General features: G+C 50.6%; 6 protein-coding genes across 31 annotated transcripts; 3 read left to right on the forward strand and 3 right to left on the reverse strand.

Moving 5' to 3' along the window:
• Positions 1–3,253: 3,253 nt before the first annotated feature.
• On the forward strand, positions 3,254–19,590 carry Hrob (homologous recombination factor with OB-fold). Of its 6 annotated transcripts, XM_087572304.1 has the most exons (11): positions 3,254–3,480; positions 5,114–5,164; positions 9,240–9,391; positions 9,497–10,307; positions 12,315–12,398; positions 13,668–13,808; positions 14,296–14,404; positions 14,645–14,730; positions 15,058–15,183; positions 16,581–16,695; positions 18,864–19,590. In XM_087572304.1, exons 1-11 carry the CDS (start codon positions 3,478–3,480, stop codon positions 18,953–18,955), a joined length of 1,770 nt encoding a protein of 589 aa, XP_087428430.1. In that variant the 5' UTR covers positions 3,254–3,477; the 3' UTR covers positions 18,956–19,590.
• A 3,424-nt stretch (positions 19,591–23,014) lies between these two features.
• On the forward strand, positions 23,015–33,436 carry Asb16 (ankyrin repeat and SOCS box-containing 16). 2 transcript variants are annotated; one of them, XR_015630933.1, is made up of 6 exons: positions 23,015–23,387; positions 27,254–27,521; positions 28,463–28,955; positions 29,252–29,365; positions 29,976–30,520; positions 31,842–33,436. XR_015630933.1 is itself a non-coding variant. In NM_001109048.1 (5 exon segments), coding segments are annotated over 5 exon segments (1,362 nt in total). In that variant the 3' UTR covers positions 30,162–30,201.
• Positions 33,437–35,659: 2,223 nt separating this feature from the next.
• Tmub2 (transmembrane and ubiquitin-like domain containing 2) lies at positions 35,660–40,080 on the forward strand. 3 transcript variants are annotated; one of them, XM_087572309.1, is made up of 4 exons: positions 35,660–35,809; positions 36,370–36,424; positions 37,977–38,540; positions 38,776–39,891. In XM_087572309.1, exons 2-4 carry the CDS (start codon positions 36,390–36,392, stop codon positions 39,134–39,136), a joined length of 960 nt encoding a protein of 319 aa, XP_087428435.1. In that variant the 5' UTR covers positions 35,660–35,809; positions 36,370–36,389; the 3' UTR covers positions 39,137–39,891.
• On the reverse strand, positions 39,955–47,656 carry Atxn7l3 (ataxin 7-like 3). 8 transcript variants are annotated; one of them, XM_087570804.1, is made up of 13 exons: positions 47,068–47,656; positions 45,608–45,718; positions 45,176–45,308; positions 44,801–44,972; positions 44,519–44,616; positions 44,322–44,344; positions 43,952–43,997; positions 43,748–43,833; positions 43,370–43,438; positions 43,096–43,139; positions 42,801–42,872; positions 42,566–42,723; positions 39,955–42,480 (listed from the first exon to the last, which is right to left on the reverse strand). In XM_087570804.1, the coding sequence occupies exons 2-13, from the start codon at positions 45,656–45,658 to the stop codon at positions 42,332–42,334; spliced, it is 1,101 nt and encodes a 366-aa protein (XP_087426930.1). In that variant the 5' UTR covers positions 45,659–45,718; positions 47,068–47,656; the 3' UTR covers positions 39,955–42,331. The 8 variants fall into 8 exon arrangements, with proteins under 8 accessions (XP_087426930.1, XP_087426928.1, NP_001417062.1 ...); XM_087570802.1 differs by having other exon boundaries at positions 43,952–44,018; NM_001430133.1 differs by having other exon boundaries at positions 43,748–43,776; positions 47,068–47,454.
• A 7,643-nt stretch (positions 47,657–55,299) lies between these two features.
• Positions 55,300–71,204, reverse strand: Ubtf (upstream binding transcription factor). 8 transcript variants are annotated; one of them, NM_001127690.2, is given in 21 exon segments: positions 55,300–57,623; positions 57,718–57,861; positions 57,952–58,023; positions 58,115–58,162; positions 59,005–59,194; positions 59,286–59,374; positions 59,744–59,854; positions 59,941–60,096; positions 60,447–60,602; positions 60,703–60,816; positions 60,908–60,949; positions 61,241–61,382; positions 61,507–61,640; positions 61,989–62,099; positions 62,442–62,562; positions 62,821–62,885; positions 65,005–65,160; positions 65,255–65,338; positions 65,856–66,031; positions 67,356–67,480; positions 69,821–69,963. In NM_001127690.2, coding segments are annotated over 20 exon segments (2,295 nt in total). In that variant the 5' UTR covers positions 67,414–67,480; positions 69,821–69,963; the 3' UTR covers positions 55,300–57,497.
• Positions 71,205–104,689: 33,485 nt separating this feature from the next.
• On the reverse strand, positions 104,690–120,870 carry Slc4a1 (solute carrier family 4 member 1 (Diego blood group)). Of its 4 annotated transcripts, none has more exons than XM_087569812.1 (20): positions 120,788–120,870; positions 117,020–117,102; positions 116,791–116,911; positions 115,761–115,834; positions 114,835–115,015; positions 114,615–114,750; positions 114,065–114,188; positions 113,877–113,958; positions 113,603–113,784; positions 112,775–112,985; positions 112,444–112,650; positions 112,106–112,254; positions 111,801–111,995; positions 110,337–110,507; positions 109,898–109,987; positions 109,231–109,397; positions 108,459–108,712; positions 107,375–107,544; positions 107,117–107,290; positions 104,690–106,251 (listed from the first exon to the last, which is right to left on the reverse strand). In XM_087569812.1, exons 2-20 carry the CDS (start codon positions 117,032–117,034, stop codon positions 106,171–106,173), a joined length of 2,784 nt encoding a protein of 927 aa, XP_087425938.1. In that variant the 5' UTR covers positions 117,035–117,102; positions 120,788–120,870; the 3' UTR covers positions 104,690–106,170.
• Between the last annotated feature and the right edge of the window lie 13,088 nt (positions 120,871–133,958).

Here is a 133,958-nt window from a genome sequence, read left to right on the forward strand (position 1 = left end):
CAATTTCTTCCCCACATCTGCAGTGCGTGGGGGGCTGAGTGATCCCACCGCAGGGTGGGGGTAGCGCTGCAAAGCTGGCTGACGTTCGCTTCCCGCCTGCTGGGCCGGCTGCGAGCAGTTCCTCAATGACTCACCGCATTGTCAGGCTGATTCACTGCTCCCCTGGGGCCTTGAAGGAGGGGGGGCACAGCCCTCTCTGTACGTCTTACACGCGCGCACTCACACGCGCGCACACACACGCATATGCGCATAAGTGGGGGCTCCAGCAGGGCTTCTTATATGCTAGGGTCAGCATCCCATCAATAATTTCCCGTGGTAATGAGATGATCTTTATCACCTGGCGCATTGGAGAACACTTGGACTTTCTGTCTACTAATATCCCTGTCGCTATTTCCGTGAAAACATCGAAAATTAAACACCATTAAATCTTCAGGTCCTTAGTGAAACTAGCCGCGTTGCACGTGCTTAGTAACCAGGAGGGGCTAGTGGCTACTCCAGTCGACTGTGAGTTTCTACAGAGTACATTTCCATTGAACAGCTGGTTTACATATATGGAGCGCTCACCAACTGAATCGTTTAGCACACAGCCACCCAGACAGAGCAGCCCTTCCCCCGGCTCCCATATGTGGTCCACAACGCACATCGAATTCCACACACACACACTCAACATGCAACACCCACCCACCACACAACACAAAACCCTGTGTGTTTACACACTGTCTCTTTTGTCTGCCACTGTCCATAGCAAGGCATTTAAATACAGGAATCAAACTGGTGGGCACATGACTGTTCCTATGATAAAAACATGAATTAGGGGGAAACACGTTTGCAAACACGCCAAAATAGATACAAACCCAAGCCATGTGGTTCCCATAACAATTCCCCCACACAAGTTTGCAAACTAAAGTGGAGGGGGAGGGAATCCATATTTTCTGAGACCCTGCCAACATTGCCAGACATGGAGTTAGCCATTTCAATGCAACTCATTTCATCTCACAGAAACCCTATGGAGAGGCAAACTTCTGTTTTCATAGGTAGAGCAGTAAAGAAAGGTTCGGAGAGGGAAAGTAACTAACTTGTTCAAGATTACATGCCAGTTAGCGGGAGACTCAAATGTATTTTTTTCTAACTCCACAGCAAATGCAGCAAGCTGTTTCCAAACCCAACCCTCCCCCTCCCCCATATGTGTGCGTTTATGTGTTTCCTTCCTTCAGCCAATGGCAGCTTTGTGTAGAAGTGGGCCTAAAGTTGTCCAGCTCATCCACTCTATTTCTAGCAAAGGCACCAAGTCATTAAACAAATGCTTGCACAATGTCTTCTACGCACTAAGTGCTCAGTCACAAAAGCTGCAAGAGCCAGGCACCGTGCTCACACACAAATCCCAGCACCTGGGGAAGCTGAGGCAGGTGGATTGCTACAAATTCAAGGTCAGGCTGTGACACATTTTGGGCCCCGTTTCAACTCTCCTCTCTTCCAAGTAGAAAGCCAAATGACTTGACCCCGAATAAAAGTAGACAGTTCATCAGGGAGTGCGGAGACCCCGAAGAGAATACAGGACACCCAGGAAGCAGCAGTTATGATGTAGGTAGGTCTTGAGTACAGGGACTAGAGGACAAAAAAAAAAAAAAAAAAAAAAAAAAAATTTTTTTTTTTTGAAAGCTGGCTGTGGTGGAGTATGCCCTTAATCCCAGAACTCTGGAGGCAGAAGCCCTGTCTCAAAAAAAGAAAGAAAGAAAGAAAAAAAAAGAAAAAAGAAAGAAAAGAAAAGAAAAAGAAAAAAGAAAGAAAAGAAAAGAAAAAGAAAAAAGAAAAAGGAAGAAAAGAAAAAGAAAAAAGAAAGAAAAGAAAAGAAAAAAAAGAAAGAAAAGAAAAAAAAAAGAAAAGAAAAGAAAAAGGAGGACTGAGAAATGGCTCAGCAGTTAAAACCACCGACTGCTCTTCCAGAGGCCCTGAGTTCAATTCCCAGCACCTACATGGGATCACAACCATCTGTAATGGGATCTGATGCCCTCTTCTGGCTTGTAGGTGTACATGCAGCAGAGCATTTATACATAAAATAAACAAAAACAATAAAGGGGAAAAAAAACATAAAAGAAAAAGGACACTGCTGAGCATGGAGTTGCACACATGAAAACCCAGCCAAGATCCCTGGAGTACTATGTGTATTCCGGGTACGACCTTGAGCAAGCTCACATAGCAAAGAAAAGATAGAGTTGAGACCCAGCTAGTGAGACTTCAGTGTCTAAGCTTTAACTACCATGCTATTTTGCTTCTTAGAATTCCAGGGAACTGAGTTCTTAACCCGAGGCCTCAGGGAAGACAACCCCCTCATAATTATATGCAAACCATCATGTGTTTGCGCACATGTGCCTTGCTCTGAGGAAGAAATCATCACTTTAGTCATATTTCTATGGCTCAGAAGGCTCTGAGGAACAAACACACCCTATCTCTCCCCTGATCTCTTCCTTCAGTCTTCTCCACATGCCTTATATGTTTGAGCCAGACTTTAGCTTACAGTCCCTGCATGGCCTCCCAAGGTTTTTTTGATTATGTTTTGGTAGAGTCTTGAACGTACTACAACAATGTTCTACCATTGAACGACACTCCCAGCTTTCGGGTCTATTTTTCTAACATGCAAAGGCGGCCCAGATTTTTCTGCTGTAGAAACTCTTTAGGGCTGGGCGAATTATTAGCTTAGTATTGAACATTTGCTTAGCACGTGCGAGGCTCAAAATCATCAAATGCCTCCTCATTCACCACAGGATGATGACACATGAACTTCTCAGGATCTCAGCTCTGGAACTTGGTCTCTAGCTTTTCCTGTCTCTATCAATCAGCGTTGGCCTAGAAAGTGTGAGGCCCTGCATTCTATCCCCAGCACTACGTAAAACCAGTTGCTTATAATTCCAGCGATTGGAAGGTAGAACAACAATCGGGAGTTAAGATTATTTTCGGCTATAAAGTGAGTTTGAGGTCAGCCTGGGCTACCCGATCGGCTGGGTTCTGGTGAGGATGAAGTCACTCTCAAATCACCAGTCACTAGTGTGCTCAACAAAAAAGAAGGGAGAATAAGGTGTCCAAGACTTCCCCAACCTCCTTCTCAACCGGAACATGGCAGCCGGCTGTACTCGAGAGGCCGCTTGGGGGCGACCGAGAGCCCTTTGATTTTTCCCTTTAAGGCTGAGGCGGAAGACCGGCGGGAGAAAAACTTTGTGTCAGCGGGATAAAATTGGGGCCTTCCCTTTAAGAGGGCGGAGCTACTGTTATGGCGGCGGCTTCGAAAGTCGCTTTGGGCGCACATTCTTAGGCGACCCTCTCTCAGCTTCCGCTGCGGTCTTAAAGACGCTTCTCTCTGACGCTGCTCTGGGGATACTGTCTGGCACAGTTCCCCACTTTACATCAGGGTCGAGTTGGAGGTGAACCCCTCGAGTCTGATACGGCCGGGCCAATCCACCGGCCGAGCCACGGACTGTCGTCATGGTAATGCCGCGTCTACGCCACCAGGGGTGGCGGGGGGGGGTGGCGGCGGGGGGGGGGTGGCGGCGGGGGGGGTGGCGGCGGGGGGGGCGGGGGCGGGGGCGGGGCGGGGAGGAGGAAGTTCCAGCTGCGGGGAAGCCGGACTCCGGGTTGGAGTTTGGGATCGCGGGCTCTGTTAGCATGGAATCTGTCTGGTAGGGACTAGGTGTAGTCTGCAGACCTGGGTTCTACTCAGGAAGGGCAGGAGACCTTATGAAAGGACCCTCCCTGGACATACAGACAGACCCTACAGACAGACTACAGACAGAAAAATAGTCATCAATCTCCGTGACTCCAAACATCTCTGTCTTTTGGAATCATCTCCCCTAACCATCGTGACCCTTGAAGTGACTGACATTCCACTCTCCCTCCCTCCTCCTCCTGTTTTTGGGGGAAGGGTGTCCTTGAAACAGCCTTTCTGCTTCTGGTTATCCTGTAACTCACTACATAGAATAGACTGGCCTCGAACGCACAAAGTTCCACCTTAGGTGTTCTGGTATTAAAGGTATGAGCTACCACCATGCCACACCTCCTATCCCCTACCAAAGCCCTGGCTATGGGTTTGACACTCATCTGAGCCTGCTGTCCATAAAGAAGAACCATAGACTGGGGCGGTCCACCTTCTGGGGAACTTAGCCTTCGGGCTTTGGACCTCTGTAGAAAGAAATCACTGGGGCTGGAGAGATGGCTCAGTGGTTAAGAGCACTGTTCTTCCAGAAGTCCTGAGTTCAATTCCCAGCAACTACATGTTGGCTCACAACCATCTGTAATGGGATCTGATGCCCTCTTTTGGTGTGTCTGAAGACAGCTACAGTGCACTTTTATATAAAAAACAAATCTTAAAAAAAAAGAAAAGAAAAGAAACCACTGACTTGATTCTCAGAAACAAGTGCTCCACGTGTTGGACATTTATGTGTTGGACAAACTTTTGAGATGTAATACTCAGGCCTGTTTCCAGAGGTGGTGCAGGCAACTGATCCCATGCCTTGGGAAAGGAAAGGATCAAGAGTTCAAGGTCAGGGGCTGGGCAGGACCCACCTGGTGGAAGAAACCAACTCCCTCAAGTTGTCTTCTGACCTCTACACCCACACAGTGGTGCTCCCCACCCCCACTAAATTATTTTTTTATTTTTATTTTTTTATTTTTTTATTTTTTTTTTTTGGTTCTTTTTTTCGGAGCTGGGGACCGAACCCAGGGCCTTGCGCTTCCTAGGTAAGCGCTCTACCACTGAGCTAAATCCCCAGCCCCAAATTATTTTTTTATATAAGAGTTGAAAACTACCTTTATCAACATAATGGTTTGAGGCCATCTTGGGCTATTTGAGACTCTTGGGCTGACCCTGAAAAACTCTCCCTTAGCAGTCTCCTCTCTTTTCCCATCCCCCCTTTCTAGGAGTAATTCAGATATATATTATATATGTAATTGATTTTCTTCTCCTTTTTTCTCCTTCAGTACCAGCCAAACACAAACCATTAAAACAGTACACTTGAGAGTCTCAGAGCGGTGGGGAGGGAGTTGGGGAAGGAAGGTGTAGTGAAGACAGAACATTGTTGCGGTGGTTTTCCTCCAGTCTCAAGTGCTTTGTTTTCTTTTTCAGACGTGTGGTTTTCAGAAGTTGTTTTCTGTGGAAGAGGACTTTGAAGATGAGGTAGGGAACTGTTGGTGACCCGAGGTAGCAAAAGATGCCCGAAGATGGAGACAGCCAAGTTCAGAACGTTTGGCGCAGTCCCGTCAGGCTGCTTTCGATAGACATGTCTTTCATCCTCTTTTGAATCTATCACAGGCTGACAACGTAAATAAACGTAGGCAGTGACCAACCTGGTCCTATTTAGTTGGTGCAACTTGCTTGTATTGTCGGTCCAGTACTAAGAGGCTGAAGCAGGAAGCTAGGAACCCAAGTCTGGCATGGGCTACATAGCGAGACTTTGTCTAAACAACAGCAGCATATTTAACTGACTTTGTTTTCACCACAGGGTTTCTCTGTGTAGCCCTTGCTGTCCTAGAACTCACCCTGTAGACTTGCCTGGCCTGGAGCTCACAGATGTTTACCTGTCTCTGCCTCCCAGAGTACTGGGATTAAAGGCATGCATTGTCACCGCTGCTGGCTGTATTTAACTGTCTTAAAAATAAAACAAGCCAAGTGTGGTGGTGCACACCTTTAATGTAGGCAGCACTCGGGAGCCAGAGGCAGGCGGATCTCTGTGAGTTCCAGGACAGCCAGGGCTATGTAGAGAGACCCAGTCTCAAAGAAAACAAAACAAAACAAAATGGCTGGGAGTGTAGGTAAGTGGGTACAGGTTCCTGTTATTATCTTTGAGCCCTGACCTCAATCCCCGAGCTCCCAATAAAACCAGGTACGTGAGGTACACCTGTAATTCCAGCATTTGCTAGGTGGAGGCAAACCCGTCATAAGTTCAAGGTCATCCTCAACTGCATAGAGAATTCAAAGCTATTCTGGGCAACATGAGATCCTGGAGGGAGGGAGAGAGGGAGGGAGAGAGACAGAGAGAGAGAGGGAGAAAACAAACAAACAAAAACCAAATTAGCTCCCTAATTGTAACTGTCACGTCTTTAATTATAAAGGCCTTTCTGGGAGCTGTCTGGAGGGTGATTTCATTCACTTTTATAATAGCACGCCTGAGGAGGGGGGAGAGTTTATAGAGAGCCAGAGTCGGAGGAGACCTCACAGCTAGCTGGATGGCATGAGACCGGAGGACAGCAACAGGCCTGTGAACCAGGCAGGTCACTTTGTTCTCTGGCCTCCCACTTTCTCTAGAATGAAGGGCATTGTTGTGTTCTCTCTTGATTCTCAGGAGACAAGAAGTGAAATGAGACACAAAGTCAACATTTTGGAATCACCCTCATGTAAGGCTTTTACCCCGCACCACTTAAGTGAGAATCTCTGTCAGAGGAACTTCCTTACTAAGTCACTTACTGGCATGGGAACCAGGGCAAACCCCTTTGTCCTGTGGCCATCCTAGGCCATCTTCAACCAGAGTCTTTTCTTACTTTGGGGTGCTAGTGATGGAACCATCCAGTCACATCCTGAGCCCTTCCCGAAGAGGTGGTACTGGGTTTGTTGCGTGGCTGTTAGTCTCTAGACAGGTTCTCCCTGTGTGGTAAAGGCTCACCTCTTGAATTTGAAACCATCCTGCCTAACCTCCAGAGTGCTGGGATTACAGGCCTGGCTACAGAGGTATTTTAAAGTACAGTCAGAGACGACCAGACAGGTCTCTGTAGTTGTCTTCATATTCAGACCAATGGATATAGTTTCATCTAGGTCCTGGACATTTTGACCTTGATTTGCCTGCCTCTGCTTCCGGAGTGCATGCTGGGATTAAAAGCTCACACTTAGAGTGCAGCAGAAGCCACTTTTTGCTTCTTAGTTCATCTCTTCTTTTTGTAATTTAATTTATGTGATATTCGTTTTTTTAAAGAATTATTTATTTTATGTATATGAGTACACTGTAGCTGACTTCAGATACACTATTATGGATGGCTGTTAGCCACCATGTGGGTGCTGGGAATTGAACTCAGGACCTCTGGAAGAGCAGTCAGTGCTTTTTTTTTTTTTTCCGGAGCTGGGGACTGAACCCAGGGCCTTGCGCTTGCTAGGCAAGTGCTCTACCGCTTGAGCTAAATCCCCAACCCCGGCAGTCAGTGTTCTTAACTGCTGAGCCATCTCTCCAGCCCCTCAATTCCTCTCTTAAACAAATGATGGAGGGATGGGGCTCAAGTGGGGCCTAGCTCTAGTTTTTCACCATTCCAAATCTCGGTTCTTTCTTTCTTTTTTTTTTTTTTTTCTTTTATATATGTATTATGTATGTATCTGAGCATGCATGTTCATGTGGAAGCCAGACTGGATCCTCTGGAGCTGAAGTAACAGACAGTTGTGGGTCACTGGGCATGAGTACTGGGATCTGAACTCAATCCTTTGGAAGAGTAGTCAGTGCTCTTAACCACTGAGCCATCTCTCCAGCCTCAGCAAGTCTCAGATTCTGTACCTGTGCAGGGCCATTGTAAGAATTCACTGAGGCTTCTAGTAGAATACCTGAGTGCACCTGACAACCAGGGAAGTTATAGATGTCTGTTGTTTTCGTCTTTGTGGTCACAAATTATTCAGTTACCAACTTTTTCTGGTGTCTATGTGTGTGTGTGTATTGGGGGCGTTTGGGTTTTTGTTGTTTTGTTTTTTCTGGTTTTTCAAGACAGGGTTTCTCTGTGTAGCCCTGGCTGCCCTGGGGCTACTTTGTAGACTGGGCTGCACTCAAACTCAACGGAGATTCTGTTTTGTTTTTAATGAGACAGACTCTCTCAGTTAGCTTGGGCTGACCCCATAATCGCTGTGTGGCAGAGGACCCTGAACTGGTCCTCCTGCACCCCAGGCTTTACTGCAGGGATTATGGGCGAACCATCATCACACTGGTCTTCATTGTGGATGTCTGCATTACCAGCTTTGTCAAGACCTGTCCTTACTGTTCAGTTTGGGAGATGTGTCATTAGAAGCTGAGAAGGAACTAGGAAAGTGGCCCTTGTGGGTCCTAGCAGGTGACAGAAGACCCCCCCGGGCAAAAATGGGATCCGACTGCGTGATTCTGACTCTTCACACTTTTGTTCCTTGAAAATGGCAGACGGGTCTCTTTCTTGCTACCCAGGCAAAGGATGTTACAGCTAAGTGTGGGCTCTCTGGAGGGAACAGGGCCATCAAGCTTCAGGGTGATCAGGAACTTGCCCTTCTGATCATTGTTATTGTTGTAGCCCTTGGTGTTGCTGGAGTGTGGGATTCTTTTTTTTTTTTTTTTTCTTTTTTTTTTTTTTTTTTCTTTTTTTCGGAGCTGGGGACTGAACCCAGGGCCTTGCGCTTCCTAGGTAAGCGCTCTACCACTGAGCTAAATCCCCATCGCGGGGTGAGGGTGGGGCTGGGGGTGGGGTGGGGTAGGTAGTACCTTCTTGTCACTTAATCAGCAGTTCTGACTCCAAAACACACGAAGAACAGGTCTGCTGAGCTTGAAGGTGTCAATCTCACCTTGCTTCCCAAATGCAATCCATACTTAATTTAACTTGCTTGAGAAGCTATATTTAACTCGTGTCTGTTTGGCTGGATCCAGGGGCTGTCTGTCTTCCTGAAGACTGTGCGTGTGCATGGCTAGAAGTAGGGAATGTACTAAGCACGGGGTGCGTGGCCAACAGAATAGCTGCCACAGTCTTGACTGAACTCAGCCAGTCTCCTTCAGAGAGGCATGTGGGGTGCCTTTGGCTTCTTGGTGCCCCAGAATGCTTTTCCTGTGACTTTCCCAGTAAGCCTCCTTCTGGAGACTGAAGAACGAGTGACTACCTGAAAATGTAGCTTTGGGATGCTTCTGACAAAAGTCTGGTGGCCCACTGGTTCATAGGAATTGTAAGTGGTGAGAAATGTCATTATTGCCTCTCTTGCCATGGTTTCTTACATGTGTATGTGTACACATACATACTATATGCTTAAACAGTAAAGGCAGAAGCTTTTGTTTTTATTTATTTTTTGGAAGCAGTTTTAAATCCCCAAATGCAAAGACCCAGATAGTACTGGCCTAGTAATCCCAGGACTTAGGAGCCAGATAGGTCAGGAGTTCAAGGTCATCCTCAGCTACATAGCAACTTCAGCAAGGCCAGTCTGAACTGTGTGAGATGCTGTCTTAGGAACAAACAGAGCCCTGACGCAAAGCCCGTTTTCTGTTTCTTTGTAGGATTTCTTATCTGCTTTGGAGAATGCAGAGAACCACATTGTTAGTGCACTGCCCGGGGATGCCGTGTGCCTGAGACCCAACTCTTCCAGACCACAGGAGACTCCGCAGGCACACTCCTCAAAACTGTCGCCATCATACCCTGCCTCCAACCGGTCAGTCCTAGGACTGTGTTTCCCTACTTCCCGCATGCCAGAGACCATCAAGGAGCCACCCTGCAAAGGAGCCATGTTCCTGAGACCTGTGTCAATTTCCAGCAGCAGCTCAGGCAGTCAGCAAAGAATGACAGGAACAAAAGTGTCCCAGGAGTCATCAGGACGTCAGTCCTCGGCCGCACACTCTGGATTTATCTTTGAGAGCTGTCAACATGGCATTGGTGACTTCGAAACACTTGATCAAGATGAGTTTGACAAGGCCCTGGCGAGCATGGAGTTCGAGGGAGCTGGCTTGGAGCCAGAAGTTAACCGTGGAGCCTCCCAGATCCTGCCTGCCAAGCACTGTGAGGATCCCGTATTGGCGAAAAAGGCCCGAGTAGCTGATCTGAGTGGATCTTTCCAGGAGGGGCCCATCGTCCACTGTAGAAAGCCATGGCCTTCCTTAAGACCGACTACAGCCACAGGAGGCCTTCCTGTCCCAGCTACATCAGATATTTCCACTTCCCATCAAAGGGGCTCCCCCGTTCCTGCACCTCAGTATTCACCAGTAGCTGGAAGGACCCTCCAAAACGGCCCACAGAACTATGTGCCTGGTCAGCCACTTCAGTCTCCCAGAGCTTGGTCAAGTGGCAAACCCCGTTTTTCTGGACCTCAATGTCCCCACAGCAGCTCTGCAGCATTTTGTCGGGGGCCCTCGCCATCCCGAGCCCCAGTGTCTTCTGTTGAATCTCCTTTCAGCACCCCCAGAAGTACTTCCACCACAGTTACTCAGCCAGCTCTTCAGACACCAGTAGTCACCAACCACCTGGTACAGCTTGTCACCGCTACCAACCGGACTCCCCAGCAGCCCTCCCGCCCCTCCATTCGAGCTAAAACCCGCCGCTTTCCTGGCCCAGCAGGACTTCTGCCTCATCAAGTGAGTGACTGGTTTTCCTGGGCTCTGGGACCCAGGGAAGGAAGCAGTGCTCTAGTCTTAGAATATCTTCACTGTCAGAAGACAGGCAAGGAGAGTGGGGAGACAGGACTTATGAGGCCTGGAGAGATGGCCAAGGCACATGCTTGTAATCCTAACTGGTAAGGAGATGAAAGATTCCTGGGGTTTGCCGACTGACCAGCCAGCTTCCAGGAATTAGCTCCAAGACAGTGAGACCCTGTCTGAAAAACAAAGCAGAGGCTAGAGAGATGGCTCAGCAGTTAAGAACACTTGTTCCTCTTACGGAGGAACTGGGTTCAATTCCTAGCCTCCACATGATGGTTCACAACCATCTCTTAACTCCATTCCCAGGGAAGCCGACATCCTTTTCTGACCTCTGTGAGCACCAGGCACGTACACACACGCAGGCAAAACAGCTGCACAGTAAAATAATAACGTAATTCCAAAAAGTAAACAATCCAAGGTAGATGGTGGCTCCGGCCTCCATAGGAGTACATCTAAGGTTGTCCTCTGGCCCCCACATGTGTGCATGTGCACATACATGCCCGTGTGTACACACACACATAAGGTTTGTAAAGCTATAAAAGTCAGAAGTGGGAAGGGAGGAAGGAGGTGGCTCAGAGGTAGAGCACTTACCTAGCAGATGCCAAGCTCTGAGACCCAACCCCAGCACTGATGGGGTGGAGAGTGGGGCACCCCCCAGGGATTTCCGATATTAGATTAATGGACGTGGGAAGGCACCTTTCCCTGGGCCAGCTCCTGGACTGAATGAAAAAGGATCAATGAGCTGAGCTGTTAGCTAGCCTTCATTGCCCACGGAGCCTGCCATGTGACTGACTCCCTCACGAGGTTACCACTGCCCCTCCATCAGCAAGCTACCCTGTTAGCCAAAGTAAACCTTTAAAGAAAAATGTAAAAAGTGGGCAGAGAGCGTACTTGACAGTCCACCTGAGAAACAGTGCTTGAGAAACACAATCTCCTACTTTGTGTGTTTGCTGAGTGTCTGTTGTTTGCTAGTCCTAGACAGGCATACTTTCTCACTCCTATTAGCCAAGAGGTAGATACCGGGCAATTTGTTTGGGAAGAGAACAAGCTTGCAGGGCAGTGGAAGAAGCAGGGGAGGAGTGGTTATGCAGAGGGTGCAGTGCGGGAAGGGGTCTTTACCTGGCCCCGGAGACACACGGGCTCTACCTGGCCCTTGCTTGTGGCTTGGGTAGATGAACAGGAGGATCAAAGGGAGGATGGAGACTCTGCTTGGGGGCTGGTCCAGCAATGGGAAGAGCAGGAGATCACAGAACACTTCATTGTGGCTGGTGTTAGGGGCGACATGAGGACGCTGGGGTCGGAAGTGAGACAGCCCTGAGGAGTTTTGGTGTAGACGGTGGTGGAGGGATGATAAGGTCCCTCAACCCAGTTTTGGTCTGATTGCAATAGGGATCTCCCTTCCTGGTGAGGGACTGACAACCCCTGCTGTTGCTTGCTCTTCCCTGACCCTTCAAAGAAAACCCTAAGGGTGGTCTGCTCTCCTGAGAAGGGCCTCTGGGAAGGTGCTCAGTAACTCATCACCGATCCCTTCTATCTGGGTTGCTGCCCCCTTCAGGTGGCGCTGGGTCTTGCTCCTGGGGCAGCTCCAGTTTCCTTACATTCTCAGACTGATCCCCAAAGTGTCTTTTTTTTTTTTTTAAAGATTTATTTATTTATTATATAGAGGGCATCAGATCCCATTACAGATGGTTGTGAGCCACCGTGTGGTTGCTGGGATTTGAACTCAGGACCTTGAGAAGAGCAGTCAGTGCTCTTAACCACTGAGCCATCTCTCCAGCCCCCCAAAGTGTCTTTTTAAAGCTACCAGTGAGGCTCTTGAGACTGCGATAGAGGCAATGTAATATGTGCTAATTGTCCCTGATAGTTTCCTGAACTCATTATGTAACCCAGACAGGGTGTAAATAACAACTGCTGAGCTCGCTCTCGCCTTCTCTCCCCTCTTAGCACAGCGGGGAGAATCTGGAGGAGATCATGGTTTCCACACCCCAGACTCCGACTCACGGTGCTCTGGCTAAATTCCAGACTGAGGTAACTTCTTCTATGTAAATCTTCACTTCTTGGGCAGCATTTGAGAGCGAGGGTCATGCTGCTCCTGGCTTGCCTTAGTTGATGCTGCTAGGTCTATACCAAGGGACAGTTGGGGGAGGCAACCCTTTATAGACAGGAGAATGAGACATGTCCTGACAGCGTACCTCAAGTCTTCTCTTACATCTGAGGACCCAGCTAGCTGCATCTTTCCTTTGGGAGGAACGAGTAATAAGTAAGTCTTATGATTTGGTATCTCAAGAACACTCTCACGTCTCTGGGAGCCCAGCGGGGGAAGGATCCGCCCTCATCTTGTCTCTGGGAGGTTCCCTTTCAGGGGTGGGGCCCAGCTTCCCTCCGTCCTGTGCTCTTATTGGCTTACTCTATCTTCAGAGCCTCCCCTGCTTTTGGTTTTTGCCTTACTTCTTTTTGTTGCAGCGCCCCAGGGCTGTCCATGCACTTTAGGTCCAAACGTGGCAGCAGTCATCTAGATTCAAAGTAGTTGTTGAACTAAGGCAGCTAATGGGGCCTCAAATAAAACATGACTGCCTTCGAAATGCCTAGGCACTCTGCGAGCCTATGAATATAAACATGTACTGGGATTTCCACCCCTAAGACTTCCACACTCGTTGCTTTTGCAGAACTTTGTTGGGCTCCCACACCGCGTGGCTCACATCTGCCTGTCACACCAGCTGCAGGCAACCCATCACCCCCTTCTGGCTTTGAGCACTGGCTTGCACTGGCCCACATCCATACCCGTTAAATAAATAAATACATCTTTAAAATAAGAGGATGGATAGCTTTTTGCTTCATTGTAAGTAAAATCAGGACCTGATTAGAAAAAGAAAGGAGAGACTGGAGAGATGGCTCAGTGGTTAAGAGCACCACCTGCCTTTCCACAGGCCCCGAGTTCAATTCCCAGCAACCACATGGTGGCTCACAACCATCTGTGATGGGATCTGATGCCCTCTTCTGGTGTATCTGAAGATAGCTACAGTGTACTCACGTAAATAAAATAAATAAATAAATCTTTTTTGGAAAAAAAGAAAGGAAACACTTTATTCTGGCTGCTTAGTGAGAGATACAGAATGTAGCTAGGTTTCTAATGCCACTTTCTGTTCATGACTAATTGAAAGGTGTTCATCCCCCACCCCCGTACCCCGCCCCCAGAGAATTCACTGTTTCTCTCCCACCCGTCTACCTTGCCTCAGTTAAGGGTCTTTCCCCAAGGTGATCCACTAATGCAGGCTCCCCTCTGCTCTGTGGTACCAGATTGTTACCAGTTCCCAGGGATCAGTGGAAGAAGACTTTGGGCGAGGGCCCTGGCTCACCATGAAATCTGCTCTGGGCCTGGATGAGGGAGACCCCACCTGCTTTCTCTATACCTACAGTATTGTCATGGTGCTACGCAAGGTAAGGGTCCTGAGAAGGGAGACTGTGCTGCCTGCTCCATTGCTGGGAGAGACTGTCTGCCACCTCTTACCTGTCCAGTCCCTGGAGGGCAGCCTGGAGTCCCTGGGTTGTGTGTTGTCACTGCCTCCATCCCATTGAGCACAGTATCAGGCATGCCTCTGCACTGGCAGGTACAGACCAAGGGGTAGAGGTAAGCACTCTGCCACCTTGAGAGCTCCCTGGTGGTCACACATGTACAGATACATATTGATACTGTTGACACATGTATCAGTAAATCCTTACCTGTGTTCTGCCATGTCAGCCAGAAAAACCAATACCGAAAGAAACCTAACAGAAAAAAGGACCTTTCAGCTTTGGCCTCCACAGGGAGCAGAGTGTGTCCCTCCAGACGCCTTCTTCTGCCAAAAGGAAGACTTACCATCCCCTGGTTGCCTTGGGGAGTGACACTCAGGCATGGCTAGCTCAGTGAGTGCCTCTCCTTGTGCAGGCAGCCCTCAAACAGCTCCCCAGGAACAAGGTCCCCAACATGGCAGTGATGATCAAGTCCCTGACCCGGAGCACAATGGACGCCAGTGTGGTTTTTAAGGACCCCACAGGTAAGGAGCAGGTCCTGGATGTTTCTTATGAGTGACCTCTATTGAGGTCAAGAGATGAGTAGCGGGGTTGGGGATTTAGCTCAGTGGTAGAGCGCTTGCCTAGCAAGCGCAAGGCCCTGGGTTCGGTCCCCAGCTCCGAAAAAAAAAAAAAAGAGATGAGCAGTCCACTTTCCAGCCAAGGGCTTAGAGCCTTTGCAATGCCCTTGATCCTGAGATGGCTTGCCCTCGTGGCTTTTACAGGAGAGATGCTTGGAACAGTGCACAGAGTGCTTTTGGAGACACACCAGAATGAGCTGAAGCCTGGCTCCGTGCTGTTGCTGAAGCAGGTAGGGAAGCTCCCTCAACCCCGCTGTCCTTGCTTGGCTGGCTGCCCTCCCTCCACTGCCAACTGAAAAGAGAAGCTGGGCACTGGATTGCTGGAGCAGAGAGCGGTCCCCTGGCCAGCGAGCTGTTCATTGTACTCTTGCTGGGTGGATGGGGGTGGAGAGCTGTATGTGGGGTCCTAAGTGGTTCTTGTTACAGCAGCAAGGCTAAGGCGGAAGTGACTGGTGAGCTTGGTGCCAAGGACAGGAAATGAAAGGAAAGTTGGTACCTGATAGGTTACCAAAGGTGCCATGATCCCTCCAGTCACTGACTCCCCTTCCTAACTCCAGATTGGAGTGTTTTCTCCTTCCCTCAGAAACCACTACCTGAATGTGACACCCAACAACCTGGTCCACATTTACAGTCTAGATTCTGGGGATGGGGACTTCCTCAAGCCACCTCAGCCTTTGCCCAAGGTAAGTGGGCCAGGAGAGATGATGATGGGCACAGCTGTCCTGCCTGGTTTCCCTCAGTCCTTCCTTTACTTGTACCTGGGGACAAAGGTGTGAAGGGGACAGTTTCCTTGAGGTAAAGAGATGCCTTTGGGAACAGGAGTCTCTCTGCTGCCCCTGCCGCAGCCGCCTGCCAGACGGCTGAGTAACAGGACCTAGAGGAGCAGCTGGTGTCCTGGTGATCCCCGCATGCCTGATGGGAGGCCTGATCATCTGAGAAGTTAGGAGTCATTTGAGAACCAGGCTGAGGGCCCCCTGGGGGTGGTGGCAGAAAATGATAGAGAGTCATGTCTGTGCCAGGTGGCAATGCAGAGTACAAATGGCCTCAGGTGAGCTGGCCCGCCCTTGCTCTGAGACTCCCTCCTGGCCTCTGCCTCTGCCAGGCATGCCCTGGAGCATAACGCTTTAAGAACCGAGGCAAGCTTTAGTGTCTGTCTGAGCAGGGGATGGCTCCTGGCGGTCCACAGGGGCAAGTGCAGAGCCCAGGCCTGATCCTGCTCACTCCGCCCGTAGGAGCCTGGCCTAGAGGAAGACAGGAGACCTGGGTCTTGTCAAAGATCTTAATAATTTTTACTATGACTTTGAGCAAACCCTGTCACTTCCCCTGTTCCGTAGACCCTGTGTAACCTTCACAGTCACCCCACCTCTATAACCTCCATTGATCTTTAAGTTTTTCCTTCCTCTTTTTTTTTTTTTTTCCGGAGCTGGGGACCGAACCCAGGGCTCTACCACTAAGCTAAATCCCCAACCCCTTCCTTCCTCTTTTGAAATGGAGGATTTTGTTGGTTTCTTGGTTTAAAGGTTTATTCATTCTCTTTTATGTGTGAATGTTTCGAGTATTTTGCCTGCATGTATTCACATGCCCCATGTGTGTTCTTGGTACCCATGAAGGCAAGAAGAAGGCATCAGGTCTCCTGGACCTGGGGTTATAGATGGTTCTGTACCACCAGGTGGGTGCTGGGAATCGAACCTGCATCCTCAGAGAACAGCCTGTGCTCTTAAATACTACTGAACCACCTCTCCTGCCATCCTAACAGCTTATTTTAATCCTAGGCTAGCTCCTCAATACACTGGTGAATGGCCTCTTTACACTCTATGGTTATACAGAGTCCCTAAAACATTAGACAGGGATAGAATCTGGAAAGATCAGCCTAGGGGTCTGTCTAGTTTAGTTGTCTGATGTTTTGGGTATTTGACATTTCAGCTCTGTCAGCTTGGGCCTGGGTGACCCTGGCCCCTGACCTATTCCCTTTGTCTTTGTCCTGAGAATCCCTGCTTTTGAGGTCATCTTGGTAGAGGCGCCCCCACCTCAGGGATTTTCAGGGGCGTTAGGCATTGGTAACCAGATCCTCTGTCCTCAGGATCTGGGAAACTCCCATGGCAGCCTCCAGCCTGATGTGGCTGCAGAACCCACACAGGGCCTCAGAACAGCACAGAACCCACCGGCGTCTCCCGAAGAAGAGCTCCCAGAGGCAGGTAAGGCACACAGCCCCTCAGCATCCTCTGGCCTCACACAGCAAGGCTGCTTCCACCCAGCTCCACCTTGTGCCTCCTGCTGCACCTGTATAGACTGGCACAGCATGTTTCCAAAACCAGAGGCTGTCTCCATCAACAAGGCCGCAGACCTAATACATCGATCAGTGTGGTCCGTAGCTCCCCCGTTTGCTGGCAGTAGCTTCAGCTACAGGACGGAACATCACTGACCCCTGGGTGCATGGCACAATCTGTGCCCCATTTCAAGTCCTGGAGGCAGATCCTGGAGACAGACTTCCCACCCTGCCTGTACTCAGAGGCTCTCCAAGGAGCCATCTATCCATGTGGCCGGGGGACTGGGACACAAACCTGCGAGGCCCAAGAGCCACTCTTAGGTGGAGCCATCAGAGACCAGGCACTTCCTTAGCTTTTGACTTCAGAAATTCAATCCTGCTTGGCCTGGAGGCAGGAAGACTATGGCCAGGGACCTCCAGCCGTGCATTCACAGTACACACTGCTGGTTTGTGTAGAGCCTACATCGCACCCCTATGCTGGTGTCTTGTGTTGTCTGGAATCCTGCTCTCTCTTTATAACTAAGCCTGCTGCCGCCGAGCCCGTAGCTGTCGGAAGTTGCTGGCGGTCCCAGAGCGGGTGCCGAGAGTTGGCTGCTCATTCACGCTCTACAGGACCGAAGACAGAAACACAAGTCCTGCTCTTTCCTGAGGGGCTAGCCTTCCCCTGTTCCTCCTCTTCATAAATGGTTTTCTCCAGCTGGCTAGTCAGCCCAGCTCCCACAACGCACTTCTGGGTTTTTGAGATAGAGACTTCTACGTAGTCCTAGCCTGCCTGGTACTCACTGTGCAGCCCAAGCTGGTGTCAGAGTCACAGCAAACCCTTTGCCTTAGTCACCAAGTGCTGGCCTTAAAGGCAGGCACGGCTGTGCCCAACCCATTGGGCAACATTTTCCTTGTTGTGAGCAAATAACAGCCCCACCTGCCCTGAGCACAGCGCTCACTCCTTTCCCTCCCCGCAGTGTTCTTGCCAGACCTGGAGCTGAGCTCTTGGGTGTAGTTTGCAGTCTGCCTTCCAGGGCCCCCCATCCTGTCCCAGAAGTAGCATTTTCTACTTGGCAGCAGGCAGAGCCTGAGTATGCTCGCCTGGGGCAAGTAGCTGCACCTTTTTAAAGTTTGCTCACCCAGTAAAGTGAGTTTGATCACAGCAACCACCTTGAGCTGCCCTGGGAAGGGTTGTCAAGGCAGAATGAGCACAGAGTAAATAATCACTGCTTACAGACAATGCAGCAGTCGGCCTTACCAGGGGCAGCTGCTTTGCCAGCTTTCCATAAGCACGTCTGACAGCTCTGGTCTGGTCAGAAGCCCTTTCTCTCTCTTTCTTCTTCTTCATTTTATCTGTTAAAAGGCAGGCCTGCCACAATGTGTGAAGGTAGAGGACGACTTGTGGGACGCAGTCCTCTACAAGACAGGTCCTAGAGTCACCCACTTGGCTATCGGGCCAGCTTGGAATGGCTTCTTTCAGTTCCCTTTCCTTTTCTGTTTCTGTTTCTTTGCTTTTGTATGGGGGTCAGGGGTGGTGTGTTTGTTTGTTTGATTGTTTGGAGACAGGGTTTCTCTGTGTATCCATGGCTGTCCTGGAACTCCCTCTGTACCCTAAGCTGGCCTTGAACTCAGATCTGAGTGCTGGTATGAGGTGCAACTCTCTGCTTGGTGCCTTTCGTTCTGCATGTCTACTCAGACTCTCCTGGACTAGGGTGCTCTCTCCCACTGTCAGCCCAGGTTGGTGAACTGTCACTCCTAACACCTGTCCCCATTCAGTGGGAAAGTTGCAGTCGGGAGCATCCAGAACCCTTCCAGCTCAACACTGCCTCTGAAGAGAAGGGAGAAACACCACCAAAGCACAGGGAACTCCCCACCCATGCTAGAATGGCCCAGGGGTGTTTCCTGCCTGTGGCTGTACATTGTGTCTGCAGGGCCCAGGGAAAGGCAGGCCAGGTCAGTCTCAGACCCATGGCTTAGGCAGGCTGCCCCAGGGGAGCCACCCTTCTGGCTGTGTGACCAGGTCCAGGCCCTCCTAAAGGGCAGAGGCTCCAGAGCTGAATTCTGTGGGATCCTGCAGTTGTCACTGAATTTACCCTTGTCCACCTCCCTCCACAGATGACCTGGATGGACTCCTGAGTGAGCTCCCCGAGGACTTCTTCTGTGAGCCCAGCGGCTGGAGCTGTCTCAAGACAGGGCACCCACCATGAGCTGGCAGCCTCTGCCCCCACACAAGCTCTTGGTGCATCTGGTCACATCCAAGGGAGAGAGACAGTGTAGCTGGGGACGATTCAAGCCCATGGTCTGACGCCTCCCCATGGCCACCTTGGAATGCTCGGTGACAGCCAGACAGTGCGCTGTGTGTCTTGACTACTTCCTCTGGCATGGGCATCCTGGAAACCTGAGCAAGCCTCGCTCCCCATCATCCTTGTCCCTGTCACATCATCCTCTGGCCAATAAGAAAAGCAGGATCCTCCCACCCCGTCTTAACTTTAGAGAGGTTGGGCCTGATTTCCTTGTCCCATTGTTCCTCAATACCTTGACAGCTGAGGAGCCCAAAGGAGCTACAAGCACATCAGAGGCCTAATGGACCTAACTGGTGCACAAGGGTGACTGTGAGGTGCAGGCTACTGTGCTTGGTTCTGAAATAAAGCATCCCTTCCTCACCTGCCACCCTGCGTCCCACACCTCCTCCTCTTCCGCTGCTACCCTCTCATCCCCTCCTGACCAGGGCAGCCAAGCAGGTGGACCAGGAGGCAGAGCAAGCAGCATTCACGAGAGAAAGAGAGAGACAGAGAGAGAGAGAGCGCACATGTTTATAAACTTTTTCCTCCCTTTCTCCTCCCCTCTGCCTCTGGTTTTTTGTTTGTTTTGAGTCTTTTGCCTGTGTGTATATATCTGTGTACCAGCTCTGGGCTTTAGATCCCTTGGGACTAGAGTTACAAATAGCTGTGAGCCACCATACGGATTTGAACTCAGGACCTCTGGAAGAACAAGTGCTCTTAACAGCTGTGTCATCCATCTCTCCAGCTGCACATTCTCTTATTCATATGATGCAGGGGTGTGTGTGTGTGTGTGTGTGTGTGTGTGTGTGTGTGTGTCAGAGGAATACAAGAAAAGAACCAAAAACAGAAACAAGGCTGGGAAATGACTCTGGTAAAATGAGACCTGGTGACATTGTCCACCCCTAACCCCAGGCAGCAGGTCAGAGACAGCCCTGGGGGCTCCCTGACTAGCTAGCTTGCCTAGGCACAGCAAGTTCAGAAAGAGACCGTTTCTCAGAGTCCTGGAGCATAAATTTCAGGAGATTGAGAACCACCTGGTGCGGGTGCAGGGACTCAGCTAAGCCATCTCTCCATCTTGTAAGATGTCTGTGAAAATCTGTTGGGAAGCTGCCGTTCTCACTCGGTTCTTGTCTGGCAGTGCTGGGAATTGAGCCTTGGGCCTTGTACTTTCAGGCTCCCAACCTCTGCTCCATCCCAAGGAAGCAGGCTGAAGGGGCCCTGTTGGGCTGGCAGCCTCCCTGCCTCAGCGGCTACCAGTGAAAGCCTCCATGCACTGCTCTGAGAGACTGATGGATCTGATGGATCACAAGCAGGCAGCTTGTGAGCTGCTGGGATTGTAGGGACCTCTGGCCAAAAGGCTCTTGTGCTGTAGGCCAGGGCCTTGCATGTTCACAGGTTCCCCTACCCCCTTCTGCTTGCTTGCTAATGCCTAACTCTGCCTCTAGTTTAGACCTGAGCCAGGCCCTTCTAGGTGGTGTCAACCAAACCACCTTGTGTCTGCAATTGGTCACCTGGAGCCCTGGTCCCTCCTGCCCAGTCTCAACTACACCCGAACTGTTTGATATCCTAGTGCCTTGGTGCTTCAGTGCACCCCAGGTTGAGCTAGGAGGCCCACTGAGTATCTGGTCCCCTGGCACTGTTCCCTCCAAGTCAACTTCTGGTCTCCCAAGGACCTTCCTTTTCTGCCTCAGAAGCTAACGTCAAATCCCACGCACTGGTATCTCTGGGCGACAGCTACAGTAAGGACTTTGAGGCTTGTGAGGTAAGAAGGCTATGACTGTTAGATGCCTGGAGGAGTAAAGGGACACCCACCACTTTGGCCCCCTGGGCCCCACCCAGCTTTGCCAGACTCCCAATCCCAACCCTGGGAACTCAGCTGTGGGTGCTCAGCCAGGCCCTCAGCAAGGCCATTAAAACGTGATATGGCTTCCAACGGGGTTAATCACAGCTGCGTCTATAAAGGTGCCTTTCTCTGAAGGCCTTCAAACCCTCACTGGCCATGATCTCACTCTTCATCTGGGATCCCCTCCCTGGATCACAACCAAGAAGCTGGGGCCAAGTACAGAATGACTGAGTAGAGGGTGAGGGCAATGCCGGAAAAAGCCCAGGTCACTGCCACCCACTCGTGTGGGTGGATGGATGAGTGTTTGCTCAGGCAGAGAACAGGGACCTTCATTCAGTGTCAGGAGAGGCCAGCCTGCTGTGAGCCAAGTGCCCTTAAACACTGGGTCAAGAAGGACCATGCCAGGGCCTGTCATAGAGCCCACATCCAGCATGGTAGAATGTCATCTCTGGCACTATGGCATGGGTACTGTGCCAAGCCCATCCGATGTCCTTTAGAAGTTAAGTAGCTGGTACCGCAGGGACACCTCCACACAGCAGGTTGCCCTGGATGGATGAGTTAGGAGATTCCAAGCCACTGGGACCAAGGGGAGGGTAAAGAACCTGGTGAGAATGCTGTGTGTCGTGTGCGGGGCCAGACCAGGGATTTGGGACCTCTGTGGGAGAGCCTGAACTAAAACGCAGACGTTTTTAAGGAAAGTAACCTTAGGTGATTGTGGCAGGGCTGCATGTAGTCAGAGAAAGGAGGAGACACAGGCTAGACTGATCCGAGTTGGGAGACTAAGAACTAAAGCTGAGGACAAAACTGTAGGGAGACAGATTTTGTGTGTGGGCCAGTGGCCAGGGAGAAGTGAAAGATACCGAGGAGGGGAAGGTTGCTGGAGAGTGGGTGGGAGCGAGACACAGGGAGCAGGGAGGGACGCACACATTGCATTGCAGAGACACCACGGAGCCTGCAGCCCTGGAGGCAGAGGCCCACTGTCATCCCTGCACCCTCCCCTGCCAGCCAGTCAGCTGTTTCGGTTTCCCAGCCTCGTTCCTCCCCCTAGAGGCTCCTGGAAGCACAGCTACTTTCTCCTAAAGGAGAATGGGTGTACAGTTTCCAAACGTCTCTTACCTTCAGTCTCCAAGGTCAAGCCCTCGACACACCCACAGTCAGGCACGTGAGTCCCCTTAGAAACCAGGGAGAAAAAAAAAAAACTAGTCACAAGGTAGAGACCATGTCCTGCTTGGGCATAAAGGGACAGAAGAGGCTTCATCAACCATCTTCCCCACTTAGCAGTATCCTGTAGGATCAAAATGCCTTATCTAAATAGTGGCCAACTAGAGTCCCTGGCACATCCCCACAAGCTATATGACCTTGGGTCAGTTTTACCTTTTATGATTTAAGTTCCACCTGGCTGTGGTGGTATACGCCTTTAATTCTAGCATTCCCGAGGCAAGGGGAAGTGGATCTCAGGTTCAAGACCAGCCTGGTCTGCAGAGCTAGTCTCAGGACAGCCAGGGCTACACAGAGAAACCTTGCCTCAAAAGAACAAACACAGCAGCAGCAATAACAACAACAGAACTCCTTATGCTCTGTAAGTCTACACAAAAAGACCATCTCAGATGTTGAACTGAAATACTTAGCGTTGCCTTCTCATTTGCCAACCAAACCTGTCTTCTCTCGCGTCACTGACTGGTCATCTGAGAGGAGATGGGTCTGCGTGATTTAAATTCTAGAAAGCATGGGGTATGGGTGCAGTGGGTGCTGTTCAAGTTCAGGAAGAGTGGTTTGGCTTCTAGGAACGCCCCCAACCCCCAACTGAAGTCTGTGGGCCAACCTGGGCTTCTGCCCACTTCACCAGCCACTGCTTCAGTGGTTGCAGGGCCCTGGTCGGTCCTTCCTCTGCCCTGTCCTGCCCACCCATCTCAGGGTCGACTGCTTCCACTAGAAGACGCCAAAGAAGTGGGATCCAGGAGTGACCTTGGCTGAGGCCCTGCTGACTAATGGAAGGGTACCAGAAGGGTCAGGGGCTGGCCCAATACCATCTGCATTAAGATCATGACTCTAGGGGAAACTGTTTACCAATGCAGTGAGGGGTCTATTTATAGCCTCAGCTGCTTCTCCAGCTTACCAGGAGGGGGGCAGGGTGGCTCCCCAGAGCAAGGTGCTAGCTGGGGCAAGGAAGAATCCTCCGCCTAGGTGGCACCGCCCAGGCCGCTGGACCCCTCATGGCAGGGGAGAGCTTCCCTTTCACATCCTCCACGCGGCGTGCCCTCCGCCTACAGAGAGAGTGGCTGGAGTGGGAGGACCGGAGGAGGGCTGCTGCCCATCAGTGCCGAAGCCACAGGTACCTCCCTAGTCCCCAAGCCCGGCTCATTAGGCCTCGCCGCTCCTGCAGAGACCCAGCTGTCCACAATGCCCTGTTCTCTGGGGACCTACAGCAAGTCCAAATCCTGTTCCAAGACGAAGAAGCTGCCAACATGATTGTGGAGACTGTGAACAACCAGCTGGCCTGGTCAGCGGAACAGGGTAGGGAGCCCCACCTAGGAGGGAAGAGGAGGGACAGGAATGGGGGTTGGGAAGGGAAGAAGAATCCACACCCCCACTTCTCCTTAATGTCCTAGGATGGACTGCCCCTCATAGTCACCCATGCTAGCTCCTTCCTAAATAGTTGAGGCCAACTATGGTTTTCCTCAAACTCAGAGATCCACCTGCCTCTGCCTCCTTAATGTTGGGATTAAGGGTGTGAGCCACCATGCCCAGTCTCCAAAATTTCTTTGCTTTTGGTTTTTTGGGGGGTTTTTTGTTGTTGTTGTTGTTATTTGTTTGTTTGTTTTTCGAGACAAGGTTTCTCTGTGTAGCCCTGGCTGTCTTGGAACTCACGCTGTAGACCAGGCTGGCTTCCAACTCACAGAGATCTGCCTGCCTCTGCCGCCTAAGTGCTACAACCCAAGGTGTGCATTACCACCACCCAGCTAAAGTTATATTCTTATATGACGCATACGCAGATTGGGAACTTTGGTTTTGGTTGAGAGTTGAATGGGCCATATTACTTATGTGAAAACACATATAGATATATCCATGTTTCTCCTATAGTTTTCTGCAATAGGAAAGAATTTTTATTAAATCCATACGCGGGGTTGGGGATTTAGCTCAGTGGTAGAGCACTTGCCTAGCAAGCACAAGGCTCTGGGTTTGGTCCCCAGCTCCGAAAAAAAAGAAAAGAAGAAAAAAAAGAAAGAAAGAAAAGAAGAAATCCATATGCAATTTTTCCTTACCCTTACTGACTTTAGGGGTTAGAAAATGGTGTTGTAGGGGGAAAACACCAAGCCCCTCCCGCTGAGCCACCCCACCAGCCCAATTCTATTTTGGGGCAATAGGATTGAACTCCCCACCCCCACCCCCAAGAGCGGGGGACTGAACCCAGGGCCTTGCGCTTGCTAGGCAAGCGCTCTACCACTGAGCTAAATCCCCAACCCCTAGGATTGAATTCTAATCTGGATGCTAAGGAGCACTGTCCTTGCCACTGTGCTTCAAACCACAGCTGACTTGCTTTTTAAATTTTGAGACAGGGTCTTGCCAAGTTACCCAGGCTAGGATTCAACTCCTACCATAGCTCAGGGAGATTTTGAGCTTGTGATCCTTCTGCCTCATCTTTCCAACTGACTGGGGTCATGGGCTTATCCCATCAGGTCCCGTTCAGTTTGTTATTGTCAGTTTGTGTTTGTTTTTGTTTTTCAAAATGGGACCCGTTTCTCTGTGACCCTGGCTGGCCTGGAACTTGGGATCTTTCTACCTCCTGCTCCTGAGTGACAGGTGGCAGCCAGAAGCCTCCATACCTGGCCACATGCAGCATTAGAAGCTGACATTGTTTCACGGAACATCTTCCTGTTTAGCACCATAGAATACTTGAAAGCAGTGAAGAGAGGCACCTGGACTTAGAGAATTGCTCTCCAAATACAATGGTAGACTTGGGTTTTCTCTCTTAAAAAGAAAGAAAGACTCAGTGGTAGAGCGCTTACCTAGGAAGCGCAAGGCCCTGGGTTCGGTCCCCAACTCCAAAAAAAAAAAGAAAGAAAGAAAAAAAATATATATGTATATATATTTGAGATTCTGGCCTTTCTTTTAAAAGCAAATGATATCTTGCTTGTTATGTTTTCTTTTTTTTTTAAGATTTATTTATTTGGGGGTTGGGGATTTGGCTCAGTGGTAGAGTGCTTGCCTAGCAAGGGCAAGGCCCTGGGTTCGGTCCCCAGCTCCAAAAAAAGGAAAAGAGAAAAAAAAGATTTATTTATTTATTATATATAAATACACTGTAGCTGTCTTCAGACACACCAGAGAGGGCATCAGATCCCATTACAGATGGTTGTGAGCCACCCTGTGGTTGCTGGGAATTGAACTCAGGACCTCTGGAAGTGCAGTCAGTGCAGTCAGTGCCCTTAACCGCTGAGCCATCTCAGTATGTTTCAGCTATAAAGTCTTCAGTGTAGACCTGGGCTAGTGTGTCAAAAACACTCCCCAGAGCAGAGCATACACTATCACCTGGAGTGGGATGTGGGAACATTCTGGTTGTGACCTGTCACCCCACTGATGACCAGGTTGACTTAAGCTCATCAGACTGGTTAGACTGCTGGCCCCTTCCTCCCTCACACTCCAGTGTCCCTCACAAAGCTTCATACTCATTCAAAGAGGACCATCTTCCCCCACAGATACCTAGCCCTCTTTCTTCAATTGATTTTTTTTTTTTTTTGTTTATTTTAGGAGACAGCATCTCATTATGTAGTCCTGGCTGTCCTGGACCTGATAGGTAGAACAGGTTGCCTTTGAACTCAGAGATCTGCTTGTCTTTGCTTCCTTCCTGAGTGGTGGGATTATGGGTGTGTGCCGTCCACCACCCCATCCCATCTCCTTTTTTTTTTTTTTTCTTTTTTTCAGAGCTGGGGACCAAACCCAGGGCCTTGCGCTTGCTAAGCACTGAGCTAAATCCCCAACCCTTTTTTTTTCTTTTATTGGATTTTTTTCATTTATATTTTAAATGCTGTCCCCTTTCTCAGTTTCCCCTCAAGAAACCCAATATCCCATCCTCCAACCCCCAACTAATATAAAGGCACTCCCCACCCAAATCCCCTTTTTTGTTATGTATACGGTGTTCTGTCTGCATTGTGTACATGATACCCATAGAAGCAGGGAGAGACCATTGGATCTCCTGGAACTGGAGTTACAGACTTTTGTGAGCTGCCATGTGGCTGCTGGGAATTGAACTCCAGTCATCTGGAAAAGCAGCCACTGCTCACCCCCCATTTCCACCCCCGTTCCTTTGTTGCTGGTTTTGTTTCGTTGTTGTTGTTTTGCTTTTCATTTTGCTTGCTTGTTTATGGCACTCAGAGATAGAACTCAGAGTCCACACATAGGCAAGACCTATACCATGGAGCCACACACAACCAGACCCCTTTGCTGATTGATTGATTTATTCATTATATATAAGTACACTGTAGCTGTCTTCAGACACACCAGAAGAGGTCACCGGATCCCATTACAGATGGTTGCAAGCCACCATGTGGTTGCTGGGAATTGAACTCAGGACCTCTGGAAGAGCAGTCAGTGCTCTTAACCACTGAGCCATCTCTCCAGCCCCCACCTTTTGCTGTTTTGAGTAACAGGGTGGATAAATTTTCTAGAACATATCCCAACTCAGCACATTTGTCAAAGTTGATTAGATACTTAATTGAAATTGTTTTGAAAAGTTGATATGAGATGGCTTCAACCTCAGCCCTTAGGTCTGTGCCTTCTGAGTCCTATGGAAGAGCTTTAGGACCCGGTACAGCCAGGCACTACAGGCTCCAGGTCCTGCTTACCTGCAGCCATGACATAGTGGCTTTACCCAGGCTGCTCCGGCTTTTTCCTGAAGAATACCATCATCCCCCAAAGTGGAAATTGAACTTAGGTTCTTTTTTTTGTTGTTGTTTTGGTTTTTTTGCTTTTTTGTTTGTTTGTTTGTTTGTTTGTTTGGTGTGTGTGTGTGTGTGTGTGTGTGTGTGTGTGTGTGTGTGTGTGTGTGTGTGTGTGTTTTGGGACAGGGTTTCTCTTTGTAGAGACTGTCCTGGAAGTCACTCTGTAGACCAGGCTGGCCTCGAACTCAAGAGGTCTCTGCCTCCTGAGTGGTAGGATTAAAGGCGTGTACCACCATTGCCTTGCCGACAAAGCGTTTTAAAAGGCTCTTCCAATGCATGCTTCCAATTCAGGATTTGAGTGGACCCCTAACCACAGGGACAGCTTGACTGTGTGTGCTCAGTAAGCTAGACCTAGGGAAGCCCAACACCCACTGTCAGTCACAGACAACTGCTCTACCCCACTCTCCCATGCGAAGTCCCTACGGTGCTGCTTTTTCTCCTCAGGATTCTGGGTATTGACTCCAAAGACCAAACAAACAGCACCTCTCACCATCACTGTGGCCAGAGGCTACACAGACTGCGCCCGACACCTTATCCTGAAGGGAGCTGAGCTTGATGCCCGAATTGGAGGACGTGCTGCCTTGCACGAGGCCTGTGCCCAAGCCCATCCTGACTGTGTGCGGCTGCTGCTCACCTTTGGTGCCAAGGCTAATGTATTGTCTGATGAGGGCATGACCCCCTTGCACCTCTGCACAGCTCCCGAGTCTTTGCAGTAAGTGCCCGTGGCCTGGAAAGGTTTTATGGGGAATGTAATATGTGTGCATCCAGGGGTTGGGGATTTAGCTCAGTGGATTTAGTCCGCTTGTTTTCTCTAAGGAAAAGCAGAGTAGGGAAGTCCCCAAAGGCTTTCCCTGACCAAGTGAACAGGGCCTGCTCAGGAAGGGTAGTCCTCTATTTTTTCTAATACACTTACATTCCATGCGTAATTCCATGAGTACACAGGAGTGAGTTTTCCAAATCTTGCCCTATCAATCTGTTAGGAGGCCAGGAGCTGGAGTTGTAGCTCAGTTGGTAGCATGGTTACTTAACAAACATGCAGGGAGCTTTGGCTTTGAACACTGGCATCACATGGGCGCGGTGGGACACACCTATAATCCTAGCAAGTAGGAAGAAACGGCGGAAAGATCAGGAGTTCAAGGTTGTTTTCTGCTACTTAGTGTCTGAGGCTGGCAGAAGAAGGGTGTAGCTAGGTGATAGCTTGTCTAAGGTTTCACATCTAGCACAAAATAAGTAATCTTAGCACTCTTGGGGCAGGGGGGGATAGGCAGAGGCAGGCAGATCTCTGAGTTCGAAGCTAGCTACAGAGTGGGATCCAGGACAGCCAGAGCTACTCGAAGAAACCCTGTCTATAGGAAAAAAGTAAATCAGTTTAGGTGAGGGTGGACTCCCCGGATTCTGCCATATACACTCATTAATGTGTGCTCTTGGCTGCCGCACTAGACTACTTGAGGCATAACTTTTTATATCTGAAAATCCAAAATACTTCTGACAGTTTCAACTGGCCCCATAACTCTGCTGTTTGTAATGGGGTTTCTGTGATCAGAGGAGAACACCAGGCCAGACCTCCAAGCAGAGGTGTGGGAAGGAAATGGGTAGTGAGAGCAGGTCTTGGGGTCCTCAGGATGTCTCCCAAATCTTGCACTCTGTCCGTAGGTGCGCCAAGTTGCTGCTGGAGGCTGGAGCGTCTGTGAATGTGGCATCGCAAGAGAGTGAAGTCACGCCCCTGCATGTGGCTGCAGCTCGTGGCCTGGAACAACATGTGGCCCTCTACCTGCAGAACGGTGCAGACGTGGCCCTGCGCACCAGCCAGGGAGAGACTGCGCTGAACGCAGCATGCGCTGGAGCAGAGGGGCCAGGCAGCAGCCGGCAGCACGAGGCTGCCGCGCGACAGCTCCTGGAAGCTGGGGCTGATCCCCAGGCTGCGGGTCGCAAGCGCCACACACCACTGCACAACGCCTGTGCTAATGGCTGCGGAGGTCTGGCCGAGCTGCTGCTGCGCCACGGGGCAAGCCCTGGAGTCACCAATGGGGCAGGCCACACGCCAATGGACTGCGCGCTGCAAGCGGTACAGGACGCCCCCAACTGGGAGCCTGAGGTCCTCTTTGCAGCGCTGCTGGACTACGGGGCTGAGCCCGTTCACCCTGAGGTGTGCTGGGAGGGTGGGAGGAAGGAGGTGCCAAGCCGAACGGGGATCCTAGGCTAGAAATGCCCTGACTGGAAGGGTCTAGAAGATCAAAAGCTTCTCTCAGTGACTAGAGGTTCATGCCCATTTTGGCAGAGGGCAAAGATAAGAGTCAAGGGAACTGGGGTCAGGACCTTGGAACGTATGTGGGCCGGGCAGGCTGAGGCACAGAAAGATGAGGTTGTCTGTGGCAGTTTATTTTAGCCAGCCTTGGGCTTGCCTTAGTTAAGGCAACACAGAACTCCTATTTTGTTTTCCAGATGCTGAAATACTGTGCCAACTTTCCACGGGCCATGGAAGTCCTCCTTAACGCCTATCCATGTGTCCCATCCTGTGACACCTGGGTGGAGGCTGTGCTCCCGGAGCTGTGGCAGGTATGTCCGCTCCAAGAGCTAAGTTCTTTACCTGGGGGCTAGAGAGGTCAGAGGCCTTTCCCTTCAAACTTCAGGACCAGGTTCAGAGGAGGAAGATGGACCCAGGCAGAAGAGGGTGAAACCCCTGGGTTCCTGGGATCTGTCTGGAGCAGCGCAGACAGATCTCTCATCTCCCATACTGCCTAGTCCCTTGCTGACAGACATTCATAAATCAGTCAGCTCTGATTTGGTGTCTGGGGTGGGAGTGGTCCATGAACGAAATCAGGTCTATGGCAGGGTGCTATGTGCTGAAATTTCTCAAGCCAGATGTGGTGGCACACACCCAGCACTTGGAAGGCAGAAGCAGGCAGATCTCTGTGAGTTCAAGGCCAGCCTAGTCTACAAAGAGAGTTCCAAGACAGCTAGGGCTGTTACATAGAGAAGTCCTATCCTGAAACACACACACACACACACACACACACACACACACACACACACACACACACACACACAGAGAAAAGAAAAAAGAAAGAAAATTCCCTGAACCTCTACCACTGAATGATCTCCTGTCTTCTGGAAGGGCAAAATCACGGGTACTAGATCACCTGACCCTCCCTTCCTTCTGGCCTAGGAACATGAAGCCTTCTACAGCTCAGCCCTAAGCATGGAAAACCAGCCAAGACGGCTGCAGCACCTAGCCCGCCTGGCTGTTCGTGCTCAGTTGGGCAGCAACTGTCGGCAGGCCGCCACCCAGCTCCCCCTGCCTCCACTGCTCAGAGACTACCTGCTGCTGTGTGTGGAGGGACGAATCCAGTGAGCCCTGAACTTCCACCTACTCCTTCTCCCAGCAGCTGAAAACCAACCACTGCCCTGCCTGCTTTCTCTGCGCTTTGCATGCCCTCCAGGAGTAGCTTGTCCCTCCACTGACAGCTTAAGTCACCCGCTGATCTTCAGGCCTTCTCAGCCTGTTCCCCCAAAGAAGCCTTTCACCCACATTGCCATTAGGTAGATGGCCTCTGTAGCCACCCCAGCTACAAGCCACTGATCCCCTGGGCGGTGTTTTTCTTGCCACCTGTGTGTCTGTTCAGCCTTTTCTATAGGGCAGGCTCTTAGCTGGACTTGATGGCTCGGACCTCTAACCCTAGTACTCAGGAGGCTGAGGCAGTAGAATTGTGAGTTCAAAGCTAGCAAGAGGGCTGGAGAGATGGCTCAGCGGTTAAGAGCACTGACTGCTCTTCCCGAGGTCCTGAGTTCAATTCCCAGCAGCCACACGGTGGCTCACAACCGTCTGTAATGGAATACAATGTCCTCTTCTGGTGTGTCTGAAGACAGCTACAATGTACTCATATATAATAAATAAATACATCTTTAAGACAAAGCTAGCAAGAACTTGGGGCCGGGTGCCGGGGAAGATCCTGCTTCCCAGAATCCCTGTGTGGTCCACACCGTAGATCCCTGTGTATTCCATGCAGACGCTGGGTAGAACGTCAAGAAAAGGCTGTTTTGTTTTCCTCAGCACTAGGCATGGAAGCCGAGGCTTTGGTACGGTGCCGAGCAAGTGTTCTGTTACAGAGCCACACACCTCTAGCTCCCAGTGAAACCCATGTCCTGGATGCTGGAATGACTTTTTTTTTTTCCCACTAATTTATTCATTTTACCTCCCCAGTCTTTGTCCCACTCCCGGTCACGGAGTCCCTCTCTCTCCTCCCCTTCTCCTCTGATAAAGTCACAATTCTGCCAGTTCCTTTTAGTAGCTCTTCCCAACCTTTGGCTAGAGTGAAAACTGAGCAGAGCCTGGGATGGAGCTCAGAGAGGAGCGCCTGCCTGGTGTGGGTGAGGCCCTCGTCTTGATCCCAAACCAGAAAACGACGAACCCAAACCTCCAGAACAGGTGATGTGACATCATTTGAGAGGTAGACCCCGTAGTTCAATAAGAGCCTGGGCTACAAAAGACCCTGTCTCAAAACAAAACAAGAAGAAAAACCTCAACAAGATATAGGCAAGATTCTGTTGTACCCTCTGACCTCCTCCATACAAAGGCCCAACAATGCAGACTCGGTAAACCGGTTACCGCTTCCAGAACTGAACCCTTCTTGGAAACTCTTTTCAGTAGTGGTGAACACTGCTTGGCACAGTCTCCTCCGTTCTCTGGCCTGGATGACACTCTACAGAACTTTAGTCTGTGACCACTCCCATGGTAGCCTGCCTTTACCTCTGTGCTTAGTCAATTACTACCTTGGTGAGCCTGAGATAGGGGTTGTAGTCTTTGAAGAGGCATTTATGATGTGTTCTCCTTCCTGCCCAATGTTGCATGGAATCTTTTTTTTTTTTTTTAAGATTTATTTATTTATTTTGTATATGAGTACACTGTAGCTGTCTCCTGACACACCAGAAGAGGGCATCGGATTCCATTACAGATGGTTGTGAGCCACCATGTGGTTGCTGGGATTTGAACTCAGGACCTCTGGAAGAGCAGTCGGTGCTCTTAACCACTGAGCCATCTCTCCAGCCCGTTGCATGGAATCTTAATTGGCAATCACTCTAGAGTGGCTTCTGGGGCCCAGGAAACTAGAAAGCTGTCCTCTCCTACTTCTGAATGCGGAGACAAAAAGGTGTAACCGCTCACCCTTCGGAGGAAGCTTTTCGAGGCAAGCCAGCTCTCTGATTGCAAATAAATAAGTGTGCACAGAACAAAGGCATGGACATTGTCAGGTTTCAGTGTGACTGGAGAGCCCATTGCTCCACTTTTGTTCTCCCCTGTGTCCTTCTGGGGCTTCCAAGTTTTCTGCCTTCAACAGGTGGTACTGGTGACAGAAAAAAAGTTACAGACCGCCAGCCTTCCTCCCCCACCCCCAGCACCATCTCCAGACCCGAGTCTAAGTAGCTATCCCAGTACAGAGTAGAGGGACTTATTTGACCTTTTGCTGGGGATCTAGGTTCTCAATCACCAGTTGGCATTACCAAGCAGACTGCAGTCACATCAGAAGCCCTGGGCCCGCTGCTCCCTGGGGCCTCTGTCCAGTTCCCTCCTCCAGGGAGTTCTGTCTGAGCAGATTCCCTTTCATTGGCACAGGACAGCCTCTGCCCTGGTTCAGCAGAGCAGGAACCCACCTGTTTCTGGATGGAAGGTTTGCTTTAGTTCCCCAGAGCCTAAAGATCCAAGACAGTGGCTCTCAACCAATGGGTCATGACCCCTTTGGGGACCCAAAGGACCCTTTCACAGGAGTCACTCAAGATATTTGTTACAGTTCCTAACAGTAGCAAAATCACAATTATGAGGTAGCAATGAGAATATTCTTATGGTTGGAGCTCACCACAACATGAGGAACTATGTTAAAGGGTCGCAGTGTTAGGAGGGGTGAGAATCACTGGTCTAAGAAGGAAAAGAAGGCACCCCCAGTCTCTAGTTGGGAGCTTTGCTTTGAAGATGTTGCTATTTTTCTTTTCATTAATTTATTTATTCACTTTACATCCCAATATCAGCCCTCCCATATCCCCCTTCACACAGCTCCTCCCCAAGTCCCCCTCCACTTCTCCTCTGAGAAGTGGGAGGTCTCCCCTGAGTCACTGTAGAACTGACTAGGTGCATCTTTTTCTACTGAGACCAGACAAGGCAACTCCAGTTAGGGGAACAGGATCCACAGCCAGGCAACAGATTCAGGGACAGCCCCTGCTCCACTTGTTGGGGGATCTACATGAAGACCAAGTTACACATCAACTATATATGTGTAGGGGGCCCTAGGTTCAGTCAATGCTTGTTCTTTGGGTCATGTTTCTGTCTCTGGGAGCCTCCAAGGGTTTTATTCTCTTAAAGAAAAGATATACTGGATTATATGTATTGATTTTGTAATTGTCAAAGATTTTCCAGTTGCAAAGAGCATACTAAAAGAAACAGAGAGCTGGAGAGATGGCTCAGCCGTTAAGAGCACTGGCTGCTCTTCCAGAGGTCCTGAGTTCAAGTCATAGCAGCCACATGGTGGCTCACAGCCATCTGTAATGAGATCTGGTGCCCTCTTCTGGCGTGTCTGAAGACAGCTATAGTGTAATTATATATAATAAATAAATTTAAAAAAAAAAAAGGAGCCAGGCACAGCTCTGTGTGTGTGTGTGTGTGTGTGCGCGCGCGCGTGCGCGCACACGCGTGCTAAGAAGTGAAGGCAAAGGGGTCCCTAAGGCTTGCTGGCCAGCTAGTGCAGCCTAATTAATTCCAAGGTCAGCGAGAGACATTGTCTTAGAAAGTATGGTGGAGGGGTTGGGGATTTAGCTCAGTGGTAGAGTGCTTGCCTAGGAAGCGCAAGGCCCTGGGTTCGGTCCCCAGCTCCAAAAAAAAGAACCAAAAAAAAAAAAAAAAAAAAAAAGAAAGTATGGTGGAGAGAGTGATTGAGAAAGACTCCTGAGGCCTGCATATGTATATACCTGCACACATACAATGCGCGTGCATGCACACATGCACAGGCTGCCAGGTACCTTGGCAGAGTCATTCCAGCTACTCCAGAAACTGAGTCAGGCACAGTACAGTTTAAGGTCTTCCTAAGTCTGAGAGAGTTCAAGGCTAACCTGGCCAACTTCATGAGCTCCTGACTCAAAAAACAGAAAGAGAAAAAGCAGAGTACAGTGGTAAATGCCTAGGAGGCAGACAGGAGGGTCAAGAGTTCAAGGTCAGCTTGGGCCACTAGGAGAACTGTTGCAAAACAAACACCTAAGTCTCAAGGTTCAATAGTTTAGGAAAGATAAAGAGAACATCAACAGCGTCATGAAAAAATGACTAGGGAGGGGCCAGTGAGATGGTATGGAGGTTGCCACAAAGGCTGATGACATTGATTCAATCTCTGGGAACCACAGGGTAGTAGAAGGATCAAGTTCCACAAGTTGTCCTCTGACCTCCACATTTGGGCTGTAGTGCACACATCTACATATACGCAATCAATAAATAAAATGACCAAGAAGTTAAGATCTATCAAAACACTGAGTTAATCTCATGGTGGTACCTAGATGGCACTACACCGGTTCTCAACCTGCAACCTCATGTTCCTCATGTTGTGGTGCCCCCCAACCGTAAAGGTTTTTGTTGCTACTTCACAACTGTAATTTTGCTACCTTCATGATTACTAACATAAAAATCTGATATTCAATTTCTTGTTTTTTTAAAGTTTTATTTATCTGAGTACACTGTAGCTGTCTTCAGACACGCCAGAAGAGGGCATCAGGTTGTGAGCCACCATGTGGTTGCTGGGAATTGAACTTAGGAAGGGCAGTCAGTCAGTGCTCTTAACCGCTGAGCCATCTCTCCAGCCCCACTGCTCTTTAGTTTCTAGTATGGTATAGCCTTACTACAGGGGTGATGGCTGAATCTGCTCTGTTTGAGTCTGGCCATCTGATTTGTTGTAAAGCTTGGAAACTTACTCCATCACCGGGGCCATCTCTCCAGCCCCGGTATGCGACTTCTGAAAGAGTCGTTAGACTAAAAGGTTGAGAACGGCTGCTCTACTACATAGGAAATCACAGACAAAAAAATTGGAAAAACTAATCCAGGGTGATAGATGGAAAGATGTTTCAATGGTTAAGAGCACTTGTTGCTCTTTCTAGAAGACTTGAGTTCTCTTCCCAGCACTCAAGACTGGCAATTTACAACCTCTTGTAACCTTAGCTCTTGGAGATCCAATGCCCTCTTCTGGCTTCTGCAAGCTCCCACACACGACATACACATAGAAACAAAAAACAAACAAACAAAAAAAAGAGATCATTTTTTTAAGAGAGCACTGCATTTGTATCTGCCTAAAATGCCTTACGGCTTTATTTATCAAAGCTATATGGGGCAGAAATCTTCCAGTACTTAAGACTTTAAATTGTATTCTTGCCCGTCTCCTCGAGTAACAACTATCTTAGAAGTCAGAAATACAAACCTTACCGCTCCCAACATTGGAGCACGGTGCGTACTGGCGGAGCAGTAATGAATCCCATTAGCTCTGGAGCACGAGATCCAAGCCGGAAGGAAAAACCACGCGGGAAAGAAGGAAACCTAACGACCGGTAGACCAGCAGAGCTTGCCAGGGCAATCTCCTGAGCATGAAACCACGCCCCTTCCACAAGCACCCCCCACCCTCTTCTCTTTTTGCCCCGCCTCTGACCTCCAGGCGGCCCGAGGCCACGCCCACTGGGCGTGGTCTTACGGACGGAGTTCCGAAATCCCGCCAACAGTGACTCCGCCCCTCCTGCCGCGGCGCAACCTGGCCCTTTTATTTAAAGATTACGTTTACGTCAGTCCGCCTTACGTAGCTTTGCGTCATCGGTACAAGGCGGGGGGCGGGACTTCCTGTCCCGGATGTTAACAGCTTCCGAGAAAAGCCGGAAGAGATCGGAGCCTGGACAGAATCCTGAATTGCCAGCCCCTCCCCTGACCCCTACGGAAAGACGAGTACAAAGACTGCCCTGGCGAAGTCAAAACATTTATCCTGGCTTTGTCAGGTGAGGCTCTCCTTCCCCATCGAGGCACAGTAACAATCCAAACCCCCTTTAATTTCCCATGACTCCTCGCGTCCTCAAGCTCCGCCCCTTCTCCTCTGCCCCGCCCCGAAGTTTGAGGGGTGTGGATGGTTTGCGACCCCTATCCCCGGACCCCCGCTTCCTCACCTGACCCTAAACCATCACTGACCGGGAGAGTCGGGCTTGGGCACTGCGTCCGAAACCCGGAAGCCCCTCGGCTCGGGGGACCCATGGACTCCACTGCCAAGGGAATAGAACCTCTCAGACGCCGAGCCTTCACCTCAGATAAAAGCACGGTCGGAGACGACTCCCGACAGTGCGGTCGGGGTCGTCCACTGACTGAGGAGAGAGCTGAAGCCTTGGATCAGACAGATGCAGGGTCCTATCTGGCCCCTGCCCACGGCAGTTCCCTGTGTCCTCCGTTTCCATCTGTCTTTGCCACAGTTTCCTTTTGTGTAAATCACGGTTCCTGACATTAACCTTACCATCAGGGTTTAGTTGTGGGAGTGAGACGTAATTGCTATCATTTGTTTATTGAACAGTGTTAATTATTTTTGCTTCGATGATTTCACGTCATCTTCAAAACAACCTTATGAGGTAGGTAACCATTTTAAACGCCACTTTACTGATGAGAAAGCTGAGGCTTTGAAAACGTTGTTGCAAGTTGCATAGCTAGAAGAGAGGCTAGACAGTGATCTGTAATTGCTTCCCTGACTCCAGGGCCAATCTGTTAAATAAGGCTGTGGAAATTCTTTGAATGTTGGTGTGTTCCACAAATATTCCTTGAGCAGTTACTGTGGCATTGCATTAAGAGCTTCAAAGAGCACTACCTTCAGTTCTTATCTTCCAGGAGTCAATGAAGAGATGGACAGGTTATAAGTATAATGATGCTTTATGGGTGCTGTGAGAATAGTCTGATAATGATAATCACCAGATGGATTAGCCCAGAGACAGCTGTGAAAGTAGATTCTCCAAGGAAAAGAGAAAGTACTCCGAGGAATATGCAGAGAGCCTCCAGCGCTTTCTCAGAAGCCACAGAGAGGGAGAACCTTCATATCACAAGACAGACTGAAATAAGGATTGTGAGAACTGTTGGGAAATTTTTCCAAATAATTTCTACTTGGGCAGTGGTTTTCTTGAAGCTGTCTCATGTAGCTGAGGCTGGCCTTGAACTTGCAATGTAGTGGAGGCTTGTCTTGAACCTCGTATCCTACTGCCTTTATTTCCCAAGTTCTGGGATAACTGGAGTATATGCCAGAACAGTGATTTTGCAGTTGTAAGCCAAGCCCATGGAGACTAAAGAGGATAGTGTTTCTGGTGACTGCCCTAAGTGACTCCCCAGAATTTGCCAGAACAGTTTAATAGATGAACATCTCTGCTGATAGTCCCAACGTATTTGTCTATTTGAAGTGATCTGATTCTGTCCTAGATAGATCAAAGTGTATTTATTTATTTGGCTCTTGACATCTGGGCATGAATGAGTGTATGGCCATGAATGAGATGTAATCAAAAGAGAATCTGGCAAGGATGGCTGCACAAGGCCTATGAAGGAGTCTGTTTATTCTCTGAAGCAGCCATTGAGGCTGCTGGGGGTGGGGGTGTGTGCATATGTGCCTGGTCACGTGTTAGAAATCCTAGAGAAATTCCAGGCTTAAAGAAGCAAAATGGAAGCTGGGCAGTGGTGGCACATGCCTTTGATCCCAGTACTCAGGGGCAAGTGAGTTTGAAGCTAGCCTTGTCTATAGAGCAGGTAGTTCCAGAACAGCTGGGGCTACACAGAGAAACCCTGTCTTGAAGAGAAGCAAATGCTCTTTCTCCATTATTCGCCAAGTACAAAAGAAAAAGAAAAAGCAATCAGCTGGTGACAAGTTTATATGAGGCTTTTCTGGTGACCCATGCTCCTTATGGGCACAGAATCTGAAAGCTAGAGTTTCACAATAGAGGCCAGGGGGCCAAGGGTGAGTCTTTAACTTGAGATTGAGGGTCTGCTACTGTTAGGAGATTGGCTGGCTGTCCTTCCTACATAATACCAAAACCCCATCTTTTTTTCCTTTGCTTTAACCCCAGCCTGCCTCAGAACCAAAATAAACTAGAAACCTGGTTCTAATTCTTGGGGCTCTGCTGATGCTGTCCCCCTTTGTTCCTGCAGCGTGGACCCGGTCAGCAGCCAAGCCATGGAGCTCTCTGATGTCACCCTCATTGAGGGTGTGGGTAACGAGGTGATGGTGGTGGCAGGTGTGGTGGTGCTGACTCTAGCCTTGGTCCTAGCCTGGCTTTCTACCTATGTAGCAGACAGCAGTAACAACCAGCTGCTGGGCACCATCGTGTCAGCAGGTGACACATCGGTTCTCCACCTGGGCCATGTGGACCAGCTGGTAAACCAAGGTACTCCAGAGCCGACTGAACACCCCCATCCATCAGGGGGCAGTGATGATAAAGCTGAAGAGACCAGTGACAGTGGGGGAGACACCACTGGAGAACCTGGAGCTAGGGGAGACATGGAGCCCAGTCTTGAGCATCTCCTTGACATCCAAGGCCTGCCTAAGCGACAAGCAGGCCTGGAGAGCAGTCGCCCGGAAGCTTCACTGGGATTAGATGATAGCACCTGCCTCTCTCCCAGCCCTAGCCTCATCAATGTTCGGCTCAAATTCCTCAATGACACTGAGGAGCTAGCTGTGGCCAGGCCAGAGGACACTGTGGGTACTCTAAAAAGGTGAGTAGGCTGGAAAGAGGGCAGTTGCTAATGACTTGTGCCTCAGGTGTTGGTTTCCCTGAAGAAGTTGGTGCATATATGTGAGCAAATGAAGAACTTTAAGGGCTGGCCTCTGCAAAGAGGAAATGGGAGAATTCCATAGACAGACCACCAGTATCTTCCATGCCCTGCTTGTTGGTCCAGGCCTTTCTTTATAGCCTTGTTCTTTATCCAGTCTTTCTTTTCATCCTTGTAGCAAGTACTTCCCTGGACAAGAGAGCCAGATGAAATTGATCTACCAGGGTCGGCTGCTGCAGGACCCAGCACGCACGCTGAGTTCCCTGAACATTACCAACAACTGCGTGATTCACTGCCACCGCTCACCCCCAGGGGCAGCAGTTTCTGGCCCCTCAGCCTCCTTGACCCCAACCACTGAGCAATCCAGCCTTGGTGTCAACGTGGGCAGCCTCATGGTGCCGGTGTTTGTGGTGCTCTTGGGTGTGGTCTGGTACTTCCGTATCAATTACCGCCAGTTCTTCACAGCACCTGCCACTGTCTCCTTGGTTGGAGTCACAGTCTTCTTCAGCTTCCTAGTATTTGGGATGTATGGAAGATAAGGACATCGGGAGACATAGAAAGGCATGGTCGTCCTCCTTCTTGGCCTCCCCCCTTTCCTGGCCAGAGCTGGGCCCAAGGACCTGGGAGGGATGGGAAAGGTATGGTGGGTACCCTGTCCATAGGACCCAGGAGGTGTATGGCCTCCCTTCATGTCCATAGGGTACAGATATCTCTGCAAGCACAACTCAGGTAGAAACAAGGACATCATCTTCCCTCTTGGAATCCCAATGTTCAAAGGCCAAGCTCAGAAGCCTGGGCACTGGGCCTTCCCTCCTGGCTGTGGCCCTAGCCCAGTGTCTTGCATGTCTGTTCACAAACCCCCAGGGTTGCTGCCAGGGCAGCTCAGCATGGCCGTAGCATACCTCTATAGGGAGTCTGAAGTACCTTCCACTCCTTAGAGTGTGGACCTTTGGAAACTAAAGTCACAGGGATGAAGACTGCAGTCTTACCTATAGCATCCAGCTGCCACCACCTCCTTGTGTGTGTCCCTTGTAGCAGGAATAGGATATTTTGCTTTCTTTTAAAGCACTTTGCTTGCCCTTCTTTTCTAAATAGTCCTGTATAGAGCTCAGTCAGGAAGGGGATTGGGGCAGAAGGCCAAGCCCCAGCTGCTGCTAACCTAGGCCTAGGACTGCCAGAGTGCTGGCCCTAATCCAGTGCCCTGCCCAATTCCGAGGATGAGTTCTAGGTATAGATTGCCCTCCCCTAGGCCCTTAGATGGTCAATATGAATGAATAAAATTCCATTTTGTGGCTATGAGCCTCTTTGTGACTGCTCTGCTCCCACCAACATGGTAATGAGAGTGGGTAGGCCAGGCTACCAACGGGAGATGCAATTTATTTACACCAGCAGCCATGGGGGCAGAGGGGAATACACAGCGTTTACAAAGTTAGCTACCTGTACAGGATGGATTACATATGCAAAAATAAAAATCTCAAGACCACAGGACAGCGTGAGCCCCACCCCCCTCCCCCAATGACCCCAGCATGCGGTAATGCCAGGCGGGTGGCCCCTGGGCATGCGGGGGGGAGTGATGCATGGAAGGAAAAGCCACCGGCCATGGAAATTAGTACAGAACCCCCCACACACAGACACATGATAGGATACAGGGTGGACACCTAGCCAGGGTGGGGAGGATGGGAATTGAAACCCACACAGCCTGCTGTTAGAGGGAGAGAGTGGGGAGTTCCTAGCCCCTGTTCAACTACACAGTAGGGAGGGCATACTCCCCAGAAGGAAGGGGTTTGTTCCCTCTGGGTCCCTGCTGGACCAAGCCCATCTCTCACCCAGCCCGGGCAGGGGATTCTGCCCTAAGGGTGAGCCAAGGAACAATGGGGAAGTTTTTGTGGACAAACCAGTTCCCAAGCTACTCCCTCCAACCAGAGGGGAAAGGGAGAGGTGGGAGAGCAGAGTGAGTTGGCCTGAGCTGCAGCTACTTCTCCAAAGGGATAGGGGCCTGGGCCAGCTTCCCGACCTTCAGCAGGTTCTCACGCTGTGCTTGGTAGTGGGGCCGGCCCGAGAACCTTCTCTTTCCCCCTCTAGTGAGAAGGCTATGGAGGGGACCACGGACAGAGGGGCCCAGGCTCCAGGATTTATTCTAACTTCTGCCAAAATTAGTTTGACTTCTTAAAAAATAATCACAATACTTGGGTTAAAAAATCAACTTGTAACCAGGCATCAGCCACAGTGAGAACCACCCCAGGGGAGACTGGGGTTCCAGACAGGGTACTGTAACCCTAGCACTGTTGTTCCCTTAACCCTCTGGGTCCCTAACCCAAATCAGTCCAACCAGTCCTGGGTACTAGCTACCCAATATGGGAGTGGCTCCCCCTGGGAGGAGAGGGGACATGTATAGCAAGTGCCAGGAAACTTGGCTCAGGATCAACCCCATCCCTGTCAGCCCACAGCCAGATCTTGCAGCTCCGAGGTGTGATGGTACCTTAGAGGTGGGATATGGATCAGGTAGATGGGTGCTCTGGCATGACAGTCCCACAGAGGGGCAAGAATACCCCTCCAAGCTCCGCTGACAACCCAGGGCAGAGACTACCTTCTTATCCCACCCTACTCCTAGCAAAGGGAGAGGCACAAGATTAGGGTTTTTCCTCAGAGCCCCAAACCACAAGTACAGAATAAATAACTTAAAAGCGGCAAGGGAAGGAAAACAGGGCAGGCTTTAGAGGCGAGAGCGCTGAGAGGAACTGAAGCTGGTCAAGGTAAAGGGGGTTGGGGGGCAAGCAGCAGCTGGGAACTCAGGCTGCCCCAGCAGGGCAGGGCAGGGCAGGGTAGGGCAGGACAGGGCAGGGTGCAGGATGGGAGGGAGAATATGGGGCCACCCCAGGAGGGTGAGGCTGGGCCCCTTCCTGGGGCAGGGAATGAGGTAAGAAACATTTCAAATAAAGCAGCACCGTCCCTCTCACCTGGGCCGTTCCTCACAGCCCTGGGGCAGGGAGGGCAGGGGGCCACTCTGATACAGGCTCCCTCTTCCTACCCTCCCCTTCCCATTCCTTGAAGCTGTAGAGGCTGGAGGCCCTTTCCCGGCACCCAACAACAAAAGGACAGCTCCTGCTGCCAAGGAGGCCCATGGGGACTGAGGGGAAAGGGCTGCCCCCTGTGAGGCAGTTCTGGACGCCCACCTTAGCAGACAGCACTGTGCCTGCTGACCCCGGGGAATGGGGACATCTGATAGGACTCTGCACACAAACAGGACATAGCAGCCCTGCCCCTCAGCTCCAAGCACCAGACCCTTTCACATTGCTGAGGGCAGCCAGGGGAGGCCCCCTCTGGGCTCAGCTTCCAACCCAAAGCCGCCTGGGTAGCCACAATGCCCCTCGGCAGGGCTTAGTCCAGTTCCTGGGGTGGGGAGCAGGCAGTGCCCTGGCACAGTGCCCAGGTCAGGCCCCCAGCCTAGCTGGACATCCAGTAACTCACAGAATAAATAGGAAAACCGCCTCCCCACCAAACTTATGTCCAAGGCATAATATGTCCAGGTCTGAGTCCTGCACGCCGAGGGGTCATGCTTCATTGCAGAGGATCCTGACACCCCCCAGGGGCACATATTGGATCCTCTGCCTGCCTGGCCCACCAAGCTTCCCATGCCCAAACCCCCAGCAGCTGTCCATGTGCCAGGCTATGCTGCCTGGGTGGGGGTCGGGAGAGAGGGCTCTCTCAGCCAAAGGCTATTCCTTGCACCCAAGTCAGTTGATGTCCTCATAGATGCTGGGCGCTGGGGGAGCCGGTGGCTTTGGCTTTTTCTTCTTGTTGGAGCCCAGGCCAGAGGCAGTCCCTACCAAGCTCAGATGGGATTTCTTTTTCTTGGTTTTCCGTGATTCAGAGCTGTTGGTACCTACAGAAGAAGAGTCACACGGGATGAAAGTGCAATTGTGGAAGGGTGCCCACTGCCAAAGCCCAAGATCAAGTGCATGGTATACCTAAACCCCATCCCTGATTTTCACTAGTCTTGGAGGAGCCTGAATCAGACGGTGAGAGATCAGAAGAACCGTCCCACTGAAGCCGGCTGAGGAGGGCCTGGCTGTCAGTCATGTCAAAGCCATCATTGTCCAAGGAGCTCTCTACCTCTGGAAGAACGCTAGAAGGAGGAATCAGAGACATGTTAGGGAAAAGAGCAGCAACCTGACCCACCGCCCTCCTGGAAAGGACACTTACGCCGAGGGCCCAAGGAAATAAATCCGCACGGTTCGCCTCTGCTCATCCGTGTGCTGCGGGCAGCGTAGTGACCTGGTGGGGACAGAATGATCAGACCCTGACAAGGCAGGGAAGGACTTCAGGAACTCAGGTGAAGCAGAAGCTGGAGGGACAGGGAAAGAGTCAGTGGTGAATCCCCAGATGGTGGCTAATGAGGCCTACTGGATGAAGGGAGGGTAAGGGTGGGCCCACTGTCAGATCCAGGGGTACGCCCAACCCATGCCCAGTCAGCCCCCTTTTAAGTTTCCAAGCTCACCTTGTGCACATCTTCTTGGTATGTTCAGAAATTACTCCACATTGCTGGAAAAAAGAACACAGCTGAAAGGAGGGGCAGGAGACCTGCTCGAAACACTAGATGCTCCCTCTATACCAGCGCTAGACTGACCAAGTAGAAACCAACCCCAGAGCTAGTGGACTAGGAAGCCCACTTTCACAGAACACTATGGCTCCTGCTGCTGTGCCACCTGTCTCCTTCAGGGTCCTACTCCCTGTCCAGCCCACACCAAAGCCCTCCCTCTCCAGTTACACACTGTGGTGAGCAGGCTCCGCAGCTCTTCTGGCCCCAGGGTCTCATAGCTGATCCCAGTTGAGTTGCTATACTGTGAGAAAACCAGAGGTACAGGTTAGAAGTAAAAAACGGGTCAGAGAAGTAAAGAGTGGGCAGCCAGAAAAGGAGCGGATGGAGAAGCAGTCCCTCTCACCCTTGCCTCCAAGTAATTTTCCAAGTCCTTCCAATCTACCTGCACATAGACACGGAGACGGGACCCACAAAGAACATGAACACCCAAGGCTTAAATAGCGCTACAAGCACTTGTAGTTGTCACAGCATCCTGGCCTCATTTTTCCAAATCCCAACCACCTCACAAGAGTAAGGAGAAGCACACGAAGGGCAGGCAGCATCCACTCACCTTAAAAGGATCGGAGTTGCTAAGTTCCCCTGAAGAAGAAAAAAGAAGGGGAAGGGTGTTTGATGCAGAGGTACAGACAGAGAACCCTGAAAATAACCAGAGAGGAAGTGGGGGTGACAGAAGGATCACAGGCCCTCCCTCATCCCCACTCCAAGCCCTGTAGTAACATAGCTAGCAGCACCCTGTGGGTCTAGCCCCACTTACCATTTTTGTGTTTTAGAGACTTGGATCTTCGAGGGGAATTAGGGTTCTGGAATGGGAGATACCATAGCTTTGGGGAAAGGGCAATGATAAGGGGGAGCCGAGAACCCAGGGAAGGAAAAAAGATTTGACAAAGAAACAACCTCAAACGAATACTATCCCTCCCAGTAAGACTGTCTGTCTAGATTCCCTCCCTCCCTCCCACCAACAAAACCTCTGGAGCTCCCATCCACCAGACACCCTTACTCCCAAACCCAGGGATGCCCCCCAGTGACCTCACACTTGAGTCAAAAGACCTGAGCACTCCCTGCCCAAAGGGTAGAGAGTATCTGTCCTTCACCCAAACTTCCCCCATGCTCGCCCCGGCTCTCACCTTGTCTGATTTTCTCTTCTTGGCTGGGGGACAACAGAACAAAGAACAGTTACTTTCACGGTCTCGTTCTCAGAGCATTCATGTTTTTAAGAACTGCATTCTTCCCCCATCACGACAGCTCAAGGCGAATGTATACTCCACTTCCATCTTCCCTCTTCACCCCAGCTTCTCCCAGGTTTCCCCAGATCCCCAAACACCTTTCTTCTCTGAGCCATAGGACCAGTCATTGTCATTGATGTCATCGTTGTCTTCTTGGTCACTCTCAGACTTGTTCATATTGTTGCTATTGGCAATCCTGCCCAGAGTTGAGAAGAAAAAGGGTCAAGGCTCTCACCCATCTGCACGTGAATTCACAGTGAAGCATGCAAGGACCAAGTGTGGCCCACCCTCTGTACCCTATCGGTGTCCCCATGAGACTACACTGAGGTACAAGTGGCCCGAGATGTGCATCACTGGGGCTGGAAGCGGGAGGTTCTCACCGACGGTTGGCGATCCGGCTGCTGTTGCGGCCCATTCCCAGGCACTTCTCCAGGTGGGGGGCAAAGCGGGAGGCAGCAATACTGCGGCTGCAGTTGGGGCAAACGCACTCCTTGCTCTTCCACTGGTTGAAAACCTGTCCAAAGATGTCCAACCCAGGCTGGTCCACGATCTCTGGGGACAGGAGAGGCGTGGCGATCAGAGCAGGCAGGGTACCCCAACTTCTTGTTCTCGCCTATGGTCCCAGGTTCTCTTTAAACTCATTCTTGCCTAAGCTCACAGGAGCTCCAGGCTCTGCAAATAGGGCAGTTTCCACAGAACCCTCTAAGCCCTTCCTAGGCAGAGCTAGACCACTCCCATTCCACCCTGAAGCTCACCAAAATCCTTCATGCTATCAGGATCTGTATCATCCAGGAAGAAGTAGCCACACTTGACAGCCCGGTGTACTTCAAAGCAGAATCCCAAACAAGAATCCTCGACCAGGTCAGCATATATCTCCTGAGCGATGGCCTGGGCCCCAGGAGAGAACACCAACATTCATGGTCACAAGGGTAGCACCCTGCCTCGAATGAACAACTCTGGCCAACAGAATCTCCTGGCCCTGACCAAACATGCTGCCTTCTTTGCCACTTTCCTGACCTTGATTTTTGAGTTCCTTCTTCCTCCCAGATCCTTGGGCCTTTTCAGCTGTTATTCCCTCTAAGGAACAAGGCTGACTATCCAAATTCCTCCTTTGGCATAGATGCCAGATTTAGCGACGCAGAGACATCAAGAGAAAGAACTGGAGGCACACGTGGGGGAGCCCTCACCTCTAGTTTGCTGTTATCCAGGCCAGACAAAGACATTTCCTCCATTTTCATTTGTAAACTCTTGTGGAGACGGCGCTCTGACTGCTCATAGCACAGCGGGCGGCAACACGGCTGCACACATGGAGGTGGGGGTGTTGGTGTGAGTCCAAGACACCTCCAGAGACTGCCACCTCCCCTCCCCACCTCCAAGCCCAGGGCTTAATCCTGGCATCAGAGTGTCTCCCCCCAACCCCCCAAGGCTCCGGTTCCTTAAGTCTATAGTCCTTCAGGGCCTGAAAAGCAGAGGTGGCCTAGTCCTTCCCAGGCCTTAGCTCAGGCCCTGAACTATACTGCCTTGCCAATCAGACTCTAGGTCTACAGGAGGCAGCAGCTCATCCCAGGTACCCAAAACTCAAACCCCTCTTTGATACCCATGGTGCAATGCAGCAGGGGGAGGAGAAGGAACTCTAAGGCCTCAAAGCAAACCCACAGGGTGTGGCAAAGAACTGCACAGACTCCTCAAGACAACCCCGTTTCCCTAAGGACTGTCAGAGTCACCTCTGCTTTCAGCCAGGATGTCCACTTGGGGGGGTACTGCTACCAGAAGTAGGAATGGCCCTAACACCCTACAACCTTCACCCCACTGTCTTCTCTTAAAATAAGCCTGCCACTCTACGAGAGGAACAGAGCCCACAGAAGCCTACAGGCAAAGGGCATTTCTCGACACCAAGAACATGAGCAGAGGAGAGTCCCGTGGTACGCACGGGAGGAGTGGGCACTCCCCTTACCTGTTCTTTTAGATCGCACCCTCCCTCCCTCAGGACCAGCCCGGAAGTCTCTCCAAGAGCCCCAAAGTCCAGAAAACCCAACCGTAGGATTTAGAAACAGTGCCCACAGTTCCGGGCCCCACTGAACAGTGGGTACGAGTTTAAGGAGCTGCCGGCCTCGAGTGGGGTGGGGACTGACAAATGAGCCAGGGGCACTGGGAAGGGGAGCAGGCCGTGTCGAGGCTCTTCTCCCGTCCTTGCGGCACTGCTGCTGCATCATACCGACTAGGGGGAGGAGAGCCAAGCCGCCCAAGGCCGGCGGCGGGCCGGGACAGACCGACCCCCAGAGAGTAAGCAGAGTGGGACACGTCCCGACCCCTCTAGGTCGCCGCCTGCCCAGATCCCAGACGGGCCGGGGAGAGGATTCCGGGAGGGTGTCTCTATTGTCCCGGGGGCTGGGGCCTGGCTCCCTAACAAAGGCCCCGCGCCCCCTCCCCGGCCGGCCCTGCCCCGCCCAAGGAGGACCCTGCCAGGGGGAGACCGGGGGGCCCCGGCCCGGCCGGGAAGCCGGGGAAAGCCGGGCGTTTCCGCGTCGGCCCTGGGGGAGGGGAAGGGGCGCTGACCCAGACCTGGGGGGGAGGGGGCCCAAGCCCCGCCTCGGGCCCCGCCCCCCGCCCCCCGCAGGCCCCTCCCCCGTCCCTGTTCCGTACTCACCCCGCCCGGGGGGCCGCGCCGGGGCCCGGCGGCCTCTCAGGGCCGCGTCCTCCGGCGGCGGCGGCGACGGCGGCTGCTCCGGAGCCCCATGTCCGTCGGTCCGTCCTCGCCTCTCCCCGGGGCCCGGGGCCCGGGGCCGGGGGGTCGGGCTGCCCCCCCGCCTCGCCGCCTCACCGGGCGGCCATGGCCCCTTCCCCTCCCTTCTCGTCCCGTCGCCGCCTCCTCCTCCTCACCTCACCCCGCCCGCGCGCAGTCCGCGCGCCGTCCGCGCGCCCCTCCCCCCGCCCCCCACTCCAGCCCGCCTCTCCCGGGCGGGGGGTGCGGCGCGAGCCCGGAGCGCGCGCGCGTGCCGCGACCGGAGGATGGATGGATGGAGCGAGCGAGGACGCGAGCGTGCGCGCGCGCGCCCCTCTCCCCCCTCCCTCGGCGCGGGCGCGAGGCCAGGCGCGAGCGCGCTCCAACCTCCTCCTCTTCCTCCTCCCGCCCCTCCTCAACACCCCGCCCTCGCCCTCCCTTCCTCTTCCTCCTTTCGCTTTCGCGCGCCCAGCGACTGCTCGCGCCTGCTAGAAGGGCCCGAGCGCGTGCATCTGCCCTGCGGCCGCAGCTCGGCAGCATTTGCTCCAGGGGGCGGGGACCGGGAGGGGAGGAGGGGCGCCACGCCGCCGTCCAAAGTACCGGCGGACGGGAACTGGGGCGGGGAAATGGGCGGGGCCTCCGTGGACAAGTTCGACCAATCGCAGAGTGTCCTGGGCCCACGAAGCCCAATAGGCTTGAGGTGGGTGGGGCAGCGTTCAAGGTGAGGTGCGCGGTGCGCCAGGGGCGGAGACTTGGTGCGGTCCCGGCCGGCTCAGGGGCGGAGGCAACGGGGTGGCGTCGAAAGAGAGCGCCGGCTCCCAGCCGAGCCTGGGACGCCTTCCGGCCCAGGCATCCCCGCCCTTCCCGCGGGGCTCCCAGCTCTGCTCCCCGGCCGCTCCCCACTTTGACCCCGAGGCATACAGTCAGTTGTGTGAGGAGTCTGGGCTTGAAATGGGGTGCAGTTAGGCGCTCAGGAAGGAACACCCTTAAAAGGTGTTGGTCTGCATTCGTTCTGTGCGTTTCTGAGTGGGTCACTAGCCACCCCAGGCCTCCGAACCGAGAAGAGCTAAAGGGAAAAGATCCACTGCCGAGCGCAAGCTGCGTCCTTCTGAGCGGAGCGCGCTCCCGCCCTTATCCTAATTTAGATCCCACACCTGCTCGCCTTTCCTGCTTCCGGAGCCCACGCTGGACCCTCCACCTCTCAGACAGCCGGCTTGGCACGGGCCAGATTCTGCCTACACTAAATGCTGCTCCGCTGGGAGGGCCCTTATCCGCATACTCTTGCCTCCTTAGTTTCGGGAGGAAAGGTCTTTTTCTCAGCCACCGAAGGTGTTTAGATTTGCGCTCACATCTACGTGGCTGTGTCTGCTGCCTCGACGCTGTTGCGTGACAGCCCTCTAACATCATAAAACTAAACCCTGAAATCACTTACTTTGAGGCCATCCTTGGTACTTCACTCTTCAGCAAGCATTTATGGAGATCGTTGGTAGATAGTTAGAAGCGGTTAAAACCACATTAGTTCTGAATTTAACTTGGTGGACCAGGCAAAAGAGCTTTTTCTAACTCTCTTGTCCACTACCAGAGGGCATAATGAGTATTTAACTCATTGGAAAGACAATTAAGTTTATGCCCAGCCACTCCTTTTACCACAACCCGAAGGAGGTAGAGGCAGGAGGATTTCTGTGAGTTGAGGCCAGCCTGATCTACATAAATGCTTCCAGGGCTACATAGTGAAACTCTGTCTCAGAAACAAAACAAGCTAACATGCAAGTCAGCGTCTGACAGACTCTTAGGTGTCTGGTAATCTTAACTTGTATTGTCTTTTGTTTTTACTCCATTGACACATGGTCTCATTATGTAGCCCATCCTGCCTCGGTCTCCCAAATGGTGAGTGCAGGGATTACAGTATTATGTTGTTATATCAATTGTTACTCTGGTTTTTTTTTTTTTAAACTGGAGAGATGGGTGTGGGTGTTGGGAACCAAACGTTTGTCCTTTTGGCTGTGATCGTAACCTCTGCAGGCTGAGCCGCCTCTCCAGCATTGGTTGTGATTTCAGTTTTCCTTCTATTTTTAAATGATTCTTTATGATGTCTTCATTACAAAGCTAACATTAAAAAAAAAAAATGTTAACAGCACAATCCGGATGCTGAGAGACAAAGATGGAAAGTCACAGTCTCCCCGGGGTAGGAAGACATGGAGGAAAAGAATTGAAAATTCCTGTGATTAAAAAAGGAAAGAGGCTTACAGGGTTCAAACGTGGGTAGAAGACATACATCAAGGGATGAAAGAGAATGATCAGAAAAGGCCACCACGGTGGCACCTACATAATGTGACTCAGATTGAACATCAGCACTGAAACAAAAATAATGTGGCCAGGTGTGGTGGCAGAGGCAGCCTGATCTCTGAGTTGGAGGCCAGCCTGGTCAAAGTCTCTTTCTGTCTCATTACATAGTGGCACCCTGGAGAGAGGGGGCAGGGGGAAAGAGAGAGAATGAATATGGATTAGGCTAAGGGCTGGCTGGAACATGAGATGTGAGGGGCAGTCAACAGCAGCAGGTTATGAGCAGACTAGAAGATCATACAGGTTCGAGCATATGGTGGAGTTTGTGCGGTTGAGCCATACAGATGTTGAGGAGAGCTGTGGGCATCGTCTGCCCAGACTTGTATGTATGCAACATCACTCTATTCTGGAGTCTAGCTGGCTGACCTCCCTGTGTGGAGTGAAGGAAAGGGAGACTCTGAAGGGCTGGAGAGATGGCTCAGCGGTTAGGAGCACTGACTGAGGGGTTGGGGATTTAGCTCAGTGGTAGAGCGCTTGCCTAGCAAGCGCAAGGCCCTGGGTTCGATCCCCAGCTGGGGGGGGGGGCGGGGGGGGAAGCACTGACTGATCTTCCAGAGGTCCTGAGTTCAATTCCCAGCAACCACAGGGTGGCTAACAACCATCTGTAATGGGATCTGATGCCCTCTTCTGGTGTGTCTGAGAACAACTACAGTGTACTCATATAAATAAAATTTTTAAAAAATCTTGAAGACAGAGAACTTACTAGAGGACATGACAAGATGATAGATTTGATTTCAGAGAAACTAGGGCCACTTTGGGACAGAATAGTACAGACTCAAAAGACGGTCGAGCTTAGATCAGGAGCAGCAGGAGCCAGGCTTATGGGAGTGGCCAGAATATGGCCTCAGACCTCACTGGTTCCTCACCTCCATTTCAGGAGTTCTTGCACTAATACTGTTTGTTTTTCTTTATCAAAATGAAGTCCTTCATCTCCTTGCCTTGGGGCATTTGTATATTCAGAAGAACCCTTTTGGCTCCTCCTGTTTCTCTGAATGTATCCCCATAAGGCCACCAGCAGCCATCCTCACACCCAACTTTTTTTTTTTTTTCCGGAGCTGGGGACCGAACCCAGGGCCTTGCACTTGCTAGGCAAGCGCTCTACCACTGAGCTAAATCCCCAACCCCCACACCCAACTTCCAAGTAATGGACCATCCAATTCATTGAGCATTTGGCCATGGCTGCTGTATGGTGATCTCTGGGCGCATGGCCTGGTTCTGTACCAGTTAATAAAGACTTAGTATTTAATCAGCCTTAGCTGATTCTGCTGTGTGTGAGGCCTTGGGGTTACAGTAAGGAGAAAAGGAGACACAGAGGCCTTGTATCTTGTAGCAGTAGAACTTGCAGTCCTACTGACATAGAAGAGACAAGTGTGAGGAAGGAGTCCAATCTGCTGAGGAAACAAAGGGCAGAAGGAAGCACCACCTGCCTGCAGTGTCTGAAAAGCCCACAAGAGGGCACTAGATCCCCTAGACCTGGAGTTACAGACAGTTGTGAGGCCCCATGTGGGTGCTAGAACTTGATCCTGGGTCCTCTGGAAGAGCAGTCAGTGATGTTAACAGTGAGCCTTCTCTCTAGCCCAAGACAGATTTTCTTTTTCCTTTTTTTTTTTTTTAAGATTTATTTATACCAGAAGAAGGCGTCAGATCTCATTACAGATTGTTGTGAGCTACTGTGTGGTTGCTGGAATTTGAACTCAGGACCTTGGGAAGAGCAGTCAGTACCCTTAACCACTGAGCCATCTCTCCAGTGACTTTATTTTCTTAACAATTGTTTTTGTTGTTGTTTGAGGCAAGCTCTCCTTACATAAGCTGGCCTTGAGCTCACAGAGATCTCTATGCCTCTACTCCACTGCTGTAGGATTAAAGCATATTCCACCACTCTCACTCTTAGACTCTTAAAGGATGTCCTGAGCCAGGTGGCTGTGGTGCACGCCTTTAATCCCCACATTGGAAAGGCAGGGGCAGGCAGATTTCTGTGAGTTTGCAGGCCAGCCTGGTCCTCCAGGACAGTCAGGGGTACACTAAGAAACTCTATCTAGAAAAACCAAATAAATAAATCAATAGAAAAGGATAAATAAACTAAAGAAATAAACAGAGTCCTGAATCACTAGGCAGAGAGGCTGGTGAAATGCTTGTCTGGTAAGTATGAGGCCTTCAGTTCAATTTCTAGAACTTTAGTGAAAAAAAGTCAGATGGGGTGCCACATGGAAACCCAGAGCTGGGAAGGTGAGAGCAGACAGGTCAATGGTTCACTGGGTCGCTGGGTCACTGGCCAGCCAGACAAACAGGCAACTTGCACATGAGAGACTCTCAAAAGAAAAGTAGGCAACATCTGAGGAACCACATTTGGTATGAACTCCATGCTCCACATATATACAACATATCCGAGGCAGAATACTAGAGTGTGTGTTTGAGCCATAGAGAACTTGTATGGCTGGAGCTGGGACGGAGCAGCCAGCAGAAGTGTTAGACCTGCCCTTGCCCTCACGGCCTGTGGTCTACAGTTCATCAGTCCCTTACTCGTGGCATTTTTTCTTTTTTTTTTTTTTTTCTTTTTTCTTTTTTTCGGAGCTGGAGACCGAACCCAGGGCCTTGAGCTAAATCCCCAACCCGGCATTTTTTCTTAAATGTCAAATTTATGCAAGAGCAATTTAGATGCCAGGTGACTGTGATGAACACGCAAGTTAAGTGTCTTCAACTTGGGGACAGAGATCACAAACAGGTAAATCCACAAGCGAGGAGATGAAGGCCTCTAGAGACTGTGGTTGTCTGTGAGATGACATTTGAGCTGAGGCCTGGAAAATGAGAAAATCAGCCTTGTGGATTGATAGAACACAATTCCAGGCAGAGAGCAAGAAGTGCAAAGAAGACAGCCATGGTGTCACCCAGCCCTCAGGAGGCAGAGCCAGGCAGATCTCTGAGCTTAAGGCCAACCTGGTCTACAGAGCAAGTTCCAGGACAGCCAGGGCTACACAGAGAAACCCTGTCCCAATAAAAACAAAGGCCAAAGACACTCTGATACCACATACTTGAGTTACAGAAGACAGAACTCTTGGCTGGACCATTGGGAGTGATTAGGGAGAATGTGGTGAAAAGAGAGAGAAAAGTATGTGTGTGTATGTATGTATGTATATATGTATGTATGTAGCCATTTTGAGGCAGAATCTTTTTTTTTTTTTCAGAGCTAGGGACCGAACCCAGGGCCTTGCACTTGCTAGGCAAGCGCTCTACCACTGAGCTAAATCCCCAACCCTTGAGACAGAGTCTTATGTAGTCCAGACTGGCTTCAAACTGACTGTGTAGCCAAGGATGACCTTGAATTCCTCGTCATCATACTGCCACCTCTCAATATTGGGATTACAAGGAGAGGCTACTGGGCCAGTCTTCAAAAACATGGTCTTTATTTTTGCGGTGCCAGGGATGGAACCCGTAGACTTGTGCACATCAGGCGCTTGCACTCTGCCCCTGAACCACATCCCCAATCCCCGCAATAAGGTCTGACTAGAGAAGTAATCACAATTCCTGGTTGGTTGTTTTGGAGACAAGTTCTCTCTGTGTACCCCAGGATGGCCTAGAACATGGAATGCCTCAGTGCCAACCTCCAACCTTCCAGGTTGTCACACGATGGGGGGAAAAAGAAACACACACTGAGTGTTGGGATTTCAAATACATGTCACCACACCTAGGCTTTTTGTTTGGTTTTGTTGTTGTGTACAGTCATTTTAGAGCAGTTATTTATTTATGAGACAGGGTTTATAGTAGCCCTAGATGGCCTCAAACTTACTATGTAGCTCAGGATTTCCTGAAACTTGTAATTCTCCTGCCTCAGCCGACCAAGTCCTGAGATCTCACAACGAGCTTCTCTCCCCACAACCTTTCTTTCTTCCTTGCAACTAGGTCTGTCCATAATGCACAGGCTGGTTTTGAACTCCTGTACTCAAGTAACCGTTCTAAGAAGCTTCTAAGCAGTACCACAGGTAAGCTCCACCTTAGATTTGTGTGTTTGGGTTTTTGAGATAGGCTCAGGCTGGCCTTCAATCCTGGGCAGTCTTCCTGACCCACCCTGGGTCAGGAAGTACTGGGATTACAGTGATATCTCATCACGCAGTTTCAAATTTGGCTTTTAAGACAATTATGCCTGCTGCATGCAGAACATACTTATTATAAGGAACAAGACTAAGCGAGAAGATGAACTCCAGGTCTTTCCAGAAACTGAGCAATGGCGGTGGCAAAAAGACGGAAATGTCCCCGTGGAGAGGCGAGACAGGTTTAGGGAGGGAAATAGCTTCAGGTGATAGATTAGGCACAGAAGTGAGGCAGGGAGAGAGGCCTGGAGACTGATACCTTGATCTCACAATTTCAGATCTTAGATAACTTTATGCTACTGTCGCAAAGTACGGCAGACTGGGTACATTATAAACCATAGAAATATAGCTTCCGGGGTTGGAGATTTAGCTCAGTGGTAGAGCGCTTACCTAGGAAGCGCAAGGCCCTGGGTTCGGTCCCCAGCTCCGAAAAAAAAGAACCAAAAAAAAAAAAAAAAAAAAAAGAAATATAGCTTCCATACCTCTTATCAGCACAATGGGACTGTGGATGGACAAGCATCTAAAGCATCTACAGGACGGGGGAAAATGTGGCCAAACTCACCCTTTTCACCAGGTTCTCAAGTCCCATAATGCTTTAATCCATTTCTGAGGGACAGTCTCCTGTAATCATATCATCTCCTGGAAGTCCCACTTCATGGGGCTGAGACAGATGGCTCAGCAGGTAACACCACACACACACACACACACACACACACACACACACACACACACACAAATTTTTAAAATGTCCCACCCCTTCACTACTGTTTTCATTGTAACCCTCAACTTGAGTTTGGAGGAGACAGAAAGCAGTGCCTGCAGATGCCCCCTTTTATTTGGGGAGGCAATCTCGCTTCATAGCCCAGGTCGGTTTTGAACGCATGGCTCTTCTCTAACTTCGGCCTCTGGAGTGCCGAGATTTAAGGCATGTGATACCATGCCTGCCTGGTTGGATAAACCCTTTTGGATGTCTTCCTGTGGGTAAAAACTAGAGGTTCAGGAGAGATACATGAAAACCAGGAAGAATGACTAGCGAGGGCTATCTGAAGCAGTCAGGGAGTGGGGCATGAGCAAATGTCCCCTGGAGTAATGCTTACGCTAATGACTGGAGAGCAGACTCTGGGGAATGAGTGGGGACTTCTGAAGTGCGGACAGGAACTGAATGAAGTGTGGAGCGGCATCAATGGGGAGCTTTTTGCATAGGTCCACTTTTCATCCAGCTCCCTGTCCAGGAACCTAGTCCAAGCCTGTGCCCGCAAGGCAGGTCTTAATCCAGACAGTAAGTCCTCTGCTTCCAGCAAGTTCCCGTCTGGGTAAAGTTAAGGGAGTCACAGCTAAGCCTGGCTCTTCCTAAGCCATCTAAACGGGCTTGCAAGGCCTGGATGAAGCCTTCACCCCAGTGGTTAATTATGTTTCCTAAAGCAGCTGAAAACATCTACTCTGTAACTTCCCTAGCCCAAGTGAACAGGGAACTGAGAAAGCTTGGGAACAAAGAGGAAGGTAGGGGGGTTGGGGATTTAGCTCAGTGGTAGAGCACTTGCTCAAGGCCCTGGGTTCGGTCCCCAGCTCCGGAAGAAAAAAAAAAAAAAGAGAAAGGTAGGTCACCTGTAGAAATCTTCAGGAAAATGGCTCCAGAAAGGACAAGCTGATTTCATCAAGGGCTTTATGTCAAGTCTGTTATTGGGTCACCCTGCCACCCACTTACTTATTCCAGTGACCAGACGAAAAGTCAAACCTTTGTTTCTCACTTTATTATACAAAAAAAAAGGAAAACAAAACCTCCACGGCCGGCCTTAATCTGGGACAGTCATGTTTAAGCCGCTCCCACGGTACAAATATTCAAGTGTGGTGGTTGTTGAAACCTACAAAATACTCCTTAAATATTAGAAAAAGAAGGGTCCCAGTGCTGAAATATACCCTGGGCAACCTCTGACAGCACCAACACCCCCCACCCCCAGTCCTGTCTGTAAGAATTTCCCAATACTTGAAATGGGAGGAACACATGTCGTGTTCAAAGTTGTTTCTAAGTGAAAACACATTTCACTCAAGTGTAACAGTCCGGGGTGTTCAAACAAGGAATTGGGGTTCTCTGTGCAAGCCCTCTCGGGAACATAAGACCCTGGTACTAAATTGTAGAATAAGGACCGTGTATGTATGTGTGTGGCTGGGGTGGGGAGGGGATAGGAGGGAGTCTTCTCTTTAGGAATCTCCACCACACAGTCCAGGTCTTTGCCTTCAAGGACAGGCAGCTGGGCTGCAGGCTTTCTGTGGAGAGCCTACTTTCCACCCCTGGCTTTCATTCAAGAGGCAAAAGGTGGGGCAGCACAAAACCCAACTGCATGAACAAAAAAATCTGGCCAACATAGTAAGAATGAAAATCACCACAGGTAAGGTGACTTGGCTTAGAAAGTCAAGGGGCTGACCCTAGAAGGTCCAAAGCTACTAACAAGGGGTAGAGGACCAGTTGCACAAAGTACTTTCTGCAGCCCCGTCCCCAGATTACAGGGGTGGAGGCAGGAGAGGGGGAGCAGACCTGAGAAATCAAAGGAAATGGGGGGTGGGGGGTGGCCAGAGGACATGGGGCAAGGCAGGGAACATGTAGGTAAAAGATCTCAGGACACATCCTGAAGCCCAGGGGATCAGAGAAAAGCTTTTAAGGCTCACACCATGGTCTGTCCCTCCCACTTTCCTGCTGGACAGCACAGACCTGCAGCAGCTTAGGGATACATGGCCTTGGCAGAGGCAAACTCGTATAGGAAGCATCAGGTGGTTTCTGTGCCCTGCACCATGGACACAGAGGGCAGGCACAGTGGAAGATTGCAGGGAGGGGCAGCCTTGGTTTGTTCCTGCTAGGGGCATCATCTCCCATCCCCCTTTACCAACCCTTTTTCCAGATTCAAAGAGGCCGGTTCTAGGATAGATACAAACACACACACACACACACACACACACACACACACTCTTACACTTTCTCTCTTATCCACCGGTGCACCCATGCTCTATCTGTCTGAATGTCTTTCACACACACACACACACACTCACTCACTCTCCTATCCACAGGTACACCCATGCTCTGTCTGTCACACTCACACACATATACTCTGTCCTATCCACAGGTGCACCCATGCTGTATCTGTTTGTCTGTCCTGTCTCTCTGCCACACACACACACACACACACACACACACACACACAGTGCTTCACACACATCCTACGCATATCAAGACCATTTTTTAAGTCTCAATCCACCCCACCCCAAGCCCTCCCACTCCCAGAAATGACAACAGAGACGGCAGCCGAGATCGGTAGGAAACGTCTCGTTGACAGCTCAGAGCTTAAAAAAAAATATATACACATATATAAAAAACACTCTGCCCCTCCCCCACGAACGGGTCCTGGCAGCTCCTTCCTGCAGGGGCAGGGAAGAGGGACACGGACGCTGCCTGCTTTCTCGAAGGCAGCACCTTTCTCCCCCTCCGGTTCAATGTGGGGGTCCAGGTGGCAAGCCCGTCTGGGAAGGCCCCCCTGAACATCCACCTTGCGGCAGGCTGCAGACTCGGAGGGCCTCACCAAACTCTTTAGAACACGCTCCCACCCCCAAACTCTCCGGTCCACTGTCCATGCCGGAACTGCAAGTGCAGAAGAGGGGCGGGGCGGGCCGGTCCAGTGCTGGCTCAGTCTGATGGTTGTTGTCCCTGGAGAACCTCTGCAGCTGACGCTCCAAGGCTGCAGAGTCCTAGCCTGGGCTCACGCAGCCTCCTACCCCACTGAATTTTTTTTTTAAAGGAAAGAAAGAAAGTGGGGGAGTCTGGGGGGGACAGGGGACAGAACATAGGGGGAGACAAAGGTGGTCAGTTGGGGAGGTAAGCTCTGCAGCGGCTCTCCTTGGCTGCCTGCCTGCCCGCCTGCCTGGGGTGGAGGCGGAGCCTCAATTGGAGTCAGAATCTGAGGAGTCCCCTGAAGATGAGGAGCTGGAGCTACTGCCCTCAGATTCGTTGTCTTCATCCTCGTCGTCATCCTCGTCGTCATCCTCGTCGTCGTCATCATCCTCATTCTGGGAGAATAAAAACCCCCGTAGTCACCACCGGGCCCTCCCTGTACTACTCTACGACCCTCCCTCCCACCACGCCATGGACCCGCCCACGCACCTCATCCCCGTCCTCGCTTTCATCTTCACTGCTCGACTCAGAAGAATCCCCACCGTCCTCGGACGAGTCGCCGTTCTCATCATCTTCCTCTTCCTCCTCGTCGTCATCATCATCATCTTCCTCATCGTCGTCTTCCTCTGACTCCTGGGAGGTGTGGAGGCATCAGCAGCCGGATACATCCACCTTGCCGGACCCTGCCCAAAGCCACCCGCTCATTTTGGAGGAGCTCCTTACCGACTTGGACTGCAGGGTGGTCCGGCTAGACTTGGGGTTTGGGCCTCGAAGCTTAGTCATGTTCTTACGTTTCTGACAGAAAGGATGGGAAGAGAGCGGAAGTGAGTCCCAGCCCCTGCAGAGTCCCCCCAACCTCCCCCACCACTGCCTTGCTCATGCTCACATTGGAGATGTATTCTTTGTATGCTGCGCGGTCCTGGGGAGATAGGCTCTGGGGAGAGAGAACTGGGGATTAGATCAACCCCGTCCTGTGGCTGGCTGCATATGCAGACGTTCACTGGGCAGAGCCCCCATCTATCTCGACACTCAACCTCCTATACTTTGGGTCCCTGCAGAGAGCTCTTAGGGGCTCAGAACATAGCTCCTGATTCTGTCACAAGCACTGTTCTGAAGTATCCTGAATCGAATTTTCTTTTCTTTTTTTTTTCTTTTCTTTTTTTCGGAGCTGGGGACCGAACCCAGGGCCTTGCGCTTACTAGGCAAGCGCTCTACCACTGAGCCAAATCCCCAACCCTCTGAATCGAATTTTCATAGCAACCCCCACCCCCTGCCCCCAAACCGCTATGTCCGAACTGTAGCTCTGCACTTTCGGCTTCTTTAACTGCAAAGTCTCCCCCATGACTCACGAGGCCTAGCATTAACCCTACCCAGACCCAAGTCTTTGAGCCATGGTCGAAATGACAGAGACTGACAAAATTCTTGAACATTTCATTCCCGCCATCTCTCTGGGTCTTTGGTTAACCTATTTTGAGTGACAGGCAATTCTCCCTGGACAGATCTGACCATTCAACCAAAGCCATGGAGACTGCCAGAGACTGACAGCCTAGCCAGGTCCTAAAAGTCTCCTGGTCTTGACTGGAAGGAAGAACATGCAGTCTACTTGAAATTTCTACTATGTGACCTTGGCAAATGATTTAATTCCTTGGCTTGCTTAGCTTTGAGAATGTCAGTACCCATTGCCCTGCAGGCCTCGGAATTGCTGTAGAGTTATGAACAAGGACGGCTCAAGCGACCCTCCCTCCCCTTCCAAGGTGCACGGCCCCTCTCTCTCACCTTGACCCAGAGGTCCAAGTGCACCTTGTACTGCCTCTGCTGTTCCTCAGCCAGCTTCTTATAGTGCTCCTTCTGGCTCTGGGAGATGCGCTGCCAACGGCTGCCGATCTCCACCATGCGCTCCTTGAGTGGCAGGTGATTTAGTTCCCCATTGGACAGCAGCTCCTGGGAGAACTTCTGGTAACCGTTCCTGCAGCATGGGTGACAGGTACAGTCAGGGTCCTAAGTGAGTCCCCCTCTAGTTGGGTCTACACCAAGAGTGGCTCGAGCTTCAGGCTTACATAGGCGGTTTCTTGGGCTCTCCCTGGAACTTCATCTTCTTGGAAGAGTTCGTAGCAGCTGGAGGGGCCCGCATCTCACTTAACTCTCTCTGTGGAGAGACACGGAAAGGTCCCATTGACACCCACACTCCCCACCCCACCAGCAGGGGAGAAACTGCATGGGATAAAAAGCAGGAGGATCGGAGGTTGGTAGTGGTAGCCAGTTGGGATCTAGTGCAAGACTCTTCTTGAAGCAACTGCTGAACAAAGTCTACATCAAGAGGACCATTTCGAATTGCTTTTTGAATGAAGTAGGGTCCTCTCAGGAATCACCCAAGAGCCTAGAACCTTGACTCCCGCCTACCCTACGACAGGCCGGAAGTTAGAGACACTGGCTCAGGGCCCAAACCAAAGCTGGCCCTTCTGACCCAGCAGCCGTTTATTGACATGGCGGCAGCCCAGGCCCCTCCCCCACCCACCTCATATCGTTTTTGGTCTTCTGCAGCCTTCTTAATCCACATGAGCTTCTCCTTCTTCTCCATGTTGTTCCACGTCATCTCCATGGCTTTCAAGGCTTTCACCCGGTCATTCTAAGATACAAACCAGGGGTGTATCAGTTGTGGGAGGGGTTCTGTTGCTGGAGACCATAAACCAATCCTTCGTCACTCTCTGCTACCTTAAAGCGGGCCAGATAGTCTCCGATGACACTCTGCTGCCAGATCTCCTCAGCTCTCTTGGGCGACTCTGGCAACTTGCCCCTATCTTCACGCTCTCCACCAGGCTTCCTCTCGGACTGTGCCTTCAGCGCGGCCTCCCGGGCCTTATATTTAGCCTATAGAAAAAGCAAGGACATTAGCATTAACGCCACCCCTAGGGGGCGCGCTAAGCCCGCCCAGCATTTGAAGCAGGCTCCCTGTTAGGAGGGCGGGGCCGGCAGAAGCCTTGGGCAGCAGTGACGTCCCTTAGGCTCCGCCCCAACCATGAGGCAGCTCTCCGAAGGAGCAACAACCCAGGCTGAAAGCTTCCCTTCTTCCGGCTCTCTAGGCTCCCGCCCCAGCATATCTGAGTCTGGGCACACGTGTGATCCACTTTGGGTGCGGGGGAGCGGCTTTAAACGCGCGCATGAAAGTGGCCCAGGAGACCCTTAGAGAAGATTAATGGAGGTTTCTCCAAAGGCCTGACCTTCTTCTTCTCGGACAAGTCGTTCCACATGCGGGCCAGCAGGCGGGTCAGCTCACTTTCTGAGAGCTCAGGTCGTTCCTCCTGAAGCTGCCTTCTCTTCTCCTCTGAGAAGATGAACATGGCAGACACAGGCCGCTTGGGCTTCTCCGAACCACCCTAAGGGAAACACAGAGTATCAAAGGTACAAGAGCCATTAGCTTCACTTGAGCGGCTCCATCCCAGTCCCCGTCTGTCCCCACTGTCTTGTGGCACTCACTTTGCCACCTTCCTGTGAAGGCTTCTTGGAGGCTGGACTGGTGGTCTGCTTCTTATTGATGTTCAACATCTTCTCCTCTCCCAGGACCCGCTGCTGCTCTTCCTCTGGCAAGCTCTGGGTAGGAATAAGGACATGAGGCTGCAGCAGGCAGGCTTCAAATGCCTCCAAATGCACCCTCCGCCCACCTCAAGGTGGTGCTACTCACCTCAAGGAACCGCAGCAGCTCCACTTCATAATCTTTCTTTTTCTAGAAAAGTAAGGGGATTCAGTCAGTTGGAGACAGCCTCCATTACTCTGGGGCAGTAATCCTCAGTGGGCCCCTAGGGACTGGGTGTAACCTTCTCACCCCCTGACAATGGCAGCCAAGAGGCCTGAGCAATCTACTTTGACAGACAGGGAGGCTGAGCACAAGCTGAAAGCAGGTAGCCAAGGCACCTGTAATCAGTGATTAACTGAGCCCAAGTAGGGCAAACCTCATGCTTGAATCCCCAAGTCAAGACCCAGAGATCAGGGTGGCCTGGCCCCTGCCCTTGCGCACCTGGTCACACTTCTTGTGATAAGCATCCTTTTCCTTCTGGGAGAGCAGCTTCCACTGCTGGCTGCATAGCACCATGCGCTCTGTGCTGGGCACATCCTTCATGTTTGCCATGAGCTCTGCACAGTACAGGGAGTAGCTGTTCCTACAGAATCCAGAGGGAGGCATGCCCATGAGCGAATGGACAATAGGTCATCAGGAGGCCGAGTTCAAGTTCTTCACTAACTCCCCGACTGCCCACGAGCCCACCCACCCAGGGCAGTGCTCACGGAGGTGGCTTGGTGGGTCGTCCATCAAATTTGTCCTTGAGCTGGCGTTCGGCCTTAGTGAGGGTAGACTTGGTGATACCTTCCTCGCTGATGTTTAGCTCAGGGTGCTTCTGGATATAATCACGCATAATCTCCTGCAGAGTGAGGTAGGAGAGCGGAGGGTAACGGGGTGTGGGGTTAGCTGGGACACCATAAGGGGGAGAGCCGCTGGGGAGGGGGAGGCAGGGAGCAAAGCTGGGGATGGCCGAGTGTCTGTGTGTCTGCTGTGTCATTTGCAATATGGTGTCCTGCTCTGCCCTAGCCTGAGATCTCTCGGTGGGATGGGGCTCGTGAGATGGTAGGGGCAGAGGCGAGGGGCCCAAAAGGCCCCTCCCTCAATAGAAGGTCAGGGAACCACTGCCACGTGCAGAATGCAGTGGCACAAGTCAGAGGGCAAAGGCTCGTGAAGAGCCGGATGGGGAGGAGCGCAGCGGAAGCCTAACCTCGTACTCCTTCCGCTGCTCCAGGGCCTTATGAATCCATTTCAGCCTCTTTTTGTCCGAGAGCTGAGACCACTGCTTCCCCAGGGAGTCCTTCACCTCCTTCGTAGTGGCCTGCAAACCAAAAGCCGTCAGACACACACAGGCAGCCAGGGGCAGGGGAGGGGGGGAGAGGGGCACAGAGGCCCCGCCCCCTCGGGCCACAGGAGGTCACGCAAGTGTCCACCACAGGCTAGGAAGGTAGGGTGGAGAGGCAGGGATCCGCCTTGGTGCAAGGGACAGGCTCACACACACGCTCATTCGCACGCCAGCTGGCCCAGGCCCTGTCCATGCAATACCCGCCCTGGGGAGGGGCCTCCTCTCCTGCTCCCCTGCACCAGACCCAGCCACCAGGCGCGGCTCCCCCCTTGCCACCGCCGTGTGCCCTCCACCCCTACCCTTTGGCCAGACACTCACATCCGGCCGCACTTTGAGATACACCTTCTTCTCATGGGTGTACCACAGTTGCTGGGGAGTTTTGGGCTTCTCGGGGATGTCCGACTTCTTGGCATTCTGGATAAGGTCAGGGTGATCCTCCCTAGCCAGGGGACCGGAGTAAGGGTCAGCAGGGGACACCGCTTTAGGGCAGACCCCAACTAGCTGCCCAAGGTAGGCCTTTTAGGTCTTCCTGCGGGAGCTCGGTGGAAGTCAGTGGCTGGCGACCTGTCCCTGCCCCTGAACCTGACACTACAGTCTACATAAGACTTCCAGGGTTCATGGACGGTCAGTTCTAGTCTCTCCAGCCAATATGTTTAACCTACCACACCCAATGCCCCATAGCCCTCCTCTGCCTTACCTGAATCGGGCCAGGTTTCGCTCGAACTCCTGTTTCTCCCTCTGGAAGTCCTGAATATATTTCATCTGAGGGGAGGAGGGGATGGGGTCATCCAGGACCCAAGGCCTACTTCACCCAGATCTAGAAAAAGCCACCCTCCTCTCTGACTGCCTTGCTTCCTGCTAATATTTTAGATGTTTGGCTCCTCTGCTTCCATGAGTTGAGCTTACGTTAGGCTTGGTGACTAACAGCCAGACTTAACAGTGAGATTTACAGGGAGACTCCCAGACACCCATCACCGTATTATAAGACAGAATGTCCCAGAAGTCAGGGGACATCAACCATTAGGTGAACAGTAACAGGTAAGACTACCCAGCTTTCTCAGATACCACAGAACTCTGAGTCTCATGGATCTCTGGCTGCCGTTGCTCTCTCTTTCCAGCCCTCTGAGGCAGCTGATGTTGGTCTGTGCGCTCGCGCTCTCTCTCTCTCTCTCTCTCTCTCTCTCTGGGCTGGCTAACAGCACCAGGAAGGCTAAATTTTGTTTCTAAGGCAGCAGAGGATATTGCTGAAGGGGCACAAAATGAGTTCTTATAACACAAATCACCTCCCAATAGATGTCCTAAATTTGGAGTTTCTTTCCCATCCATGACCTCTGGGCCTCCAGCATTTCTCATATTCCTGGTCACTATCCCCTTCTGCCTCATCCCTTCCTCTAGGCTCCTGGAGCCCTAGGCTTTTAGAACCCCTCCCTCCTTTTATACCTCCTCTTCCCTCTTGCATAACATCCATTTCTCCTTCCTTCCTCTCCCAATTCTAGGTCAAGATAGCACCCAAAAGGACCAGAGAGAGGCTCACACCAGAACCAGACTCCTCCTTGTAAGATACACCAGGCGCAAGGAAGGAGGCAGCGCCTTTTCACCACGAGCCCCAATGGAAACCAGAAGCAGCACGGCCTCCTTGGGGCATTCAGTCTTCCTCAGAGAGGAACTAACAAGGCCATCTCAAGGTTCACCTTCCACACCTCAATCAGGAGTATTGATGTGACTTACCCGAAGGGCCACACACAGCTGACTAGCAATAATAAGACAGGCCCAGATCATTGCGTCCATGCCTAAGCTTTCTCTACTCAATTTCTCTGTCCCTCTCTGGTTCTGCTTCTTAGCCTCTCTCCCTCCTATCCCTCAGGGGTTTGGTGGTATATGTAGTCACTGACCCAAGTCCTCACCCATGGGGTCAACTGCAGCCCTGCCAAGTTAATGCTACTCAGGCTTGGGTACGGACCACACACAGCTGGTTTTACCCAACCAGGCCTATTCCACTTTGGATTTAGCAATAAGGGCATGTGAGTACTCAGCCAGATAATTTGGAAAAATGGCTACTCGGTAATGTTGAATGGTGCCATCTCTGAGGGTCTTGCTATGTCCAACCGTGTCCTTTGCCCACCAGTGTACCTTGCTGCCCTTCGCTGACACCCTTGCCTGGTCTCATCACCCAGCATCTCCTCTTGGTGTTTAGTTCCCTTCTATCCCATTTCTTTCATGTGTTGAACTCCCTTCAATATTTTGCTTCCAGGGAACCTCCTGAGCCTGTCTTTGGCTTTATCTGCCGCTGCCCAGGAGGTTCGGACAACTTTACCTAAAGGGATACAACCTGGAGAACCTGGACACTTTTGTAGGAGGAAGCAGCCTGAGGCAGGGAGACCCAGTGTACCCTTGTACTTGGGGAAGCAAGCTCACTTACATGACGGGGCGGGGGGGGGGAGAGCACTGTAGGCGGCTCGAGTGTGCTCCAGCATCATTAGATAAGACCCAAGATACTCAGCACTCCTGTGCCCCGATTCCTTGCTCAGGACAATCAATCAAACCCCTTTCCTGGGGTCTCTTGTCTACTCAAGTTATCACAGTGGGTAGAGAACAGCCGCACAGATTCACAGGGAGTGTGACTGTTTGGCTGTGGGGTACAGGAGCAGTCTGAATGCCTTCAGGGTCCTTCCCTGCGGTGGGTGCTGTCTGACCATGTGTGGGCCAGGTGGGGACAGGTACCACGGTGACCTCCAAAACCACCACACTGTTGTGTTGACTCATCCGGGCCCTTGATGTGGAGTCCCTTCTGTCCCTACCCCACTGACCTGCCCACCCCAACTAGATGCTCCCACCAGAAAGCATCTCTACCCTCCCACATCGGAGCCTCTCCCTCCCCCACCTTCTTCTTCTCTGGAAGCTCCTTGTATTTCTTAGACAGGATCTTAGTCAGGTCCAGGTTGCTCATCTCAGGGTGGAGTTTCGCGTACTTGGCCCGCTTCTCCATGAAGAAGCGGAAGTAGGGGGTGAGAGGTTTCTTTGGAAAATCCGGGTGTTTCTGGAACAAAGGAAAGTGTCACTAGATGCCACCCATTCTTTAAACCCCTCTTGCCTGACCCCTGACCCCTGAGCTTCTCCTCCTGGTAACTCACCTTGAGTTTTTTGCCTTTGTAAGGGTTTTTAACATGTTCCTGAGCATCAAGGATCAATTCTGTCAAAGTACGGAACTTCCTTACCTGGAGGGAGGAAGTGGGGAGAGAGGAATTTGGGAAACACCACTCCATAGCACAACGTTTCCAACGCGATCACTACCCTCCACCACAGAGTTCAATGAAGGAAACAAAGCAACAGCATACACTGCAGACAACTTCTGACCCAGAGGGGCTAGCTCATGCCTGCCGCAGAGGCCCATGTAGCTGGGACACACCTACAAGCAGTCAGGGACTGATTTCCGTGTGGCTTCTGTGCCTACATCTCATTCAACCCTTAGAGCTGTTTGGGCCATAGAAGTCCAGGACAGTAAGTACCCAAGGCTACCTAGAAGACTGTGGTAGAACTGTGAGCTCTAGGCTGTTGGTGTCACCCAGGCCACTTTTTCCCATAGGGCATGAACTAAGAGCTGACGGATGAACCTGGGAACACCTTCTGTCCAAAGTGACAGGTTTGCCTCCTCCTCCCCATTTTCTCGGAGATAAAAAAGCACACGCAGATACGGTGTTATTTACACGGGTCAAAAAAGTGGGAAGCCGTTACCTCGTTAGAAATCTCCACCCATTTGAGCTTGCACATATCTCCTGAAAAATCCTTAAATGCGACTTTTTCCCAGTCCATATGCGACTCTGTGGTCTTGAACTTGGAGCTGTCATTGGATGGAAGGTTGTTCTTCATGCATTCCAGCAAAGTTAGCATATCTTCCTGGGACCAGCGGTCTGTGACATGTAAGAAAAGTCTTGACACTGGTCCACACCCTTCTCCTGACCTGTTCCCCAGCCTCTGAGTTCAGTCCCTGCTCCCCCAAAGTCCTCGTTTGCGTCTCATGTGAACCCATCCATCTTTAGACAAAGGTTCAGCCCTAAATAAATAACTGTAGTCCTACTAGATCAGGGCAGGGACTCTGGACCAGAGAGAGGACCACCATACTTAGCTTACACTAGGAGTCCTGTCTTGCTTATCTCAAAGCAATCACTTCTAACACGCTAGGCTGCCATGGGTCCCTATTTACAGTATGAGATGATTTAGGGCCCTATGATAAAAGGCTCATCAGAAAGGGAGGGAACCAGGGAAGGAACGTATCTAAATGTGGTCATACTCTCTGCTGTTATCAAACAAGCAAGGCCTGAGGTTGGGGTGTGAGTAGTAAGGCACTCCATGAGGACGTTTTTTTCCAGCACAGCTGGAGAGCAACATTAAAGTTATACACGCCATCACCTGCCTCCCTCAGTCACTTTAAGGAAGACCAAAGCAGAATTTCTGGCAGTTAAGAGAGATGGCATTCAAACATCAGAACCGTACACGGAAGTTCTGAGAAAAGGCAAGCAGAGTTCTCAGGGCCTTGCTCTCTGGAGAACCCCCGAATTCCAAGTTGCCATCTTAGCCCAATTATTTTCAGCTGCTAAAGTGCAGCCTAGAGACAGCTCAGAGCCTCTACAGGAGGGTGGCTGCAGCTATGGAAGCTGGGCTGGTGAAACCCATGGCTAGGAAGCAAAAGAGCTCTTGACTTTGATTTGCATCTAGTAACCTGGGCCGGGTTTCCACAGAAAAGGGTCACATGGACCCATAATCCTCTCTCCCCTGATGTCTCACAAGCATTGCCAGATGTTCAGCTTCATACCACCCTCCTCATAGACACCACTGACAGAGGCGGCTAGGGTCTAGACATCTGTAATTCCTATGGCTTGGAGCCGTAAACCAAAATACCCCTCCTTGCTTTCTCACCTGCCTCTGAATCTTATCTTCCCCCTTTCTCTATGGTGGGAACACAAGGCTTCAGGTTAAGAACCCAAGAAGGCTGGCTTGGAAGAGTCTCCCGTGTCCCTCATTCACAGCAAGAGAACGTAAAAAACACAAGTTCTATGCTCAAGGCCAAGTAATTTGGATTTGGCCAAACCCCCACTTGACAGATGCTTCACTTTCCAAGACTTAAGACTCTCTGCCAGTACACAGAACGAAGCCTAGAGGAACCTTTTAGGGGCTGGAGCGCTCATGTGTGAAAACAAGACAAGTTTGAAGAGAGCAGAAGCTGGGGACCCATACCTTGGCCTTTGGGGGCGGCCATTTCCAGGTCTGTGGGACAGTCGGCTTCTCCGTTCATTCTCCAGCTGTCCAGCCACCTCCTCGGTCGCGCTGGCCGGGCAACCCGGGGTCAAAGCCACCTCACCCTTTCGAAGAGATACCAAACCCACTCAGAGAGGCTGAGGAAAGGGACTTTCTATCCCACCCCCTCCCACATGGGAGGGGGCATAGGCCCACACTCTCAGCAAGACCGGATCAGGAGGCTCACAGACTTCATCGGTGGGTGTAGGAGTGAGCCCCACTCTTCCCTACCCCAGCCCCCAGAACCAGGCAGTGCCGCATGCGCCCTCCCCTGCCCACGCGAGAGACTGCTCCCAGCTCCCGCGTGCAGCTAGCTCCCGCCCTCCGGCCTCTTCCCCCCACCCGGGCAAAAAAAAAAAAAATCTCCTCCTCCTCCTCCTCCTTGAGCGCCCGCCCCGGGGAGGCCCCAGGCTGGAAGGCGGGGGAGGAAGGGCGGGTAAAGGGCGCGCGCGGGCACGGAAGCGGGCACGCGCCCGAGTCTCCTCCTCCCGCTTTCCCCCGGCCGGTTCCCCCCGCCTCCGCAACCCGGCGGGGACCCGGACGCAGCGCAGCCGCCGCCAGCCCGGGAGCGCAGCGGCCGGACCGCCCCCGGGGACCAGATCCGGATTCCCGCTGCTCCCCCCTCCCGACCTCCCAACGCGGTCCCCGCCTGTCCGGGCAGGCGAGCAGTCGGAGAAGCGGCCTAGCTTGTCCCCCGCCCCCGAACTACCCGGGGCCGGAGACGCCGCCACCGCCCAGCCATCCCGACACGTACGGAAGAAGCCCGGCGCAGATGCGCGACCGCGGCGGGAACGGCCGCCTCCTCCCCGAGTCTGCGGCCCAGCCCTGCCGGCGCCCCCGCCCCGGCCTCCGGGGAGCCGAGCCAAGCAGAGGGCGGGAGGACGGCGGCCGCGAGGCGGGGGCGCTTCGCTCACCGGCCCCGCCGCCCCCTCCGGCGGCCGGCGAGAACTGCGCCTGTCGGCCGGAGAAGCGCGGGCTCCTCCGCCCGGGGCCTCACTAGGGCCTCGCTTCCTGCCCTTCCCACCCCTGGCTCTCGGCGCCCTTCCCCGTGCCCCGATCAGCTCGTCTACAGTTCTCCCGGTATCGCCGCCCGGCGTCTACCGCACTCGCGGCTCGCTCCCTAGCCCCGGCGCACATCCTCCGCCGCCTCGGTTACCCGGCGCAGCGCGGCCTCTGAGCTCCCCGCTCCGGCGGCTCCCTTCCCGGCTCTGAGCGCGGCGCCCTCCCCCGCTCGGCCGGGCACAGCCGCAACTCCCTCCCGCGGCGGCAGCGGCTCCTCCTCCGGGCGCGGCGGCGGCGCTGGGGCGGCGGCTGCTGCTGCTGCTGTGGCGGCGGCGGCTGTGGCTGCTGCCTGCTGCTCCTCGCGGCGAAAAGCACAAAGCACAGCGCCCTCCGCCTGCAGGCAGCCCGCCCGCCCGCCCGCCGGCCCCGGCCTCAGCTCGCACACCCCCCGCCGCCGCAGCAGCCTCCGCCGCCGGAGCGGGGAGGAGGGAGAAGGGAGGAGGAGGAGCGGGAGGGGGGGCGGGAGAAGCGGGGCAGCGAGCGCGTCCTTCCCCGTAGAGCGCACACCGACCCCCGGGGAGCGAGCGCCAGCCCGCCCGCCTCGCCGGCTCCGCTCCCTCCCACAGCCTGCCCGGGCGGGCTCCGCGGGGGGCAGCTGGGAGGAGGGGCGGGCGCTGGGGGGACCCGGGCGGCCGAGGCGGAGGCAAGGAAGGAGGGGAGGGGGGTGGTGGTAGTGGCGGCGGCGGCTGCTGCTGTTGCTGCCGCCGGGGAAGGGGGGGCCGGGGCAGGGAGACACGCAGCCGCCCGGATGGCGGCGGGGCTGCGAGCCGAGGCGGGCGGGCAAGCAGGCGGCGAGAGCGACCTCGCCAGCCCCGCGGGGGAACTAGCAGGCTTGGCTGGCGCGGGAGGGAGGGCCGAGGTGCGGCGGTGGAGAGGGTGCCCAGCGAGCCTCGCGGGTGCCGGCAGCCCTGCTCTGGAGCTCTCTTCCAAGCTCTCCCTGCTTAAACTCCGCTTTCCGGCCTAGTCCTCATCTGCTCCCGCCTCCGAGAGCGGGCTATCGGCCACCCTGGTCCCCGGAGCGTGGCTACCAGCTTGGGACTCACGCTCCCCGGTCGCGTTGCGAGGTTTCGGCGCCTACCTCTAGGTTCCCTTAACGCCGAACAGCACCCGTGAAACTTAAATATATTCTTAGCCCCCTAAACAACAAAAATCTCTCTCATTCCTCCTCACACCCGGGAATCGGCCAGGAACGGCCGACTCCGCCGGAGGAGTCGCTCTGGGAGCCGGTTCAATCCAGCCCGGCGTGGCTCTCCAGGCCTTCCCGGGCGCGTGGAGCACGAAGATTGGCGCCGCCGGAGAGCAACCCCTTTCCCCCGAAATCCGCGGCACCGAGGCTTACTTACCGAGCGTGTGGGTGCTAGTAAGGGCCGGGGGCACCAGGCAGCACCACAGGCGGAAGAGCTGAGCCGCAGCTCCGCAGCTGCCGACGCCGGGGCAGCGAGTCTCCAGACAAAGCCCGAGATGGCGAAGCGGAGCGACGGCTAATGGCGAGCCCCACGCGCCGCGCTCCGCCCGCCCCGCTCCGCCCGCCCGCCCGCCTCGGCGCAGCGCAGCGCCGCTCCGAGCGCTCGCCCGTCAGAGCCGCCTTGGCGCCGCCGCCTCCCGGGCCGCCCCGGCCTCGCCTGTCCCCTCCGCCTCCTCCGGGCGGCTCAGCCTCACCCCCTTCCCTCCCACCGTTCTGGGGGGCTGCACGAAAATTTAAAAAAGGAATAATAAAAAATTTTTTTTCGTTTTTTCTTTTTTTTCTTCAAGGCAGACGTTTTTCGACATTTAGCTCTTATTTTGCTCCCAGCTCGCACTCACCTGCGGGGCCGCCGGCAGGGCTGGGGGCGGGGGTGCGCGGGGCTGGAGCCGCCGAGCGCGGGTTGAAAGCTAGCCAAGCTCTGCAGCGCCCGACCCGGGCGTGTACGCCGCCGCCAGTCCCCGCAGAGAAATCGTCCTCCTACCCCCGCCTCCATCGCTCTGCGTTTCTCTCCAATCAGCCGGTCGCTTGGCGGCTCCTCCAGTCTCCGGCCAAGCCAGCTGCCTAGAGCGAGCTCCGCTCCATCTGCTCGCCCGACTCCTCGCTCTCCTGCCGGGGCGGGCAAGGCAGCTTGAGGCCGGAGGGGGATCTGTAAGGGATCCTGCCTGCTCCCGCTCCCATTGCTTCATCCCCGCTGTCTCCTGCCTCCTCCTCCTCCTCCTGCGTTTTTCCAACTCTCCCCTGTCGCCACTGGTGTGTGTCTGAGTGTGTGCGCAGGTTTTTTTTTTTTTTTTTTTTATTGCTTTGCTTTTGCAACCCTGAAGCTAAAGCGGGGTGGGGGCGAAGGGGGATGTTACAAAAACGAAAAAGAAAAAATAAAGAGGCTCTTAGGTTTGCAACATATGGAAAGACCGGGGGAGCACCCCGCCTCGTTTGGTGCCGGGCGAGGGCCTTCCGGATTTCAGAGCGAGTCTTTGGTTGTTCTCGATGCCAGCCCCCATCTTCACTGGCCGAAGGATCCGAGGAGTTAAGAGCAAAAAGTTCGCCCCTGGGTTGTAGTAGGGTGTCAGTAGGAGTTGGGGAGATTTTTCAAGACGCAGCGGAGCGGTCATCCCTTCTACCCCGGGCTTCTGCAACTAGGCCGCGGCCGGGGTGGGGGTTTAGAGGAAAACCCCGCAGCGCTTGTGCGAAAGAACTGGAAGGGGGAAGTCGAACCGGGAACGGAGCTTCCTGCGTCTCCCCTCGGTCTCTGCTTCCAGTCGCCTGCTAGCTCCCCCTTTAATTTTTTTTTTTCTCCTTTCCTTTAATCTAATTTCTTCCAACTCCACCTTTGTTGTTACCGGCGTCACGCCTGGATCAGCCAATCCCCTCCTCGCAATCAGCTTGTCAAAAAGGGTTGGCCAGCCCTAAGAAAGGAGGCCGCGGGCGCTGCCCCCCACTCCGGCGGCTACGGGGAGCCCAGAGGAGAGCTCAGCACCCCGGACCTAAGGCAGGATCGATAGCCCGGCAATTGCGGGTCTAGCTTCCCGCTTTCCACCATCCGGCAAGTCTAGGGAGGAAAGGCCTGGGCGTGTACCGCATTCTAGCCTCCCACTGCCGTCGGCTCTAGTGGGTTTTACCTCCCCTGCTCGGCTGAAGGGCTATCAGTGTTAGATGTAGGGAGGCAGAAGGCAATGTGAAGGACGCTGGCTTCCACCAGCCCAGCCCCTTGGTTTGTGTCACCACCCCCAGGCCACGCCATTGCTCCTGGCTCCTCCGGCTGCCACAGTAACACTGCTGTTGCTCACGTCTCAGCCAGCTGGGTCGCACAGTCTCTTTGGACTATTTCTTGGCACACTGCCTTCTCTTGTCTCCTGGGAAAAGTGAGACTTCTTTCCCAGGATTTCCACACCCCACTTCTGCCACGTTGCATGAACTGAGATCTCCTGTGTTCGGTTCAGAAGAGCGGCATGTAGGAGAGGCAGATTAGCCATGATAATGAAGTTTGCTTTCAAGGTCTTTTCCTTGGATGACCTACTGAAGAGTCTGTTCTCAAGGTTTTTGTTTGTTTGTTTTGTTTTTTGTTTTGTTTTGTTTTAAGGCAGGGTTTTTTCTGCGTAGCCTTAGCTATCCTAAGACTAGCACTGTAGACCAGGCCAGCCTTGCACTTACAGAGATCTGCCTGCCTCTGCCTCCCAATTGCTGAGATTTTAATATTTTATTTTTTATTAAAAAGAATCGTGGAGTTGGGGATTTAGCTCAGTGGTAGAGCGCTTGCCTAGCAAGTGCAAGGCCCTGGGTTCGGTCCCCAGCTCCGAAAAAGAAAAAAAAAAAAAAAAAAAAAAGGATTCGTCCCCTTCTCTTGCTCTTCTTCCTCCTCTGTCCCTTTTCTCACCATTCCCCTCCCCCCTCTCTCCATGTGCTCATGGCTGGCCTCTCATCTCCCACCTCCACCCACTTCTCTGTCTCTACTACACCCTCAACTTCCTTCCCCATTCCCTAAGTAAACTCTATTCTATACTTTAAAAAAAAGTCTTCCAAATTGATTAGAGCCCCACCTACCCGGATCTACTTTTAGAATATGCACAAGACATTTGGTGTGGGATCAAGCCATCTTCCACCACACTAAAAAGCAGAGCTTTTTTTTTTTTTTTTTTTTCTTTTCTTTTTTTTCGGAGCCGGGGACCGAACCCAGGGCCTTGCACTTGCTAGGCAAGCGCTCTACCACTGAGCTAAATCCCCAACCCCAAAAGCAGAGCTTTTAATGGGCTTTTGATGTATTTTGACAAGGGTAAAATAAAAGGTTTAGAATTTAAAGGCCCAGATGTCCGCCTTGATGACCAGTGCCTTTTCTTTTTCTTTTTTTTTTTTTTTTTTTTGTTCTTTTTTTTTTTCGGAGCTGGGGACCGAACCCAGGGCCTTGCGCTTCCTAGGCAAGCGCTCTACCACTGAGCTAAATCCCTCAACCCCGACCATGGCTTTAATTAGAATTAAGAGACAGCGAGGTGGATCACTAAGTTCAAGGCCAGCCAGTTACATTGTGAGTCCAGATTACCCTCTTCCTTTTCCCACTCCTCCTTTGTTTTATTTATTTATTTATTTATTTATTTATTTATTTATTTATTTATTCTTTTTTTTTTTTTTGGTTCTTTTTTTCGGAGCTGGGGACCGAACCCAGGGCCCTGCGCTTCCTAGGTAAGCGCTCTACCACTGAGCTAAATCCCCAACCCCGCATATATGTTTTTGTCAGGATGTCAGATCCCCTAGAGCTGAAGCTACAGACAGCTCGTGAGCTGCCATGTGGGTGGGTGCTGGGAATTGAATCCCAGTCCCCTGGGAAAAGCCTGTGCTCTTAACCCCTGAGCCATGTCACTAGCCCCGCCCCCCCTTCTTAATACAAATTCTACCGCAGCCCAGCCACATTTCTATACATATCTACTTAGAGAATCCACCTCCACATCAGGACTGTGAGGTGATGTATACACAGCTTTATCTCTCCTCACAACGGCACTCACAGAGTCAGAGAAACGAATGTTCCGTAGACAGATCTGGGGTGCAGGTATTCTGGCACCGAGCCCCGAGCTTCTTGGCCGGACCGAGGGGCTTTTCGGTAAAGTGCTTTGGAATAAAACAGGATGAACGTGAATCATGAGGGTTGGTATTATTGATTCCTTGGGCAGCAAAAATCATGGCTGGCTCCTCTCCCATTTGGAAAACCATGCGGCTTCTGTACCTTTGTTGGGTTTCTGGTGAGGTCATGAGTCTAAGATTTGGGCTACGCGCCACGGGGTGCGAGAACCTGCCCCTGGCCCCTATTCTTTGCCCCTTTCCCTTCCGTCCCCCCACCCCCTTCCAGCTTCCTGGCAGCTGCCTTGAAGCAGACCTTGACATTCCATAGCCTCAGTCTAGGCCAGCGACGAAGCACCATCCTAGCTGTGCACCCTGTACTTGGTTGCAGCCCTTCTCCGGGTTGCCCAATCCAAACCCAGGCTCTTAGGAAATCCCCAGAGTTCTTTGAATGCTTTAAGCAAAGTGTATTAGTTTGTTATACAAAGAGAAAAGACATTTTCTTTTTGTATATGTGTATATATCTGTATGAGGGTATGCCATCAGAGGCTGTTGGGTCCCTTGAAGCTGGAATCATATATATATATATATATATATATATATATATGTGTGTGTGTGTGTATGTATATATATGTGTGTGTGTATATATATGAATATCTCACCAATAAGACCAAAATATCGAGTATTTCCAGGATCTAGGAAGCTTGTAGTAGTAATTTGGGCTACATCACTTTGACTCCCAGTGAGTCACATGTGCACCCTCCCAGGAGCTATCTGGATTCAAGAATGGAGAACAAACCATTCAGTTTTTTTTTTTAATGAAATTAAAATTAAGCCAGTTAATTTTTAAATGCCTTGGCTACCTCAAAGGCTGGGCACTTCTAAACCTTCCCCTGCTACCTCAGGGCCAATCGGGGAAGTGGCCAGTGGACACGCACCTGAATTCTCACGTGACTGATTCACTTTCTCTCCTGCAGCTCCTACGTCCCATCCTTCTCTCCCAAGTCATGGCAATTCCTCTGTCTCTCCTCCTCTCCCCTGCACCCTAGCCTTTGCAAAACCAAGGGTCCCACCCTATCTCCCTTTCACCAGCTATTGCCGCTGGCGTCTTTATTGATTGATCAAGAACCAATTGAGGGCAAGGACCTTCAGTGTTTGGACATGCAGGTTCATTCCCCGATTAAATCAAAGCATGAGAACCAATCGCCGACAGCTCACTCAGCCAGTGCTCCCCTCCAGATTCTTCAGCATTCCGAGTTCCATCTCCATAGATACAGCTTGGTAGATTGCATGCTACTCCGTTGCATACATGTATCACAATTTATCTGTTCCGTTGTAAATAGACATCTAGGTGGGATCCAGGGTTTGGGTGTGTATCAAATTTTATTTATTAGAACCGTGTGCATATGGATTGGAAGGAGCATAGCACTCCGCCTTGTGCGTGTGGACCTCAGAACACAACTTCGTGGCTTCCGGCTCTCGCTTTGCCTCCCACAGGGCAAACTTGTCAGACTTCCCTTATTTTTTTTTTTTTTTTTTTTTTTGGTTCTTTTTTTCGGAGCTGGGGACCGAACCCACGGCCTTGCGCTTCCTAGGTAAGCGCTCTACCACTGAGCTAAATCCCCAGCCCCCAGACTTCCCTTATTGAGAGACAAGAGTCTTCACCTGACTGAGCCATCTCGTTGCCCCCCCCCCCCCATTACTGTGAATAAAGTGGCTTTGAATGTGAATGCCTTTTGAAGTATGTGGAATTTCTGCCTGCACCAGAGGATATAAGTGCATTGGGGGTTGGGAGGTGGCTCACCCAGAAAAATGCTTACAGTGCGACCTGAGGGTCTGGATCCAGATTCCCTAGCACCCTTTAAAAGTTGGGTATGGTGTTGTGGTCCTACCCCTGGCACTTAGGGTGTAAGGGAATAGGTCGGCAAAGATGGGTAATTGGTAGGGTTCAGCCAATCAGTGCTCTCTGGGTTCATCAACAGACCTTGCCTCTAAATAAATAAACAAATAAATAAGCAAGCTATAGAGGGAAATATTCTGATGCCAACTTCTTCTCTCCACACACATATATGCACACGTGAGCATGTGAGACGCATACATAAAAAATACATAGCACATACATGTTATGCACACATAAAAAAGGATACAATTATATTGACTATTAAATAGTATTGTCAAGTCCCCCCCTTTTTTTTTGAAGATTTATTTATTTATTTTATGTATGTGAGTACACTGCCACTCTCTTCAGACACACTAGAAGAGGGCATCAGATCCCATTACAGATGGTTGTGAGCCACCATGTATGTGGTTGCTGGGAATTGAACTCAGGACCTCTGGGAGAACAGTCCGTGCTCTTAACCACTGGGCCATCTCTCTACCACCACCCCCCTCTTTTTTTTTTTTATTCTTTTTTTTATTCTTTTTTTTTTTTTTCTTTTTTTTTTTTTCGGAGCTGGGGACCGAACCCAGGGCCTTGTGCTTGCTAGGCAAGTGCTCTACCACTGAGCTAAATCCCCAACCCCAACCCCCCTCTTTAAAAATAGCCCTTATTTTATTTTATTTTATTTTATTTTATTTTATGTGCACTGGTGTTTTACCTGCATATATGTCTGCATGAAGGTGTCGAATCTCCTGGAATTGGATTACAGACACTTGTGAGCTGCCATATGGGTGCTGGGAATTGAACCTGGGTCTGCTGAGAGAGTAGCCAGTGCTCCTAACCACTGAGCCATCTCTCCAGCACCCTTTTTGTTTTTCAAGACAGGGTTTCTCAGTGTAGTCCTGGCTATCCTAGAACTTTCTGTTAGACCAGGCTGACCTTGAACTCACAGAACTCCATCAGTCTCTGGATTCCAGGTGCTGGGACTAAAGGCTTGTGCCAACACTGCCCAGCCACTAAGTGATTTCTAAAATGGTTGTAATATCCACTCCCCTCCAGAAATGTATCGAAGTCCAGGTCCTGTATATCGTTACCATGCCAGATACTCTTAGGCCTTTTCATTTGGTCAATTTGGTTAGGATGTAATCATGGTTTGGTTTTGTTTTCCAGACAAAGTTTCTCTGTTTAGCCCTGGATGTCCTGCAACTAACCTGCCTCTGCCTCCCAAGTGCTGGGATTAAAGGTCTGGGCTAATGCTGCCCAGCTTCCCCTCCCCACTCTCTCCCCCACCCCCGCCTTTCTGTTTTTAAACACAGCATCTTGCACATCTTTGAATTCATGATCTCGTCTACACTAGCATTGAACACTCAAGTCTCCTGCTTCAATATCATGAGTGTTGAGATGATATATTTGTAATTGTTTAAATGTTTTTCTTTTCTTTTCTTTTCTTTTTTTTTTTTTTTTACTTTTTGGAGACAGGTTTGCACTCTGTAGCCCAGGCTGGACTGCAGCTCATGGCAAGTCTCCAGCTTCCATTTCCCAAATGTTGGGATTTTTGTATTACTGAGCACAACCAAGTGAATCCTAGACAATTCTTCAGAGGGAGAAAGAACACATACACACACACACACACACACACACACACTCACAAATACACTCACACACACACTCACACACACAGAATTTGTCTCTTGCCACCTAATCGCTTGTGTTAACACTAGGACTATGGCAATGAAGGGCATGAACAGTACTTGATTTTCAGTTTTCAGAACTCTGTGTGTGTGTGTGTGTGTGTGTGTGTGTGTGTGTCCCCCAAACAACCCCCTTTATATAGTTACCCAAACTGTACTGTTCCATTGCTAACAATAACAAACAGATGATGATGGACTGGTGGGTAGATAGATCAGAATTAGATCATATAAATATGGAAGTTAAGACCTCTCAAGATCTGTAATGATCCAGGAGAACTCATGGTGTGCATCTAGTCTGAATCTGAAGGCCTGAGAACCAGGAGAGACAATGAGAAAACTCTAGCACAGGTCTGGTACATCTCTCAGTGGGAGAGACTGACTAATGCCTAAGGTCTCAGTTCAATCTCCAGTACTGGGAACAGGGAAGAAGGGCAGACATCGGACTTCCCAGCCCTGTGACCCACACTGAAATATCTGTTCTTAATGGATCTCTAGCTTTTCCTCTTCCAGACTGAGTCTATCTCTCGCCTGCCTGCCTCCCTGCCTTCCTCCCCTCCCTCTCTTTCTTCCTCCTTCCCTCCCTCCCTTCCTTCCCTAACATTTTTGTTCTACTTACAGATTCTCAGTTGATTATGTGAGATTCGACATTGGGGAGGGCAGTTTATTTTGGTCAGCTATTTTAATCTTATGCAGAGTCCTTTTTACAGGTACAACTGGAATGTTTGGTCAAACCAATGGACGCCTCATGACCTAATTAAGTTGACATATAAAATAAGCATCACCTTTGGTAAATGCATGTCTTTGAAGTTTTTAAAAATATATGTGTATATGTGTGGCGGGGGCTGCCATGTGCTTATGTGTGAGTGCCCGAGGAGTTCAGGAGAGGTGTGGAATCCCTTGGAGGTGGAATTTCATAAAGTTGTGTACTGTCCTATGTGGGTGCTGGGAATTGAGCTCAAGTCTTCTGGAAGAGCAGTACACGCTGTTAATAGCTGAGCTACCTCCTCAGCCTTAAGGGCTTTGTTTTGTTTTGTTTTGTTTTGTTTTGTTTTGTTTTGTTTTAGACAAAATGTAATGAATCGGGCTGGAGAGATGGCTCAGAGGTTGAGAGAACTGACTGCTCTTTCAGAGGTCCTGAGTTCAATTCCCAGCAACCACATGGTGGCTCACAACCATTTATAATGAGATCTGGTGCAACTCTTCTCGTGTTCAGGCAGAACACTATGTACCTAATAAATCTTTTTTTCTCCCTCCCCACCCTCTAATAAATCTTTTTTTTAAAAAAAAATAAGGCGTTGGGGATTTAGCTCAGTGGTAGAGCGCTTGCCTAGCAAGCGCAAGGCCCTGGGTTCGGTCCCCAGCTCCGAAAAAAAAAGAAAAAAAAAAAAAAAAGATGTAATGAATTCCAGGCTAGTCCTGAACTTGAGATGTAACTAAGACTAGCCTTGAATTCCCACGCTTCCTGTCTCCATCTCCTAAGCTTTGGAATTGCAGTACACATCACCAAGTCTAATTGATAGTACAAAAAACATCTCATGACATAACCGAGTCCTCAAAGGAACCAAAAATTTCTGCTTCATCTGTCTGTCTCTCTATGTGTGTGTCTGTCTCTCTTTCCCCACTTCTCTCAACACCAGACCCATACTTTTAGATATTTTGCTTAAGTGGAGAGAGCTTCACTTTGTAGCCCAGACTGGACTGATCCTCACCGTGTAACTGGGGCTGGCCTTAAATCCATGGTGAGCGTCTTCTCAGAGCATCACAAATACTGAGATTACAGGCAGGAGCCACCATGCCTCATTATTCAACTTCCTTGGAAGATCCATAATCACTCCTTCAACATGCCTTCCTTGGCTCCAGCTTTATGCTTTCTCCAGCCAAACTGCAAGTTACCAAATGTTTATATGTTTTGCTCCTGATTCTCATTGTAAATGTGGCTATAAGCAGCCAGCAGTATCCATGCCACAGCGCAAATATGAGGGCTGCCTTGAAATCCCCTCCATCATTATTTTTAGGTCTATGTATGTCTGCGTGTCTGTATATGGGTGTGTGTGTGTGCATGCGTGTGTGTGTGTGTGTGTGTGTGCCCGCGGAGTCCAGAGGCATAAGACACTCCTCCACTTCTTAGTTACTTTTCTATTGCTGGTGATAAAACACTATAACCTAGGTAACTTATAAAAGAAAGCAATCCATTGGGTTTACATTTCCAGAGGATTAGAGTTCAAGATAGCGTAGTCAAGGCATGGCAGCAGGAGCAACTGAGAGCTCACATCTCCAATCAAAAGCAGGAGGCAGGGAGCACGCTGAGGTTGATGGGTAGCTTTTTTATTTTTTTTAAGACTTATTTATTTAATGTATATGGATACACTGTAGCTGTCTTCAGACATACCAGAAGAGGGTATCAGACTTTATTTCAGATGGTTGTGAGCCACCACGTAGTTGCTGGGAATTGAACTCAGGACCTCTGGAAGAGTTTAACCACTGAGCCATCTCTCCAGCCCGATGGGTAGCTTTTGAAACAAAGCCACCACCACTACCACCACACCTTCTCCAACAAGGCCACACCTCCTAATCCTTTTCAAACACTTCCACCAACTGTGGACAAAATATTCAAACATATGAGTCTCTGAGGGATGTCTTAGGGTTTCTATTGCTGAGATAAAACACCATGACCAAAAGCAACTTGGAGAGGAAGGGGTTTATTTTACCTGTCCGCTAATAAGTTTATCATCCAGGGAAGTCACCTATACATATGAAAGTAAAGTGTGTGTGTGTGTGTGTGTGTGTGTGTGTGCGCGCGCACACGCGCACATGTAAAGTTTTTTTGCCACCATGTAGCAGTTCTCAGTAGAATCTGAATTCCTATCTGAAAACACATGAACACAATTATGACTGTCTGCCTTAGTGTTAGCCTCCAGCTCTTCTGGACTCCACAAAAATTGAGGACTCTTTCCACTGGCCCTTGAATAAGCCAAGGGTTTTTGCAAGGAAAAAAAAAATTGAGGACTCCGCTCTATTTACATCATTTGAGGTCCATGGCTCTCACCCTCCCTAATGCTGCAACCCTTTAATACAGTTCCTCGTGTCCCCACTTACAAAACTATTTCATTGCTACTTCATAACTGTAATATTGTTACTATCATAAATTATAAATATCTGATATGCAGGGGATGGGGATTTAGCTCAGTGGTAGAGCACTTGCCTAGCAAGCGCAAGGCCCTGAGTTTGGTCCCCAGCTCCGAAAAAAAGAAACACGAAAAAAAAAAAATCTGATATGCAGGATATCTGGTATGTGACTCCCAAAGAGATCTTCATCCACAGGTTGAGAACCACTGGTCTAGAATTTCTCTAATATCCAACTTCTAGAAGCTTGCTTTCTGTCACATGTCTATAGTTCCAAGAATTTAAGGATGGCAGCTCTTCCTCCTCCTCCTCCTCCTTCTCCTCCTCCTCCTCTGCCTCCTCCTTTCCCCAAAATATTTCTCTCTGCGGACTTACATGTATGCGTGTGTAAATGCAGACCTATGCACACCACAGTGTGTACATGGGGGTCAATGACAACTCCTGGGAATCAGTTATTGTCTCTTGCCTTGTTGAGGCAGGGGAGGGTCTCTCCTGTTCCTGTGCTATGCAGAATATTCCAGGCTAGTTGGGTGTCAAGTTTTTACTGCAATTTTCCTGTCTCTACCTTGCATCTCACTATTTCTGTGTGTCCTTGGCTGTCCTGGAACTCACTCTGTAGACTGGGCTAGCCTCAGATCCACCTGCCTCTGCCTCCCAAGTCCTGGGATTAAAGGCCTGCATCATCATACCTGGTTCATGCCCAGCTTTTCATATGGGATCTGGGGATCAAATTCAAACCTGTAGAGAAGTGATTTTACCAGCATCCCTCTGCCCAACCCACCAATAACACATACAATCCACAGGGAGGTTTCGTTACAAACTGATCCCATTTCTTGTACCAATTTTCTATGTTAGGCTTTAAAAAATGATTGTTGGGGCTGGGGAGATGGCTCAGGAGTTAAGAGCACTGACTATTCTTCCAGAGGACGTGGGTTCAAATCCCAGCACCCAAATGGTGGCTCCCAACCGTCTGTAACTCTCATCCAACACCCTCTTCTGACCTCTGCAAGTACCAGGTTTGTGGGTAGTATACAGACAAGCATGAGAGTAAAACACTGATATACAAAATAACTTTTTAAATTTTAAATTGGTTTATTTACTCTTTGAGAGTTTCACACCTATATACAATGTAGCTCGATCATATTCACCCCTGGCTTCCCCTTCCACACCTCTGCCTGTGTTAGATATTTTGTTTTTAACTCTCTGGGTAGACCAGGCTCGCCTGGAACTCACAGATCTGTCTGCCTTTGCCTCCCAAGTGCTGGGATTAAAGGCGCACATCATCACCACCACCTGGCTAAATGGTTTGTTTTGTATAACAAATACCCAAGAGAAATACCAAAACAGTTTAAATGAGGTTGGAATGGTACCATCTGCACTCTGGAGAGACAAAGGACTTTAAGCAGTTGCTCAGCCAAGAAGCTGGATGCTTCAGAATGAAGGGAACAGCAACTCATCTCCACCCTGAATTTGGATGCCTGGAAAGCCCAGGGAGTTACTGGCCTGAGTTCCCATAGCTGGACCAGGAAGCCAGAGTCCAGCGACCACAGACAATGGCAGCAGTTACATAGGCTCTGTTTCCAGGTCCTGTCAACTGGGCCCTCCTTCCCAACCCCCCACCCACTAAGAACTGTGGAGACAATAAAGAACAAGGCAGCTGAGCAGGGAGGGAGCCTTTATTCTTGGCCAAGAGTAGAAGTAGGAGATAAACTTGCAAACCAACTTCTCAACCCTCCAGGGCCAGGAAGTCGACAGAGGAACAGTAAAGAGAAAGGAAAGGAAATGGGGAGGCGGGGGTGGGTGTGGGGGGTGGGTGTGTGGAGTTAGGTGGGAAGGGAGAGCATGTTTCTAGGAACAGACAGCTTCCAGAAGCTGAACAGGTATCTTTCCCCGTCTTTTCTGGTTTATTTTTATTTATTCATCTTGTGTGCATTCCTGTGACTGAAGGAGTGTAGGCCGCGCCCGCCCATATGGAGGTGAGAGGACAACTGTCACCTGTTGTGAGTTCTAGCCTGCCACACCTTGTTGAGCAGGGTCCCTCTTGTTTCTGTGGCTCCTTCAGGCTGGGTGGCAACAGCTTCTGGGCAGCTCGATGTCTGACTCCTCCTTCTCCTTCGCAGTGTTGAGGTAACAGCTGCATATCACCACGAGCTTCTCTTTTTGGGGGGTGGAGAGTATGTTGGTTTTTGGAGACAGACTCTGTCCTGGCCCAGACTGTCCTAGTTCTGTAGACCAGGCTAACCTCAAAGTCACAGATATCCACCTTCCTCTGACACCCCACCCCCACCCCACCCCCACCCCACCCCACCCCACTCCCACCCCACCCTCACCCCACCCCCACCCTTAGTGCTAGAATTAAAGAAGAGGGCCACCACCTCCTGGGCCACCACCTCTTTCTTTTTAGATGGGTCCCAGGGGTCAAACTTGGGTCATTGGGCACAAAAAAAATGCAGCTTTTACCTGTTGCTGCAGCTCCCAGTCCTCTTTTCCGGTTCCTTCCAGTTATTCTGATGGTTGTCAGCTATCAGGGTGTTGGAAGAGTCTGCCACATCGGGATGTTATGATGGCGAAGTTAGAGGTTATCTGGGTTACTCTGTTGCCATCTTAGGTCCAGTCTGTTTTGGCTAACTCTCTCAAAGAGGGATCGCTACCCCACAGGTGAGCATCCTTTCCTTGTGTCCACTAGCTATTCATCCGGGGACACTCAAGGCAACAGTCTCCCTTCCCACTGCTTCTTCTTTCCGCTCCTCATCCTTAAAGGTGCTGAGGGTATGAAGGCTCGGCTTGCCTAACTTATTCAACATGAATTTCAGTGTCATTAAGGGGTCCATTAGAGGAGTGAGGTTTTTCCCTAGCTAATCTTAAGTAGGTTTTGTTATTGCCTGGCTGTGGTTCTACCTATTTTGATTCCTTGGTGATTACTACGTGTGACTTTATGACCTCCTAGATAAGACTGGAGGGTTTGATGCCCCAAAGAACAGAAGCTGCCCTATTGGTAGGTCTTCTTCAACAGAGACAGCTGACATTTGATCCTGGAGCTAAGATACATTTTAAAAAGTCTATGTGTAGTACAACCAACTTACAAGTATCCCCAACTAGCTTACAAATAAATGAGATTCAGGGTCAGCTATTTCATTTGGCTCTGACAATTACTGGGGGCTAACCCTTAATCTACTTTTTTTTTTTTAAAGATTTATTTATTTATTATATATAAGTACACTGTAGCTGTCTTCAGACACACCAGAAGAGGGCATCGGATCTCTTTACAGATGGTTGTGAGCCACCATGTGGTTGCTGGGAATTGAACTCATGACCTCTGGAAGAGCAGTCGGGTGCTCTTAACCGCTGAGCCATCTCTCCAGCCCCCCCTTAATCTACTTTTCTAATTGCTAGCCTGCTACCTCCCTGGGGGTGTCATCTCTTTCAGGTGCTTCCTCTTCCCCCTCCCCCTCTCCCTCCCCCCCTCCATTCTCCACCACCAACCAGGTAGCTCAAACCCGCCTACCTCTAATCCCTCCAGTAATTGGCTGTCACCATTTTTTTTTTGTTGTTTAACCAATAGTTTTAAACTAAGGAACAAGGTTTGCACAACAAAAGCTGGTAACCCCGAGCATTCACTCACAGGTCTAGACCTCCCATACATAATTTAGCATTACAATACATAGCGGCAGACCAAACCCCAACCCCACGGGCTTGTCTTTCGGGACTCCGCCGCTATTTAGGTAGAAATAGCAGACTATATTAGGTGTTCATTATTGCTTCTGGGTGATCTTACCTTCAAAGGAAGCCAGATCCTTAATAGTAGAATAACAAGAACCACTCCATTACACATCAAAGGACAGCTCGGTCTGGATGCTTAGGATCATTATTCCAGCAACTTGACAGTCGGAGGCAGGAATATGATGCCAGTGCATTCAAAGGCAGCCTGAGACCCTATCTCAAAATAAAATAAAATAAAATAAAATATAAAATAAATAAAAGCAAGCCCAAGCAGATACTTCAGTAGTAGATCACTTACCTGGTATGCATGAGGCCTTGGATTCAATTAGATAGGGTGTAGGAAGGAACTCAGCCTTTTGGGAGGCCAAATACAGATGTCCGTGTTCCTACGCGGACATCTTTCTTTCTTTCTTTCTTTCTTTCTTTCTTTCTTTCTTTCTTTCTTTCTATCCCTCTTTCTATATCTATCTATCTATCTATCTATCTATCTATCTATCTATCTATCTATCTATCTATCTATCTCTATCCGAGACAGGGTTTCTCTGTTTTCCCTGAGCTGTTCTGGAACTCACTTGATAGACCAGGCTGCCCCTGAGCTCAGAGATCCACTCGCCTCTGCCTCCCAAGTGCTGGGATGGGACTGAGGGTGTGCACCAATAGTGCCTGACTTATTTATTTGTTTGCCTCTTGTTGTTAGTCTCCCATGTAAGCCCAGTCTAGCATGGAACTCACTCACAGAGATCCACCGGCCTTTGTCTTTCAGTGCTGCAATTAAAGTCGTATTGCACCACACCCAGCTGGGAGATATACATACATATGTACATACATATGTACATACATACATACATACATACATACATTATTTTATTTTTATCTTATTTTCGTTATTGAAAAGTTGGTCTTTTTGAAACAAGTTCTTATAGAGTTCAAGCTGATGAAAACTATGTAGCTGAGGGTGGCTGTGGATTGATCTTCCCAAATGCTGAGATGACAGGTGTTCGTTACCACAGACTTAACCATTCTCATTGTGAGAGCCCTTGATTGTTGATAGTCTAACTAGGAGCCATACTGTTATGAAACAATTTCCTTTGAGATGAAATCTGTATTAGAGGGAAACTTCTGAAATCACAGAACAGTCTAAAGAGGTGGAACTTTCCATCCTGCAAGGAAGTACCTCAGCTCAGGAAGTAAACAACTCAAAGGCTTCAGGAAGTTCCAGAAACTGACCAAAAACACTAGGCCCCTCCCTCCTTGAACATAAATACAGTAAGGGCTGCTTAGTGATACTCCAAGGCCAGCCACCCCTGAACATTCCTAGATCAGCTAAACTGCCTGAAAGAGACTCTCCAAACTGTGGAGCTGCCAGCGAAGCAAGTTGTACACTCCAGGTTTCTAGCTTTTGTGAGTCATCAGTCATACCGATGGGCCTTTGTTGAAATGTCTGAGTCATTTCTGCCCCTGTAAATAATCCCGGTAGAAGTCACTGTTCACTAGGTTTGTCTTTAGGGGCATCCTTACTTTGGTCTGACATCAGTTCTCTCTCTGGAATGAGTAGATATTTGTTCTAATCTCTCCAGAAATAGCATCATAGAACATATGCAAATAAGATAAAACAAATACACAGGTAGACCAAATGAACGACACACACACACACACACACACACACACACACACACACACAAAAAAAAAAAACCATGTATAAAAACAGGCAAAAATACCTAAAATTAAATGTTTTAAAAGGTTTTTTAAAATTATATGTGTTTGAGTGTTGTACCTCTATATGTCTGTGTAACATGTATGTTCCTGGAACCGTTGGAGGTCAGAGGATGGCATTTGATCTCCTGGAAGTGGATTTACAGACAGTTGTGAGCTATCATGGAAGAAATAATAAGTTTTGTTTTTGTTTTGTTTTGAAACAGGGTTTCTCTGTGTAGCCCTGGCTGACCTGGAACTTGCTGTATAGACCAGGCTGGCCTCAAACTCAGAGTTCCGTCTGCCTCTACCTTCTGAGTGCTGGGATTAAAGGCGTGGGCTACCATACCAGGCTGCAATAAGCATTTTTTCTTTTCTTTTTTCTTTTTTTCGGAGCTGGGGACCAAACCCAGGGCCTTGCGCTTGCTAGGCAAGCGCCCTACCACTGAGCTAAATCCCCAACCCCTGCAATAAGCATTTTTAACCACTGAGCCATCCCTCCAGCCTCCCATACATCAAAGATTTTTTGATTACTTTTTAATTTACTTTTTTAATTTTTGAGATTATAATATAATTATATTTCTCCCTTTTCTCTCTCCAAACCATCCCATATTCCTTTCCTTGTTCTCTTTCGTGTGTGTATATGTGTGTGTGTGTGTGTGTGTGTGTGTGTGTGTGTGTGTGTGTGTGTGTAAACATATATTTCCAGATCTAACCTGCTCAGTCTGTATAATGTTACTTGCGTGTATGTTTCCAGGCTGACCCATTGGTGTGCTTTTCCTAGGGAAGTTTATTCCTCCAGCCCTCAGGATTCCTTAGTTGAATCTAGTTCTTAGTGTGTGAGGTTGAGGTGCCTATGACATGTCCAATGCTATTCTTTTTTTTTTTTTTTTTTTTTGGTTCTTTTTTTTCGGAGCTGGGGACCGAACCCAGGGCCTTGCGCTTCCTAGGCAAGCGCTCTACCACTGAGCTAAATCCCCAACCCCCGATGCTATTCTTACCCTCATTTGCCCCAAAGATTCATAGCTCACATTTATTCATTATTTGCCAAGTTTTTAAAGGTGAAACATTGGTGGATTGTTTCTTCCATAGCATCGGACAATCTTTACTCAGAAATCTGTCCTTCAAAGGGTATGAGTCTTGCTGGTAACAAAGTAGAAAATTTGTGTCTAAAAGACACAAAACCTAAATATCATTGAAAAAGATAATCCTAGGGAGCTAGGAGGTGGTAGCACATGCCTTTGAACTTTTCAGGGGAAGGGGTAGGGGAAGGGACAGGGAGGCAGAAGCAGAGGCAGGGGCAGAGGCAGAGGCAGAGGCAGGGGCAGGGGCAGGGGCAGGGGCAGGGGCAGGGGCAGGGGCAGGGGCAGGGGCAGGGGCAGGGGCAGGCAGATCTCTGAGTTCAAGGCCAGTCTGGTATACAGAACATGTTTCAAGACAGGCAGGGCCACAGAGAGAAGCCTTGTCTCGAAAATAAAATAACACCTTGTCACAAAGAAACAAACAAAAACACAAACTAAAAACCACAACAAAACTACCCTTAGAGACTAGGCATGTGGCTGAGTCCATAGAGTCCTTGCCTCCCAGGCACAAAGCCTAGAGTCCAGTCCCCTGCACCACATACAAACCAGACCTGGTGGCTCACACCTGGGAGGTAGAGGCAAGAGGATCAGATATTCAAGGTCTTCCTCTGCTACACAGTGAGCCTCAGGCCAGTCTGTGCTGTTTGATGTCCTGTCTCAAAATAAAGTGCAATCAAACAAAAAGAACAGAGAGCCAGACTTCATCGGAGAAGCATCTGGAACATTTAAAAAAAAAAAAATGGAGACATTTGTTCAGCAAAGTCAAGTGACATCATGGAAAGCCTGCTGGGCTGGCAGTCACATGGTTAGGGTCACTATTGCTGCGATAAAACACCATGACCCAAACGACTAGGGGAGGGAGGAAAGGGTTTATTGGACTTATGCTTCCACATCACAGTCCATCATCAAAAAAAGTCAGAACAGGAACTCAAGCAGGGCAGGAACCTGGAGGCAGGAGCTGATGTGGCCATGGGGGTATACTACTTGCTGGCTTTTCTCATAGCTTGCTCAGCCTTCTTTCTTAGAGAACCCAGGACCACCAGCCTAGGGACAACACCACCCACAATGGGCTGGCAGCAATCACTAATTAAGAAAATGCCCTACAGGCTTGCCCACAGAAATGGACTATTCCCCCCCCCCCCCCCCCCCCGCCTCGAGCTGGGGACCGAACCCAGGGCCTTGCGCTTGCTAGGCAAGCCGTCTACCACTGAGCCAAATCCCCAACCTTTGGACCATTTTCTTCTTCTTCTTCTTTTTTTTTTTTTTTAGATTTATTTATTCATTATGTATAAGTACACTGTAGCTGTCTTCAGACACACTAGAAGAGGGTATCAGATCTCATTACAGATGGCTGTGAGCCACCATGTGGTTGCTGGGAATTGAACTCAGGGCATCTGGAAGAGCAGTCAGTGCTCTTAACCATTGAGCCATCTCTCCAGCCCCCTGAACCATTTTCTTAATTGAGGTTCTTTTCTCTCAGAGGACTTTAGGTTGTTTCAAGTTGACATAAAACATCCAGCACAGTGCTCTGAACCTCTGAGCCATCTTTTCATCCCCAAGACCAACTTTTTGATGTGAAATTATGCATCCCTGGTGCTCTCGGAAGTTGGAAGGGAGAACTGGAGTTAAAGATGGTTATGAGTTGGGCTGGAGAGATGGCTCAGTGGTTAAGAGCACTGACTGCTCTTCCAGAGGTCCTGAGTTCAAATCCCAGCAACCACATGGTGGCTCACAACCATCTGTAAAGGGATCCGATGCCTTCTTCTGGTGTGTCTGGAGACGGCAACAGTGTACTCATATACAAAATAAATAAATCTTTGAAAAAAAAAAAGATGGTTATGAGTTGCCCCCTAGGTGTTAGTAATTGAACCCTGGTCCCCTCTAAGAGCAGCCAGTGCTCTTAACAACTCAGCCATTGCTCAGTTGTCACATTTCTTTCCAGGAATGCCTGTGGCAATTGTCAAGTGTCATTGGAGGGGTGGGACCAGGAAGAATGGGACTTGCACACAATATCCTCTAGAGTCCTTGTTTTGTTTTTGGTTTTTTTTTGTTTTGTTTTGTTTTGTTTTGTTTTCTTTTTTCTTTTTTCTTTTTTTCGGAGCTGGGGACCGAACCCAGGGCCTTGCGCTATGCAAGCGCTCTTCCGCTGAGCTAAATCCCCAACCCCCTAGTCCTTGTTTTTTTTAACCCAGGTCCTCTGGAAGAGCAGCCAGTGCTCTTAATAGCTGAGTTGTCTCTCTGACTCCCTTTTCCTGGCTCTTGAAAGTATCTTTTTTGGGAAGAACAGTTCTTAGAGCTTTATTTTCAACCAACTAAGTATCCTGTCACCCTTTACATTCTATTGTCCCAGGCCGGCGCTGTATCCTGATTTGTATTTATGTTTCAAGATAGTTACTTTTGGGGGGAAAAAAGAAACCTCAGGTAGGGAGAGGCAGATGGCCGGGCAGGGAAAGATGTTTGCTGCCAAGCCGGATGACCTGAGTTTGATCCCAGGTAGGAGTCAGCTGGAAAGTTGCCTTGTGGCCTCTTTAGGTCCACTGTGGGATGGCATGCTGTGACGCACACGCACACACATTTAAACAAACACACAAATAAATAAAATGTAACAAAACTAAATAAACCCCAGTTTAAAAAGAACGCTTTGCTCTTTCTTTTTTCTTTTTCTTTTTTTTTGAAGCTGAGTACGGAACCCAGGGCCTTGTGCCAAGCGCTCTACCACTGAGCTAAATCCCCAACCCCTGATTTACTCTTTCTTTGTTGCTTCTTTTGACCTCAAGTCTCACTATGTAGCTCTGGCTGGCTAGAAATTCACCCAGCTGCTCTGGGTGGTGTTCCAATATCTTTCTCCTGCCACTCCACCCCCACCCCCAATACTTCCTGGCCTTATTTTCCTTGGGTGACACAGGATGGCTGTGGTCCGGAGTCTCATTGCTTTCTTATGCTTGGAAGGCTAGGGGCTAACTAAGGCTCTACTTCAGTCCCACAGATAAACCCTGAGAAATCTCCTGTATGAGATTTAGTGAGGAACAGAATATTCCGGCACATTTTGAGGCAGTTCCCAGGCAGAAACAGGAGGGGAGTTTCTGTAGATCCGTAAGGCAAGGACTTGGTGGGACACCAGGGGATACCACAGCCAGTAGAAGTGTGGCTCCTCAGAGAATGGGGTCTCTGTTAAGCTCGGCTCTGCGAGCTGCCTCCAGCTGCTGACCGTTGCTCATCACCAGCTGCTGCTTTGGTCTTCCCGGACTCTCCATTCTTTGTATCTGCTGCTCGCTCTGCAATCAGCTCAACCTCTAACCTATTAGGATCAGAGTGACTTGCCAACTCCTTGACTGCCGGGAGAGAAACTCCAGGAACGGGCTAGCTTTGCTCTTTCTCTTTGGGTGAGTGTGACAGTTTGGAGTTTTCCAGGTGTTTCTTAATTTTTCTAAATGGTCAGTCAAATTTATGGGTATATGTTTGTACTATTCCTTATCCTTTTATGGTCTTTGGGATCCTTAACAGTGCCTTCTCGTTTTTTTGCAGTTCATAATTTGGGGCTTTTTTTTTCTTTGTCAGTTTTCATTATTGGTTCCCCACAACCCCTACCCAAGAACTAACTTTTGATTTTATTTTATTATTGACCTTTCTCTATTTCATTAGTTCTATTTTTTATTTATTTATTTTTTTTCTTTTCTTTTTTTCGGAGCTGGGGACCGAACCCAGGGCCTTGCGCTTCCTAGGCAAGCGCTCTTCCACTGAGCTAAATCCCCAGCCCCTTATTTTTCAATCTCTCGCTGCTCTGTCTCTCTGTCTCTCTTCATCTCTTCTTGTCCTCCACCCCATCTCATCTCGCACCATTCTTGCCTGGGACTTACTGGGTAGTCTAGGCTGGCCTCTAACTCTCCGACTCTCCTCGTATCTCATCTTCCTGGCGTTGGCCAAGCCCTGCCCTCAAAATATTTTCTAGCTTCACTTGTGGTGCCAGCTTTGGTTTAAGTGCTTTTCAGGGACACATCACTGGAGCCAGCCAGATGACTCAGTGGGTAAAGTATGGATCTGAAAAGTCCCAATGCTGAGCTCGACCCCCAGAACTCATGTAATGCTGGAAGGAAGAATTGACCCCACAAAGTTGTCCTCGGACACCTAGACCTGCACCATGACTCACACACATTTTCAAGACATGTAATAATAACAACAACAACTATTATTATTATTATTATTATTATTATTATTATTATTATTATTTAAAATAATGCATTGCTTAGCTACAGATCTTTGGATTTTTTTTCCAGATAATTTGTCTATGTAAATCCTGCCCAGGCTGACCTCAAACTCAAAGAGATCCACCCGCTACTGTCTCCCAAATGCTGGGATTAAAGACATGTATCCCACCGTTGGCTGAATTGCTAAGTTTTGTTTTGTGGCCCAGAATGTGCATTGCTGTGGCGAGAGATCCATGTGCTGTTGAAGATGTACTTTCCGCCACTGTTGGGCGGCACAGAAGTGGCTAGAAAGGGGTCAAGGATAAAGCTCACTTGTAGAGTGCTTGCCTAATTTGTAGAGTGCTTGCCTAATGTGTACCAAGCCCTGGATTTGGTTCCTAGCTCAGCATAAAACCAGGCACACTGGCACACATTTGCAATCCTGATGTTCTAAAGAAGAGGCAGAAAGACTAGATTAGATTATGGTCAGTCTTGGTTTCACAGTGAGTTCAAAACCACCTTGGGGTATGTAAAATCCTAGGTTTTTTTAGTTTAATTTTTTTTTTTTCCGGAGCTGGGGACCGAACCCAGGGCCTTGTGCTTGCTAGGCAAGCGCTCTACCACTGAGCTAAATCCCCAACCCCTAAGATCCTAGTTTTTAAAAAACAAAACAAGGGGTTGGGGATTTAGCTCAGTGGTAGAGCGCTTGCCTAGCAAGTGCAAGGCCCTGGGTTTGGTCCCCAGCTCTGAAAAAAAGAAAAGAAAAACAAAACAAAACAAAACAAAACAAAACAAAACAGCTTGTTTTGAGTGACCGTAAAGCTGTGTTGAAGCACAGACCTATAAACTCAGCCACAGAGAGACGAAGGTGGGAAGACCATGAGCCTGAGGTCAGTATATTCTGTATACATAATGAGACCCTGCTTCAAAGAGCTATTTCTTCTTTCTGTTCCATCTGTTTTAGATGTTTGATACTGTATTTAAAAATCATGGGGCTGGAGAGATGGCTCAGTGGTTAAGAGCACCGACAGCTCTTCCAAAGATATGGAGTTTAATTCCCAGCAACCACATGGTGACTCACAACCATTTGTAATGGAATCTCATGCCCTCTTCTGGTGTGTCTGAAGACAGTGACGGTGTCCTCATATACATAAAATAAATAAACATTTTTTAAAAAGTCATGTATGCTAGCCCAATGTGATGGAACAAGCTTTTATTCCCAGTACTCCTGAAGCAGAGGCAGGCAGATGTCTGAGTTTGAGGCTAGCCTGGTCTACTGAGTGAGTCCCAGGACAGCCAGGGATATACAGAGAAACTATGTCTCGAAAAAACAACAAACAAACAAATCACATATGTTAAACTAGGTATGGTAGCTCACACCATACCTGTAATCACTGGAGGTAGAAGCAGGAAGATCCTGAGTTCAAGGTCATCTTTAGTTACGTATGGAATTTGTACAGTAAAATGTCTAAACCCAATTCTGCGTTTAAAACCCTACCCAGGGGGTTGGGGATTTAGCTCAGTGGTAGAGCACTTGCCTAGCAACCGCAAGGCCCTGGGTTCAGTCCCCAGCTCCGAAAAAAAGAAAAAAGAAAAAAAACAAAAAACAAAACAAAACAAAACAAAAAAAACCCTACCCAGGACTGGAGAGATGGCTCAGTGGTTAAGAGCACCTGACTACTCTTCCCCAGAGGTCCTGAGTTCAATTCCCAGCAACCAAATGGTGATTCACAACCATCTGTAAAGAGATCTGATGCCCTCTTCTGGTGTGTTTGAAGACAGCTACAGTGTACTTATATATAATAAATGAATAAATCTTTAAAAAAAAAAAAAAAGAGCACTGACTGCTCTTCCAGAGGTCCTGAGTTCAATTCCCAGCAACCACATGGTGGTTCACAACCATCTGTAATGGGATCTGATGCCCTCTTCTGGTGTGTCTGAAGATAGCAACAGTGTCCTCATATAAATAAAATAAATTAATTAAAAAAAAAAAAACTAGGGGTGGGGATTTAGCTCAGTGGTAGAGCGCTTGCCTAGCAAGCGGAAGGCCCTGGGTTCGGTGCCCAGCTCCGGAAAAAAAAAAAACAAAACAACTACCCAGACCCACACACCCCCAGGCTTGGCTTGAAATCTCACCAATCCCCTGGAAATCTCCACCCTGGAGAACAACCCCTGCACCACAAACCTTATATACTGCCTGCTTCTTGCTAAGTTCTGTACAGCTTCTCACCCCAGCAGAGGTATCTCTTTGTGTCTCTCCCAAAAAATCTCTTGCTTAAGGTTTGTTGTGCGGAGTGACTTTGTCATGTTCCTTGGAACCTGACTGCCAGGATACCTTTCCCTTCAGAGTTGTATGGCTTGCAATTGGGGAAACCTTCCCCTAGGGGTTGTAACACTTTCATTGGGGAAAACCCAGCTGTAACAGGTGCACCAGGAGAGCCTTTCTTCTCAGAACTGTAACACTTACAGAATTCTCAGTCAGCGGGGCTACAGGAGACCCTGTCTCTAAATAAGTAAACAAACATTAAAAAGTCCGTAGGCTCCATTAAAATAGATACAAATTATAACGTTCATGTAACTAAACTTGAAGGGCTATACCCTCAACTACTAATTGACCTTCCCACTGCACGCTCTTAGGTTTTTACATTAAATCCACAATAGATGTTAAGTGTTTTGCAAGATACACATAAAAGGTTTGAAATCTTTAGAGCTTTAAGGAAAAGAACAATGGGCACATGACCTCGCCCCCTAATCGGCCAGGAACTCTTTGGTCTGGTTTGGAATGCTACTCACTCCTGCGGAGCTCCCACCAAGCCTGCAGCTCCACCGGCTACATCGATGGCTCACCAGCCCTCCCTTCCTTCCTCACCTCCTGTCAGCTGGCTGCGGGCCCAGGGACTTGAGAATGAGACAACGTTCTGAGGTCACCATGTGGACTGCCAGCCCAGCAGGCTTTCCATGATGTCACTTGACTTTGCTGAACAAATGTCTCCATTTTTTTTTTTTTTAAATGTTCCAGATGCTTCTCCGATGAAGTCTGGCTCTCTGTTCTTTTTGTTTGATTGCACTTTATTTTGAGACAGGACATCAAACAGCACAGACTGGCCTGAGGCTCACTGTGTAGCAGAGGAAGACCTTGAATATCTGATCCTCTTGCCTCTACCTCCCAGGTGTGAGCCACCAGGTCTGGTTTGTATGTGGTGCAGGGGACTGGACTCTAGGCTTTGTGCTTGGGAGGCAAGGACTCTACCGACTAAGCCACATAAGCCACATGCCTAGTCTCTGGGGTGGTTTTTTTTTTTTTTTTTTTGAGATTTTTTTTTTTTTTTTTTTTTTTTTTGTAGCCTAGGCTAGCCTTAAATTTGCCACATGGCTAAAGATAACTTTGAACGGGTCCTGCCACATGCTGGTTTGCGACCTTAACATCACGAATGCTCTTTCCAGACTTACTGCAGATTTTCCACATCCATCCTGACATGTACAACTCTTACAAGTCCCTCAAAGGATGGGCTAAATGTCGCTGCTGCCAGAGCCTGGCCTAGTGCTAGCCTTCTGCACCATTTCCTCTCTGCACAGAGTACTTCTCCCTTGTGTGGAATACCTGGCACCAAGCTCCTCATAGGTGTGAGGGCCTGCCTCGCTTGTCTGCCTCTGCAATGGGCTCACTAATGTTTAGAGATTCCCAGTTTGTCTCCTGCATGGAGCGCCTAAAGGGAATCACTTTGCACAAGGCATTCCGCAGATCAAGAATCTATAATGAGGGCTGGAGAGATGGCTCAGCGGTTAAGAGCACTGACTGCTCTTCCAGAGGTCCTGAGTTCAATTCCCAGCAACCACATGCTGGCTCACATCCATCTGTAATGGGCTCTGATGCCCTCTTCTGGTGTGTCTGAAGACAGTTACAGTGTACTCGTATAAATAATTTTTTTAAAAAAAGAGTCTGTAATGAAGGCTCAGTAGTAAAATGCTTGTCTGGTGTTCTCAAGGGCCTGGGTTTGATTGTGAGAAGAAGGGTAGAAAAGGCCTGCAAATGACTTCCTAGTACCTCACAGTCAAGCCTAAACTCTTCCTCTTGATACTCTTTTTCCGTCTGTAAAGACTTCTTTTAAATTTAAATGTACACGTGCCTTCCGTTTGCCTTTGTCTGTGCATCAGTGCATGCAGTGCCTGAGGAGGCCAGAAGAGGGCGTTGGATTCCCTAAAACTCAAGTTGCACATTGTTGTGAGCTGCCACGTGGGTTCTGAGGACTGAACACAGGTCCTCTAGAAGAGTGGCCAGGGTTCCTAACCCCGGAGCCGTCTCTCCAGCCCCTTTCCTCATTCCTGACGTTCCAGTTTCCTCAAACCTGACCTGATTTCCTATGACTTATATTAACTCCTATATAAATTAATTCCAGATATAAATGTAAACAGTGAATTAATCTGGTGGCTGTATTTGTTTACCTTATGCTAATCCCCAATAACTTCAAAGAGAAGTCAAGATTTATTTAAACCTGCACCTCAATAGCTGGGCTGTTAAATGCTGTACCTTAAACTTCTGTGCTAACCTGGCTCCCTCCCATGCCCACCCCTGATACCTGCATATTATTACTGATCTGGCTCTTCAGATCCCTTCCTCATGGCCCCAAATCCTCTAACCTCCTTACTATCAGAATCTCCCTCTCTCCCCTTCTCCTTCTTTTCACTGGAGGATGTCCCATCAGACTTTGTTCCGCTCAACCATTGGATGATCAGCATTTATTGACAAGGCAGAGGATAAATGGTAAGAATCATTTTCACAAACTTGAAACTGGAGACTCTTGGTATAAGCATTACAGGGCTGTGTCCAGATTGAAACGAGATAGGAGGGCAGAGAAATGAGTATTTGAATAACCCAGGGGTAAACTTTGCACTGTGTACTATTGTTGGGAATCAGTGTTCCACAATAAAGCCATGTAAAAGATACACAACCCAGATATTTTATTTATAAGCCAAATGCCTGGATTGGATAGATCTGGGGCTATTCTAACCCATTCACCCTGGTTATTTGTTTTGTTTCTCCTGGACACACAGTTCCGGTCCATGGCAGCTCCCTCCTCCCTGTCTGTCCTCTTTCTCCACCTACAACCTCTTCTCCAACCTTCAGTCCCACTTTTCTCCCTCCACTGCCCAATCGCAGGCTCTAGCCTTTTTTTTTTTAAGATTTATTTATTCATTTATTATATATAAGTACACTGTAGCTGTCTTCAGATACACCGGAAGAGGGAATGGGATCTCTTTACAGATGAGCCACCATGTGGTTGCTGGGAATTGAACTCAGGACCTCTGGAAGAGCAGTTGGGTGCTCTTAACTGCTGACATCTCTCCAGCCCAGGCTCTAGCCTTTTATTGACCAGTTAAACTGGGGAGAAGGTTCACACGGCATCACTCGAGTGTGTGAGCATCAGTTCTTTGAGGACAACCACATCTTGAGAAACCAGTTTTAGCTATGGGATACAAGCAGCATTGGACCTACCCACTACAGCATACAAAACATTATGCCTACACTTCTACAAGAAAGACTTGCTTCTCCACTCAAATCTTTCCTGCGCTTTCCACTTTCCTGCCCCTTGCCGAACCATTTTTCCTTTGTACCTGGCCAGGGAACCCACCCTCTGCTCTCTCCCGTCCTCAAGACCAGACACTTTGTATCTCTTCTCCAGTTTCTGAACCTCATGCTCTTGAAGGGTGTCTTGGTCCATAACTAAGACAAAACTGTCCCTGTGTGAAACTCCTGGCAGAGGCAACTTAAAAGAGAAAGAATTTATTTCACTAAGTATTTCCCCAGGGTCTCATCTGTGGCTGCTTGGACCCATGGTCTAAGGTGGGCCCTCATGGTGGTGGGACCGTACAGCCAAGGGGCTCATCCATTATAGGACAGACAGGAAGCAGATACAGAGCAGTGACCAGGGGGACCCAGTGTAACCTTCAAAGCCCTCCTCCCTGCCATAGACTTACTTCCTACAGCGGGAGGTCAGCTGCCAACATTTTCCTAATCGTTTAAGATAGTGCCACCAAGTGTTCAAACAGCTGGTGGGTTGAGACCCGTTTAAGGGGTCAAAGGACCCATTTATGGAAGTCATATGTAGCTGGTCTTTGCTACTTTGTGGGGTCTTCTTTTTCCCACCCTAGCCTCTCGGGTTTCATCCCCTCACACTAGATCTGAGAGAAACAAGTGTCAGGGGGAGAGAGGGATTAGGAAAATTCCTGAATCTAATTTCTTTCCTTTTGATTCTTCTGTGACCACCCACTACTCTTTCAGGGCCCTAGCACTTATATACCCTCTGAAAAGTTCCCAGAATTCCAGACATCGCACAATCATAGAAATTATCTGCAGCTGGCAAAGCCATGCTTCTGCCAGAGCCCGAGGAGAATGATGGTCAGGTGCTGCCAACAGCCCAGAGCAGCCCCGCATCCCTACACCTGGGACTAAATTGAAAGCAGGGGTTGGGGATTTAGCTCAGTGGTAGAGCGCTTGCCTAGCATGCGCAAGGCCCTGAGTTCGGTCCCCAGCTCTGGGGGAAAAAAAAAAAAAATGAAAGCAAACTCTTACTAAAGTATTTCTGTGGCTTTTTAAGAAGCCTAAATTCCACATTTCTCACTACAGTCATCTATCAAATATCCTGCATATCAGATACTTTCATAACAATATCATTACAATTCATAACAGCAGTAAAGTTTACATTATGACTCATAACATTAGAAAAATAATAAAGTAGCAAGAAGAACAATGTTATGGTTGAGGGTCATCACAACACAAGGAGCTATATTAAAGGGTCATGACCTTAAGAAGGTTGAGAACCACTGGTCTAATTGGCAGAGAAGACTAAAGAATTTATTTAGTGAGGCCCTGTCTCAAAGCGATGATGTTGTTGTTGATGATGATGATAAGGAGGAGGAGGAGGAGGAGAGGCAAGGGCAGGGGGAGGAGAGGTAAGGGGAAGGGGAGGAGAGGGAGGAGGAGAAAAATAGGAGGGCATTCCTCAAGGTCACGAACTACAGATTTTCTTGTGGGAGAGGAGTATGCAGAGTCTGGGGGTGGGGGGATAGGAGAGTTGGGGGTGGGTGGGAATGTTAACTCCATTGGCTGCTGACAGAGCAATAGGACTGGTTTTAAAGTTGAGCTGAATGAGAAGACCTGACGGCCAGACGGAGTGGCACAAGTCTGAAAGACAGCCTGTGAGACACACAAACCTGTGATCCCAGTACTCTGGAGTCTGAGACTGGAGGGGTACTGTGGTTGAGAGGCCAATCTGAGGGTACAAAGTGAGAACCGGCTCAAACCACCAAACAGAAGCCATGCTTAGGAGTGCTGTTCAGTGGGAGAGCACTCTGGAGGCCCTTGGTTAGATCCCCAGCTCAGCTTCAGAGAACAAAACCACACAGGAGTGTTCGTAAGCACTTGTGTGCTACGCCAGACACTCCAGATACATTGTGTCACTGTGACCCTCCCTGGCCCCGTGAGGTGAAGCTTATTACCTCTCCTTTGCAGAGGCATTAGCTGAGCTCAGAGAGAGGCTGTGTGTTCCAGCTCCCATTGAGTCTCCAGGCACAGGACAAGATTGCGCCTGCCTGCTCTGACGGGGACGTCCTCGTTATTATGCCTTGACAACCTGCCTGGTGGTCCACTTTCCTGATGTGGGCTGATTCTCTGTAATCTACTAACTGCTGTTTCTGAGCCTCAGGTCTCTTTCAGATTCTTTGCTTCCGTAGCTAGCTCTGTATAAAGCAGCTTTAGGCCAAGAGCTTTTTTCAAGTGTTATTTGGCACCGTTATCCCCTTCCCAGGTGGAGTTATTTTGTGCTCCTGCCTCATTACTACAGCTCGTTCACATTGAGGCAGTGTTTATGAATGGCCTGAGAGGGTCAGCGGAACTGAGAACCAAGGTAATGGGCTGGGAACAGCTCAGGCGTAGAGCATTTGTCTGGCATGGACAAGGGCCTGAGCCCTATCCTCAGCACTGCAAAATAAACCACACAGGAGAGCTAAGGTATGTAAGGAGGTGAGACTCTGAGGGATGGGTCTGTGGTCAAGAGCACTGGCTACTCTTCTAGAAGACGGGGTTTGGTCCCCAGTGTTTTTGTCTGGCTGCTCACAACTGCCTGTGATTCCAGTTCAACGGGATCTGACAACCTCTGGCAGCTTCCATGAGCTTCTGTACACACATATGCACACAGACACATCCATAGGCAAAAAATAAGAATACAATCTTTAATTAAAAAAAAAGGAAAAGAGTGAGTCATGTTGGTGCACACCCTTTAATCTCAGCACTCGTGAAGCAGAGGCAGATCTCTGTGAGTTCCAGGACAGCCAGGGCTACAGAGAAACCCTGTCAAGAAAGACAAAACAAGGGGCTGGGGATTTAGCTCAGTGGTAGAGCGCTTACCTAGGAAGCGCAAGGCCCTGGGTTCGGTCCCCAGCTCCGGAAAAAAAAAAAAAAAAAAGAACCAAAAAAAAAAAAAAAAGAAAGACAAAACAAAATAAAAGGAGGAGAAAGAGGAGGAAGAAGAGGAAGAAGAAGAGGAAGAAGAGGAAGAAGAGGGGGAGGAGAGAAAAAAGAAAAAAGGCCCGGGGAGATACCTGAACTGGTAAAATGCTTACGGAGAAGCGTAAGGACCTAAGTTCAAGGCCCAGCACCCACATAAAAATCTGGGTGTGGTGGCACCTGCCCCAGGTTTGTAATCCCAGCATGCACTGGGGCAGGGAGAGGCAGAGGTAGGTAGATCCCTGAAGCTCCCTGACTAATCAGAACTGGTGAGTTCTGGGTCCCAGAGAGAGACTCTGACGCCATAAAGAAGTTGCAGAGCTAGGGAGACCACTGAGCACAGGGACTTGTGTTCAAATATGCAACACACACATTAAAAACCTGGACACCAAGGTTGGGGACAGAGACAGGAGGATCCCAGGGGCTTCCCGGCCAGCTGAGTCAGAATGGTGAACTTTAGGCTGAGGGAGAGATTCCTCCTTAAAGAATAAGGCAGAGGGCAATAGAGGAAGACACTCGATATTCTCCCTGTGTGTGTACCCGTACACGGACAGACAGACACACAGACACACAGACCGGATACCTTCGCCCCAGACACATCAAAAACAAAGAACAAGAATGAGGAGGGGCTGGGGATTTAGCTCAGTGGTAGAGCGCTTACCTAGGAAGCGCAAGGCCCTGGGTTCGGTCCCCAGCTCCAAAAAAAAAAAAAAAAAAAAAAAAAAAAAAGAATGAGGTGATAACGTGTCTTAGGGGGAGGCAGTCCACGTACATGAATTTTTTTTTTAACCTTTTTTTTTTTTTTTTCCTCCAGAGCTGGGGACCGAACCCAGGGCCTTGTGCTTCCTAGGCAAGCGCTCTACCACTGAGCTAAATCCCCAACCCCGAATTTTTTTTTTTAAAAAAAAGCTTGCTTTAATTAAATTATCTGCTTTAATTAGTGTGGCTTCTCCACCAGGAGCAGCACCCATGGCTTCCACCTGTACACTGTGCACACTCGCACCCACACCAACACACACGACTGGACAAGCACACACAGACAAGGAAAAAAAATAAAGGAAAGAAATAAAGGAAAATGGCATCGATTTTTCTGAGAAAGGGAATGGGTGGGTGGGGCAGGGTAGGGCAGGTATGTGGGAGAGGCAGGAAATGAGAGTCCACAGGCCCTTAGGGCTGTAGCAGCCTGAGTCAGTCTCAGGTGTCTAGTGGCTTTCTAGATTTCCCAGGGCTGGCTAGATGGCTCGGTGGGTAAAGGTGATTGCCACCAAGCCTGAGGACCTGAGTTCAATGCCCAGAAACCACAGAGCTAACTCCCATGGGCTGCTCATGGACTTCCACTTGTTCTCGAACCTGCAGACCACGATGGCCCTTGCTCAATGACTGCTCTGCCCTCAGTTCTGGCCACGATAAATACACGGGATATTGTTTTTGAGATGGTGTCTCACTCTGTAAGCCAGTCTGGCCTTGAACTCAGAGATCTGACTGCTTCTGTCTTTTGAATGAACAAGAAGGGCTGGAGAGATGGCTCATCGGCTAAGAGGACAGGGTTCAATCCCCGGCATTCACATGGCAACTCACAGATGTCTATAAGATCTGAAACCCTCACTGACATATACGTGCAGGCAAAACACCGACACACATACATACATACATACATACATACATACATACATACTTACATACATACATGGAAGAAAAATATTTTCAGGGGTTAGGGATTTAGCTCAGTGGTAGAGCACTTGCCTAGCAAGCGCAAGGCCCTGGGTTCGGTCCTCAGCTCTGAAAAAAAAAAAAAAAGATTTTCAGCTGAGCGTGGTGACTCATATCTTTAATCTCAGCAATTAGGAGGCAGCAGCAAGCAGATCTCTGTGAGTTCAAGGCCAGGCTGATAGACAAAAGGAGCCCAGGACAACCAGGACTACACACTCTGTCTTGAAAAACAAACACCCCAAAAAGGTTTTCTAATATCAGATCATGTGTGAGGTTCGAGGCAGAAAGGAGACTAGACTGGCTGTGACCCAGCATCTTCCAGTCTGGTAACACACTCCATTTACAAACACCCCATCCACTTTGAAGAAGGATGGGTAAGAACCATAAATCCCCAGGATGCTCACTGAGACGCCACACTCCCACCCTCCTGTAGTTTTCCCTTATTTAAAAAAGTTAAATGTTGGGCTGGAGAGGTGGCTCAGCGATTAAGAGCACTGACTGCTTTTCCTAAAGGTCCTGAGTTCAATTCCCAGCAACCACACGATGGCTCACAACCATCTGTAATGGGACCCGATGCCCTCTTTGGGTGTGTCTGAGGACAGCAACTGTGTACTCAAACCTCATATCCATAAAATAAATACATAAATCTTTTTTTTTTGGTTCTTTTTTTTTTCTTTTTTTTTTTTTCGGAGCTGGGGACCGAACCCAGGGCCTTGTGCTTCCTAGGTAAGCGCTCTACCACTGAGCTAAATCCCCAGCCCCCCATAAATCTTAAAAGGTAAACGTTTCGGGCTGGAGAGATGGCTCAGTGGTTAAGAGCACTGACTGCTCTAACAGAGGTCCTGAGTTCAATTCCCAGCATCTACACGGTGGCTCACAACCATCTGCAACAGGGATCTGGTGCCTTCTTCTGGTGTGTCTGAAGATGGCAACAGTGTACTCATATAAATACATACATACACACATACATACATACATACATCTTTTTTTTTTTTTCAGAGCTGGGGACCGAACCCAGGGCCTTGCGCTTGCTAGGCAAGCACTCTACCACTGAGCTAAATCCCCAACCCCATACATACATCTTTAAAAAAAAAAAAAAAAAAGGGAAATGTTTCCTCTGGGTCAGACCCACGAATAACCAGGAATCTGGCTGCAAAGTAGGGACGGACTTGCCAGTTGTGGGGCTTGAATCCAATCCTGTGAGGAGTGGTGTGGGTCTCAGCCTCCCTCACCCCCAATGTTAGTCTCACAAGAGAGACTAAAAGTTGGAGAGAGTGATGTTAATCCCACAGATGGGAGGAGAAAGACCACTGGCCCGAATCATCACGGCCAAATTAATTAAAGCAGATAATTTAATTAAAGCAAGCTCTTTTATTCACCTCCTTGGACTGCCTCCCCTAAGGTGAAGCTTGAGAGTCAACTCAGGGACAGGGGCTTCCCGAATGGGGCATTTGGTGGGCAAAATAAGTAACGTTACAGGAGCAGAGCATAAGTTAGTCCCTCCTCAAGCAAAGATGTGGTTGCCAGGTGGGCAGAGCGGAGTGGTCACTGGCAGCCCAATAACCTTTTGAAGCAAAGGTAGGGTTGCAAAGTGGTTATAAACAACTTTCTGAAACAAAGGCATGATCTCCATTCCTGGAGCAGGCAGAACAGAACCATGGGAAAGGTTCTGGTCAAGGTTGCGGGTGGGGCATAGCCCAATCCTTGAGAACTAGAACCATGAAAAGGAGCCTACTTTGTCTTTACCATGACGGCTTTTAAGCCTAAAATGGAGGCAGGCTGGTTCTTCCAGTGGCTAGGTGGGGTAGTGCACACCTTTAATCCCTGCACTTGGGAGACAGGCATGTGGATCTCTGTGTGTGGTGTTGTATAAAAAGAAAGAAGGGGTATGTTTGTGGAGGCGAGGTATGGTGCGGGGCAGGGGGTTGGGTGTGGAGGAGAAGGGGGTGCCCATGCTGAGGCATCCCTTCCCCCTGAGGTACAAGCCACACAACGGTATAGTATTGTATAGTATAGTATAGTATAGTATAGTATAGTATAGTATAGAGTTTATTTAGGGCATGGGGAGGGGAGTTGAGTGGGGGAGGACAGAGAGAGAGAGAGAGAGAGAGAGAGAGAGAGAGAGAGAGAGAGGAGGAGACCGACCTTGAACATGGGGGTGGGGGTGGGGGGGTGGGGGGTGGGGAGAGGAATGGGGAGAGAAAGGACAGTAGGGGAAGAGAGGAAAAGAGCAAAAGAAGAGAGAGAGGAGGGGGTAAAAGCAGTCCCTTTTATAGTGAGGCAGGCATACCTGGCTGTTGCCAGGTAACTGGGGCAGAACCTAGAAGAAATGCTAACACTGACTCTGAGGCCAGACTGAACTATAAAGCAAGTTCCAGAAACAGCCAGGTTTGCTACACAGAGAAACCTGTTTCAAACAAACATACAAATTGGAGAGGGCTGTTCCCAAACCATGACAAAAAAAAATGTGAAAGCCAGTCGTGGTGAGACTCATCTATCTAGGATCCCAGTGTTCAGAAGCAGTGGGAACCGGAAGTTCAAGGCCAGCTTGGACGATAAGAGACCCAATCTCAAAAGCTAAATGTAGGTGGGCGTAAAGTTTGAAAGGCAGGAACTTCTCCAAGTCAAGGCAGCAGTTGTTTCTTAAATCTGGTTGGCTCCTCCCTGAGGAGTGTGGAAGGATGTATAAGAATAGGCCCAGCGGGAAATCCAGGCCCTGAGAGCTGCTGGTAGCCTAGGGCTGCACAGTGGCGCTCCTGTGAAAGGGGCTGGGAACAGGCTGGGCCTCAGACCTCTCCAGGCCTGTCTCAGTCTCAGAGACTAGCTGTGGGGGTGAAGATAATATAAGCCCGGGGGCAGGCCTAATCCTGTGATGATTGTGCAGCTGTAGCGAATGGGAAGCAGGCCTTGAGACAGCTCTCCTTCCGGCCCAGTTAGCACCCAGGCCTTTTGTTCCAGCCTGGGAGACGGGTCAGCTCAGGGTAGTCAGGTCGTAGATATAGACCCAGGGAAAGAAGTGGAGATGCTGACCTCTATCTGAAGGCTCGGGAATGTGAGGAAAGTCTATGTTGGGTCTTCCTTTCCGGGGTGGGTAACACCCTGGCCTAAGAGTACCTTTAGAACTGCAGGAAGCAGCTGGGGTGGGGGCAGCGACTTGAAAAGGGATCAGAGTGAGGGTAAATGGAAGGCTGGTTAAGAGAGGCTGGTCTGAGGTAAGAGAGGAAGAGAGGCTGCTCTCATGAATGGCATCCTGAAAGCTGACTTCCTCTCTTGGCCTTGGTGTCTGTCTGAGATTGCTTTCAAAGGCTCCAGGATCTAGGATGCAGAGCTGGTGGCTTTAAAGAGATTTGGGGAGGGGCTGGGCCGGAGCTAAGAGTGCAGAGGGTCAGGTCTCTTGACAACTCCTTCCCCTACCCCTGCAGTACTCAGCAGGGGAAGGTTGTATAGAATTTGACTTCATCACCCACCCTAGGGGAACTGGCAGGCCTCATGCATAGACTCAGGACCATGCGCCCCCTCCCATGGTCACAGCCCTACATGGGTTCCCCCTAATACCATCATGTCCACCTGGACTGGTTAAGACCCCCCCCCCCAGGAAAGGACTTCAAGCAAGGCACCCCTTTAACACAGACACATTTATTGGCAAAACCTATTCCCAAGCACGGCGGTGGGGAAGGGCGCTGGAGAGTGGGCAGCAGGATCCCCACTCTCTTTGGTAATGTTCAAGGAGTAGGAAAGGCAGGAGAGGATAGGGGTGTGCCCAGCGGCGTGGTCACATCAGCAACTCCCCACAAGGAAGGCTGTGTGCTCTGCAAATGCTTTTCTTATACGGTGTCGGTCAATCCTTCCAACTCCCTACAAGGTAGGTGCATCCTTGTCCCTATTTCTATGATGAGGGAACAAGAGTCTGTGGTGAGGCAGTCCTGGGAGGCAAACATGGGCTCTCAAATCCCCCCCCCCCAGCATCTTCCACTGGAAGCCCCCTGCTGCCTGATCACTCAGATCTTCTGTTTCTTCTCTCAAGTTCTGGTTCTTTCAACTTTTTTTTTTTTTAAAAAATATATTGCTTTGTCAAAAATAAAAATAGTTGTTTATCCATATTTTGAACAAGCTACTGTCTCCTACTCCAATGGGTCAAAACTTGGGTTTCGCTCCCCCAAGACTCAGTTTAGCTGGGGTTGGACACAGCAAGTCTCTCATGAGGGCTGAGTGTGTGGGCAAAACCAAGGCACGGAAGAAGCACTCAGAAAATACACAGTTAATAAATTACAACCCTCCCATCCTCCCGCTATCCCCATCCATGTCCAGAGCAGACTTATGTATTGGCCTCACCCCGCAAAAGAAGCTTGAACCAGCCCCTCTGTGTCCACTAGGTCTAGGGCCTTTAGTAGATGGCTATGGAATGTATGAATGAATGAATGAATGAATGAATGAATGAACACCTGGTGAGAGAGAGCAAGTACTTAGGAATACGAGCCTCAGTCCCTCACCTGTATCTTACTCTCATCAGAATATCTCTCTAGATGCAGAGAAGGGAGACTTGGGGTGGGGGTGGGACAGAAAATGGAAGACATTAGGGGTATTTCTGGGCATGACTGGGAAGACGGAGGACAGAGCTGTAGCCTCCAGGTCAGGAGGCTCAGGTCCCTGCTGTGTGGCCCCGGGTGGGGGGGAGGGGGCTGTGTGATCTGGGCAGGCTCTGAGAACAATGAAGACTGTAATAGTTCTTAGACATTTGCTCTTGGTCCTCAGCAGCCGGTAACATGGGTATTATTACCAATGCATACATTCTATAGAGTAGGGGGCAGAGGCCAGAGAGGTCAAGGGACTTACTTAAGGCCACACAGCCAGCAGGAACTTGAAAAGTGTCTCCCCTTTGCTATTTATAACTATGCCACATGGGACCCGTACAGTCGCAAGAGACTGTGACCCCAATTCCCTGATATAACTTCTGGTCGTCTCCAGCCAGAAAATCCCGTATACCTTATGTAGAGAGTTTCCTAGACAACCTCTCCTTCCCCACCCACAGCCATGACATGCCCATGAATGGTCTTCCCAGGAGGGTGGGAAAGTGGAGTGGTTGGGGGCCTGGGCCTGCCCCTCACACAGGCATGGGCACTTCGTCATACTCATCCAGCCCTTCCGCCTCGTCAAAGGTCACTTTGGCATCATCACCATCCAGCTGGAGGGGTGGGAGGGAAGAAGAGTGAGAGACCAGGACAGGATGAGCCCCCCCCCCTTTTTTTTTTCTTTCCTTTTTTTCGGAGCTGGGGACCGAACCCAGGGCCTTGCGCTTGCTAGGCAAGTGCTCTACCACTGAGCTAAATCCCCAACCCCAGGATGAGCCCTTTTGGGACTTAAGAGGTGCCTCTAGAGGTAAGAACCAGCCTAGATAAACCCCGTGCTGTCCCTAGAGCACAGGGTTGGTCGAGGTGAGTGGTTGGTTTATGAAGAGGAGGTGGGAAGGAGTTCTGGTGAGGAGAGCCTGCAAAAGGTCAGCGGGGGCTCCCCTCACCATGGCAGCCCCACACCGAATGCACCGAATAACTCGGCCGATGATACAACTAATGGCCCAGCAGCTCGGGTAGGACATGCCCTCTATGCCGTGGAAGGCTTTCAGCCTGTCATGATTCCTCACTGCACTGGGGAGGGAAATGAGGTCGCTTGCTCCAGATCATATGCTAGGACACAGCAGACCAAGACGGACACAAAGGACCTGGATTTTTTTTTTCCTTCTTCTTAAGAAGGGGTCTTATGTAAATTCAGGCTGGCTTTGAACCACGTGGCCAAGGATGACCTAGAATTTCTTATTCCCTCACCTCTACCTCCCTAGCGCTGGGATTATAAGCATGCACCTCTATATACAATCTATGGGGTGCTGGGAATTGAACCCAGGATCCTGTGCACTGGAAGCAAGCATTCTACCAACTGAACTACATCTATTCCTAAACCCACGCCTACCCGCCTCACTTGGACATCTCCCCAGCTCCGAGACACTCGATTCCTATTACGGGTCCTTCTCCCATCCGGGGCCCCCTACTACTCACACACTGGAGTTCTAGCTCTCTGAAGATGAGCGGCAGGAGGAGACGACGCAGGGGCACGGTGAGGATGAGGACAAAGGGCAGGGCCAGCGAGGCTGGCGTGGACTTCACCACCCACAGCACAGCCAGGCAGATGATCTGGATGCCCGTGAAGAGGTGCATACGCCAGGTCTTCACCTGTGGGGAAGCCGAGGTCAGTGTCTGCCCTGTTCTGACCCCACCCTTACCCCACCCTAGCTGGACAGCTACAGAGCCAAGTACCCTCTTGACAAAGGGCACATCTGGGTGGTACTTGGGTGGCTTGAACAGGAGCAAGATGCGGTCAAAGAGCTGGATGCCACTGAGGGATGTGATCCCCATGTACAGGAAGATGCCAAACAGTACAGCCAGGGGGATGCGGGACAGGATGGGTTCCATGAGAATGGACAGTCCTGTGAGGAGGGACACACTCTTAGTTCGGGTCACCCAGGGATCAGCACCAATGGGGCTTCGCTCCTACTTGGGACCAAGCTTGAGACCACAAATGCCATGTGACCCTTTCCTGCAGTATCCTTTTATAGGCTTGGAGAGGAAATAACCTCGAAGGCTATCTTCCCAAGGAGTCCAACTTCTCCCTGCTTTATATCCACTCCCTGAACCTAGTTAGGGCAGTCACAGTGCTCAGAGGAACCTGCCTTTCTCCTCACCCCATTATCCTTTATGGAAAGGAAGAGAAGCAGAGAGAAGGAAGGAGGGGGAGACTTTAGATTGCTCCATCAGTGACTATAACCCTGCTCACACAGCTGGACTCAGCTTCTTGAGAACCCTACAGAACCCAGGGATGCTCTACCACCCCTCAGACCAAGGCATGCTATCACCCTTAGAACAACTGACCTGGAAGAGAATCTCAGAGATTTAACAAATCCTCTAACTGTGCAGATAGAGAAACCGAGGCCCGGAGGCTAGGAATGGTACCCAGCCAGAAGCAGGGCAGGGCAAACACCACAGTTTCTTACATTCCTCTTAGCTAAGCAGGCGGGAGGTAGGCTCTGACTTGTACAGAGAGCAGCAGTGCAGCCCTCCCGCCCTGCACAAATGTCTATCACAGTGTCCCAGGGCCCTGTGCTTCCTCACTTCTGCTAGATCCCCTCCTGGGAGGAATTAGTGTTAGGAAAGCTTGAGCAACTGGTGTACAGGGACCAGGACGGAGTATATATAGATGGGATGGGAGCCTCTTTCGCCAACCCCAAGGGGAAGAATCAAAGTTAGATAGGGGAGATAGCAGAGGTAGGAAGAACCCCCATCCCAAGAACGAGGGCCAGAAAGGAGTGGAGCAGGACGGAGGGGCATGGCTAGCCCCACTTACCCACGAGCACAGAGACCAGGAGCCCACTGATCCGCTGTTCCTTGACCTCTTGGATCTGGGCTGCAGCCCCTGGACCACTGGCCTTCCCCATGACTGTGAGGGCGTTGGCATGGGTAACAGAACGCACAGTGGTGGCGCTGAGCCAAGGCATCCCAAAGAGGGCGGCCACCCCGCCCATGCCAACAACCAGCAGCAAGTCCAGGTGGAAGCCGGAGCCCTTGATCATCTTCCGCTCAGGTTTACTGACAATCAGCCTGAGGGTGGAGGGAAGCCAGGTGAGCTGGGCCCTCCCCTCAGGCTCTTCTTTCTTTCCTCACACTGGTCCCTCTGGGTCCATTTTTGCTTTCTGTTCCCATTTTCCTCAGAGTTCTCGGCTCCCTCCCTCTGGCCGTTTGAGAATTCAGACTCTGAGGGATAGAAGTCTCCAGAACACCCTCAGGCATTTTTGCCTAAATCCTGGAACTTCAGCTTCAAGGAGCCTTGACTGTTCAGCACCCCTCACCCCACTCCACCCCAACCCCATTGTTCAGGCCCCTCCCACCATCCAGCCGTGAAGCCCATAGCTCCCTGCTTACATGGTCTTCAAATGATGCCACCCCAGGGGCCACAAAACTCAGACCCTCCTCTGACCCTCTATCACTCCCATCTGCTCCCAGACAGCCAAGGGCCAGTCTCCTCCTGGCCCAGAGCCTGCTTCCCTCCCTCCCTCCAGCCGCCCCACCCCCCACCCCACCCCATCCCACCCCCGCCAAACCTCTCTCCTTGCTCTTACGTGGTGATCTGAGACTCAAGGAATATAAGGATGAAGACAAGCAGAGCGGGTAGAACAGAAGCAAACATCATCCACTTGGGGAAATGGTTATACAGACCCAGGGGATGGATGACCCAGCCCCGGGCGGAGGAGTTGGACACTTTAAGGCCATCAGGCACCGAGAGTTTCTGTGAGAAGAGACAGATGGTGAGAACCTGGGACCAAATGGCTCGGGAGACATGGGGTCAGGGAAGCCAGGGGTCCTAGGGCAGGGAATTTGGGTCAAAGTGCTCAAGGACCTGCTACTTCGGACATTTGCTTTGCTCCTACCTACTTCTCTAAGTCCCCTGTATGTGTCCTCTCATTCCTGACGTTGTAGGCAAACAAGCAAGATCAGAGAGGTTGTATAGCTTGCCCCACGTTGCACGCCTATCTGGTGGCTGAGCTGAGGTTTACCTGAATCTGCCTAGCTCAATGCACACCCTACAGCCCTGGGGTAAAGAGATAAAAAGAGCAAGGTGGTCCAGGCTCTTGCTTGAGTGGAGGGGCCTTGAGAGAATATTGGAAGACCAAGGATGGGGAAAGAGTTCTAGCTGGCTTCTAGTTAGGAAAAGCCATTCTGGCAGGGTACGAGGAGAGGAAGGAAGTGAAGGCTATGGCAGGATGTCAGAGAAGGAGGAGGACTCACCTGCGTGTAGGTGTTCTTGATGAAGGTATCCACCAGGACCATTATCAGGATGGAGATGGGGACCCCAAAGTCCCCAATGACTCTGCGTAGCTGTAAGCAGACAAAACCAGTTGTACCCATGTTCCTCCTCCCACTCGCCTCCCTCCCTATCTTACATTTACCGGGGGCTCTGAGAGGTCCATCAAGGACCAATGACTGACATTACTCCAGCTATTTCTGCCTTCCTTCTTCCTCTGACTCCTCCCAGCCTGGCCCTACCCTTCTCCCTCTCCCAAGAGCTGTCTATCCCTGGTTCCCTGCTGGATCCTGGTGCTGAGCTGAGATGGTTCTGTAGGTTTGTATACAACATGGTCCTTGGAAATGGGAACTGGGGTAGGAAGGGGAGTAGAGGGTCCTGGAGAAGCTAGGGTTGGTGAAGGTAAGGGTAGGGTGTACTGACCTTGCCGGGGAAGTAGGTGCTGTTCTTGAACTTTCGTAGCATCATGGCAAGTAGGAAGGTACCAACCATAAGCACAAGGGAGAGGAGGGCTGTGTTGGGCACGGGGCCCTGAGGTTTGGGCTTCATCACAACAGGGGCATAGCTCTCTTGTAGCGGGTAGTCCTGGAAAATCTGTAACCGACAAAACACTGTGTTCCCTCCCAAGCCTCGGCTTGAGCTAGACAGCATCAGAGAAGTTGACTGGGCACTATCAACCCGCTGTTTGTACATCCATCTATCCATACGTACTCCCAAACATCCATCTACCCATCTACTGCCCATACAACCATCACCATCACCCGTCCAGTCCACCTTCTTTCTCATCTGACTTATTAACCTGCTTGGCTTGTTTGTTTGTTTGTTTGTTTGTTTGTTTGTTTTTAGGACCAAGATCAAGTTAGCTCGTGTGGGAAGTGTCCGAGAGGCAGTGAGACTGCACGCGCAGGTATATGCTTCCAGACGTTGTGTGGAAGGTGAGAATTCTGGAGACAGCAGTAAGTAATAAGGTTTATAAAAAGGGCTTAAGGAGTTGGTGACAGGGACAGCATTTACCCAGCATGCAAGAAGCTTGAACCCCAGCACAATAAATAAGGAAATAAGTAAAATCTCCTTAAAAGATCTACAGAAGGGTTGGGGATTTAGCTCAGTGGTAGAGCGCTTGCCTAGCAAGCCCAAGGCCCTGGGTTCGGTGCCCAGCTCCAAAAAAAAGAAAAAAAAAAAAAGATCTACAGAAGATAAAAGAGCCCGTCAGTCAACAGAGTCAGGACACGCACAGGTCACCCTTCTTTCATACACAGTGCAGATGTGGAGGTGGGAGGAGCTCTTGGGGGGAGGAGGCAAGCTATGGAGGCAGAGGCCCTATGGGGTTCTGGAGGGGAAATGCAGAAAAGGAAAGACCTAGGGTTGGGGGCTGGAGTGATGGCTCAGAGGTTAAGAGCACTGACTGCTCTTCCAGAGGTCCTGAGTTCAATTCCCAGCAACCACATGGTGGCTCACAACCATCTGTAATGGGATCTGATGCCCTCTTCTGGTGTGTCTGAAGACAGTGACAGTGTGCTCACATAAAGTAAAAAGAAAGAAAGAAAAGGCCCAGGGCTTCCAAGCATCTCCTCCCTCTCTGCGCATGACTTCCTGGCCATCCCACAGAGAGTGCCCACTAGTCACGTGATGTGTGGTCATAAATATGAAAAAGCGTAGATAGAGGTGACCTCCCTTATACAGTCAGGACATGAGCACTGAGTCTCAAGCGGTCCCAAGAAACCCAACTGCAGAATCCTAGATGAACGCCAACACATACGTGTGCCCACATTCAGAACCGCGCACACAGGTGGTGGAAACATGGCCACAGTCACGCTCTACAGACACGTAGCACACTCTCGCAGACATGCGATGATGCATGAGTGTTAGCATCCTCTCTGGCCCCACCTTGATCAGCTTAGAGAAAGTCTCATAGATGAAGATGAGGGAGATGAGGAAGGAGAAGATCTCCTGAGTGTAGCGGGAGATGTATTGGACCAGGAAGCTGCCTTCAAAGGCCACCACCAACACCACCAGCAGGATAAGCCAGAAGCCGATCCACGCGCGGCCCACGATGTACTCCAGGTTATTGCTTTCACAGAACTGCAGTCGTGGTGAGACAAATGCAGGATTAGTGACTTCGTGGACACCAGGCAGGTGCGCTAGGGTAAACTACAGGGTTGGGGGTCAGAGCGGGGCTGAGACAATGTTACCGAGTAGAAGGCTTCTTCAAACACCAGCAGGGGTCCTGAGAAGCCGAGCACAAGCAGGGGCTGTGCCCCCAGGAGAGCAAAGAGAATTCCTTGCACTGCTGTGGAGATGAGCAGCTCTGACACCCCCATCAGGTTCCGGGTCTTTTCTCCTGTGGGGAAAAAAGCCATACAAGGATCAAGAGAGAGATTATTTTCCGGGAGCGAGAGTAAGTTATGGGGTATCGAGGTACCAGTACAGAGCATCAGATTGGGTCAGAGGTGAGGAGACAGAGGTCAGAGGGTTAGAGGTGAATGTTCCGGGGATGGGGGAAGGGAGGAGAACAGTAATTGTCACTGACCCAGGAGACCGCCGAAGGTGACCGCAGGTGACAAGGCAGCAAAGTAGATGAAGATGACAGCAGCCAGCACCTGGGGACTGAGCGCATCGGTGATGTCACTCAGGTAGTAAGGATACCGGCGCCGGATATCACGGATCAGGCCTCCAAAGATCCGGCCGGTGCGCCTTAGAGGGTCGTCTTCGTCACCGGGGCCCTCCTTTCCCCCGTCTGCTGTAGAGGATAGGAAAAGGGTCAGAGGGGCTTACCCACACGGACAAATGTCTGAGAGGAAGGAAGCAGTGCATTGCGGGTCCAGGGGCCCGTGGGGGACCGGGAAACCTTGTCTGTGTACCTAATGCCTCGTACAAGTTGGGGTCTGGCTTGGCAGGTCTGGGCAAGTACCGCTTCCTAAGCAACTCCTTCTGCACGGGCACCAGGTTGAGCAGAGCTTTCTCTGAAGGGGCCTCTGTGGGCGGCAGCACCAGGCTACAGTCCAGAAAGCTATCCAGGGAGCTCAGCAGCTCCCCTCGGCTCTGCGCCAGGGAGGCGGTAACGCGGAACACCTACGGACAGGAGAAAGGTCAGAACACTTAAGACTGTAGCCAAAAGGTCCCAGGGGAGCAGGGCAGCCTAGTGGTACCTGCCTGTAGTCTTAGCACTGAGGAGATAGGAGGACAGCCTTAAGTTTGAGGCTATCCTGGGCTACGTAGAGAGTTCCAGGTCACCCAGAGGTACATGCTAAGACTTTATCTAAAAATCTTGAAGGTGGGGTGTAGTTGGGGGAGACCTGGACATGTGTAACTAGGGACCAACCACCAAAACCAGGGCTGTCGTTATAAAGTCTGGTTCTTTCTGTTTCCTCTGCCCTCTAAGGACCAGCTTTGGGAAAACAGGCACCCTGGGTTGGGTAAAAGGAGCTAAAGTGTCCCTGGTGGGCTAGGCCTACCACACAGCAGATTGGGCCAGGTAGAACCAGGTCAGAGTGGACCAGGCTGGACCAGCCAGTCCAATCTAAGCTAGGGTAAGACTGGACTGGCCAGGAACAGGTGGAATTCAACCCAATGGATCCAAATAGTGAGTTTAAAGCAGTCAGTGCAGGAGGGGGGGCCCAAGGGGGGGTCTGACCTCTTCTGCCCTCCCACAAGCTCCCTGGCAAACCAGCCACATGGCCCCTGCTCACTCTTTCTGTCATGAGAGTTGCTGCAGCCCTGCCCAGCTGGGTGTAGTCGATGTGCGGAGCCTCAGGTCCGAGAAGAACTAGAAGGAAGCTCACAGGCTCCGGCAACACCAGGTCCTCCAGCGGCACAGCTTCCTTCAGTCTCACGAAGCCCAGCACAGGCTTCACCAGGAAACTAGCCCGGCCTGTGAGAGACACCAGGTAGTTTATGAATCCAAGAGAGGTGGCTACCCAGGGCCAAAGTAGAATGCACGTGCGGTGGGCAGGGGGCTCTTACCCACTAGCACCAATGTGGTTTCTGAATTGGGGGGGATCTTCAGAATCCCAGATGGCGAGGGTTCTTCTGAGCCCCCCTCTGCCTGTGGAAAGGAAGGTGAGTCTCACATCACAGTAAACCTAGGAGACCCGAGCCTCTAGCATTTCTTCTCCCAATCCTTCTCACCTCCAACCTTATCCTAACCTCACCTGTGCACAGTACAGCTTGGTCTCCAGCGATGGCTGGTGAGGAAGAAGAGGTTCAGAAGGGGCCCCAGAGCGGGTCAGGACGGCAGGCTTCACTCCCTCCAGATCCTTTAGGTCCTCAGCGTGGCTGTGGAGCACACAAGGGACAGGAGCCAAGTCAGCTGTTTCCCATGAAAGAGAAACTGGCCGGAGGGGACAAAGGAGAGCACTAAGTGGGACTTCAGTGACTAAGCTAGAGAGACCCGGGAGAAGGGAAATCAGTCTCCTCTCAAAGGACAATGTGGATGGAAGACAGGTGGCCCCTGTCTAGGATGCTTAGGTGGGAGAAAGGAAAAAGGATAGAAGATCTGGAAGTGTGAACCTGAAGTCCCTGGCTCCATTTGGGGATGTCAGACAGATATGGGAACTGGGAACTCTGGTGGAGGAAGGGTAGTTCTCTTGCCTGATGGGTGGGGTCCACTTGGAGCTGAGGGAGGGTAGGGAGACCTTGGGGCAGGGGAACTAGGGAGGGAACCATAGGATGTGAGGCCCAGGTCCTGGCAGGCAAAAGCACCTGCGTTTGAGTAGCAGAGCCCGGAGCAGCTCATCTCGGTCTTGAGGCCGAATTTGATCCTCATAGATGAAACTGTCTAGAAGTTTATTGGCCACCCCAGCCAGGGATGTCTCTGCCAGATCCAGAAGGAAGGTGCCTGTGGGCAGTGAAGTGGTGAGCTGAGTAGCTGCCCCAGAAAGCCACCCGTGCGGCAGCCACAGGGTTGTCCAGGAGGACTCACCTTTTGAGAAGACCTTCTGCAGTTCTAGAAGGCTCCAGAAGGTGAGGTAAGAGAGATGTGGACGACCCCACACACCATCCTCTCGAAGGTTTTCCTCCAGCCCTATCCAGTGTGCCGCCTCCACCCACTGTAGTTCCTGGTTCCTCTGGTCCATCATCAGTTCCTGCAGCTCTACATAGACCTGAGGCCCGTGGCCCGAGTTAGTCCCTCAAGCCGTGGGCAAGCCCGTGGGAGCCTGGATCCTGAGGCACTCAGCTCTAAGCTAGGTTTGGAAAAGGCCCTGGGCTCTGGAAGGCTCAGGGCAGACATCCTGCTCAGAGAGTGGGGAGATATGCAGGTTCCTGTGGGTCTGGCCCGCTCCCCTGACTCTATCCACCCTCCTCAGCAGACAGTTATCAGTGTTTCAGAAGAGGCATGGACCTCTGGACCATGAGGGGCCTTGAGCAGCCACTTGGCCAGAAAACTGGGGCCTGGTTACTAAGGCTGAAAGGACTTGGGAAGCCATTGGATCAATCTCCCATCTCCAAGACTATTGAGGGACATGGGACTCTGGGCCAGGTGGATTCTCTTGGTGTCTCAGCTCAGGGACCCAATCCCCTAACTAGCTGGGAAGTCTGGTGGGGACTTGGATCTTGGGAGAGGGGAGTGCGTACTTGATTCTCTATGTGCCTAGAGAGTATATAGCTCAGCCAGGCCTGAAGGCCCTGGCTTAGTCCTCAGCAGAATCTGTCTGGCAAACTCAGCAAGGGCCTGTTTCTCCGTTAGTGAGCATGCCCCTTTTCTTCCACTGATGTCCTAGAATGTCCCCTCTCTCTGCTGGTCTGTGTGTGGGCCTCTCCTCCAGCTTGAGTCTCTCTTTATCTCTTCCTATGTTACAAAATTAATCTCAGGGCAGCTCGGGAAAGAGGCTGGGTCGGAGTCCTCACCTGACTGGAGCTTGGGTGCGATGTGGAGGTACTGGTGGGGATGTAGTCTGTGGCTGTTTGCTCTGTGGGAAGAGCTGAAAACCCAAGAGCCAATTAGTATCACCTGGGATGTGGCCCTCTGCTCAGGCCCTACCGTACTACTTTCAGGGAGCCTCAGGAAGCCAGACCCACTCCTTCCACATCCCCTGGGCTGGGACCTCTTCCCAGTTCCACAGCCGTGCCTATTCTGGGCCTAACATGAGTCTGCTGCCACTCTCCACGTGAATTTTACTGGTGAACCTGGAATTTATTGTGGTGATCTGAGCCCCCAGCCAGACCCCTCCTCTGAGATGAGGAGAGAGAGCCCCAAGTCACAGTGTTCGAAACCATTCTAGCATCCCTCCTTTCCCTGCTGTATCTCCTCTCTTCTCCCCACCCGCTTAGCCAAGCCGCCAGCCTCTTACCATACACCAGTCAGATGGGGTGAGTCCCTTATATCCCGCAACCCCAACCCCTCCTTCCCCAAGGGGACCTCTTACCTTCAAATCTAATCACTAACACTTAAGCCCTGTTGACAGTAAACAGGTCCCCACCTCAGGCTCCCCATCTAAGACCTTGGGCAGGCCAAGGAAGGTGGTATGGACTCCTGGGGTCTCTGCTTCAGGGGTCCCCACAGCTTTCTCTCCTTTCTCTGCATCTTCAGCCGTCTAGACTGAATGACGTTCAGCCAACAGGCCTACTGCTTGGCCTCAATACTGATATGGGACAGACAGGCTAACAGCTGGGTCTGTGCCCTTGTCCCAGACATACCTGACTGCCCTGTCACATGTGAAAGGGACCCAGCCTCCTTCCCCTCTCCCGCCCCCCAATCACCTCCTGTGATCATTTCAAACAAAACACTGTTTATCCTTCAATCAGCCAAGATTGTGGGGAGAACTGGCCCCAGGGCTGGGACCGGAGCTGTGGAGAGGGGAAGGCCTGGGTCCCTTCTGTCCCTATGGGGACCCAGCAGCTCTTCTGGCGGAGGCAGGAGGCCTGGGGTGGGTCTCACCTTCTGACTCCTGCATTTCTGTCACAGGGATGTCTAGGTCTCTGTATGCTATCTGTTCTATTACATGTTCCAGTTCCTCTTCACTGTCACGGTCTGGGATCTCCAGCACTTTCTCGTGGTCCTGTGGGGAAAGGTTGGATTAAGTGGCTTCCCAAGTATCCTAAGGAGAAGCCCAGGGTGGCACCCAGAGCCTGAGGCAGGAGCCCTGCATGGATCAGGGGACACTTACCTGCATGTCCCCCATGATGCTGTCCTCGGTGTCCAGTTGTCCTCTGCTCTCTGAGCCCCCAGCATAACCTGCACCTCAGGTCCCTGGAAGAGAGGTGCAGGCTGAATGAAGGACAGTCATGTTATCTACCTCAGTTGGCCTCCTGTTGCTTCTGGGTCCCCCTAAAGGAGCTGACTTTTAGAGCCAGAAGGGCCCTGGGGATGTGAGGTGGATCAGATGGAGGCAGTGGCCATGGAGGAAGAAACAGAGTTTGTAGGCGGATAGGCAGGGGCTGAGGGGCAGGAGACATCAGCGTGGCTGAGTTTTCCTTAGTATGTTTGGGGTGAGTGGTCAATGGCGTCTAACTCCATTCTTTATCCTCCAGGCCTTAACTAACTTCTCTTCCTGAGCCCCGAAGGCTCAGTCAACTACCAGGGCAGGACATGGCTCCCCCTGAGAGTCTCCATAACACACTCTCTTCTCCTAGAAATGGCTGCTTCTGCCTGGGCAACAGCCTGCAGGGTCCTTGGGAGTGGATCGCAGACCCTGAAGAACTTGGGCCTGTGTTCTCCTCTCCATTCCATCCCTACCTCTCTGGCTTGCTTTCTCCTTGCTCTATTGGCTTCTGCCCAGTTCCTAGAACTCACCAAGACCTTGCGGACTCCAGGGCCTTTGCAGGTTCAGTGTCTCCTCCTGGGCACACCTTCTGTCAACAGGTCAGCCCTTCTCCCACCTCAGTTCCAATATCACCCTTTCACAGGCCCTCCTTAACCACCCTGGCAGTGGCTGACCTAGTCCAGCATGGTTCCTTTTCTTTTTTTTTATTTTGAAGATTTATCCATTTATTATATATAAATACACTGTAGCTGTCTTCAGACACACCAGAAGAAGGCATCAGATCCCATTACAGATGGTTGTGAGCCACCGTGTGGTTGCTGGGAATTGAACTCAGGACCTCTGGAAGAGCAGTCAGTGCTCTTAACCGCTGAGCCATCCCTCCAGCCCCCAGCATGTTTTCCTAATTGATTTGTGTGCAGTTGTCAGACATGTCCTTTGGAAAGGAAGACACTTGGATGTAAGTCCCTGCACATTTCGGTCCTCATAGGGTCCCCACACCGAGCAGTCATCCTGACTCTACATCACAAACTTGAAATGACCAAGATCCATTTGGAGCCCACAAAACCTCAGCCTTCATTTCCCCAAGACAAAGGTGTATCCATGCTAGGATGTGTAGACCACTCATCTAGTGCTCCAGTCTGGATGTGGAGGGGCTGACTTTGCCCTGTCATTGCTACATGGAACCTTGGGGTGACAAGCTTTGGGTAGGGTCATCAAACTTGGCTGAGTGCGACAGACTGAACTGAGCTGAGCATGTCCTTATTCTTTTTTTTTTTTAAGATTTATTCATTTATTATATATAAGTACACTGTAGCTGTCTTCAGGCACACCAGAAGAGGGCATCGGGTCTCTCTACAGATGGTTGTGAGCCACCATGTGGTTGCTGGGAATTGAACTCATGACCTCTGGAAGAGCAGCCGGGTGCTCTTAACCGCTGAGCCATCTCTCCAGCCCGCATGTCCTTATTCTTAAGGTGACTTAAGTGGCTCCTACGTGGATGGAATTTAGGAGTTTACTTGTGCTGGATACTGCAGAGAGGAAAAATAGGACACAGGTACAGGACACGGTGGGCGTAGCATGGGTCTCAAGACCTAGGTAAAAAGGACCAGCCTAGGCATGGGGAGTAGACGAGGACAGAGGTGGAGGTGAGGAGGACAGAGGAGCAGGGACCCGAGAGTGGAAGGCAGGGGACAAGACACAGAGAGCAGAAGACAAAGGACAGAGGAGAGGAGGCCAAGGCTAGGGGATGGTCAGAGGCAGAGGGATAGGTGACAGACAGAGGCGTGGACGAAGAACCGCACAGTCATGCGAGGGGCCATGTAAAAATCTAGAGCAGAAGATACATTTGGAGAGACCCATACAGAGAGTCCTGGGGTTTTGAGAGGGGGAGACACCGTCAAGTCCTTGGGAGTGACAAGTGATAGTCACAGCTATGTTTCTGAGTCTGAGGATGGGACAATCCTCTTGGGCTTTGCCCTTGGCAGCCCTGGGTGTCATTCATTTTTCCCCGTCTCTGCTCTCTGTCTTCCTTTCCCAAAGGTTCCCACCCAGTTCCTTTACCCTATCTTTATTTTTTCTTCTTTCCTCCTCTGGACCCGTTCACAATGCTTTCTGACTGGGCCTCAGCTCTTGAGGTCCCAAATCCCACTGTGGGGCTGGGACTGGTACCTTGAGTCTTCTGAGGGACAGTATGGTGTACCCAGGAATCCAGAGTCCTTGGCTGCGTCCCTGACTGGGACCCATGACCTTGGGAAGCTCTCAGGGGTTCAACTCTGTCACCCGTCTGTCAGATGACAACCCCTGGGAACTCAGTCAGAGAGTAAAATGATCAGAAGGGACCTGGAGTCCAGCTGAGCCTTGGAGGGTGCTCCAGGCCCAGGTTGTTGCCTGCTGGTCCTGAACTCTAGCTCTGCCCCACTCTGCCTGGGACTGATAAGAGCCCAGACCCCTGAGACTTCAGTGCTCTGAATTGGAAACACCCCAAACACCTGGAGGGCCAGCTGCCAGCCAGAACAGATAAGGGGTGAGTGGGCCATCTGGAGCCCAGGAGGTGGAGCTCAGCTGGAAAGACACAGCGGGGAAGGGGGACAGATGACAGAGACAGCTCCCTGGTGGCACAATACTACCTTTTTGCCATCAACCCATCACCTCACAAGCAGCTGTGGTACCCCCTCTCTCCCAGTCCCCAGACCACTGAAGCCAGTAAATGTCATTGGTGACATTTGACAAAGCCAAGATTCAGAAGAGTTCCCTACTTCAGGGGTGCCGGATGGATCAGAGGCAGGATTAAACCTCTGGCTTACAACTCCACAAACCTCTCTACCCACTGCACTGAACTACCTCCCAGAGAAGAAAATAGTTCTTAGCTGATTGGGAGTTAGAAGTTCAGACATGGCCTCTGCAGTCAGACTCCCTGTGTTTATTTAATCCTGACCCTCTCCTTTTACTAAGTTTGTGGGCTAAGGAAGGGGATGGAATACCTAAGCCTCAGGGTTTTGTTTTTTTTTTCCATCTGTAAAATAGAATGGTTCCTACATGATAGACCCACTGTGCAGATGAAGTTCAGGCAGAGAACACATGGCCGGTGCCTGGCATATAGTCTGTCATCATGCATGCCTGCTACTGAAGACCAGATCAGTCAGGCTTGGGATCTTCATCCTTCCCCAGTAGAATTAGCCCGAGTTACATGATCAACCCTCAGTAGACTTGCACTTCTCTTTTCCCTTCCAATGGTCTACAGGCTTGGGGACATTGCAAGCCCCCAAGTAAACCCCTAGAAATGTCTCACAGAGGAATCAATGTCGGCTGACATATGGTCTCCCAGGTGAGAGGCAGGGTAGCCTCTGGATGCCCCACGTCTTGAAGAAATGAGGCCCAAGCCCATGGGGCTCATGGGGCTAGGAGATAGAGAGTAGGTGGGACCTACACCCAGTGGAAGGGCTCAACTTTCCTCCCAACATACACTCCAGCTATACACACCTCGTCTGTGAGAACTGCCCCCTCATCCTGCCACAGGTGCACCGAGGGACGACACGCACATGGACACAACACCATCCCACCCTCCTGGAGGTCAGAGATCATACCCCTCGGACACAGATTTAGGCTGACCACCTTCATAAACCCTCAGACAGATGCCAAAGGACCACCCAGCCACCCCCTTGCCCTGCCCACCTGCTCAGGAATCTCGGGGGTCCTTTGTGAAGTCCCGCCTGCTGCCGCCGGTGCCCTCTGAGACTGGCCGAGCTCCCAACTGCTCTAACAGCACCGGCAGGTGCCCTGGGGGAGGCTCCCAAACCCCTGACTCATGCCCTTGCCTCCTAATCTGCCCGTCCCACAGCCGGGAGCCCCTTCCCACCCCACCCCCTTGGCCCGCTCCGACCGGGTGCCCCATAAACAGAGTTATCTCTCACCCACATCTGGACAGCTGTGCATCAGGCCCACCCCACCCAACCTGGCCAGTCCCTGAGACCTTTGGGCCTTTCTGGCCCTAGAGAGTCCTCTGGCTCTGCCTCTGTGGACTGAGGCTTGACTACTGAGTTCTTAGAATTTCCAGATCTCTGGCAGGAGGGTGCTGGCTCGTGGACACGTCGTCTACCTGGCCTCTGTCCATTCCACTCTGTCCGGGTCTTCTCTGGCTCCAAGTTTCAAGACATCTTCTCTCTCCTGCCCTTGTTTTCCCTTAAGACTGGCTTTTTCTAGGCAGCCTTCCAGGGGCCCTGCCTGGTGCACATGGGACCCCATCAGTCCTCTCTACTTCTTGACCCTGACTAGAGGACTTCCATTCTCTTCTCCCAAAGACCCTGCTGGCTCCTGAGAGTTGGCCTCTAGGGTCTAGGACACTGACAGTCAACCTGAAACAATGTCAGGTCAAGAAAACAACTGTCCCCACACAAGCCTCTTCTCACAAAGCACCAATGTCTGGGCACACTGGCTCCTCTGTGGCAGCCCAGCCCAGGCCCCTAGGCAGAGAGTGCCTGCATTCTTGGCCCCCGCATGCCCCTCCCCTGACACCTCCAACAGGACTGTTCTCTCCTCTTGGGGGGGTGCCCTGGCTAGGGCGCCTATCTCTGACTGACAGATGAGTTCCCCTGGGTGGGAATGGAATGGTTTAGAGCAGACCAAGTTGGGTGCTGCGGCCCTGGAGGGATGAGAAGGCTCTGCCTGGCCTGGTACTGCTATGGGACCAGGGCAACCTCCTGGTCTCTGGGAGCTTTGGTTTCCTCTTCTATCAGGAGAAAATTTCCAGGGCTGAGGATGTAGCTCAGTTGACAGAGTGTTGTCCAGCATGCGTGAAGCCCTCCTTTAATCCCCAGCAACACAAAAAACCGGGTGGGGTAATTCACATGTAATTCTATCACTTAGGAGGTGTTATCCTTGGGCTCAAAAGGTAGAGACAGGAGGATCAGAAGTTCAAGGTCGTCCTCCGATACATACTTAGGGAGTTCAAAGCCAGCCTGGGATACTTGAGGAGAGAGGAAGAGAGTATGAAAGACAGTGAGTGAGGTTGGGGATTTAGCTCAGTGGTAGAGCGCTTGCCTAGCAAGTGCAAGGCCCTGGGTTTGGTCCTCAGCTCTGAAAAAAAGAAAGACAGTGAGCACTCAAGCATCCCCCACCCTCCCCCCACTAAGTTCAGGCTCCAATGATAGAAAGATTCAGAGATGGACAAACAGAACACATTGACTGGTCTTCCTCATTCACTCATGAGTCCCAGCAAAGCTAAAGGGACAGTGGCTGAGGGCAGAGTCCGCTAGGGTAGAAGGCCTTGGTTGCAAAGCCTGTGCTGGCTGTTCAGCTGGTGCCAAGTTCAATTTCCCAAGCCCCGCTCTGCTCCCCACGCAGAGGAAGCACTTAAAGTGACAGAGGTGATGTGCTTTCCCTAAGTGAAATGACCAGGGGATAGTAACTCTTCATGCTGGACTTCAAGTCTCTTTGAGCTCATGACGCCCTCAGGATGAGCACCAGTGTCCAGCTTTTGGTTGGTTTCTCTCTCTCTCTCTCTCTCTCTCTCTCTCTCTCTCTCTCTCTCTCCTTTCTTCTTCTTATTTATTTTTAACAATTTTCTCCCAGGTGTGGTGGCACATGCTTTTAATCTCAGCACTTGAGAGGCAGGGGCAGGTGGACTTCTGTGAGTTCAAAACTGCCTGGTCTACATACTGAGTTCCGGGAGAGCCACTGTAGAAAGACCCTGTCACCAAAGAGAGAGAGAGAGAGAGAGAGAGAGAGAGAGAGAGAGAGAGAGAGAGAGAGAGAGAGAGAGAGAGAAAGGGAGAGAGAGAGAGAAACTGCCAGGTGGCACATGCCTTAATGCTAGCACTTGGGAGACAGAGGCAGGTGGATCTCTGTGAGTTTGAGGCCGGCCTGGTCTATAGAGTGAGTTCCAGGACACCCAGGGCTTCATAGAGAAACAGGAACTGACTTGCTATGAAGCTGAGGATGACCTTGAACTCCTGGCCCTGAGTTCTGAGCTAACCGGTGTGCAGCACCATGCCCACTTTATACAGTGTTAAGGATCGAACCCAGGGCTTTGGGAATTTTAGTTAACACCCTGCCAACTGTGCCACATTCTTCAGCCCACTGTCGCCTCTCACAGGAAGCCCCAGCTCAGACCTCCCTTTCTGTATGGCCAGATGGGACAGGGATTTGGTGGCAGTTAGGTGAGCTGAATCTTGTAGTGGGGTGAGGAGGAGGAGTCGGGTGTTGGCATGGGGCTGTGGCCACTGAAGATGGAATCCCTTAACAATGTCACATCCACTCCTTCCTTTGTGCCATGCTGCCCCAAATCCTCAGTCCAGCCATCCTGCCCCAAGGGACTGTCTCACCTGCTCCACAGGGATGAAGGGAAGTCTGAAGGAAAGAAGGGCTTGGTTTGAAATGGTAGCCAAAGCAAGCAAGTGCTCTAATAAAGCAAGCTGGAGCCAGGGCTGTAGTTGGGTGGGGGCAAGATATGTATAGGGTGGCCTGGGAGAACCACTGACTTCCTGTGGAAGTCATAACCCCACAGACTGGGGATCCAGATTCCCAAGAATTTAATTCAAGGGAATATCCCATAACCCAGCTTCACTGAATTGCTGGGACAGGAAGTTCTACCACTTTGCAGTGTGACCATGGTCACAGAGAGGTCATCCCTTTCCTTTCTGAACCGTTAGGACTGAATGGAGGGATGGATGGGCGGGAGCTTGGAATCACAGTCCCCTTTGGATGCAGAACGAGGCTGGGTTGAGACATTACTGAGGGTGGAAGCTCTCCTGGGAAGATGGATGCCTGAGCTGGAGTCCTCAAATCACCCGTCCTTAGGAGCTGGTGTCTATCAGGGTAGATGATACCATTCCACAATAACCACAGAGTGTGGCAACAAGAAATGTGGTAAATAAAGAGTGGCGAGGAACTAGAGAGATAAGTCACTGGGGAGGTACTAGTTGTCCCCAGGGAGTAATCTGAGCCCAGCTCTGAAGAACTTCCTTAGGGGGAAAAAGGAGCTAGAAATCCGGGTATGTGTATGGGGTTGGGGGGACCCAGACAGGGAGCAGAAGGACACAAAACAGGACAGATGGGACAGAAAGGGACACGGATGGGACACAGGATGAGAAGGGGGAACTTGGACAGGATGACAATGACACTTGGGAGGGACACAGATGGAGAGGGAGTGGAATAACAACACACACACACACACACACACACACACACACACACACACACACACACACGACCAGAGGTAAAGGACTAACAAGACAGAGTCTCAGGGGATGATGACAGAAGCTGACAGGAGATGCACACACTCTCATGGCTCCTCCTCTCCTGAGGGAACAAGGTGAGGAGTTGGGAGTGGCCAAGGGACCAGAAAGGCCACTCTTTCTATTCCTTCAGAGCTCTGGGTCCCCTCATCTGCCTGGCCAGCACCTTCAGCTGGGTCTTGGACCTGAGAAGAAAGAGGAGGAATCTAGGCGGGGCAGCGGGGCCAGGTCCGTGCAGATAGGTAGTTCTGGCCTCTTCAGAACAAACACAAGTTGGGTTGCTCTTCAGGGTCCAGTGAGCTGTGGGGGCAGGGGTGGGGAGCTACTGCTTTCCTAAGGGGACAGGAGAGGGCTTGGCTGGCTCAGGCTGGCTCAGAGAACATAGGATCTGCTTGAGGAACCCCAGACCCAGTTCTAGGCTCTCTTCATTGGATACATGCCCTTCCGGGAACATTCTCTGTTCTCTTGATCTCTGGACTTTTCACGTTCCTCTGCTTGTCCCGAGCTACCCTTCATCCCCAGTCCCAAACCAACTGAACTGAAGCTGTGACCTTCAAGGATCAACACATGTGCTCCTGGCTCTGACCCAGGATAGAGGGAGGGAGGAGCTCAGCCCAGATGTGCTAGGTGCCCTCACCCCTCTGTGGTGTGCAGGTGACTCTCTGCTCCAGGGACCATGAGTCTTGAGGACAGAGACCGTGGTTTTCAGCCCTCCGCTTTGGCCTAGACTGCCGATTTGTTAGTGGTTTCTGAGACAGGGTCTCACTCCATAAGCTTCGTGCTCTTTATCCCCTGTCCTGGGCCTCCAAGACACTGGGTCTCCAGAATCCATGTCTTTGTGGACTTGAATGGGATCTGGGCAGAACTGGGTCCCCTGTCACACTGACAAAGCATATTTGAGACAACAGTGTTTAAGAAAGGTCATCTGAATGTCATAGTGGCAGTCTCACTTACTTCCAACCATTTCTTAAGCCATGGAGAAGACACCCTGGGCCTCCTCCAGCCCCCTCCATCCTCACCCCCTCCCCAATAGCTGTTTCTCTGACTGTTTCCTCTCCTTGCCTCCACACCGCTCCTCAGCCCATTCCTCCTTGCCTCTCTAGTGCTACTAGTCTTCCCTAAGCTCTCATATTTCCAATCAGTCAAGGGGTCTCCCAAGTGTCCTTATACTTCCCCAGCTCCTACAGTTTGGCTGCCAGAAGCCAAGTCAAATGACCTTTTAGAAATGCCAATCATGGGGTTGGGGATTTAGTTCAGTGGTAGAGCGCTTGCCTAGCAAGTACAAGACCCTTGGTTCTGTTCTCAGCTCCAGGGGTGGGGTGGGGGAGACAAAATAACAAGAAATGCCTGCCAATCATGATACTGCTCCTGTGTCAAACACCGGCTCTGACTCACCATTCAGGCCTCAGTTCACCGGAACCCTCCTTTTTTTTGACTACTCAGCTGGACACAACCCCGTGCCAGTCTGTCATTGTTTCAAGGAAATTCAAAATGGGTTGAAAATGAGCAAATCCTGAAAATCTTTGTGGCTTAAACAAAATAGAAGTTTATTTCTCTCTAATACAGAAGTCTGGAGATAGGCCGTCCCAGAATGCAATGGTGCTCTGCAGGACTTCCTGTCACTCATGATTGTTAGCAAGTAGCTTCTCCCACTTGGTCCTGTGTGGCTGCTTGGGCTTCACTTGTCCCTTCTGCATGCCTGCTGACAGGGGTAAAGAAAACATGCACCCTCTTTCTAAGGATGTTTTCTGAGATCAAGACTTAGTTACATGGCTGTAGTTAGCGTGAAGGGAGGCTGGATGGTGGAGTCTCCTTTCTTGGAAGTGTTGTGTCCAGGGTTCTGTGCCCCAATACACACACTAAACCACTGGACCAGTGGACCATTTTCTTGTTTAATAACTTGTTTACTATTATCTTTTGCCAGTAAAACAGAGGTCTGGGCTGGGGAGATGGCTCAGGACCTGAGTTCAGGCCATCAGCAGCATGCACGAGGCAGGGGGATTCCCCAAACTTGAAGGCCCGAAAGCCTAGCCAACGGGCGAGTACCGGTTCAATGAGACCCTGTCAGCATTAGGTGAAGAGGTTGGCAAGATGGCTCAGGGGGTAAAGACAAACCTGGGACCTGAGTTCAATCCCTGGAACTCACATAGAGGTGCAAGGAGAAAACAAACTCCACAAAATTGTCCTCTGACCACCATGCACATTCCATGGCATGGCACCCCCAACTCCTTCAACAATAATAAATAAAAATTTAAAAATAAGCCATGTGTGATAGAATATACCTTTAACCCCAGCATTTGGGAGGCAGAATGGGAAGATCTTCATGTTCAAGACCAGCCTGACCTATGTAGTGAGTTCTTTTTTTTTTTTTTTTTTTTGGTTCTTTTTTTCGGAGCTGGGGACTGAACCCAGGGCCTTGCGCTTCCTAAGCAATCGCTCTACCACTGAGCTAAATCCCCAACCCCTGTAGTGAGTTCTTGATCAGCAGAGCTGCATAATAAGCCCCTGTGTCAAAAACTTAAAAAAAAAAAAGAGTAGAGAGCAATTGAGAAGATATACATGAGTGTATGCTCCCCCATGCACACACACACATATACCACACACACAAATACTGTACACTTACACATACTATACACATCTACACACTATACATACACACATACTACAAACATGCTATATACACAGATGTTACAAATACACGCTTTACATATACACACTATACATACACACACATACTATACAAACATACGTACACATATTACACACACTGCTCATATATACATACTACACACACACACACACACACACACACACACACACACACACACACTGTATACATGCACAGAAAACCAAACCAAACTATCAGCTCCATGAATACAGGCCTTTTGGGCTTTTCTATCACTGGGTGTACTGGCTGGTTCTGTGTGTCAACTTGACACAAGCTGGAGTCATCATAGAGAAAGGAACCTCCCTTGGAGAAAATGCCTCCATGAGATCCAGCTGTAAGGCATTTTCTCAACTAGTGATCCCTAAGGGAGGGTCCTTGTGGGTGGTGCCATCCCTGGGCTGGTAGTCCTGGGTTCTATAAGAGAGCAAGCTGAACAAGCCAGGGGAAGCAAGCCAATAAGTAACATCCCTCCATGAACTCTGCATCAGCTTCTGCTTCCTGACCTGCTTCAGTTCCAGTCCTGACTTCCTTTGGTGATGAACAGCAATGTGGAAGTGTAAGCTGAATAAACCCTTTCCTCCCCAGCTTGCTTCTTGGTTATGATGTTTGTGTAGGAATAGAAACCCTGACTAAGACACTGGGTCTCCAGTTCCAGAAAAAAGTAGTCCTAACTATTTAGGAAGCTGATGCAGGAGGATGATAGAGGACAGGAGCCAGGACTGGAGGACAGCCTAGGGTCAGGACCTCTCAAAAAAAAAAAAAAGTTCTGAATTTTTATTGAATAATGATTGGCTTTCAGAAACTCTGGTCGAGAGCAAGTGGTTCTCAACCTTCCTAATACTCTGACCCTTTAACAACAGTCCCCATGCTGTAGTAACCCCAAACCATAAAATTATTTTGTTGTGACTTCATAGGTGCAGTTTAGCTACTGCTATGAACCACAGTGTAAATATCTGTGTTCTTAGACAACCCCCTTGAAAAGAGCATTTGACCCACAAAGGGGTCGAGACCTGCATGTTGAGAACCACTGGTCTAGAGCTATTCTTATTCCCACACAGCAAATGGGGACAGGGAGTTCAGAGAGTAATTTGTATCTACAGTGACCCGAGGTCACTTAGCTGAGGTCAGCCAGTTGGCAACTGGAGCCATATTCAGACTGATATAACTGCAAGTACTTCAGCCCTCTCCACCGTGCAGGCAGGCTGTGACACTCAGCTTTATCGGGACACAAGTTCAAGCCAGGGAGACAAGTTCACCTGCAGCCTGTTGGTGCCACTCCTGGAAAATTCCATTCCAAGCTCTCACTCATGCCGAGCCAGTAGCCTCTAACTGGATCAACATGACACGCGGTTGTTCTGGAAAGATTCAGTAGCCTTCAGACAGATCAGTGGGTGAGACGGAAGTCAGACGGAATCTATGAACTACCTTCTTCCCGGACCTAAGCCTTGGACAAGGTGCGAACTTCACGTGGACGGATAGGGTTTTTTACTTCTCAGCAAGAGAGAACTTTCGAACTCACCAGGATTTGCCTTAATCCCTGGGCTTCTAGGAAAGCTAGTGTGAATAAAACACCCACAGGCAGCTCCAGCCTCAGATCAGAACTGAAAGGAACAACGTGATGTCCTCAGGCCAGTAAGCAGATGGCTACAACAGGATGCCTGGGAAATCCCCAGAGACCCCAGGGCTTTAAGGTGCGAGTCTGGAAGCGGCTTCTGTCCCTTCATTTATTTAGTCGGTCAGCATATACTGCGTGTAGGGTCTTGTGGAAATGCGTTGAGTTCTTTGCTATCGTTCATAAGCCCAATATTCCCAATGCTTGAAAAACATTGGGCACAGGGAGGCACAGTAATTTCCTCGGGTCCAGCTGTTCACTAGCCGTGCGCTGGAACCGCATTGGCTCACAGGAAGCAGATGGCTAAAATTGGTCTGTGGGCAGGGAAGGAAAACCCTCCTGGAAGTCTTAGTTGGTAAAGCACGGGAAGGGGACAGGCTCCTGAGTCAGACTGGGGCGGGGCTGCAGGGGAGCAGAACCCGCTGCGGGATGCATGGAGGGTGACCCGGAACACCAGCGGGGAAGGGCTGGAATGAAACCTGGGCTGGCACCTGCGGCCAGTGCCTATAAGCCTATCTCTTCTGCCCACTTCTCAGAGTCTGGACACAAGGTCGGCTGTAGGGCAGCCCACCCCTGCAAGAACTCGCAGGTCAGGACGCCAATGATGAGGTGGGAAGAATGCTGCGGGGCCTATACCTTCCCTGCAGGTGGGCATCGCTGCGAGGGGTTCCCCTGTGAGCATCAAAGGTCCCACCACTCCCCACCACCCAGTCCTGCCAGACACTCCTAGGGGCTTCAACCACAGAGTTATCTCCGATTCTTCCTCCCAGGCTGGCCTCCTGGGAGGCCAGGTCCATTCTACAACCTTGAGATTTGATCCCAGTGCCTCTGTTCTAGATCCTCAGGCCGGTTGGTCTCACCCACCCTCCCTGGATGCAGTGGGAATGACACTAAGTGGTCAAGCAGGAACTGCATTCTCCTCTGGCCCCACCCCCCTTCCCGGAAATCATGGCGGCCCTCCAGAGAGAAGAGAAGGGTTGTCAGAGAAAGCATTCCGACCTGTAGGCAGGCAACTCTCCCAGTGTGACAGGAACCCTATGGTGAACGGGAGGCTCCTTACCACTTGCTGTATAGTTTATTTAAAACCAAAAACGTAGCTAGGGGGAACTGGAAAAGATGGCTTGCTGAGAAAGACAGACACCTCCCCACCCCCCACCTCCCCCACCCTGCTGCCAAACCTGTGACCTGAGTTTCTCTTTGATACCTGGGACCCAAATGGAGGGAACCTTCTCCCTAGGGTGGCACTTTAGCCTCTATATGTGTGCTCTGATGTGCGCGCGCGCGCGCGTGCGCGCGCGCACACACACGCGCGCACACAGAGTAAATAATAAATAAAATGTTTTTTTTAAAGAGCTGCTGTAGCTGTAGCCCAGTGTTTGTACAGCATGCACCACACACCCTGGGGTCCACCCTATGCACTGCATAAACATAGTGTGGTGGCCCACACCGGAGGAGCAGAAATTCAACTTCTGCCTTGGCTATGTAGAGAATATGAAGTCAGCCTATAATACAGGAGAATTTGTCTTTAAAAAAAAAAAAAAAAAAGGAAGCCAGGTATGGAAGGTAGTACATGCTTTTAATGCCAGCACTCAGTAGGTAAAGGCAGGCGCATCTCTGTGAGTTCAAGGCCAGCCTGGCCTACATAGAGTTTCAGAACAGGACTACCTAGTATCCTGCTTCAAAACAACAGAACTTACACTCCCTTGGTATTGAAACTCAATCACATGCACATACACACACTGAGAGAAAAAATATATATAGATGAGAGAAAAAGAAAACAAAATTAAACTGAAACAGCAGTTGGTATTGACGTCACTGGTAATTGGGCCTCGGAACCTGGAAAAGGATGTGCATGTGATACATCTGATTTCCTGGTGAACATCTGCTGGAGAGACAGATGCTGCTCACCTGAGGCCTTGTGTGGGCCTTGGAGGCTGGCAAAAGGATATATATCTGATATGGCTTACTTTCCGGTGAATATCTGTGAGAGGGGCAGTGCTGGACACCTGAGGGCCTGGGAAGGCTTATGTGAGCACCTCCTCTCTCTCCTGTCCCTGCCCTTCCCTGGAATCCCCTAAGTGTGTCCTGTCTGAGGCTGACCCAACCCTGTCTGTCCAGGCCTCCCCTCCCAGTCCATAAGACCCCTTCTTTGCTGAGAAAATTCTCTCCCTGCCTATCCTGGACAGAAAAACAGAGTTCTCCTAGAAAAGGGTCACACCCTAACAGGAGGGACAGCCCCTCCCTTCAGAATAGCTGCAGCCCCACTTGATCCCTCCTATCTGCTGAGCCAGATGTTTGAGGCCCTCAACCTGACAGCTGATGGCAGCATCTCAGAGCCCAAGCCGATGGGCGTGTTCCCTGTCATGTGTGTGTCTAGGGGAAAAATGCTTTAAACACTGCCTTTGAGCCAGCTTGCCTTTCCTCTAGCTGTGCAACCTAAACAGAGTTTCCAGAAGTCTCTGGAGGTTCAAGTTCAAGAGGTTGTGAGGTAGAAGGACGGGGTCCAGAGAAGCATGGTGGTGAACGGAGTGTCCTTTTAGGAGAAAACCACAGTTGTTGTTGGAGGTGGTGGGAAGTCCTACTGACCCTGAGACCAGGAGCTCTTTCTGACTTCATGATACTCACTAGCAGAGGGAGGTGGAGGTACGCTCAGGCCCAACAAAAACCTCTCCATTTTGAGCTGCTCCTGAGCCCAGGTAGCTTTCACTTTGTGGAGTGTCTCAAACAGGAGCCTTGAGCTGTGTCCATCTCAGTCCCAGCTGGTGGGTCACCCTGGAGAATCGTCTCAAGTCAAACTTCAACTCCAGTTCCTGCTTCAGTGTGCCTCAGTCTCTCTGCGTGTGAAGGGGAGATCAAACAGACAGGGCTCACAGTGACTCAGCTGTCCCTGGAAGGGCAAAGGGCGGAGAGAAAGGAGGCCTCCAGGTCCAAACTCTCCTCCCTTCGGCTCTCTCTCGGCTTGTTTGTTTTTGAACAGACCTCAGGGCAGCCAATCGGAACTGAGGTCTCAGGCTGTGCCTTCCTTGGCTGACTGAAACTCCTGGTTCCTGGCCAGTGAAGCTGGGGGAGGCAGGGTTACTGGGTGGGGAACAGGATAACGACCAGGGGGTGCTTCTCTTTGGGGTCCTAACCCTGTCAGCTACCCAGTCTCTTGAGGTGTCCGGTTTCAGAGGCAAAATGCTGAGTCTGATGACAGCCTGGCAGAAGACTTTCCAGCCTGTGCCTCACCTTAAGCTCTGGAAACAGGCTGAAGGTTTGTTTAGCTTCCACTCTGTGAAGAGAATTGGTTCCTTTATCTGTCCAGGTGTCAGTCTGCAACAAATGTTTACTTTACTCCTGCTGATAAGCGCTAGGAAGGACAAGGAGACACAAAAGCACAAAAACCAAGCTAAGGGCTGGGATCTTAGGGGTGGGAGGTGGGGGGAGAGCGGGGTAAACACGCAGAAGCCAGAGCCCCCTGGGGACCTCCTTCACACAAGAGTCCTACAACATTGTGGTGGCAAGCCCCAAGAGTGAACAGGGATTCCCTCCTGTGAATCGGCAGAGATGTAAACAGCTAACTAAGGAGCTCGCTCCTGCAACAGCCTGGCAGCTCCTGTTCCCATTGCAGATGGGAGAGCTCAGAGAACAGCTGCTGGTGACTACCGAGACCTTCTCGGTGCAGACAGACACCTTCACCTTCCACCTCCTCTGCCCAACCCAGCCTAGTCCTGGGGGAGTGGACCCCGACGGATGCCCACTCACCCAGGGATCTTCCCTGCTGGAGGTCATGGCTTCCACCAACTATGGCAGCACCCAGAGATGCTCTCTAACCCACACAGGGGAAAGGAAAGTGCCAGGGATGAGTAAATTCTATATCCCTGGAGAAAATGAAAGTCAGGATGGAGGGTGGAGAGATAGCTCAGTGGTTAAGAGCTCTGACACTCTTACACAGACATACATGCAGTTTCAGGGCAGCCAAGGCTACATAGAGAGAGACCCTGTCTCAAAGAAGAAAACAAAACAAAAACAAACAAACACACACATACACACAAAACACCCACTATGATTGTTAATTTATAAGATTATTAATAAAGTGGACAAGAAATCAAGTTCAAAGGAGTCAAATTAAGAGGTTCTGTCTCCTTTCAAATTCGTAATAGAAAATATTGATGCTAATAAATGCTTTCCCCTCCCCTAACCTTGAAAACCGCTTGGTAATTACACCTCCTGGACTCCAGGGGGCTCATGCTGTTTACTGCCCTTAAAGAAGCCCACAAAGAAGGTCCAGTCTATTCCATGGAAACAATGGTCTGTTACGCTCATAGCCCAGCACCTCATAGACACTCTGAGTTTGCTTGCTTCTGATGAAGCCTGCTTTGCCCTTTTCTCCCCACACAATGTATAACCTACTCACCACCAGGACCTGCACACACTGCTCAGCTCCTCATTCTTTCACCACACATAGGGAATGCTCAATTAGTGTTTGTAGAGTGTTCTGCAAAGAAATGACACAGAACAGTGGCTCAGTCTGTAAAGAGTTTGTCTTGTGAACACGAGGACCCGAGTTCGAGACCCAGAATCCATGTTTCTCAAAAAGCTGGGATGTGTAATCCTAGTATGTGGAGATAGAGAGAGGCAGATTCATGGGCTTTCTTGGCATCCTACCAGACTTCTTGGCAAGTTCTAGGTCAGTGAAAAACCCTGTTTCCTCCAAGGGGAAAAAAATGGCCAGAGCATGAAGAATGGCACTGAGGGCATCTAGGAGATCAGAAAAACAGACAAGGCAGTTCTTAGTAGCTATAATGAGAGAGGGCTGAACAATAAAATTGAAGATAAAATTACAAAAAAAAAAATGTAGCAATCACAATTGTTGTTATTTTCTTTCCCAGCTCCAGGCAACACTTCATCCCACAAATAGAAATAATGTAGCAGGCAGCACAGAGGGAGGGGTTTTGTAGATGAGAGACTGAAGAAAGTTAAAGCAAAAAGAAAAGCATTTTGGCTACTTGTAAGTGACTGTCCTTGTAAGGAAACAGAACAAAGGAAAGTGACAGATAACAGGTATTTGCGTAAGAACCCCTCCTCCCCCATAGGCTGGTATGTTTGAATACTTGGTCTCCAGTTAGTAGAACTGTTTGAAGAGAATTAGGGGTGAGACCATATTGAAGGAGATTTGTCACAGGGGGTAGGGTGGGGCAGTGGGGATGGGGGCCATGAGGCTTTAAAAGTCTGACACCACTCCGAGCATCTGTCTCTCTAACTTGTAATTGTGTCTGAGTTCTCAGCTGTCTCTGTGGCCATGCCTTTTTCTGTTGTCATGGACTTTAACCCTTTGAAACGATAAGTTTA

Source organism: Rattus norvegicus, chromosome 10, assembly GCF_021556685.1.
Source record: "Rattus norvegicus strain SHRSP/BbbUtx chromosome 10, alternate assembly SHRSP_T2T, whole genome shotgun sequence".
In the NCBI taxonomy this organism is placed as follows: Eukaryota; Metazoa; Chordata; class Mammalia; order Rodentia; family Muridae; genus Rattus; species Rattus norvegicus.

What these genes read in the sequence shown, in the direction of transcription:
- Tmub2 (XM_087572308.1), top strand. Translation starts at nt 35,667, where the DNA reads ATGTTAACAGCTTCCGAGAAAAGCCGGAAGAGATCGGAGCCTGGACAG. An exon ending in ATTTATCCTGGCTTTGTCAG is followed by an intron (nt 35,810 to 37,976) that starts GTGAGGCTCTCC and finishes TTGTTCCTGCAG; the next exon opens with CGTGGACCCGGTCAGCAGCC. An exon ending in ACTGTGGGTACTCTAAAAAG is followed by an intron (nt 38,541 to 38,775) that starts GTGAGTAGGCTG and finishes TCATCCTTGTAG; the next exon opens with CAAGTACTTCCCTGGACAAG.
- Slc4a1 (XM_087569811.1), bottom strand. An exon ending in TCAAGAACACCTACACGCAG is followed by an intron (nt 109,398 to 109,897) that starts GTGAGTCCTCCT and finishes CTCTTCTCACAG; the next exon opens with AAACTCTCGGTGCCTGATGG. An exon ending in ATGTGCCCTTTGTCAAGAGG is followed by an intron (nt 107,291 to 107,374) that starts GTACTTGGCTCT and finishes GCTTCCCCACAG; the next exon opens with GTGAAGACCTGGCGTATGCA.
- Hrob (XM_087572303.1), top strand. An exon ending in CAGGACTTCTGCCTCATCAA is followed by an intron (nt 10,308 to 12,314) that starts GTGAGTGACTGG and finishes CTCCCCTCTTAG; the next exon opens with CACAGCGGGGAGAATCTGGA. An exon ending in CCGTGCTGTTGCTGAAGCAG is followed by an intron (nt 14,731 to 15,057) that starts GTAGGGAAGCTC and finishes TCCTAACTCCAG; the next exon opens with ATTGGAGTGTTTTCTCCTTC.
- Atxn7l3 (XM_087570802.1), bottom strand. Translation starts at nt 45,658, where the DNA reads ATGAAAATGGAGGAAATGTCTTTGTCTGGCCTGGATAACAGCAAACTA. An exon ending in TGATAGCATGAAGGATTTTG is followed by an intron (nt 44,973 to 45,175) that starts GTGAGCTTCAGG and finishes TCCTGTCCCCAG; the next exon opens with AGATCGTGGACCAGCCTGGG. An exon ending in AAATCAGGGATGGGGTTTAG is followed by an intron (nt 42,481 to 42,565) that starts GTATACCATGCA and finishes CTTCTTCTGTAG; the next exon opens with GTACCAACAGCTCTGAATCA.
- Ubtf (XM_087569985.1), bottom strand. Translation starts at nt 67,413, where the DNA reads ATGAACGGAGAAGCCGACTGTCCCACAGACCTGGAAATGGCCGCCCCC. An exon ending in GAGCCCAAGAAACCGCCTAT is followed by an intron (nt 59,195 to 59,285) that starts GTAAGCCTGAAG and finishes CCCATGCTGCAG; the next exon opens with GAACGGTTACCAGAAGTTCT. An exon ending in AAAGCGAGGACGGGGATGAG is followed by an intron (nt 57,624 to 57,717) that starts GTGCGTGGGCGG and finishes TTATTCTCCCAG; the next exon opens with AATGAGGATGATGACGACGA.